At 43.7% G+C, this 144179-nt stretch overlaps 2 protein-coding genes and 1 long non-coding RNA gene across 8 annotated transcripts; 2 read left to right on the top strand and 1 right to left on the bottom strand.

Annotated features, from left to right (window-relative positions):
• Positions 1-2371: 2371 nt before the first annotated feature.
• On the bottom strand, positions 2372-4993 carry pthlha (parathyroid hormone-like hormone a). Its single transcript, XM_055650894.1, has 2 exons — positions 4731-4993; positions 2372-2970 (listed from the first exon to the last, which is right to left on the bottom strand). The coding sequence occupies exons 1-2, from the start codon at positions 4859-4861 to the stop codon at positions 2529-2531; spliced, it is 573 nt and encodes a 190-aa protein (XP_055506869.1). The 5' UTR covers positions 4862-4993; the 3' UTR covers positions 2372-2528.
• A 24293-nt stretch (positions 4994-29286) lies between these two features.
• On the top strand, positions 29287-126425 carry LOC129706058 (coiled-coil domain-containing protein 91-like). 6 transcript variants are annotated; one of them, XM_055650023.1, is made up of 13 exons: positions 29287-29382; positions 43808-43851; positions 45683-45761; positions 57348-57526; positions 58991-59197; positions 60915-61019; positions 65557-65634; positions 85602-85709; positions 97510-97602; positions 97696-97764; positions 99519-99695; positions 103840-103953; positions 126048-126425. In XM_055650023.1, the coding sequence occupies exons 2-13, from the start codon at positions 43822-43824 to the stop codon at positions 126168-126170; spliced, it is 1362 nt and encodes a 453-aa protein (XP_055505998.1). In that variant the 5' UTR covers positions 29287-29382; positions 43808-43821; the 3' UTR covers positions 126171-126425. The 6 variants fall into 6 exon arrangements, with proteins under 6 accessions (XP_055505998.1, XP_055506001.1, XP_055506000.1 ...); XM_055650026.1 differs by lacking the exon at positions 29287-29382 and adding an exon at positions 30819-30847; XM_055650025.1 differs by lacking the exon at positions 29287-29382 and adding an exon at positions 31118-31137.
• Positions 126426-127041: 616 nt separating this feature from the next.
• LOC129706059 (uncharacterized) lies at positions 127042-130925 on the top strand. Its single transcript, XR_008725002.1, has 2 exons — positions 127042-127213; positions 129937-130925. It is a non-coding gene; the product is annotated as an uncharacterized LOC129706059 (long non-coding RNA).
• Positions 130926-144179: the final 13254 nt, after the last annotated feature.

The raw sequence follows: 144179 nt of genomic DNA, 5'->3' as shown, positions 1-144179 counted from the left end.
CCAAGTTAAACCAAGCTCCTCAGCCTGTACGTGATCCATATCCCTCCATATCCACATGCCTCTTAAACATGAAGCCTCTTAAATCATATCTGCCTTCACCACCCCCCCAGGCAGCGTGTACCAGGCCCCCACCCACCCTCTGTTTTGTTCTCAGGGCTATGTCCTCTTGTCTGACATTTAAACCGCGGAAAAAAGCTTCCGACTGTCTACCCTATCTATGCCTGTGGTGATTTTATATATTGTGACCAGATCTCCCCTCAGCCTCATGGTACATAACTATACTGAAAGATTAAAACAACAATGTTTTCACTTGGATATACGTGTGTGCCAATGTCAATACTTGTCAATGCAACTTAATCCAGAGTCATTAGAGTGGGAACAGAATGTAATTATTTTGGGCTTTGGAAGGTGAAAGGGTGGTTTTACTATGATTGGGGGGGCAGTGTGATTAGACATGTGCTGGGGGCCAGAATTGGGGGGGACTGCAAATATCTAAGGCAGTTGTAGGGCTGGCTAACTGTTAGATATTTAGCCAGGGAGGGGCGGTAGATGACGTGGAGGGAACGGCACAAAACGATGAGAACTTTGAAGTCAAGCTGTTGATTAACCGGGATTCCACTCGGTGATGTGGGTTAGCACGGGAGTGATGGGGGAACAGACTCGGTGCAAGATAGAACCTGGCAGCACAGGTTTGGATTGCTGCCAACTTAGAAAGTTGAGAGCTGGAAGCAATGACTGTAAAGTCGTGGCTGGAAGTAACTTGTTCAGAAGTGATAGTTTGTGTGGTTGATGGGCTGAATCTGAGCCAGGGATAAGTCATGTTACAGCGAATGAAATCGGCTGACTTGGTGGATTTGTGGTTAGAAACCTCACTGGTATTAAAAATGCTCTTGCCCAGAAAAGTAACCCGCACACTGTGATTATATGTGAGAATCGCTCTGCCAGTGGTTAGACCGGAGGTGTTTCTTGGAGAATGACCCTGACCAAATGAACTTGTACTGGATTCAGCAAACATCCAGGAATCTCTGCAAGAAACTGCAGAGTTGTAGATGTAGCCCAGTGCATCACACACACCACACTCCCCACCATTGTAGATGTAGCCCAGTCCCACACACACCACACTCCCCACCATTGTAGATGTAGCCCAGCCCAGTCCCACACACACCACACTCACCACCATTGTAGATGTAGCCCAGTCCCCCACACACACACACCACACTCCCCACCATTTACTCCATCTACACTTCCCGCTGCCTCGGAAAAGCAGCCAACATAATCAAAGACTTGTCCCTGTCCCACCCCGGCCATTCCTTCTTCTCCCCGCTCCCGTCCGGCTTGAAAGCTCGCACCACCAGACTCAGGAACAGCTTCTTCCCCTCTGTTATCAGGCTTCTGAACGGCCCTTCCATAAGCTAGGGTACTGTCCGATTCACCTCTACCCCATTGTGGACATTGGACTTTGTCTGTGGAACTGATGCGCTACAATGCTGCGAACTATATCCTGCACTCTGTATCTTCCACCTTGCTCCAACTGTTGGACTGGAGTTTGACTTGATAGTGTTTACTGTATATATGGTATATCTGCTCTGAGTTTTTCCAGCACTTTTGTCTACCTGCACTGTGTACGTGTTGGACTCGTGCACTTGGACGTGGATCAACGGGAGAGGCTGATGAAACACCACAGTTCTGTGCAGTGGAACAGCGGGTCAGGCAGCATCTGTGGAGAACATGGATAGGTGACGTTTCACAGAGTGCTGGAGTAACTCAGCGGGTCAGGCAGCATCTGTGGGGAACATGGATAGGTGACGTTTCGGGTCGCGGCCCTTCCTCAGACTGACTGTGTGTGTGTGGGGGGGGGGGGGGGGGGGGGGGGGGGAGGGGGGGAGGGGCGGGACAAGGCATCTCGATAAGACACAGAGTGCGGAAGTAACGGCGGGTCAGGCAGCATCAGCACTTTGTGTCTTTTCTTGTAAACCAGCACCTGCAGTTCCTTGTCTATCTACGCTCTGTACGATGCTCTCTGAAGCCATGTGGTGTACAGGGCGTTATAATGCAAGGTGCAGGTGTGAATGGATTAGTTTCATTGCTGCCAGACTATTGTCTGGAGGTGACTGAGCGGATGTCACGCCTCCGCCTGGTGTCTGGGCGATTGTTAACCGGCGAATGCGAGACTCATCTCGGGCAAAGTCTATAAACTTCAAAGCAAAAACCGTGAGAGGGAGAGGACAGTGGCGCAGCGGGTAGAGCTGCTGCCCCACAGCGCCAGAGACCCGGGTTCGATCCTGACCCCGGGTGTTGTCTGTGTGTGGAGTTTGCATGTTCTCCCCGTGACCGCGTGGGTTTTCTCCGGCTGCTCCGGTCCCCCCCACACTCCAAAATCATGCAGACTGACCTCGGTTAATTTAGCTGTGAAACGGGCAAGGGGGTGGGTGGATGAGAAAGTGGGATAACATAGAACTAGTGTGAAGGGGGTCGGCGTGGACTCGGTGGGTCGAAGGGCCTGTTTCCATACTGTATCTTTCAATCATTCAGGCGGCGGTGGTTACCGGGGCGTTAGAGCTGGAGTTGGCCGGTGGGGATAGGCTTGGGGCGACTCCGGAGCCGGGTTGGGACCCGGGGGAGCGGGCGCGCCTGCGGTTCTGCACCCGGCCTTTCTGGGCCCTGCGGCTGCTGTTATTGCCCTGTTTCTTCCTTCTCCCGTTCTTCCTGGCGTTTTGGTGCCTGTGTGCGCCCGGCTTGTCCTCCTCTCTTCTCTCCGTCCTGGTGACCGCGTTGGTGCTGTTCCTGGGCCCCACGTTGATGAGAAGCACCGTCTCGCTGGCGGATCCTGGCAGCGGCCGCTCGGCCACCTCGAGGCTCCCGGCTGTGTTTATCTCGCCCATTACGTTGTTGAGCCAGATCCGTCGCCGCAAGGCGTGGATTGTCCTGGCCTTGTCGTTCATGAACTGGTGCTCCGTGACTGACCTCTTCCTACAAAACACAGACACCACACGTCTCGTTTCACATCACGTATCTGGGCACTCGCTCAAGCTCAGTTCCAACCTGCTCCAACCCCCTGGAAACCGCGGCAGAATCTCGCCAGCCGAGCGCAGCCACAACGAGCGCTTCTGTCAACTGCAGCTCAGACCGGACCAGACCGGCCCAGACCAGCCCAGACTAGCCCAGCCCAGCCCAGACTAGCCCAGACCAGACCAGCCCCGAACAGCCCAGCCCAGACTAGCCCAGCCCAGCCCAGCCCAGCCCAGCCCAGACTAGCCCAGAACAGACTAGCCCAGAACAGACTAGCCCAGAACAGCCCAGCCCCGCCTAGCCCAGAACAGACTAGCCCAGAACAGACTAGCCCAGCCCAGCCCAGCTTTGACTAGCCTAGAACAGCCCAGCCCAGACTAGCCCAGTCCAGACTAGACCAGCACAGACTAGCCCAGAACAGACTAGCCCAGCACAGACTAGCCCAGCACAGACTAGCCCAGCACAGACTAGCCCCGAACAGACTAGCCCCGAACAGACTAGCCCAGAACAGCCCAGCCCAGAACAGCCCAGCCCAGACTAGCCCAGCCCAGCCCAGACTAGCCCAGCTTTGACTAGCCTAGACCAGCCCAGCCCAGCCTAGCCCAGAACAGACTAGCCCAGAACAGACCAGCCCAGACCAGACTAGCCCAGAACAGACTAGCCCAGAACAGACTAGCCCAGAACAGACTAGCCCAGAACAGACTAGCCCAGAACAGACTAGCCCAGGCTAGCCCAGCCCAGGCTAGCCCAGCCCAGGCTAGCCCAGCCCAGGCTAGCCCAGAACAGCCCAGCCCCGCCTAGCCCAGAACAGACTAGCCCAGAACAGACTAGCCCAGAACAGACTAGCCCAGAACAGACTAGCCCAGAACAGACTAGCCCAGAACAGACTAGCCCAGAACAGACTAGCCCAGCCCAGACTAGCTCAGCCCAGACTAGCTCAGCCCAGACTAGCTCAGCCCAGACTAGCCCAGCCCAGCGCAGACTAGAACAGCCCAGCCCCCGCCTAGCCCAGAACAGACTAGCCCAGAACAGACTAGCCCAGACTAACCCAGACTAGCCCAGAACAGCCCAGCATAGACGAACAAGTTGCCAGAGTAAAACCAGCGGCCTCAGTTTAAGAATAAGGAGTAAGCCATTTAGAACGGAGACGAGGAAACACTTTTTCTCACAGAGAGTTGTGAGTCTGTGGAATTCTCTGCCTCACGGCGGGAAGAGAGGAGGACAAGCCGGGCGCACACAGGCACCAGTGGAGGCAGGTTCTCTGGATACTTTCTAGAGAGAGCTAGACAGGCTCTTAAATATAGCGGAGTCAGGGGATATGGGGAGAAGGCAGGAACGGGGTACTGATTGGGGATGATCAGCCATGATCACATTAAATGGCGGTGCTGGCTCGAAGGGCCGAATGGCCTACTCCTGCAAGTATTGTCTAAAACATAACAATAGAGAGAGAGAAGAAAAAAAGCCACACAAAGTGCTGGAGGATCTCAGCGGGTCGGGCAGCGTATGGACAGGAGCCAGTTCGGGTCATGACCCGTTTAAAGTCCACAGAAGATGCTGCCTGACCCTCTGAGTTACTCCAGTATTCTGTGTTTAAATCAAGTGCAATACTCAAACGATGAAAAAAAAAATCAACTGACGGAGAACGCCGTCTTATCTTCTATATTTGACAAGGAGTGACTACCCACATCCCGCCCAGATCGCCCGGAGCAGGAGAAACTTACTTGATGTTAATTCCATCCACAGGTTTGCCGTGTGTGGCGGTTGAAGAACATAAGAGGAATATAGCGATGGCCAGATGCTGACAGATGTTCCCGCTCTTCTCCATGTCACCTCTAGCAACCTGTGAATACATGAAGCGTCCGGTTAGCGTTCAATGCGGGGCTGGGACGCGCCAGCGTCTACTCCTACAGCCTGTCCGCAAAGAGATGTACGCGGCTTGTAAAACTCCCCACATGTGAAGCGACTCCGCTCCGCGCACTTACTACAGGGGGGGTTCCGCCTCTCGCCGCGTCGGACTCAATGCTGAGGCTTTATTGAACGCGAGCCGCCTGGAGGTAAACGAGTTCCCAGAGTATTTTAAAGAACATGCCAGCGCTACTAGCTGGCTCCCAGTCCCACTGCCAGCTGCGCGCTGTGTGGCTGCATCTAGCCGAGCCTCTCTTATGCCACAGACGCGCGGAACAGAGGCCAGAATTCAAACCCACGAATCACACAGTTGCACCCAAACCACTCGCGGCGAAAGTCAGTTTGATATATTTATATTTATATACAGCTCACCTTTCAGAAAACAAAAACATCCCAGCTTGTTTTAAAAGGTGCGACCTCTTTCGCAAATGCACAACCCGAGTGTATCCATTATCTAACCTCCTGATACTCGACATGGCAAGCTGATCGCATAACGTTTATAGGAACACCAAGTTCTGATATCATAGTTAACACTCACTCCATCCAGGAGAATATCTATCTGCCAATGGTTCACTAATTTCGCCACTCGAGCATCTTACGCGCTACACAAATTCCTGGAAGTTTTGACCGGGCGAAAGTTTTGACACCGGGACATCCAACCTGATCACCAGCATCACCCCACCACAGTAGTGCATTGACATTTAACCTACCACAGCAGGGCTGGAGGCAGCAGCGCGGCGGATTACTGAGTTCACGGCTGTCTGTGAAACTGAGAACGGGGTCTTCGGCGCACAAGTTGGTTGTTAATAGAAGCGCGGCGTAGGTTGAGTCCCAGCCTGGGTCATGCGAGCTCCGGCGCCGAACTTGCCACTACTGCTCCAGCCAGCGACAGACCCCAGCCTGATAAACACCTTCCCTCTGACATCACACCGCGTTAATTTGCGTTGAATCAGTCACTGCCCGTCTGAGGTTGGACATGCATATTGTAAACCATTGAGTTGGAACAAATTGGCCAATCCTTAAAGGGGGAGGGGGAAATGGCAATGGACCCAGGAAGGTTAAAAATAAAACCAACGTCATTATAGTCTATAGGCAGCCGCGGGCAGGTAGTAATCACATTGGCAGCACCAGTGTGTGTCCGGCTCTCAAAACACAGGGCGCAGGAAACCGGAGATCACCCCCCCCCCACCCTCACCCCCACCCCCACCCCCCCACCCCCCCACCCCACCCTCACACCCCACCCACCGTCAAACCCACCCCCACCCTCATCCCCCCCCACCATCACCCCCACCCCTCCCCCTCCCCACCCCCACCCTCACCCCCACCCTCACTCACCCCTACACTCACCCCCCCACCCTCACCCCACCCTCACCCCCACCCCAACCCCAACCCCACCCCCCCCCCCACCCCCACCCTCAACCCCCACCATCACCCCCACCCTCATCCCCACCCCCACCCTCATCCCCACCCCCCCACCCCACCCCCCCCAACCCCCCCCCCCCACCCCCCACCCCCCCTCACCCCCACCCCACCCACAAAGACTGGAATATTCAGCAGGTTGGGGGACTAAACTTGTTGACCGAAGTTGACCGAAGGCATTGGCTCTCTATCCGCTCACCTGCCCGCAATTTGCTGGCCTTACCTGGAAATAGATTTACCGGTGACTACTGAATCAGTTCATAGCTGGTATAAGTTTCAGGAAGACAGACACAAAAATCTGGAGTAACTCAACGGGACAGGCAGCATCTGTGGAAAGAAGGAATGGGTGATGTTTTGGGTCGAGACCCTTCTTCAGGCGCGTGTCTACAGTCTTGCATAAATATGGCTTTATAAACAGCCGCGATTCCTCGGCTATTACCCCCTGGTTGGTCATTACAATCTGATTTCGACGGGTACTGTATTAAACGGTGCGGGAGCAATGCAGTGCCGGTACAGTGCAGAAATGTGAACTTCGTATTCAAGAGAGAGTTAGATTTAGCTCTTTGGGCTAACGGAATCAGGGGACACGGGGGGAAAGCAGGAACAGGGTACTGATTGTGGATGATCAGCCATGATCATATTGAATGGTGGTGCTGGCTCGAAGGGCTGAATGGCCTACTCCTGCACCTATTTTCTATGTTTCTATGTTATGCAGTCATAGCAGCTGCAACATACACACACGCGCAACTTAAAGCAGAGAGAGTGTGAGACCATTGACAACTCCAGGCGTGTACACAAGAGCGCACCAACATTGTCTGTATGAAGAGCGGGTCATGTGGGTCCAATCAGCACCGACCCACGGGCAGGAAGGACCACGAACGCCTCGGTTTTGCAGCGAGTTGTGTAACTGAGAGCTGTCCATGGTGATTACTAGACTGGTTCTGTCGGCAAAATTAAAACATCATTGACTAAAACAATAACAAAAGAACAACTGCCTTACAATGGTACTTATGGAACTTATGGAATGACAAATAAATAGACTATTGACTATTGACTTCGGAGTGACAACGCTTTTTAGCGATTCTTTGAATAAGGACATCACAATGAAGAATTAAAGAACTGCAGATGCCAGTTTATACCAAAGATAGACACAGAGTGCTGGAGTAACTGAGTGGGGCAGGCAGCATCTGTGGTGAACATGGATAGGTGATGTTTCACAGAGTGCTGGAGTAACTCAGCGGGTCAGGCAGCATCTGTGGAGAACATGGATAGGTGACTTTCGAATCGGGACTCTGTCTGAAGGAGGATCCCAACCCGAAACGTCATCTATCCACGTTCTCCACAGATGCTGCCTGACCCGCTGAGTTACTCCAGCACTCTGTGTTGCCGTCTACTGTCTATTATTTCTGTCTAGACATTGGCCCTTTGTTTATTTGCGCTGTGAACATATATGACTGTAAAATGCAAACTATCTCGATTAATTTAACAAACCATAACATACCATCACCCAACTACCCCGTAACGACCTGATTATTAATTACACAATGTAAGGCATGCTCATAATTGACACATTGACTGGTTATCGATGCTGGGTCTCTCTGGCCCACTACTACAGAAAAGAGATCATCATGCTAGGTGTAACACTGAACCCAGACTTTATTTTGAGTGAGATCTTGAGATGGGAGAATGCTGGAAACACTCTGTGGCGAGAGGAAACAGCAGCGGAGCCAAACACAAAGTGCTGCAGGACCTCTGCGGGCTAGGCAGCATCTACGGAGGGAATGGACTTTCAGAGTTGGGAACCAGGAAATTATATCAGTGTGGCAGGTTTATGATCTTTCATCAAAACGATTCCGTTTTTTTTGGTACATGTTGACTTCATAGACTAGTCTCCAATCCCATCAGGCACAGGTTGGTTGGCTGGCTTATCCTTGAGGTTTGTTGCAACGTTACAATAGGAGAAGGCTGAGCGAACATAGGTGGGGTTGGGGGGAGGGGCCACTCTTGCAGTGTTCAGCAAAGTGGTCGCTCAACGTGTGCTCGGGTTCACGGATGTAAGAGATGACAGTGAGGTCCTGCCGTGTTTACTGTGTACCGCTGCACCGTGCGGTCATTTTGAGACCAATTTTTCAATTGGCAATTGCCAGCACCAACCCACCAACATTTTCCTCGTGGGTTTCAGAAACAAACCACCAGAGGTCAGGGGGCATTTCACAACCCGGTGTCATTTTGTGAACCAGGGCGTTATTTTGTCTTAGAGCTCTGTCCAAATAACCTCCAGTGCTGAAGGGCTTATTTTGTCAGTAGCTGGCGTTACGAGGGTTTTGGAGATGTGCTCCTGACATCAGCTGCGATGTCACATCACCAGTTGCTGTTTAATGCATGGAGTGCGCGGCGGCCGAATATTGTTAGCCACAAAATGCTGGAGTAACTCAGCGGGACAGGCAGCAGCATCTCTGGAGAGAAGGAATGGGTGACGTTTCGGGTCGAGACCTGAATCTGACCGGCAGTGGTGGGATATGTAGGTACTAGATGGTACAGGCTGATGTTGATGTTGAACAGGAAGAGCCATCCTCGTGTATCTGGCTCCCTCCGTGGTTCCATGAAAGCAAACTTGGCGCATTTGCTGAGCTTGGCCACATCCGGAGTGGCTCTTCTTGGAAACTATGTTTGGATGGTGTTGCCAGATGCTGTTGCGTGAGACCAAGGGGCAGTGGGTTGGCCAACATCACTGAGTCACCATGTAAAGCCAAGGACAGCGTGGTTTTATCCTGCCTGCCTGGAATTGCATTAACCTGGCCACAAATATACTTGTATTTAGTTCTATGCATGCACAGCACTCACGGACGCAGCACCAATACTTGCACGTTCTGGATTTAGATCCACCGTGAATGGCTTCACAAGATCCCTGGCGACTGGCGGCCTTCTGGTGTTGCAATATTTCACGTTGATGAGAATTCCAGCACATTTTACTTGCGTGAGCGGGGTCTGAGGTCACAATAGTGAGTGACCTGAACGTGTTTTTCCACAATCTCTCGGGTAGTTTACTCTGCAAGGCCGGAAGTTGAGGAGGGATATAAACATATAAAATGACGAGTTTAGATAAGGTAGATAGTCAGGACCTTTTGTTTCCTCCCAAGATGGAAATGTCTAATACTAGAGGTCAATAGACAATAGGTGCAGGAGTAGGCCATTCGGCCCTTCGCGCCAGCACCGCCACTCAATGTGATCATGGCTGATCATCCACAATCAGTACCCCGTTCCTGCCTTCTCCCCATATCCCCCGACTCCGCTATCTTTAAGAGCCCTCTCTAACTCTATCTAAGTAGCACTGTTGAAGTTGAGAGGTGTAGAGTTTAAAGAATATGTGGGGGTCAAGTTGGTTTTTTACACAGAGGGTGGTGGGTGCATGGAACCAGGGGTGGTGGTGGAGGCAGTTGCGATAGTGGTGTTTCAGAACCGTTTAGATAGCGACATGGCTATGCAGTGAATGAAGGGTTCTGGATAATGTGTAGGAGAGGAGTTTAGTTGAACTGGGCATGACGTTCTGCACGGACACCATGTGCCGAAGGGCCTGCTCCTGTCCGCTACTGATTATTCTATATATTAATGCAGCGCTGGTGACGATAGACCAAGGGAGAATTTCATCAAAGATCTGTGAATATGAAACGACTGAGCTTCATCGCAGAGTAAGTCCCAGACTATTCTACCTGGGCACCAGGCGACTGGTGGACAGAACAGACCCGCTCTCTATCTCGCCATCCGTGGTCATTTCGATGGGGGAACATGAAACCGTTAGCACAGTAGTTTCTCGATCGACGAGTGTTTCTGGTCTCCCACCGGTTGCTGAGTTCCGGAAACATGTAAACCTCAGGGTGAATATTTATCGTCGGAGCCCCTGAAATTCCTCAACCAATAACTCTATCCCCCCGGCTGAGTTACTGATGTACTTGCTGAAGGGAATACTTCCTCCCAGCCCGCTCTGCCAAGAGTCCTCGTGATTTTACACTTCTCAATTGAATATCTCCTTACGTTCCTCTGGTCCAAAGAAAATAATCCCTGCACGACCAATCTTTCTTGAGGAATTCCATCTTCACAGAATCAGCGTGAATGAATGAGCGTGGCGTGTCAGTGGCTGTCCGGTGGGATTTATGAACACGTTCTGGCCCTTTGGCTCGGAACCCACATTCTATGGTCATTCGTGTGAATGTATTGACAGGAGAATCTCCAGATATTAAATCTCCAAATCTCCATTCATTAAAAAAAACTCGAGCTCCATATCAATGGAAGGCAAATTGGTTTTATCAGGTGAATTCAGTGGCAGGGTGGGTAGAGACAGAACCATCTGGCAAAGCGAGGGGCGAGAAGGCCAACTACAATGGTGTCCCGATCTTACAAAAGTCATTCTAGCATGGCCTTGTCATTATACATAAGGTAGGCACAAAAAGCCGGAGTAACTCAGCGGGAAAGGCAGCATTTCTGGAGAAAAGGAATGGGTGACGTTTCGTGTCGAGACCCTTCTTCAGACTGATGTCAGGGATAAGGGGAAAGAAAGATATAGACGGGGATGTTACACAGAAAAGCTGGAGAAACTCAGCGGGTGCAGCAGCATCTATGGCGGGATAAAGAACAATGAATGGACATTTGTTGTGGAAGGCGAGGTGACTGCGAGAGCGGGGTTTGACCAAACTTCCTCAAAGACAAGAAGGGAAAGAGGCTGAACAAGGGGCTCCCCCCTCTTCCACTATTAGAGAATAAGGGAGTGTAGGAAGGAACTGCAGGTGCTGGTTTACACCGAAGATAGACACAAAAAGCTGGAGTAACTCAGCGGGACAGACAGCATTTCTGGAGAGAAGGAACAGGTGACGTTTTGGATCAAGACCCTTCTTCTGAGAGTCAGGTGAGAGTCGAGAGATATGAGAGGGAACGAGAGATATGTTAACCAGTAACGATAGTAAAGGAACGTTGGAGCCCACAATGGATGTTGGCGACAGATAAAAGACATACTCTTAGAATTTAGCCATTGTAGGGGACGATAGAAATAAAGGAAGGGGTTGGAGGCTAGACAGGACGATTGCTTAATGTGGGGAAGTGGCTCACAGCTTAAGGGGAAGGTGAAATAAAACGAGATGAACTTTTTTCACACAGAGAGTGGTGAATCTGTGGAACTCTTGCCGCAGAGGGTATCGAACGTATTTAAGGGAAGGCCCTTGGCTAAGGGGGTCAGAGAGGAGGAGCAGTACGGGAATGCCATAAGTATGTGGAATGGAAGCTCGAACGAATGCTTGCATTTCTTGTCCGCTCACCACGTCTTAAGGGCAAGTACAATGCCATAAGTATGTGAATGACCAATTGCTGACTTTGTATGGGAAGCTTTTCATAAGTCTTGGTCAACGTGGCAAGTCCAAGCCATTGCCTCATATGGAAGCTTTCAAGTGGACTGGCCTGCGTCAACATCCACAAGTCAGGGACCCCCCAACTTGCCCCTTCCCCAGCGCTAACACAAGCGCAATTGTCATTGTACACGAAAAACGAGGAAAAACGTTTTCACCCAGAGAGTTGTGAATCTGTGGAATTCCCTGTCACAGAGGGCAGTGGAGACCAATTCACCGGAATGTATTCAAGAGTGAGTTAGATATAGCTGTTAGGGCGAACGGAATCAAGGGGTATGGGGAGAAAGCAGGAATGGAGTACTGATTTTGGATGATCAGTCATGATCATATTGAATGGCGGTGCAGGCTCGAAGGGCCGAATGGCCTACTCCTGCACCTATTTTCAATGTTTCTAATAATCATAATCTAGACCAAGCCATCCTGGCCACGCCCTAATTTCACTGACCACCAGGAAACTACGACCACCATGTTCAAGAGCAGATCCTTCCCAACAACCACCAAGCTCTTGAACAGACCCTATCTCTAGCTCGCGATCGGTGGTATTTTTGTGCTCCTGGAACGAGCTGCCAGAGGAGGTAACTGAGGCAGGTTCTATAACAACATTTAAAAGAAATTTGAACAGGTACCTGGATAGAAATGGTTCGAGGGAAATGGGCCAAATGCGGACACGTGCAACTGTTGTAGATGGATCGTCTTGGTCAGCATGGGTAAACTGGCTGAATGGCCTGTTTCCGTGCTGTATGATGCTATGACTAATCCCAACTATGAACTTCAACTGTTTTTGGTTGCACTAAAGACTTTGTTTTTTGTTATTCGCTCTAGTATCGTCGTTATTAATTTATTGATTTTTTGTTCATTGTGTTCCATTGACAGGTCTGTTATATTGCTGCAAGTAAGAGTGTCATTGTGCCGTTGTCGGTACATCTGATAGTAAATCGCTTGAGATTCTAACATCTATTTACACTTGTATGTTCTGTCTGAGTTCTAGTTGCTCCCGTTTGGTGTGAGAATGTCTTGCTAACTCTTCCTCGTGAATTATACCCGGAAAGTTTCAATAAAATGTGCCCATGTATCTGCAAAGATGCAACAACAAACATAAAATAAATCCCAACACAACTGCAGTACTTATTTAGATATTAGAAATTAGATCAGAAAGAGAAGGCGGTCGCTCTTAATTTCCACGTTGCTGCCAATATACAAATAAAAGGAGCAAGTGTATGGGAAGTAACTGCAGATGCTGGTTTAGATCGAAGACAGACACAAAATGCTGGAGTAACTCAGCGGGACAGGCAGCATCTCGACCCGAAACGACATTCATTCCATCTTTCCAGAGATGCTGCCTGTCCCGCTGAGTTACTCCAGTATTTTGTGTCCTAAAGGAGCAAGTTCCTGACTGATAGATTTTTCATGTCACTGGTTATGACGGGTGACTGTTTCAAACCGCAGCTTGGTCATGGGTGATTTCAATGTGCAGATAGACTGGGTAAATTAGGTTGGTACTGGACTCCAAGAAAGGGAATTTGTAGAATACCTCAGAGATGGATTCTTAGAGCAGCTTGTAGTGGAGCCTACCAGGGAGAAGGCAATTCTGGATTTAGTGTTGTGTAATGAACCGGATTTGATAAGGGAACTCGAGGTAAATGAACCATTAGGAGGTAGCGACCACAACGTGATATTCTAATCTGCAATTTGTAGGAGTCCCTGGGAGGAGGTGAACTCTGGGGATGTGTCCGGTATTGCAGGCGTTTGCCTGACCAAAGTCCGTTGCAGGGGTGGAAGGAGTATCTCATGATTTTATTTGCTCTGAGTTGCACCTCCTGTTGTATAGGAGGGGGGTGAGTGAAGTTCCCATAGTGCGTTTGACTAGAACTCTCTGCGGACCCTGGCAGGGTGACCAGATGGTAATGTTCCCGGACAAACAGCAGCACTGGCTCGGGATTTCCTTGCCTGAGGGTAAATAACTCGAGGTAAATGAACCATTAGGAGGTAGCGACCACAACGTGATAATTCTAATCTGCAATTTGAGAGGGAGGAGGTGAACTCGGATGTGTCGGTATTGCAGCTGACCAAAGGGGTTTACAGAGGCATGAGGGAGGAGGTGGCCAAAGTTGACTAGAAAGGGGCGACCATGGCAGGGACAAGGAAAGCCAAGGAGATTTTAAATCCAAACTAAAAGAGAAAAAGCAGATGGCTGACAGGAAAGCAGGAAGCATAAAATTGACATAGCAAAGATTAGTGGGAAACCAGAGGATTGGGAAGCTTTTAAAGAACAACAGAAAGTAACTACAAGGGCAATTCGGGGAGAAAAGATGAAATACGAAGGAAAGCTAGCTTATAATATAAAAGAGGATAGCAAGAGTTTCTTCAGTTATATAAAGAGTAAGAAAGAGGCAAGAGTGAAAGATGGGCCGCAGGAGAAGTGATAATGGGGAATGAAGAATTGGCAGAGGAGATGAATCACTTTTTTTGCATCAGTTTCCACAGTGGAAGACGCCAGCAACGTGCCTGGAAATTCAAGAGAGTCAGGGGGTGGAAGTTAGTGGAGAGGCTATTACTTGGGAGAATGTACTTGGGAAGCTGAAAGATCTGAAGATGGATAAGTCACGTGGACCAGATGGACTGCACCCCAGGGTTCTGAAAGAGATTGTGGAGGCATTGATAGTGATATTTCAAGAATCACTAGACACAGGAGATGTCCCAGATGATTGGGAAAATTGTCGATATTACCCCGCTGCACAAGAAGGGAGCAAAGCAGAATAGTGGGAACTATAGGCCGGGTAGTCTGGCTTCGGTGCTTGGTAAGATTTTAGAGTCCATTATAAAGGATGAGGCCAAGGTCAGCGTGGCTTTTTGAAGGGGAGGTCTTGCTTGATTGGCGGTGCTGGCTTGAAGGGCCGAATGGCCTACTCCTGCACCTATTGTATATTGAGATGAGGTGAAATGTCTTTAGTCAGAGGGTGGTGAATCTCTGGAATTCTTTGCCACAGAAGGCTGTGGACGCCAAGTCAGTGGATATTTGTAAGGCAGAGATAGATAGATTTTTGATTCGTACAGGTGTCAGAGGTTATGGGGAGAAGGCAGGAGAATGGGGTTAGTTGGGATAGATCAGCCATGATTGAATGGTGGAGTAGACTTGATGGGTCGAATGGCCTAATTCTACTCCAATCACATGATCTTGTGACCTTCTTCTTCTTCTTCTTGCGTATGGCAGTGCACAGCCTAAAGTTGTAAGACAACTTGTTCTGTTTGATCTTCTGTTTGCGCATGCCAGGCATTTATTGAAACAGGTTGGACCACGTGAAGGTTGCAATCTCCCACCCCATCTTATGACCTTGAGTCACTGTTACAGATCTCAAAAGCTGCGCTTTAGCGATGTTATCTCAACAGCGCTCATTAAAAGTAACCTACTCCGGAAAAAATTGGTTTAGTTCTGAAAATATAGCATTTAAAAACGCTTAAGGATTTATTCATGGAGAATAATTGCAAGAGTAATTGTGTGGTAAAATAAAATAACTGGTTAAAGGCTTGTTGGCTTCTTGCAAAACACTTATTGCTACAAATCCACACGTTTGTCCCCTCCCCTCTTCCACCACCACCCAATAATAGTTATCATTTTAATACTGAAATCAAAACCATGAAATCTATTTTAGAGCTGCTGTTAATGTTTTGCTAAAGTAGTAAAGAAATGATTGTAGCTGAGGGGCACATGTGCACTTCACACTGTCAGTTCACCCGCGGCACTTGAGAACCTTCTCAGTTCCCATGAAGTGTGTTCTGTTGCAAGGGTTGTGTACAAGTGACCATAAGAGCTGCATATAATCTTCTCACTGTGAGATAGATAACAATGAGAAACATAAAAAAAGAAAAGAAAATAGGTGCAGGAGTAGGCCATTTGGCCCTTCGAGCCAGCACCGACATTCAATATGATCATGGCTGATCATCCAAAATCAGTACCCCATTCCTGCTTTCTCTCCATATCCCTTGATTCCATTAACCCCAAGAGCTAAATCTAACTCTCTTGAATACATCCAGTGAATTGGCCTCCACTGCCTTATTTGGCAGAGAATCCCACAGATTCACAACTCTCTGGGTGAAAAAGTTTTTCTTCATCTCAGTCCTAAATCGCCTTACCCTTATTCTTAAACTGTGACCCCTGGTTCTGGACTCCCCCAACATCAGGAGCATTTTTCCTGCATCTAGTCTGTCCAATCCCTTAAGAATTTTATATGTTTCTATAAGATCCCCTCATCCGTCTAAATTCCAGTGAATATCAGCCCAGTCGATCCATTATAGGCTTCTGTCTCCGTTCTATTCTTGCTTAGTCAAGATGGCTAAAAAAGATTTGTTACTGCACGTGGCTGTGCAGATGCTAGAATCCAGTGTAGAACCCAAAGGGTCAGGCAGCATCTCTGGAGGACATAGATAGGTGATGTTTCAGGTCAGGACCCTTCTTCAGGCTCAGACTGTTTGCGGAAAAACAAATGGCCAGATTAGGTTGAAATTTCACATCATCTGCTTTCTTCAGAAAACAGTCAGAAGGGTTGCGACCTGAAACGTCACATATCCATGTTCTCCATGAATCGCTGAGTTACTCCGTTACTTTCAGCCTCTTTTTGTAAACCAGTAGTTCCTTCTGTCTCCATTCATCAGACATCACCTGGATAGTCCCAAATAAAGTACTTTAACAGCACCATACGTGGTGTTATCGTCTGTTCATTGTGATGGTCAAACATGTTGGTTGAACCATTTGGCAGCTTAATAAAGAGTAAGGGGTAACGTGAATGTTTCCTCTATTCCGTTACCTCAATGGATGTTAGCTGGGATAAGTTAACAACAAAGCAAACAGAGATAAAATGTAGTCGGAGGCAGTGAGACTGGCCAGAGAACTCGGAAGAGGGAGGGGATGGAGAGGGAAAGCAAGGGCTATCTGAAGTTAGAGAAGTCGATGTTCATACAATGGTACACAAAAAAGCTGGAGAAACTCAGCGGGTGCAGCAGCATCCATGGAGCGAAGGAAATAGGCCAAGTTTCGGGCCAAAACCATTGAGGTGAAACGTTGCCTATTTCCTTCGCTCCAGATGCTGCTGCGCTCCAGCTTTTTTGGTACCTCATTCTTCAGCATCTGGCAGGTGCTGTTCCTCCAATTTGCTGGGCCTCACTCTGGCAATGTAGGAGGTCCCAGGACAGAAAGGTCAGATTGGGAATGGGAGGGGGAGTTAGTGTTTAGTAAGCTGGAAATCAGATAGGTTTAGGTGGACCGAGCGGAGGTGTTCAGCGAAATGATTGCCGAGCCTGCTCTTGGTCTCGCCGATATATTGGAGTCCATTCCTGGAACAGCGGATACAATAGATGAGATTGGAAGTGCAAGTGAAACTCTGCCTCACCTGGATAGACTGTCGGGGTCCTTGGACGGAGTCAAGGGGAGAGGTATAGGGACAGGTGTTGAATCTCCTGGGGAGGGGGTGGTGTTGTTGCAGGAACAGAGTGGCCTTAGTCCTCACCTTCCACCCCATCAGCATCGCATACAGCACATCATCCTTCGACATTTTTGCCACCTCCACTACCCACATCTTCCCATCTCCACCCCTTTCCGCTGAGACCATTCCCTCCGCAACTCCCTGGTCAACTCGTCCCTTCCCACCCAAACCACCCTCTTCAACACAAATGTTCCCAGTTTGAGATTGCTTCCACCCAAGTCCCAGCCCGCACCTATATTATGCTGGCTTCTAGATATTTACTTCATATTTATGGCAAAAAATCCTATCTAGACAGAGTAGGAATGTGTTTCAGAGAGAGGGATACTATATAAACTGGACATTAATATTAGTGAGGAATGGGAACTGTCACCAAGCACAAACAGTGGAGTGATTAGGAAGGGTACAATCCTGCGTAAGAAAAGTGATAGGACATCCAGGATGTTATTAAGTACACCATTAACTGTTCAAACAGTTTCCTAAAACATACTGCTACTTATGCTTTTATAGCTGGTTATTATGGGGACAGGGAATATTAAGAGAGTTGAGTGAGCAAGAAATAATTCATACGTTTCGAGTTTCCAGTTAGGTTTTGCTTCTATTAGTTTCCTTTCTGATATTTTTTGAAAAAGTCTACAACAACCCATACCGTGTTTGCTGGACAGCAGTGCAGTTGATAGAGCTTCTGCCTCACGGCCCCAAAGACCCAGGTTCGATCCTGACCTTGGGTGCTGTCTGTGTGGAGTTTGCATGTTCTCCCTGTGATCGCATGGGTTTACTCCAGGTGCTCTGGTTTCCTCCCACATCCCAAAGATGAGTGGGTTTGTAGGTTAATCGGCCTATGTAATTTGCCCCAGTTTGTAGGGAATGGATGAGAAAGTTAGACAACATAGAACAAGTATGAATAGGTCATTGATGTGAACTCAGTGGGCCGAAGGACCTATTTCCATGCTATATTTTTCAATGAAATCGATCAATAAAGGTATGGGCTCATAATAAAATCCACGGCAAGGAACTGTTCTTAGAGAAGCTGAGATCATGATTGGGTCTACAAGGAACCAAAATCAAGGATGTTTAGGTACAATGGTGCCCAGAAAGCGTAGGCCTCATTAACTCTTCCTGTTTTGTAAAAATAAATTAGAATTCAGCTTTATAAATTAAGGCCATGGAGCATGCTTTCAAAACGTTTTAAATGGGAAGTTTATATTAATGAACAGGAATGGCAAATCATCGTGGAGAGAGAACCAGCGATGGAGAATGATGGGGACTGTTGGTACAAAGAGGAAATCCAATAGCCAACTAAACATTTAAGAACTTGTGTTGAACAGAAATGGAAGCAGGAAACAGGATACCTCCACAGCGCAGCATTCCCGCTTAGCTTGTTCAGACCTCTGGACGTGAATCACATGTTTCTGGCTCAAAGCTGGAGACCACTGGGGCAATGCCAACACATCAATGAAATACTTTAAGAAGCCAGGACATAATGTTGAATTTGCTTTCTCAGAAATTGAATGGTATGTAGTTTGGTAGTTGCGCAAGGCATTCATGCATTTCATAGAGTATGTTAATGTTACAGATATCTTTCTTCAACATATTCTGACTTACATTTTTTTTTAAAGCACCATTTGAATTTGAAGTTAGTCAATTATCTAACCAGAATTTATCTGAAAAAGTATCCAGCTGTTCCTATTTTATCTGTTGAATCTGCTGCATCCAAGTGTCTGAAAAATGGTCTCGGCCGGAAACGTCACCCATTTTACTCTAACAGTTACTCCAGCATTTTGTATCTATATTCGGCATAAACCAGCAATTGGAGTTCCTTCCTACACATCTACATGTTAGCCATACATACAACTATTTTTTATTGAATTTGGACAGATCCTACCAGACTATGTCTCCCATCATTAGATAGTGACAGAGCGATTTACACTGCTGAATTCACCTCACAGAGGCACCAGTTTCATCCCAGACTTTTGGTGCAGTCTATGTACAGTTTGCAGGTTCTCTTTGTGATTGCATGACATTTTCCTAGGCACCCTGGCTTTTTCTCACATGCTAAAAGAGGTACCAGTTGGAAGGTTAGCTGGTTACTGTAAACTGGATCAAGTAAATTGGATGTAAGCATAGATGGATGGTTACTAAGTTTGCAAATGACACCAAGATTGCTGGGGCCTCGGACTGTGAGGGAGGCTGTCCAAGTATACAGCGGGATATAGATCAGTAACGCAAATCGTTTTCCTACTCTCATCCAAGTTGGCTAGTCCCAAAGGAAAGAAAAAAGAAATGTGCTTGATGCCATGTTTACCAGAGGAGCTGGTGACAGGAAGATCTTCAGTCTACCATTCTTGTTGCAGTCTACTTCAAGATTGGTTGCCAATGCATGCTGAAGATCCCAGTTCATTGTAGAATTGCATTTGCATTTTTGGTCACATTATTTCCAGCCCTCCAAGTGGCTTTTCTGCCAGAATATTTGGCAACATTTAGGAGAAATGGAAGATGGTGTTTAATCTGAGCAAATATGAGGTGTTGCTCTTCAGGAAGTCAAATCTAAGGGGAACATGTACGATTCATTTAATGGCATGACCCTCACTGGCATTGACGTAGAGTGGAATCTCGGCGTCCAAGTCCATAACTCCCTGAAAGTGGCAACACAAGTAAATACCGTGGTAAAGAAAGCATGTGATATGGTTGGGGCTTTGAGTACAAGAGTCGGGATGCAGCTTTATTGTTCTCTGGCCAGGCGTATTGCATGCAATTCTGGTCATCCAATTACAGGAAGGATTTGGAGACTTTGGAAATGGTGCAGAGGTATTTAATAGACTTTTGGAAATGCACATGGATATGCAAGGATTGCCAGGGATATGGCAAATAAGAGTTGATCTTGGGATCATGTTTGGCACAGATACTGTGGGCCAAAGGGACTGTTCTTGAGGTGTACTCTTTCATGTTCTATGTAAGTGTATGTGGACCGTAGGGCAATTGGGGGATGGAGGGTGGAGTTGATGGGAAGAGTAGAGGAAAGGAGGGATTAACACAGTTGGGTACTTGATGGCCAACATCAATTTAGTGGGTCTATTATTGTCCTCTATTATTCTGTGACATAGTTGGCATTCCCTGCCAATATCAAAGCTGAATATGGAAAAACTGTAACCTGAATGTTGCCAAATATTCTGGCAGAAAAGCCACTTGGAGGGCTGGAAACAATGTGACCAAAAATGCAAATGCAATTCTACAATGAACTGGGATCTTCAGCATGCATTGGCAACCAATCTTGAAGTAGACTCCAACAAGAATGATAGACTGAAGATCTTCCTGTCACCAGCTCCTCTGGTCAACTTGGCATCAAGCACATTTCTTTTTTCTTTCCTTTGGGACTAGCCAACTTGGATGAGGGTAGGAAAACGATACACTAACAATTTGAATATCTCCATATCAGGTGCCAGCCACACGCAGATACACAGATGCCAACCAAACTACAAAAATTTGGAAAGTCTTTCAGAGTCTCAACACATCGTAACATCTCAAAAGCAGCCTCAATTTCACATAAGATATAGAAAACATTGTGAGAAAATACATTCATAACATCATCTAATCAATGTAAGAGTCTATTAATATTAAACTTAGCACCCCTGAATAAATCACAGCAATTATATCTTCTCGCAGTAAATCTTGGCCAGAATTATACTTTAGGCACAAACCAAACCATTTCCTATGAAATAGTATGATTCAACCATTTGTACGATTCAACCCGATTGGATCTTCATAGTGTGAATGTAAAGCTGGCACTGTAGATCACCTCCAGTTATGGAAAGTACCAAAGTTCCCTTATTATTCAAATCTGATAGAAAAGTGTTACGTGTACTATTAACTCTTGCTAAACTTTATTGAAATGTAATGGGATGGAAGTTTTCTGATATCTGCCTTGTTTTCACAAACAATTATATGTCCAGCAGTGCCAATGTAGTTAGTAAAGAAATAAGTTTCTCTGTTTAATACAAAATATTTTAAATTAACGTGAAATGAACATAATCTATAAATCAAATTCACATGATCTACAATCTTTGTTTTTAATTTTAATTGTAGTTATCTATTATTACTAAAATCTTTATTTTTAGTAGTTGTGATGTGAATCTAAATGTACTTATTATAAAAACATTTAGACAGAGAGTGAGTCATCATTTCCTGAGGGAGTCCATTGTAAATGTTTATTGTCACTGAACTTAACTTATATTTAAAACAGTTTACTGAAGCATACAATTGAACATATTGAACTGGCAGCATTTAATATTTATTAGTTTAAAAATATAATTGGAAATGGGGAGGGTGAAATGCCCCAAGATATTATGTGGAAAAAAACTTAATAGAACTATTTTTTTCCTATAAAACCAAGGTGCAGTTTTAACCATAGCACAAAGTTTCCATCTGCTATGCACCTGTCTTACAGTACATTCATTTACGGTGTGTCACAATAGCAATAACATCACTTACATTATTGTGAGCAGGTCTAAGAAGTGAAAGGGTAAGCCTGTCAAAGGTAGATACAAAATGCTGGAGTAACTCAGCGGGTGAGGCAGCATCTCTGGAGAGAAGGAACGTGCAACGTTTCGGGCCGAGACTCTTCTTCCTGACAGGGTAAGCCAGTCAGTTTGAAGAAGGGTCCCGACCAGAAAGGTCACCTATCCATGTCCTCCAGAGGTACTGCCTAAGGTACCGCAGAGTTACTCCAGCAATGTGTTTTTAAAGTGAAAGGATAAGTTCCTTAGTTCTTTTCTCAGCTTCTTATGCAGCAGGCTGTCCTAATTTCCACTGTGACTATTCGAGCTTTATTTAATACGTTTTTTTATATTTCTAAATTAAACGTAGTAATTGTGCCAACTGAGCCAGTGGTCATGCAATGATGTTCACACTGTCACATTTGTTTTGATTTTGTACAATTAAAGTTAATGTAATAGAGAAATACTCTCACTGCATATTGCAGAGGAGAAACAATCATACTTTTAATTAAAAAAAGGTCAGGGATTTACACGCAATATTTGGTAACATTTGAAGATATTGACTTAATTGGTCTGCGTGGTAGCTGTTTTTCAGTGTAATCCAGTGGCTAATGATTAGAAAGGAGATCTGAAGGCAGATACATTTTTTTGATGTGGAGAATGACATGATGGTAGAGATTAGTGTGCTATCTAATGACTGCTAGATGCTAGGATGGCACAGTGCACAGCTGGGAGAGTGCTGATGCAATATACGGTCACCTTGCCATGTACCCAGCAGTATGATAGTCGTTGTGTTGGAACAGAGAAAGAATAAAACTGGGTAGACCACCCAAACTGCTCCTTGAAACACACCAGGGCCCCAATTTCCCATTCTCTCTTTAAACTCACCGGAGCCCAGGTTTACCCACACCCTTGAAGCTCCCCTGGTTGTTTTCCCATTGCCACTTGAAACTGTCCAGCTTTTTTCCCACATTCCTTTTTAACATAGGAAGCACTGGAAAATGTCTAATTCTGTTGTGTAACATCTAAAAAATGAATTATACAATGTGCATTGGAGTAGTGTTAGGAATAACATTGTCTAGAACATGCGCCTGTACACCAACAAAGTCCCCAGCATGATGCAACATGAGGGAAAACACACATACAACCTCAATCTCACCAATTTACCCTTGACAGGTGCACTTGCCCATGTCAATATTGTTGGAGATGGACGCTGCAATGTGTTATTGAGACAATGACCCATTTTCTAGTTGCTGTGCGATTAGACAGCATTACGGTTGTAGTATTGAAGTCCTGTGCTGCTCTGGGACACTTACAACATGGCATCTGTATGACAATGTGGAAGATTTCCCAGGTATGTTCTGGTCAAAACTAAATCCAAACCAAATTACTGCCCAATTAGTCTACTTCCACTGGCTGTGCTATCAAGCAGCACACACTCTCTCAGAACTTGATAACTGATATCCTGCCAGGAATACTCGGCTTCAGACCTCCATACTGTCTTGGAATAAAGAGCTGAATTCCAGTGTTGAGAGTGGCTCCCCTGGCATCAAGGTAGTGTTTATCCAAATGTGGCATCAATCAGCTCTGGAAAAACTGAAGTCAATGTAAACTAAGGGGAAAACAGTTTAACAGTTGGAGACACCTGTCACTCAAAGGAATGACGGTGATATTTGGAAGTCCCAGGATGTCCGTGTATTCCTCAGGGCAGTGTCCTCAGCTGGGGCATTTTCAGCTGCTTGATCAATGACAGAGTTGGGATATTTGCTGATGATTGACAAGGTTCAATTCTATTTACAACTCTTCAGCAAATGAGCAATCCATGCTGACATGCAGAAAGACCAAAGCAGAATTCAAGCATGGGCTAGTCTTACCATTAAAGTGCCTGATAATGACCATTTCCAAACTGAATCTAACATCTGTTCTTGACATTTAGTAGCATTATAATTGCAAATATCCCTTCATCGTGAGAGATCAGCATTGACTAGAAATTCAATTGGACGGGCCACATGAAGTGTGGCTACAAGAACAGATCAGAGGCTGGGTATTCTAGTGAGGATCTCACCGGGTCAAGGAAAGAGCATTCACGTCGCGGCCTTGTGTTCACCAATCTTTCCACCACCACGCACAAGAAGCGACAAGACAGATACCATTGTGTGCAGATGCCGAGAAGTGTATTCAGCTCTGGCTGAACAACTTCTAATCTTGTGTGTGGACTCTATAAGCAGAAGAAGTAACTCACCTCCGTGCATGTTTATCCTGCCTCAATGCTATTTCAATATTACAATCAGGTAAAAATGGCCAATAAGCCAAGGTGATTCATTCTGTCAGTATCAGTGACCAGTCTCCGGATTCTTCGCCCACCTTTATTTATCTCAACTTGCTGGTGTGTCAGAAGACAATCAGGATTCAACCGTGAATTGCCAATGGAACTACTGGACCAGTAACACCACCTTCATCAAAATACATTCATTTGCATTCCCAGATTAATTTTTTCAATCAAATTAATCATTCTAATCCAGGTATGGGAGAAGTAAAGTGACATGTTTCAACAGACATTTTGAAGGGGAGAATAAGTTTTTGGAAGACCATTCCAGAACCCTTGGAATTGCTGAAGATAACTTTTCAGAAGAAACCAGTGCCACACGATTGCAGAGAAATGTAGATAAAGAAACATCAATCCTTTGGCCAAAGAGGGGCATCCAAAATGGATTAAAAAAATAGGGTTGACTTTTCTTTGGCGTTGAGAAAATGGGCTTTAAATGTCAGTTACGATGTCAATATTGATAAATCAGTTCTATCAAGTCATACGTATGTTTTCTTGCATATATTTTTTTTGTCTTAAGTATCTCTCTATATGTATGACTGACTCAAAATCTCATCTTTTTTGTATCTGATATATTTGTGATGTGTTGAATTGTTGGTACTCTCCCCAATTTATGCCAAAACGGTACACAATGCCGCTGTCCATTTTTGGCCACCCATTACTCACCATTGTCCTGTGGTGTGTTTTCAGGATTATCCAGATTGATGGTAGTATTGACGTCCTTGCTTCGGGACACTTACAACATGGCATCGTTGACTTGGAAAAATTCCCAATGTTCTGGTCAAACTAAATCCTGCCCAGCTAATTATTGCCCAATTAGTCTATTGCTGGGTGGCTTTAAATGATATTGATCAGAACCTCAAGATGTCCTCAGGAGAATAAAGAGCATTGTTTTGTAAGTGTTTATCCAAATGTGGCATCAATCATCTGGAAAAACTGAAGTAAAACCATGGGGAAAACAAGATATGACGGCAGTCCCAGGAGTCCGTTTCCTCAATGGGGCATTTTCAGCTGCTTGATCAATGATATATGACAAGGTTCAATTCTATTTACAACTCTTGCAAATGAGCCTCCATGCTGGACATGCAAGACCAAAGCAGAATTCAAGCATGGGCTAGTCTTACCATTAAAGTGCCTGATAATGACCATTTCCAAACTGAATCTAACATCTGTTCTTGACATTTAGTAGCATTATAATTGCAAATATCCCTTCATCGTGAGAGATCAGCATTGACTAGATATTCAATTGGACGGGCCACATGAAGTGTGGCTACAAGAACAGATCAGAGGCTGGGTATTCTAGGGAGGAACTCACCGGGTCAAGGAAAGAGCATACACGTCGCGGCCTTGTGTTCACCAATCTTTCCACCACCACGCACAAGAAGCGACAAGACAGATACCATTGTGTGCAGATGCCGAGAAGTGTATTCAGCTCTGGCTGAACAACTTCTAATCTTGTGTGTGGACTCGATAAGAAGAAGTAACTCACCTCCGTGCATGTTTATCCTGCCTCAATTTATATTACAATCAGGTAAAAATGGCCAATAAGCCAAGGTGATTCATTCTGTCAGTATCAGTGACCAGTCCCGGATTCTTCGCCCAACTTTATTTATCTCAACTTGCTGGTGTTTCAGAAGACAATCAGGATTCAACCAAGTGAATGCCAATGGAACTACTGTGACCAGTAACACCACCTTCATCAAAATACATTCATTTGCATTCCCAGATTAATTTTTTCAATCAAATTAATATTCTAATCCAGGTATGGGAGAAGTAAAGTGACATGTTTCAACAGACATTTTGAAGGGGAGAATAAGTTTTTGGAAGACCATTCCAGAACCCTTGGATTGCTGAAGATAACTTTTCAGAAGAAACCAGTGCCACACGATTGCAGAGAAATGTAGAGATAACATAAATTTTGGCCAAAGAGGGGCATCCAAAATGGATTTAAAAATAGGGTTGACTTTTCTTTGGCGTTGAGAAAATGTGGCTTTAAATGTCAGTTACGATGTCAATATTGATAAATCAGTTCTATCAAGTCATACGTATGTTTTATGCATATATAGTTTTTGTCTTAAGTATCTCTCTATATATGTATACAAAACTCTCTTCTTTTTTGTATCTATATCTGTGAGTGTTTGTGTGGTACTCCCGGAACTATGCCAAAACAGTACACAATAACGCTACCATTTTTGGACCACCTTACTCACCATTGTCCTGTGGTGTGTTTTCCTCAAGTTGCATTCAGATTGATGGTATATTTTACGTTATTCACATTTTAAACTTTAAAAATTTAACTTCTCACTTTAAAAAAATCTAATTCTCTTGTCCTGCCCCTGCCCATTACATTTGAAATGTAATGCAAGGGAATTTGATTTTTTTAAAGTTTAACAAGGAGGGTGAAGAGGAAGGGGAGGGAGTGCTGGGTGATGAGGGGAAATGAGCCATCCCTGCGTAGTTGGGGGCTATGGGTGAGTGGTGGAATATTGGGTTGGGTAACGGGCTGTGTTGGGGGACCAGGCCTCCCGTGGGGGCTACGGGTGAGTGGTGGAATATTGCGTTGGGGGAACAGGTTGCGAGGGGGGACCAGGCCTCCCATGGGGGCTATGGGTAAGTGGTGGAATATTGCGTTGGATGCAGGTTTGTAGGTTAATTGGCCTTTGTAAATTGAACCCAGTGAGTACAGGTGTGAACAGGTGTGGATTCGATCACTTGATCACACTTATTCTGTTATCCACTTTTGCAACCACTCCCTACATACTCGGGGCACTTTACAAGGATCCATGCTGCAGCTCTAAACCTAAATAAGGAATCCTTTTAGCCTGTCATACCTATGATGGTTCTTTCAAACGATGTTGCCCCACATCCCAGCATTTTATTTGTATATTAAATAATAAACTTGATGAAGGATTTTTAATGAAATTGTTATTTGATAATACAATGAATTCCTATTATTAAGTCCATGGCAGAAAGATTAATTTAATGTCAAAGAATGTTATTGAAACATAAAGAAAGCATTAATTTTATTACCATTCTGCATAATTCTTCTTTAATACTGCATTTAAATTGTTTCTGTAAAATAACTAACAACCACCTTGATTAAAAAAAGTTATAAACACATGCTCTGTCAAACACAAGAATTCAAGGATTCTTTTAAAACGTTATATTAAGCTTATTTTCTGCAAGGTTGCACAACCAATCGTCAGTGAGGTTTGCCAACCATGAGGCCTAAGTTGCTCTAGGATGAGGGAAAAGCTAATTTAGTGTAATACAAATATCACCTTAGGGGTAACTTTGGACAAATAGTTCTGCTAATAGTAATTTGAAATGTAATTTGCTTCTAGTGTGGACCTGAATTTTCTAGTATGTTGGATGCCCAAAGTAACTGGGTAAATCAGGTCACCATTGATCATGGAAGAAAGAGGGTGAAATTCAACATTAGTAGTAATGTCAAACCCAATAGAGAATTATTATCACATATTACACCCCACTGGATTTTTGTTTTCATTGACTATTGTGCAAATGACATGCTGATTTACTGTCATATTTCACCCCAAAGATTAAGAGATGTTTATAAACATGTCTTTACTTTGTAAGTTTTCATTTTTGAAAAATCATTCCTGTTTCTCAGTAACAACATCCTTCGCAAGTTTTTTTTAAATTGAATTTTTTGTAGAATAATCGTTTTCCATCATGACACCATCACTGATCCTGAATTTATTCAGCTGTCCCTTGACATGCTGGCAGCTTTGATCTATCGATTAAACAAATGATATTTTGCTGGGAAGGAGGAGAAATTAAGCATCATTAACATGTGCAGTTTAAATTAAAACTTAAAATAACTTACTGCAGAGCAAATTAAAACTCCTCTGCTCAATTGCATTTTCTCTTCAGGTATCACAGATCTTGTCCTACCAAAATTCCATCCAAAGAACAGGGATTTTCATAGGATGTCCCACCAATAGCCAAAATGAGAGAAATGATGACCCAAATTGGATTCTTGTATCTTATAGGAAAAGTAATCTGAATAGAATATAAACTTTTAACAAATGGGACATGGAAACAGGAACACACTATTTAGCCCTTGAGACTATTTTGCCACAATATCAATGTCACAGATCAATGTGATCTGCTTTTTAATTCCTACATCTACTTGGTTTGGCTCCATATCATTTTAAATCCTTAACTTTCAAAAATCCATTGATTTTGCTCAAAAAAATTATTATAGTGCAGGTATTACCAAATGTTGTTGTTTAACAGAGAACATGTAGCAGTTCAGCACTGGATCGGGCCTTTCACCTAACAATGTCCATGCCAAACAGGATGTCAAATTAAACTAATCCCTTAAGGCTGCACATGATCCATATCCATTATACCCTGCATATCCATATGCCTATCTAAAAGCCTGAAATCCTGCCTCGCACATCTATCTCTTTTAAACATTCTCTCTATGATCTTTATGGCCCTCTAATTATTGAGAATCCACCCTGGAAAAAAAAGGTTCCGATTGTCTACTCTATCTATATATTTCGATCAGGTCTCCCTTCAGCATCTGACACTCCGGTGAAATCAATCCAAGTTTGTCCAACCTCTCCTTAAAGCTAATACTTTCTAATCCTCGCAGGATTCTGGATAACCTCTTCTGTACGCCGACCCGTCTGCACTTTATTTCTGTATTGGGGTGACCAAATACTCCCCCAAACACAACCTAACCAAACTTTTATAAAGATACAACATCACTTCCTGACTCTTACACTCAATGCCCGACCAATATGCCATATGCCTTTGGCTGCAGAATGGATGACAATGCAGGACATTTAACTTTAGGCTTGAGGGATGATAATATGGGACATAGAACATAGGTGTAGGAGTAGGCCATTCAGCCCTTCGAGCCAGCACCGCCATTCAATGTGATAATGGCTGATCATCCACAATCAGTACCCCGTTCCTGCCTTCTCCCCATATCCCTTGATTCCCTTAGCCCTAAGAGCTAAATCTAACTCTCTCTTGAAAACATTTACCTTCAGGCTGAAGAAAGAAGGGATGACAATGGGAGGGGGAGGGGCATTGAGGAAGTGTCCCGACCCGACCCGTCGACAAACTATCTCCCCCAGAGCTGCTGCCCGCCCCCCAGTTACTCCAGAACCTTGTGCCTTGTTTTGTGGAGCAGCCACTGGAGATCCTTGTGTTTACGGTGAATTCTAGCGCTAGTTTCCTCACCGTTGTGTGTGTTTCACCTCAGGGCGCCGAGGACAGCGTGCGCTTCCGGGTCACAGGGCGGGCCGAGCGCGGGAGGGCGAGCGCATGCGCGGACCGGCAGGTGGCTCGAGCGCAGGTTGTCGTCGATCGGCCGCTCGGCGCAGGTGAGGCCGGGACAGTGCAGGTGAGGCCGGGACAGTGGGGACAGTGCAGGTGAGGCTGGGACAGTGGTGCAGGTGAGGCCGGGACAGTGCAGGTGAGGCCGGGACAGTGGGGACAGTGGGGACAGTGCAGGTGAGGCCGGGACAGTGGGGACAGTGGGGACAGTGGGGACAGTGTAGTACAGGTGAGGCGGGGACAGTGGGGACAGTGGGGACAGTACAGGTGAGGTGGGGACAGTGGGGACAGTGTGGACAGTGGGGACAGTGGGGACAGTGGGGACAGTGGGGACAGTGGGGACAGTGGGGACAGTGGGGACAGTGGGACAGTGGGGACAGTGGGGACAGTGCAGGTGAGGCCGGGACAGTGTGGGGACAGTGGGGACAGTGGGGACAGTGTAGGTGAGGCCGGGACAGTGGGACAGTGGGGACAGGTGAGGCCGGGACAGTGGGGACAGTGGGGACAGTGGGACAGTGGGGACAGTGGGACAGTGGGGACAGTGGGGACAGTGGGGACAGTGGAGACAGTGGGGACAGTGGGACAGTGGGACAGTGGGGACAGTGGGACAGTGGGATAGTACAGGTGAGGCCGGGACAGTGGGGACAGTGGGGACAGTGCAGGTGAGGCCGGGACAGTGGGGGACAGTACAGGTGAGGCCGGGACAGTGGGGACAGTGCAGGGTGAGGCCGGGACAGTGGGGACAGTGGGGACAGTGCAGGTGAGGCCGGGACAGTGGGGACAGGGGACAGTGAGGTGGGACGGGACAGTGGGGACAGTGGGGACAGTGGGACAGTGGGGACAGTGGGGACAGTGCAGGTGAGGCCGGGACAGTGGGGACAGTGGGGACAGTGCAGGTGAGGCCGGGACAGTGGGACAGTGGGGACAGTACAGGTGAGGCCGGGAGTGGGGACAGTGCAGGTGAGGCCGGGACAGTGGGACAGTGGGGACAGTACAGGTGAGGCCGGGACAGTGGGGACAGTGGGGACAGTGCAGGTGAGGCCGGGACAGTGGGGACAGTGCAGGTGAGGCCGGGACAGTGGGGACAGTGGGGACAGTGCAGGTGAGGCCGGGACAGTGGGGACAGTGCAGGTGAGGCCGGGACAGTGGGGACAGTGGGGACAGTACAGGTGAGGCCGGGACAGTGGGGACAGTGGGGACAGTGCAGGTGAGGCCGGGACAGTGGGGACAGTGGGGACAGTGGGGACAGTGGGGACAGTGCAGGTGAGGCCGGGACAGTGGGATAGTACAGGTGAGGCCGGGACAGTGGGGACAGTGGGGCAGTGGGGACAGTGGGGGCAGTGCAGGTGAGGCCGGGACAGTGGGGACAGTGGGGACAGTGGGGACAGTGGGACAGTGGGATAGTACAGGTGAGGCCGGGACAGTGGGATAGTACAGGTGAGGCTGGGACAGTGGGGACAGTGGGGACAGTGGGGACAGTACAGGTGAGGCCGGGACAGTGGGATAGTACAGGTGAGGCTGGGACAGTGGGGACAGTGGGGACAGTGGGGGCAGGGGGGACAGTGCAGGTGAGGCGGGGACAGTGGGGACAGTGCAGGTGAGGCCGGGACAGTGGGGACAGTGCAGGTGAGGCCGGGACAGTGGGGACAGTGCAGGTGAGGCCGGGACAGTGGGGACAGTGGGGACAGTGCAGGTGAGGCCGGGACAGTGGGGACAGTGGGGACAGTGGGGACAGTGCAGGTGAGGCCGGGACAGTGGAACAGTGGGGACAGTGGGACAGTGGGGACAGTGGGATAGTACAGGTGAGGCCGGGACAGTGGGGACAGTGGGACAGTGGGGACAGTGCAGGTGAGGCCGGGACAGTGGGGACAGTGGGGACAGTGGGGGGACAGTGGGGGCAGTGGGACAGTGGGATAGTGCAGGTGAGGCCGGGACAGTGGGGACAGTGGGACAGTGGGGACAGTGGGGACAGGGCAGGGGCAGTGGGACAGTGGGGACAGTGGGACAGTGGGACAGTGCAGGTGAGGCCGGGACAGTGGGGGGACAGTGGGGACAGGGGACAGTGGGGACAGTGGGGACAGTGGGGACAGTGGGGACAGTGGGGGACAGTGGGGGACAGTGGGGACAGTGGGGACAGACAGTGGGGGACAGTGGGGACAGTGGGGACAGTGGGGACAGTGTGGGACAGTGGGGACAGTGGGGACAGTGGGGACAGTGGGGACAGGGGACAGTGGGACAGTGGGACAGTGCAGGTGAGGCCGGGGACAGTGGGGACAGTGGGACAGTGGGGGCAGTGGGGGCAGTGGGGGCAGTGCAGGTGAGGCCGGGACAGTGGGGACAGTGGGGACAGTGGGACAGTGGGGACAGTGCAGGTGAGGCCGGGACAGTGGGGACAGTGGGGACAGTGCAGGTGAGGCCGGGACAGTGGGGACAGTGCAGGTGAGGCCGGGACAGTGGGGACAGTGGGGACAGTGCAGGTGAGGCCGGGACAGTGGGGACAGTGGGGACAGTGGGGACAGTGGGACAGTGGAACAGTGGGAACAGTGCAGGTGAGGCGGGGACAGTGGGGACAGTGGGGACAGTGGGGACAGTACAGGTGAGGCCGGGACAGTGCAGGTGAGGCCGGGACAGGGGACAGTGGGGACAGTGGGGACAGTGGGGACAGTGGGTGGAACAGTGGAACAGTGCAGGTGAGGCGGGGACAGTGGGGACAGTGGGGACAGTACAGGTGAGGCCGGGACAGTGCAGGTGAGGCCGGGACAGTGGGGACAGTGGGGACAGTACAGGTGAGGCCGGGACAGTGCAGGTGAGGCCGGGACAGTGGGGACAGTGGGGACAGTGGGGACAGTGGAACAGTGGAACAGTGCAGGTGAGGCGGGGACAGTGGGGACAGTGGGGACAGGGGACAGTACAGGTGAGGCCGGGACAGTGCAGGTGAGGCGGGGACAGTGGGGACAGTGGGGGACAGTACAGGTGAGGCCGGGACAGTGGGGACAGTGGGACAGTGGGGACAGTGGGGACAGTACAGGTGAGGCCGGGACAGTGGGACAGTGGGGACAGTGGGGACAGTACAGGTGAGGCCGGGACAGTGGGGACAGTGGGACAGTGGGGACAGTGGGACAGTGGGGACAGTGGGGACAGTGGGGACAGTGCAGGTGAGGACGGGACAGTGGGACAGTGGGGACAGTGGGGACAGTGGGACAGTGCAGGTGAGGACGGGACAGTGGGACAGTGGGGGCGGGACTGTGCAGGTGAGGACGGGACAGTGGGGACAGTACAGGTGAGGCGGGGACAGTGCAGGTGAGGCCGGGACAGTGGGGACAGTGCAGGTGAGGCGGGGGGGGGGACAGACAGTGGGGACAGTGCAGGTGAGGACGGGACAGTGGGGACAGTGGGACAGTGCAGGTGAGGACGGGACAGTGGGACAGTGCAGGTGAGGTGAGGCCGGGACAGTGGGGACAGTGGGGACAGTTGGGACAGTGCAGGTGAGGACGGGGACAGTGGGGACAGTGGGGACAGTACAGGTGAGGCCGGGACAGTGGGGACAGTGGGGACAGTGGGACAGTGGGGGCAGTGGGGACAGTGGGACAGTGGGGACAGTACAGGTGAGGCCGGGACAGTACAGGTGAGGCTGGGGACAGTACAGGTGAGGCCGGGACAGTGGGACAGTGGGGACAGTGGGACAGTGGGGACAGTGGGGACAGTGGGCAGTACAGGTGAGGCTGGGACAGTGGGACAATGGGGGACAGTGGGGACAGTGGGGACAGTGGGACAGTGGGGCAGTGGGCAGTACAGGTGAGGCCGGGACAGTGGGGACAGTGGGGACAGTGGGGACAGTGGGACAGTGCAGGTGAGGCCGGGACAGTGGGGACAGTGGGGACAGTGCAGGTGAGGCCGGGACAGTGGGGACAGTGGGACAGTGGGGACAGTGCAGGTGAGGCCGGGACAGTGGGACACTGGGGACAGTGGGGACAGTGCAGGTGAGGCCGGGACAGTGGGGACAGTGCAGGTGAGGCCGGGACAGTGGGGACAGTGGGGACAGTGGGGACAGTGCAGGTGAGGCCGGGGACAGTGGGGACAGTGCAGGTGAGGCCGGGACAGTGGGGACAGTGGGGACAGTACAGGTGAGGCCAGTGGGGACAGTGGGGACAGTGGGGACAGTGGGACAGTACAGGTGAGGCCGGGACAGAGGGACAGGGGGGACAGTGGGGACAGTGGGGACAGTGGGACAGTGGGGACAGTGCAGGTGAGGCCGGGACAGTGGGGGGACAGTGGGGACAGTACAGGTGAGGCCGGGACAGAGGGACAGTGGGGACAGTGGGACAGTGGGACAGTGGGGACACAGTGGGGACAGTGGGACAGTGCAGGTGAGGGGGGACAGTGGGGACAGTGGGGGACAGTGCAGGTGAGGCCGGGACAGTGGGGACAGTGGGGACAGTGCAGGTGAGGCCGGGACAGTGGGGACAGTGGGGACAGTGGGGACAGTGGGGACAGTGGGACAGTGCAGGTGAGGACGGGGACAGTGGGGACAGTGGGGACAGTGGGGACAGTGGGGACAGTGGGGACAGTGGGGACAGTGGGACAGTGGGGACAGTGCAGGTGAGGCCAGGACAGTGGGACAGTGGGGACAGTGGGACAGTGGGGACAGGGGACAGTGGGGACAGTGGGGACAGTGGGGACAGTGGGACAGTGGGGACAGTGGGGACAGTGCAGGTGAGGCAGGGGGGACAGTGGGGACAGTGCAGGTGAGGCCGGGACAGTGCAGGTGAGGCCGGGACAGTGGGGACAGTGGGGACAGTGGGGGGACAGTGGGGACAGTGCAGGCAGGTGGTGAGGCCGGGACAGTGCAGGTGAGGCCGGGACAGTGGGGACAGTGGGGACAGTGGGGACAGTGGGACAGTGGGGACAGTGGGGACAGTGGGACAGTGGGGACAGTGGGGACAGTGCAGGTGAGGACGGGACAGTGGGGACAGTGGGGACAGTGCAGGTGAGGCCAGGACAGTGCAGGTGAGGCCGGGACAGTGGGCAGTGCAGGTGAGGCCAGGGACAGTGCAGGTGAGGCAGGGACAGTACAGGTGAGGCCGGGACAGTGGGGACAGTGGGACAGTGCAGGTGAGGACGGGACAGTGGGACAGTGCAGGTGAGGCCGGGACAGTGGGCAGTGGGCAGTGCAGGTGAGGCCAGGACAGTGCAGGTGAGGCCGGGACAGTACAGGTGAGGCCGGGACAGTGGGGACAGTGGGGACAGTGCAGGTGAGGACGGGACAGTGGGCAGGGCAGTGGGCAGTGCAGGTGAGGCCAGGACAGTGCAGGTGAGGCCGGGACAGTACAGGTGAGGCCGGGACAGTACAGGTGAGGCCGGGACAGTGGGGACAGTGGGACAGTGCAGGTGAGGACGGGACAGTGGGACAGTGGGACAGTGCAGGTGAGGCCGGGACAGTGGGCAGTGGGCAGTGCAGGTGAGGCCAGGACAGTGGAACAGTACAGGTGAGGAGGCCGGGACAGTGGGCAGTGGGACAGTGCAGGTGAGGCCGGGACAGTGCAGGTGAGGCCGGGACAGTGGGCAGTGCAGGTGAGGCCGGGACAGTGGGACAGTGCAGGTGAGGCCGGGACAGTGGGACAGTGCAGGTGAGGCCGGGACAGTGGGACAGTGGGACAGTGCAGGTGAGGCCGGGACAGTGCAGGTGAGGGGAGGCCGGGACAGTGGCAGTGCAGGTGAGGCCGGGACAGTGGGACAGTGCAGGTGAGGCCGGGACAGTGGGGACAGTGCAGGTGAGGCCGGGACAGTGCAGGTGAGGCCGGGACAGTGGGACAGTGCAGGTGAGGCCGGGACAGCAGGGGACAGTGGGACAGTGCAGGTGACAGGTGAGGCCGGGACAGTGCAGGTGAGGCCGGGACAGTGGACAGTGCAGGTGAGGCCGGGACAGTGGTGGGACAGTGTGCAGTGCAGGTGAGGCCGGGACAGTGCAGGTGAGGCCGGGACAGTGCAGGTGAGGCCGGGACAGTGGGACAGTGCAGGTGAGGCCGGGACAGTGGGCAGTACAGGTGAGAGTGGGACAGTGGGACAATGCAGGTGAGGCCGGGACAGTGGGACAGTGCAGGTGAGGTCGGGACAGTGCAGGGTGCAGGTGAGGGAGGCGGGAACAGTGGGACAGTGCAGGTGAGGCCGGGACAGTGGGACAGTGCAGGTGAGGCCGGGACAGTGGGACAGTGCAGGTGAGGGCCGGGACAGTGGGACAGTGCAGGTGAGGTCGGGACAGTGCAGGTGAGGCCGGGACAGTGGGACAGTGCAGGTGAGGCCGGGACAGTGGACAGTGCAGGTGAGGCCGGGACAGTGGGACAGTGCAGGTGGTGAGGCCGGGACAGTGCAGGTGAGGCCGGGACAGTGGGACAGTGGGACAGTGCAGGTGAGGACGGGACAGTGGGACAGTGCAGGTGAGGTCGGGACAGTGCAGGTGAGGCCGGGACAGTGGGACAGTGCAGGTGAGGCCGGGACAGTGGACAGTGCAGGTGAGGCCGGGACAGTGGGCAGTGCAAGTGAGGCCGGGACAGTGCAGGTGAGGCCGGGACAGTGGGGCAGTGCAGGTGAGCAGGGGACAGTGCAGGTGAGGCGGGGGGGGGACAGTGGGACAGTGCAGGTGAGGCCGGGACAGTGGGACAATGCAGGTGAGGCCGGGACAGTGCAGGTGAGGACGGGACAGTGGGACAGTGGGACACTGCAGGTGAGGTGGGGACAGTGCAGGTGAGGACGGGACAGTGGGACAGTGCAGGTGAGGCCGGGACAGTGCAGGTGAGGCCGGGACAGTGGGACAGTGCAGGGTGAGGCCGGGACAGTGCAGGTGAGGCCGGGACAGTGGGACAGTGCAGGTGAGGTCGGGACAGTGGGACAGTGAGACAGTGCAGGGAGGGACAGGGGGACAGTGCAGGGCGAGGACGGGACAGTGGGACAGTGCAGGTGAGGCCGGGACAGTGCAGTGCAGGTGAGGGCCAGGACAGTGCAGTGCAGGTGAGGCCAGGACAGTGGGCAGTGCAGGTGAGGCCGGGACAGTGCAGGTGAGGCCGGGACAGTGGGACAGTGGGACAGTGCAGGTGTGGCCGGGACAATGGGACGGTGGGGACAGTGGGACAGTGCAGGTGAGGCCGGGACAGTGGGACAGTGGGACAGTGCAGGTGAGGCCGGGACAGTGAGACAGTGCAGGTGAGGACGGGACAGTGCAGGCGAGGACGGGACAGTGGGACAGTGCAGGTGAGGCCGGGACAGTGGGACAATGCAGGCGAGGACGGGACAGTGGGACAGTGGGCAGTGCAGGTGAGGCCAGGACAGTGCAGTGCAGGTGAGGCCAGGACAGTGGGCAGTGCAGGTGAGGTCGGGACAGTGGGACAGTGGGCAGTGCAGGTGAGGCCGGGACAGTGCAGTGCAGGTGAGGCCAGGACAGTGCAGTGCAGGTGAGGCCAGGACAGTGGGCAGTGCAGGTGAGGCCGGGACAGTGGGACAGTACAGGTGAGGGCCGGGACAGTGCAGGTGAGGCCGGGACAGTGGGACAGTGCAGGTGTGGCCGGGACAGTGGGACAGTGCAGGTGAGGACGGGACAGTGTAGGTGAGGAGGCCGGGACAGTGAGACAGTGCAGGTGAGGACGGGACAGTGCAGGTGAGGCCAGGACAGTGCAGTGCAGGTGAGGCCAGGACAGTGGGCAGTGCAGGTGAGGTCGGGACAGTGGGACAGTGGGCAGTGCAGGTGAGGCCAGGACAGTGCAGTGCAGGTGAGGCCAGGACAGTGGGCAGTGCAGGTGAGGCCGGACACAGTGGGACAGTGCAGGTGAGGCCGGGACAGTGGGCAGTGCAGGTGAGGCCGGGACAGTGGGCAGTGCAGGTGAGGCCGGGACAGTGGGCAGTGCAGGTGAGGCCGGGACAGTGGGCAGTGCAGGTGAGGCCGGGACAGTGGGCAGTGCAGGTGAGGCCGGGACAGTGGGCAGTGCAGGTGAGGCCGGGACAGTGCAGGTGAGGCGGGACAGTGGGCAGTACAGGTGAGGTCGGGACAGTGGGCAGTGCAGGTGAGGCCGGGACAGTGGGCAGTGCAGGTGAGGCCGGGACAGTGGGCAGTGCAGGTGAGGCTGGGACAGTGGAACAGTGCAGGTGAGGCCGGGACAGTGGGCAGTACAGGTGAGGTCGGGACAGTGCAGTGCAGTGCAGGTGAGGCCGGGACAGTGCAGTGCAGTGCAGGTGAGGCCGGGACAGTGGGACAGTGCAGTGCAGTGCAGGTGAGGCCGGGACAGTGGGACAGTGCAGGTGAGGCCGGGACAGTGCAGTGCAGGTGAGGCCGGGATAGTGGGCAGTGCAGGTGAGACCGGGACAGTGGGCAGTGCAGGTAAGGCCGGTACAATGCAGGTGAGGCCGGGACAGTGCAGGTGAGGCCAGGACAGTGCAGTGCAGGTGAGGCCGGGACAGTGGGCAGTGCAGGTGAGGCTGGGATAGTGGGCAGTGCAGGTGAGACCGGGACAGTGGGCAGTGCAAGTGAGGCCGGGACAGTGGGCAGTGCAGGTGAGGCTGGGGGACAGAGGGCAGTGCAGGTGAGGCCGGGACAGTGGGCAGTGCAGGTGAGGCCGGGACAGAGGGCAGTGCAGGTGAGGCCAGGACAGTGGGACAGTGGGCAGTGCAGGTGAGGCCGGGACAGTGGGCAGTGCAGGTGAGGCCGGGACAGTGGGCAGTGCAGGTGAGGCCAGGACAGAACAGGTGAGGTGGGGACAGTCAGAACCCCTGCCATCCTGGGCCGGTCAGTGCCTGAGGGTCTAAGCAGCTGTCAGCCTCCATCCAGTAGGGAGGGGTGGGAGCGCAGTATGGGTAGGTAGATAATGGGTAGGTAGATAACGTTTGGTAAATAATGGTCTTTGCTTTGGAGTGTGAGACCCAGTGTTAAGTCTGAAGAAGGGTCTCGACCTGAAACGTCACCCATTCCTTCTCTCCAGAGATGCTGCCTGTCCCGCTGAGTTACTCCAGCTTTTTGTGTCTATCTTTGGCCCTCAGTGTCTGGTGTCCTCTAATGTCAAGACAGTAAACATAACTAACATGCTGAAAAGATGCACAATGCTAGAGTAATTCAGGGGGTCAGGTAGCATCTCTGGTGAATATGTGTAGGTGACTTTTTGGGTCTGGACCCTTTTTTAGCCTGATGTGTTGGGTTACTCCAGCATTTTGTGTCTTTTTTTGTAAACCAGTATCTGCAGTTCCTGGGTAGACACAAAATGTTGGAGTAACTCAGCGGGACTACAGCAGCATCTCTGGAGAGAAGGAATGGGTGATGTTTCGGGTTGAGACACTTCTTCAGACAGATCATTCTACAGTTCCTGTCTACTGAGTAATATGATGGGCTGTTGAATGTTCTGCTTATGTTTTTCTATCAATATGCCAAGAACATAGAACAGTACAGCAAAAGAACAAGTCCTTGAGGTCACAATGTCCATGCTGAAAATGATGAGAAGGTGACCTAAACTCTGCCTGCACGTGATCCATATCCCTCCCTAAATGTGCTCCACACATCTAAACTTTGCCTCTCATCTTAAATCTATGCCGTCTAGTCTTTGGTAGTTCCACTGCCCTTAAAAGTTCTGAACTGTGTAGCTTAACTACGCCTCTGTTGTGATGCAAATTAAAATTTCTCATTTACTTAAACTTTATTTAAGCTTTAAGCAACTCATTTCTGTAATACACATCTTCAAAGCGCCTGGAAATTATCGCTGATTCTGCTGGCCTTGCCGGCCCGAGGCCCCGCACATGCGCACGCTTCAGACTCTAAATTTTTTTAATACTTTCATCAAGTCTCCCCTCGGTTTCTGACGCTCCAGAGAAAACAATCAAAGCTTGTCCAACTTCATCTCATTGAGTATTAGAAATAACAAAATAATTGAACATTTCACTTCTAACTACAATTCACTGTATTTTCTGGAGGACTGATTTACAATGCCTTTGAATCCAGAAGCAAAGGGTTACGCTATGATTTGGCATTAATTTGCAATAAGACATTAATCTCCGTTGAATCAGTTTAGTTTATTGTCACGTGTACCGATGTACAGTGAAAAGCTTTTGCATGCTATCCAGTCAGTGGAAAGACAATACATGATTACAATCAGGCCATTTACAGTGTATAGATACATGGTAAGGAAATAACGTTTAGTGCAAGGTAAAGCTAGCAAAGTCCGAAAAGGATAGTACGAGGGTCACCAATGAGATCGATAGTGGTCCAAGGCTGCTCTCTGGTTGTGGTGGGATGACTCGGTTGCCTGTTAACAGCTGGGAAGAAACTGTCTCTGAATATGGAGGTGTGCGTTTTCACACTTCTATATCTTTTGCCTGATGGGAGAGGGGGGAAGAGGGAGCGGCCTGGGTGTGACCCGTCCTTGATTATGCTGTTGGCCTTGCCGAGGAAGCGAGAGGAATAAATGGAGTCAATAAAAGGGAGGTTAGTTTGTGTGATGGTCTGGGCTGTGTCCACAATTCGCTGCAATTTCTTGCAGTCTTGGATGGAGCAGTTCCCAAACCAAACTGTGATGCATCCTGATAGACTGCTTTCTACGGTGCACCTGTAGAAGTTGGTGAAAGTTGTGGTGGACTTGCCAAACTTCCTAAGCCTTCTAAGGAAGTAGAAGTCTTAAGTTCTAAAGAACTGGAGTCTGAAGAAGTGTCTTGATCCGAAACGTTACCTATTCTTTTTCTCCAGAGATATTGCCTGATCCGCTGAGTTACTCTAGCTTTTTGTGTCTGCCTTAGGTATATAAACACAGTGTTCAGTAGATACCATAATAAACAATAGGAAGTATTTCAGTAAATTTTAAAAATCAATATGGTGCAAAAACAAAGTCCATAATCCCTAGGTACGCAAAAATGCTGGAGAAACTCAGTGGGTGCAGCAGCATCTATGGAGCGAAGGAGATAGGCTATGTTTCGGGGCGAAACCCTTCATCAGACTCATAATCCCTAGTGCAATCAAGGCAGTTTGTAGTTGCTGTTACTCAGTTTGCCTGTACCATTTCCTTTGGCGGTTTGCCCATAGAGCAACCACCCACTGTGTGAAAAATATCCTCCATGATTGAATGGCGGAGTAGACTTGATGGGTCAAATGACCTAATTCTGCTCCTAGAACTTTTCCCATCTCCCCTTGTAAATTAAGCCCACTATTCCAGGTAACATCCTGGTGAATCTCTTCTGCACCATTTCTTATGCTACCACATCCTCCTTGGTGTGACAACCTGAACTCCGAGCCTGACCAACGCTTTGTACAGCTGCAACATAATATCCCTACTCTTATACTCAGTGTGTCGGCCGATGGAGGCAAGCATGTCAAATGCCCTTTTCACTGCCCTGTGTTGTCATTTTTAGGGAGCTCTGAACTTGCACTCTGAGGTCCCTCTGTATATTAACACTGAATGAAGTATTCAATGCGTTGGTAGTTGTGGGAATGAATGGTTGGAGTTGTGATGGAACATCCATTAATGATCTCTTTCGTCTTGGATGATGTTGGGGCTGCAGTTCTCTGGGCAAGTAGGTAGTATTTCACATTCTTTATAGATGTTAGTTGGTATCTGCAGGATGCCCAATGTCTGTATGATGATGATGATGATTGTGATGATACTTGTACCGAGCTCGAGGCTCTGACCTGACCTCATCCGCAGTGGCGCTGATTCTACCCTGGAGATCCACACCACCGCTGGGACTTTAACCACTAGCTCTGCACCGGCTTCTTCATAGGCTGCGGCGCACTGTGCAGCAAGTCCTCCTCTGTCGTTCGACTGCGGCAGTTGAGTTGGACCTGCTCGCTGAGATTGTCCCGGCCCTGCAGCTCAATGGGAATATAGACTATTTTCTAAATGGGGAGAAAATCCAGAAATCAGAGGTGCAAAGGGACTTGGAAGTGCTGGTGAAGGAATCCCAAAAAGTCAATTACAAGTTGAATGGATGTGGGGAGGATGTTTCCAATAGTGGGAGAGTGTAGAACTAGAGGTCATAGGCTCAGAATTAAAGGGTGTTCTTTTAGGAAGAAGTTGAGGAGAATTTTTTTTAGTCAAAGGGTGGTGAATCTGTGGAATTCTTTGCCACAGAAGGCTGTAGGTGCCAAGTCCAGACAATGATGCAACCAGTCAATATGCTCTCTACTGTACACCTGTAGAAGTTCAAGAGAATCCTCTTTGACATACTGAATCTCCGTATTCTTCTCAGGAAGTAGAGGCGCTGATGTGCTTTCCTTATAATTGCATCAGTGTTCTGGGTCCAGGAAAGATCTTCGGAAATATGCACGCCCAGGAATTTGAAGTTTTTGACTCCCTCCACCATTGATATAAACATGATTTGGGGTCCTCATCCTTCCACTTCCAAAGTCCACAATCAGTTCCTTGGTTTTACTGATATTGAGAGCCAGGTTGTTGTGCTGGCACCATTTGGTCAATCGGTCGATCTCACAACGGTGGTGTCGTCACTGAACTTCCTCCAGCTTTGAGCGGAAGTCCCTTTTGGTTTTTTTTTATGGCCTTGTCATGGTCATATCTGGACTTCTTATAGACCTCTGCGTCACCAGACCGGAATGCCAGGGATCTGGTCTTCAGAAGAATGTGGATAGACAATAGGTGCAGGAGTAGGCCATATGGCCCTTCAAGCCAGCACCGCCATTCAATGTGATAGAAACATAAAAAATAGGTGCTGGAGGAGGCCATTCGGCCCTTCGAGCCAGCACTGCTATTCATTGTGATCATGGCTGATCATCCCAAATTAGTACCCCGTTCCTGCCTTCTCCCCATATCCCCTGACTCCGCTATCTTCAAGAGCCCTATCTAGCTCTGTCTTGAAAGTTTCCTGAGAACCGGCCTCCACTGCCTTCTGAGGCAGAGAATTCCACAGACTCACAACTCTCTGGGTGAAAAGAACCTCCTGATTCATCCAAGGCTCCTGGTTAGGAAACACTTGGAAGGTTTTTGTAGGAACACAGTCCTCCACACATTTCCTTATGAAGTTTGTAACAGCTGTGGCAAATTCATCAGGTCTGTTGCCGAGTCCTTAAACATTGCCAAGTGGACGTGGAGAGGATGTTTCCATTAGTGGGAGAGTCTAGAACCAGAGGTCACAGCCTCAGAATTAAAGGTTGTTCCTTTAAGAAGGAGATAAGGAGGAATTTCTTTAGTCAGAGGGTGGTGATTCTGTGGAATTTGTTGCCACAGTAGGTTGTGGAGACCAAGTAAATGGATATTTTTAAGGCAGAGGTAGATAGATTCTTGATTTGTATGGGTGTCGGGGGTAATGGAGAGAAGGCATGAGAATTGGGGTTGAGAGGGAAAGATAGATCAGCCATGATTGAATGGTGGAGTAGACTTGATGGGCTGAATGGCCAAATTCTGCTCCTATCCTTTCTGACTTTATGAGTGTCACGGCTCGCTGCTTGCTGGGTTTGTGTGATGTGGTTTTTACGTGCTGCGTGTTCTTTGAGTAGATGGGAAAGTGGTTGAACATTGTGCGGTCATCAGTGGGATCTCCTCACATCTCAATTTATGATGGGGGGGGGAGGTTCATTGATGAAGCAACTTAAGTTGTGTAGAATGGGCTGGTGATTTTAATTTGTGAACAGATAGGATGAATAAGAAGGACCCCTCGCCATTGCTGCACCCAGTGCTTTGTAGTAGAGGCATCAAGAAAAACTCCAGCGATTATCCTGGAGGCATTCCTGGTAAAACATTCAGTACTATGGAATTTCTCAATTATTATAATTGAGGTGTAGATTTTCTTCTTGTTTCCTCTCATGAGCTGTTTACTTGTTCATATTTCTGTTCTAATGTTTGGATTAGTGCATTTAAAAAAAGAGCATAACCAGAATTTCTTTTTGGAAACATTTAGAAAATTCAATATAACTTTTTAATGGTTTAATTAGCTCTGATTATCCTTGTGGGTTGATTAATTTGATAGTGGATGAAACCAAACAGTCGAGTACTTGTTCAAGTTAAATAAATTTCAGTGCCACAATCATTTCAAAACAAATGAAACATTGTCAATGAGGCATGGGGGATTGAACATTTTAATTAATATTTTTAGCTGGCATCGCTTATAAGAAAAAAAAGTTTATGATACTGTAATAAACCAAATCAATTTGACCATTGCCACTGTGAAATAAGGCCAAAATCTTTGAGTACATTAGAGAAATGCATTGTCATGTCTTTACAAAACACAATGCCTTCTCGTAGTTTGTTTAGTTTAGATATACAGCACGGACACAGGCTCTTCGGCCCACCGAGTCCGTGCCAACTAGCGATCCCCGCACACTAACACTATCCTACACACACTAGGGATAATTTGAGCTTATACCAAGCTAATTAACCTACAAACCTGTACGTCTTTAGAGTGTGGGAGGAAACCGGAGCACCTGTACTGCTACGCCACCATTTAGTTTTTTATGGCATTATTGTAAATATTATTGTAAACGTGATGTTTTGATTACTGTAGGTGCAAGGTGAAGGATGGACGATGATGAATTCGGAGGATTTGAGGTACGTGTTAAAATATGCAGTTCTATATTGAACCTTTTTCTTTGGTTCGGCATTGGGAGTGTACCTTTAATAATGGGTGGTACATTGTGGTAGAGTACTGTGGTTTGGTTTTGGAATTGTGTTTTAAATTCAATTCGGACAGATGGGAATAAAAATCTCAACTAGCTTAAGGCCATGAAGATTTAAATATGATTTTGGCAGTCTGACTGCAGTTCTCAGAAGAAACTGGTACACAGAATTGCTTTCACATTTGCTAGAAAGGACCTCTTTGGCTGTATCCAGGTCCAGGTGAATGGTAATTTCTTAGGGAGTGCTTATAAAGGGAAACAATTTTTTTTTTTATCATGTTCCTTATATGTAAGAATGTTCCTGATACTATATGATGTGCTTCTTAGCTGGTCTTGATGTGAACTACTTTTCTTTGCTTATCAAAGGACCCTGGGGAATGAAAACCATTTCACTTTTATTAAATGCTGTTGGCATTAGTGTGCAACAGTTCAAAAAGAGCACTGTTAAAATCCTTCTTCCTCTGATACAATGACATCATTACAATCCCATTCTCTTGTGTCTTGTTCTGGAATCTTTTGTTTCTTGTTTGCAAATATTAACTACCAGGTTAAATCTCAAGTTTTTAGACAATTTTAGTGTGGCTCATACATAATTGTAATTAGCTGAAAATGCCCAAATTTAATTTCTAGAGAGAAGAACCCTTCATTCGTTTAGATTTGTCTGGATTCTAAACTTGGTTTCAAGGAGAAAAGGAGAATATGCCAAAATATACAGCATATTTACAAGAAAAGTAGCTTTTTCATCAACCCCTCATGTGCATTGTAGAGGCCCTTGTTGGAACTTGGACTTGGAACAGAGCTTTTCACAGAGCTTGCTGAAACAGTACCAGCACCTGGCCAATCAGGTTCAACTTTCTGGCATTCACTGTGCATTTAATTTATTTACTGAAAGTTAAAACAAGACTGATGGCTTTTGTGAGCATGAATAAATTGTTCTTGAGTTTTATCCTAGAGTCCATAGTCTCCTTGTATAGTTGTACCTTGCATTTGAATAATATGCTCAGATTAAACTTTATCATTTACTATTGGAATGTAAAATAAATAAATCTAGTCGATGGAAACATTAGCTTTTCAGAAGTGCTTCATGGACTGGGGACTTTGCAGATGTTTCTTCTTTTCCTCTCCATTCTAAGAAGCTGGTTAATTGTCAAGGCCAACTCAGTTTACACCTATTAACAATGTACAGACCACAGACTAACTGTAGTCTTACTGGCTTTCATGGCTCAATGCAACATTTCGCAATTAAACTACCAGGTACTATTTCTATTCTGCACGGCCTCAAGCTTTGAATATATGTGTTAAAAATAGTGTGGCATGAAAATGTAACCATTAAAGTGCAAGACTAAAGTACCTCTCAGTGCTTTTTGCATTGTTGAATGTTCATTTCTTGGGATACTAAGATCTGTTCTGAGAAGCTGCTTGGAGGTTGGGTTGGAAGCTATGCTTTCTCTTGCAGTTGGAAGGGCAGAAGGTTTGTTTCATAATGACTAATGAGCAACTCTGTTCAAGGATGAAACATCCCATCAAGATACGACTTCAGAACATTTCTATGCCCAACACTATTCAGATGGACATTTTTATAAAATAGGTTCCAAGTCGGCCCCAAGCTTGCTTCAACCAACACTTTCTCATCTTTCATTTGGATTTGCCTTTTTATTCTTCACAAATTCTGATGACTATTCATTCTTTTATTAAATATATTTAGGAAATAAGTTAGTACTGCCAAATTAAACTCTGCTTTTTTAAACAAAATAAATGCTCAGGCAGCAGAGAACTTTGAAGATGGTGAAACGGGAACACAGTCAGTCTCCCCAGCCATTCCTTGGGCAGCATTTACTGCAGGTAAATAAAACCTATTGATCCATTAACTCTGATTTGGAAATCTGTTTCAAATAGAATGTGAATTTCTTTCTTTCTTGGAAAATGGGAAGCTGAGTAACTTTCTTGTAAAAATATATATGAAATGTGAAAGAGGGGTTCATTAGATTTAAAGTGGGCAATCTGTCAGATGTATGTAATTAGTGTTAAAATATAGCTTATGTTATCTTATAGAACAATATAGCACTGGAACAGGCAGTTTTGGCCCACAATGTCTGTGTCGAACATGATGCCAAGTTAAACTAATCTCCTTTGCCAACACGTGATCCATGTTCCCTCATTCCCTGCATATCCATTTCTGTATCTAAAAGTCTCTTAAACACCACTATCGTATCTGCCTCCACTACCACCATTGGCAACATGATCTAGGCACCCATCGCCTCACATGTTCCTTTTAAACTTCCTCCCTCTGACCTTAAAGCTATGGCCTCACGTCTTAGACATTTTCCCCCTCTGAAAAAGGTTATGTCTGCCTACCCTATCTATGCCTCTCCTAATTTTATATACTTTACCAAGTCTCCTCAATGTTAGATGCTGCAGTGCAAAATAATCCCAAGTGTGTCCAACCTCCACATGTAGCTAATACCCTCCAATCCAGGTAAATCTCGCTGCACCGTCTCCAAAGGCTCCACATCCTTCCCCCAGTAACCGACTTCACTTAATTCTCCAAATGCGGCCTAACAATAGACAATAGGTGCAGGAGTAGGCCATTCGGCCCTTCGAGCCAGCGCCGCCATTCAATGTGATCATGGCTGATAATCTCCAATCAGTACCCCGTTCCTGCCTTCTCCCCATATCCTCTGACTCCGCTACCTTTAAGAGCCCTATCTAGCTCTCTCTTGAAAGTATCCAGAGAACTGGCCTCCACCGTCCTCCGAGGCAGAGAATTCCACAGATTCACCACTCTCTGTGAGGAAAAAGTGTTTCCTCGTCTCTGTTCTGAATGGCTGACCCCTTATTCGTAAACTGTGACCCTGGTTCTGGACTCCGCCAACATCGGGAACATGTTTCCTGCCTCTAGCATGTCCAAACCCTTAACAATCTTATATATTTCAATAAGATCCCCTCTCAACCTTCTAAACTCCAGAGTGTACATGCCCAGCTGCTCCATTCTCTCCGCATATGACAGTCCCACCATCCCGGGAATTAACCTTGTAAACCTACGCTGCATTCCCTCAATAGCAAGAATGTCCTCCCTCAAATTAGGGGACCAAAACTGCACACAATACTCCAGGTGTGGTCTCACTAGGGCTCTGTACAACTGCAGAAGGACCTATTTGCTCCTATACTTGACTCCACTTGTTATAAAGGCCAACATGCCATTCGCTTTCTTCATTGCCTGCTGTACCTGCATGCTTACTTTCATAGACTAATGAACAAGTCACACTGCCACCCAGCTTTGTGTCATCTGCAAATTTGCTAATGTTACTTTGAATCCCTTCATCCAAATCATTGATGTATATTGTAAATAGCTGCGGTCCCAGCACCGAGCCTTGCGGTACACCACTAGTCACTGCCTGCCATTCTGAAAGGGACCCGTTAATCCCTACTCTTTGTTTGCCAACCAATTTTCGATCCATGTCAGCACTCTACTCCCAATACCATGTGCCCTAATTTTCCCACTAATCTCCTATGTGGGACCTTATCAAATGCTTTCTGAAAGTCCAGGTACACTACATCCACTGACTCTCCCTTGTCCATTTTCCTAGATACATCCTCAAAAAATTCCATAAGATTAGTCGAGCATGATTTCCCTTTCGTAAATCCATGCTGACTCGGACCGATCCTGTTACTGCTAACCTAAGTTTTATAAAGCTGCATTGTAACTTCCTGCCTCTTAAACTCAATGTTCCAACCATTCAAGGCAAACAAACCATATGCCTTATTTTCCACTCTATTTACTTGTGCTGCCACATTCAGGGAGAAATGCACTTGGACCCCAAGATCCCTCTGTACATCAATGCTGTTGAGGGTCTGACTATTATCTGTATATTCCTTTCTTACATTCAACCTCCCAAAGTGCAACACATTACTCCTTGCTCGGATTAAACTCCATCTGCAATTTCAGTGAAACAACTGCACTAGATGTTCCTAGTCTTACTACTCAAGATAAAAATCATATTGTTCATGGTTCTGTGCAGTTATGCATGCATATGTCTATTTGCTCACATTTCCTTGTTTACATGTTGATAAGTGGGGAATGTTTCTGTTTTTTTTTAAATTGATTGCTAGGTGCCTGCTACTAGTTTTAATCTATTTTGCACATGGGAATCGCGAACTACAGTTTGTATGTATAGATGTGGACACTTTTACCGCTATCAAATTAACCCATTTCTCAGGATTAAAAGTGAAGAATTAAAAAAATGTTTAGAAATTGCCAAAATACGTTATGTAAATGTGAATGTTACTTGGCGTGCCTAGATAAATCACTATGCTAATTAAGGTATCGAACTGTTTAATTGATCTACTAACTGAGAATGACAGTTTAAGTAAGTCCTCGGAAAGATGTTGTCAAGCGGGAAAGGGTACAGAGAAAATTTGCGAGGATTTGCCAGGACTAGAGGGTCTGAGTTATGGGGAGAGGTTAAGTAGGCTGGGACTCTATTCCTTGGAGAGCAGGAGGATGAGGGGGTAATCTTGTAGAGATGTATAAAATCATGAGAGGAATAGATCGGGTAGATGCACAGAGTCTCTTACCCAGAGTAGGTGATTAGACGACCTGAGGACATAGGTTTAAGGCGAAGGGGAAAAGATTTAATCGGAATCCGTGGGGTAACATTTTCACACAAAGGGTGGTTGGTGTATGGAACAAGCTGCCAGAGGAGGTAGTTGAGGCAGGAACTATCCCAATGATTAAGAAACAGTTAGACAAGTACATGGATAGGACAGGTTTGGGAGGGATATGGACCAAATGCATACAGGTTGGACTAGTGTAGCTGGGTCATGTTGGCCGGTGTGGGTATGTTGGACTGAAGGGCCTGTTTCCACACTGTATCGCTCTATGAATAAGAAGGTTCGCAGATATGAGTTCAAGGGTTCGTTTGTGTGATGAAGTATGGATTAGTTTGGCTATATTTAATACTGGTGTCAATGTTGAAATTAATGTTTAATGTTAAAGCAAAGCCAATCTAGTTATCCGCCTCAAGAAGCATGGCATGGGTCAAAATTAAATTAATGAAGAATATTGCAATGAATGTTGTTGATACTGTGGGCTGAAACAGTTATTATTGGAACAATTTCAGATATTACTGAGTGAATACTTATTTTCAGCATGAGCAATTTTATGCTGACTTTGTATCATTTGAAAATACAGGTATCAAGCAAACTTGGCATTGGATTTTTTTTGTAAGTAATGATATATTCCAAAAGTTAACTTGTACAAACAGTGAACAGGATATTTTGATCAAGTATCAGCAATATTGAATTCCAATGAAAAATGCTCCAGGGTTGCATGTGCTTAGTTTAGATTTATGTAATATGTAGATCTTTAGGAGTTGATTTGATTTACTCACGGGGGGAAAAGGAACATGAATTTTGAATGGAGATATTGAAGAGTTGAATTCTGGAGTTGTCACCTGTGTAGGTTTGTGGCTTGACTGCGATTTGAGATGTTATGCAGGGAAGCATAATTAAATAAAGCTGGAAAGAGTGCAGAGAAGATTTACGAGGATGTTGCCGGGACTCAAGGGCCTGAGCTATTGCGAAAGGTTAGGCAGGCAAGAATTTATTCCTTGGAGCGCACGAGCCTGCGGAGTGATCTTATAGAAGTGTATAAAATCATGAGAGGAATAGATACGGCAAATGCACCAAGTCTTATGCATCAAGAACTAAAGGGCTGAGGTTTAAGGTGAGAGGGGCAAGAGTTAATAGGAACCTGAGGGGCAGCTTTTTCACTGAATGGATGTTGGACATATAGAGTAGGCTGCCAGAGGAGGTAGTTGAGGCAGGAATTACAACAGCATTTAAAACACATTTGGACAAGAACATGGAGAGGAAAGGTTTAGAAGGATATGGGCCAAATGTGTGCGAATGGCACTAGCCTAAATGTGGCATCTTGTTCAGCACTGATGAATTGGGCCACAGGACCTATTCCTGTGGTGTATGATTCCAGGTCTAAATGTATTCCTATAATATTGGTCTGTTGGTTTTTATTTAGCAACGTGAGTTTATTGATTACATAAGAGCATGCTGTGAATGAGCTTGTTGGATTTCACTTCATTCCGTGATCCAGGACCCACAGTCTTCCACATACTTTTGGATGAGATTTTCTCGATAAGCCATTGCAATTAAAGGACGTGCGAAACTCTATTTATTTGCTGCTGTTTAGTAGTTGTAGTTTTGTAGTAGTTTTAATGTTGTAACAATATATGTTTTTATCTCTCTTTCTTTTATATTATTTCAGTATTCTTCCTCCATTGATGTAAATCCTCATATATCCTTACAATTGATAATCCATTCTTAAATAGATTTCAGACATGGTAACAAGTAAAGTTTTGCACTCTTGCCTGAAACAGTCTTTCCATGTTAAATGTTCCTTGGAGATCATAGCTTTAACCCATAGTGTAATGTATGTTGAATGAATATAAACAAATCAGTTGGATCATGTGTTAGCTGTAGTTGAAATAACAGTTAGGAGTTCCAGGGTGAGGAAAGTGTGACCAGTAACCTTTCATGATCTTTTATTCGCTCCACATTGAGATCTGGGTTGTGGCATCAAACCCAGTTTCCCAGGGTTCATATTCTTCATAACTGCTCCTGGACGTAGTTCTGTGGTATATCCATCACAAGATAGCAGGCAGAAAATAGGGAAATTTACAATCACCTTCCTGAAAGTAAACCTGTGGAAAGCAACTAGGACCTGCGAGGACCAGCTGGCAGGAGTATTCTTTAACCTCTCTCTACTCCAGTCTAAGGTTCCTATCTGCTTTAAAAAGACCACCATCATCATAGTGTCAAGGAAAAGCAAGGTAGCATTCCTTAATGACTTCCGTCTGGTAGCTCTGTCATCCACCAGCGTGACATCAATCTGAAGAAGGGACCTAAACCAAAATGTTACCTGTCCAATCCCTCCACAGATGCTGCCTGATCTACTGAGTTCCTCCAGCACTTTTTGTTTTTTCAAGATTTTAGCATTTGCAGTTCCTTGTGTTCCAACTTCTGTACTCCTGACTAATGAAGGCCATCGTGCCAGAAGCAGCCTTCATCGTGCTAAATACCTGCAAGGAGGCTTTCAGGGAACTATGTACTTGTACTCCAAAATCCCTCAGCTGTCCAACACTTCCCAGGGCCCCACTGTTCATTTTGAACACTAAACTAATGGCCCATAGCATATTGATTTCAGCCAAAAGCATTGTATTCATTGCTTGTGTTATTGTGTTCTATGGATAAATGCCATTTATATGCAGGAAATTGATATTAGAACACTTTTATCATTTTATTGTCATCCAGGTAAATTGCCATACTGCTCAACTAATATGTTTGTCACACAGTGGCTCTTTGATTGGTACATGAACTTCATAGGTGGAATACACATTCTGATAGTCAAATAGTTCAAGGAATTTTGTAATATTCATATTAAAGCATCAAACATTTACTTATATAAAATATACAAATACTTCAGCACAGAGATATTATAGAATTGCTTATTCCGTTACTTTAAAACAAATTTCCACAAAGATGCAATGATGAGAAAATAGTTTTCTGGAGAGGGTTTTCTGTTCAGTTTATAGGTTACCAAGTGGGCAGTTTTATTTGAGTAACTGATCATTGTTAATTGAAGTAAAACATGTAAATTGAATACTGGTTAGGCTCGGAAAGTGCGAGGAGAAACAATTGCTGAGTTTTACTTACCTATTTGACATTACAATTTTGCATTTCCAGCAACTGTAATATTGCATTGAGGTTTTGTCTGAGTTTATTTATAATAATAATAATAATAATAATAATTTATTGATCCCTCAGAGAAATTCAGAATTCAAAGCAAAATAGTTGATGTTACAGCTGCAGATACAGTAACTGATTTTCTTTGGTTGCAAGATCAACTCCATAGTCCTAATGATGTCAAGGGAAGTAGATGCAGGAACTGTCGGGGAAAATTGATAATAGAATAGCAATTCATATTTTTTGCTATCCTTCTTGCAGGCATCAGTTTCCGTGTTCTTCACAGAAAAAGAAACTATGCCAGTCCAGTCATAGTATATGATAGGGCTATCCGGTAGCCTGCTCAGGAGTGTGCTCTCTCTCTCCTGCTTTGTGCTAGAGATCATCACCTAATATCACACATATGGGTGATCACATATAGTATAAAAATATCTCACAATGTCCTATTGTGGCAGCAGTATAAATATGCTTCTAAACAAACGATACAAATATGTTGTGCAAAGTACCTGCTCCTTCCCAACCCACTCTAGATAAGGAGTGTAAAAACTCAGCTTGGCTCAGATGGTGGTAGACGTTAGACTTTGGAGATGCAGCGCAGAAACTGGCCCTTCGGCCCATCGAGTCCTCGCTGACCAGTGATTACCCCGTACACCAGCACCATCCCACACACTGGGGACAATTTACAATTTTATCAAAGCTAATTAACCTATAAACCTGTATGTCTTTGGAGTGTGGGAGGAAACTGGAGCACCCGGTCACAGGGAGAACGTACAAACTCCGTACAGGCAGCACCCGTAGTGAGGATCGAACCCGGGTCTCTGGTGCTGTAAGGGCAGCATCTGTAGCATTGTGCCGCCCCTTGTACTTGTGCCTAGAGTTAGAACACTTTGTTTCTATCCCCTCTCCAATGCAGAAATACTTCATCTTGACTGATACATCAGTGAAATATTGACTGTAAGAAGCTCTGTTTGAATTTGAAACATTAAACCAAAATCCAATGTGCTGGTTCAGTTGGAAATAAATAATTTGATGGTGCTATTTTAAAAAGAGCAGGGACAACTGGTATTATAGCCAACCTTCATTCAACAAATGCTACCGACTATTTCGCCGTCATTGGAGTTGATGGAACAGCAGTGTGTGCTTTGGGGTATCCCAAGGGGATGTGAGGTGCTAGTTCTTTCGTGTATCAAATTTTTTTTCTAGATTTTCTTGTCCCTTGCAGTCAATTTAGAATGAGGATCATGGAATAACACACTCTGATCCTATTTCACTACTTCTCTTGAGACTTACTCGAGGAGAGGTCTTGGCTAAGGATTGAGGCTGTTGGCTTCAATTTAAGAACTGGATTTGAAACAGCTGCCTGGAATATTCATTTTGCTGTGCATTAAAAACTCCCATTGTTGTATGTGTATGAAATATGTGTGTGAATTTGACTCTTCAGTCAGCATGCCAGCTTCTGTACATGGATTTGATATATCCGTGCTCATTATCCTTCCTGCGTATAAAGTATTCCCTTTCCCTTTGAACCGCATTGTTTGTTTTCACTGTTTGAATGTGCAGTAAGATAATCTACCCCGTGTAAGTTAGATTGTTGCAAAGCAACCCTCTGGATCATGACCCCAGCAGTGAACATCAGTCCGTACTGACTCTCTGGGCAAGAGAACTCCCAGACACTGACCTAATTTCCTCTTGACAATCTTGGCTATCAATGCTGCTCCCTGATCTCATTAAAAGCTTGATATTCAACAGCTTAGATGTCATCTTCCACCCTACTTGCATTTTCACGTGACCTATGTATGATTCTTCCCTTTCTCAACTTCCTCAGGGGAGCAGTTAATGATCAATTATAGGCTTTCAGACTTCCCCAGCTCTCATGATTGTATCTCCCTGTATCTCTAACTCTGTCAGATCTGATGATAGTCTCAGCACTAGTGTTTCCGAGATGTTTTCATTCTACCTTAACTCTGGTTATCCCTTTCAATATACCTTCTTTCACTGTCGTTTCTCTTGCCCAGAACTTGCTGAGCTTGTCCTTGTCATCAGCTTCTGATTCCCCGCATTGACTGTGGGCATCATCTATTAAATTAGATGAGTTACATATGTTCTACTTTCTGTCATCACCAGACACATCCCTTCCCATTTCAAAAATGATGCTCTTGTTCATCCTTCCACCTTCTCCCTTGGTCAATGCACTTTCTAGTGAAACTACAGTGCTTGCACTTTTATCTCTTTCCTCTCACCATCCAGGAACCCATCCCTCTTTCCAGATAAGGTGTATGTAACTTGTACCTCATTCAATTTAAAATACTGCTTAGGAATGAGTGGTGGTGTTCTAAGTGGATGTGATTAACTGTGAGCTGTGTATTAAAACAGATGAGGTGTAGAGGTTCTGCTTTAATTCTCTCTCATACCCACTCTGGCCACTCACACTGTTTCATTGAAGCCCAATGTAAGCTTGAGCAACAGTCTCTCATCTTCCGATTTGGCACGTTCCACAACCTCAGGACTTGACATTGGATTCAGCAGTTTTGGATAACCAACCTTTCCAGTTTGTATCAGAACTGGCAAACAGTTCCTTTACAAACTGGAAAGGAACTGTATCAGAACTGGCAAACAGTTCCTTTCTCCACAGATTCTGGCTGACCTGATTTTTACAGCTTGCGGCAAATTTGATGCAGAAACAGTACCTTCAAAACTTTGTTTCTCCAAGGTGTATTTCTTTTTCTTCCATTTTCATTTGTCATTTCCTCTTCACACGTCCAATTAGATCAGCTGTGATAAGCAAGTCTTGGCACCGACATATCTTGTGTCATACAGTCTCTCTTAATTTCAACCCCATCACATATGTTCCCTTTGTTCTCTTCACATCTTTCCCCCATTCTGTAATTTTAATAGATTCGTAGAGAATTCATGGAGTCATACAGCACAGAAACAGGCCCTTCGGCCCAACTCCTCCACGCTAACCAAGATGTCCCATCTAAGCTAGTCCCATTTGTCCACGTTTGGCCCATATCCCTTTAAACCTTTCCGATCCATGTACCTATCCCAGTGTATTTTGAATGCTGTTTTAGTACCTACCTCAACTACCTCTGGCAGCTTGTTCCAAATATCCACCACCCTGTGAGGGAAAAAGTTGCCCATCAGGTTTCTATTAAATTTTACCCCTAGATTCCCTGGACTGTGCATTCACCCAATCTATTGTATATACCTCTGTATGATCAGCCCTCAGCTCACTGCATTCCAAGGGATAAAGTCCTAAGCCTGCCCAACGTCTCCCTATAACTCAGAATCCTGGCTGCATAATCATTAATCTTCTCTGCACTTTTTTCAGCTTATATAATAATACATAAATAATTTATTACTTTTCCCAAATCTGATGGAAGTCATCAACCTGGAATGCTGACTTTTTATTTAAATCTCCATAGGAATTGCTTGAACTATTTTTCAGTTTTTTATTTAGGCATGTTAGATTGTTATGCTTAGTATTTTCACATTTGTAGTAACTTGAAATATGGAACAAAAGTCCTATTTCTTGCTAATTTCCACCATGTAGATTTAACTGTAATTAGCGGAGATTTTCAAGTGGGCCTCTGATTCTGTACATTTTGAGAAACAGGTGACTGAATTATCAGTCAATTTTGAAGTTTATGGACATAGAAAAGACGTGGTAGTGTTCCATGTTGTCCTCTGTGGAGCCCTTGGCTAATGTTAGAATCTTTAGTTAACATCCATCAGCAGGCTCACTGTTGCCTGGAACAAACTAAAATCTACCTTGGAGAAGGACATGAAGACTGGGGAATTTAAAAGGTGAACAGTGATATCCTGTAACATTTTTTCATTATGAAAGAGGAGTTGTTGGCTCTGTGGAGGCACATGAAGAAGGATAAATCCCTCGGGTCTATCCATATATACCCTCAAATATTGTGGGAAACAAGGAAGAACTTGAACAGAAGAGTCAGGAAGTCATGGTGCAGCTTTATAGCTTAGTTCTATTGGCACTTGTACTGAGGTACAGTGCAAAGCTTTTGTTTGTGTGGTATCCAGTCAATAAAAAGATTATACATGATTACAATCAAGCCGTCCCCAGTGTACAGATAAAGAAAAAGGATTTTGGTTAGCCCGCATTTGGAGCATTGCATGCAGTTTTGGCTGCCCCAATACAGGCTTTGGAAAGAGTGTAGAGGAGGTTTAGCAGAATGATGCCTAGATTAGGGGATATTAGCTAATGGGAGCAGTTGGGCAGACTTGGATTGTTTTCACTGGAACGCTGGAAGTTGCGAGGAGACCTGATAGAAATATATAATGTTAGAGGCATAGATACGGAGGACAGACAGACAGAACCTTATTCCCAGAATGGAAAAATCAAATACTACAGGGCATAACTTTAATGTAAGAAGGACAAAGTTTAAAGGTGATGTGGGTGGCAAGTTTTTTTTACACAAACGGTGGTGGGTACCTGGAACATGCTGCCGGCGTGGTTATGGTGGTAGATGTGAGTGTGGCATTTAAGAGATTTTGGATAGGCACATGGATTTATATTGTATTGTATATCTTTATTGTCATTTTTCCTGAGTACTCACATACCCAGAGGAAACAAAAAAACGTTGCTCAACCAGTGTCCATTCAGTGTGCAGTAAAAAATAAATAGAAATAAAAATACATATATCATGAACAAATTAACACTCTACTAAACATCAACAGGCGTTCCGATCACCATCGGCACGACAGTGGCTCTGCTGCAGTGTGTCCAGGTTGGTGGTTGGTGCGCGATACTTTGGCAGGGGGCAAAGTCCGTTTATCAGTCTTATAGCCTGCGGGAAGAAGCTGAGGAGCATCCTGCTGGTTTTGCAGCTAATGCTCCTGTACCTCTTCCCAGATGGCAGGATGGAGAATATGTGATGCGATGGGTGGTAGGGGTCTTTGATGATGGAGATGGCTCTGCAGGGAATGGAGAAATATATATCATGTGCAGGCAGCTTAGAGTTGATCTTGGCATCATGCATGGCACAGACATTGTGGGCCGAAGGACCTGTTCTTGTCCAGTGCTAAATTGAACGAACCCTGGCAGAAATGTTTGTATCTTCCATAGCTCTGGGTGAGGTAGCAAAAGCAGGGAGTGGCATTATCGACATGGACGAGTTGAGGCAAAGGGCCTATTTCTGCTGTAATTATTATGGCTCTAAGAAATAGCATGAAAAAGATTGTCTGTTTTACAACTGTTAGTATTTAGAAGATAGGTTAGAGAGAATGAGTGTGACCTTTTTTGCATCAAAAATATCACCCAAGTATTAAACACAAATGTAGCTGTTGCAATGCTTTGGTGCCTTACATCATGCCTGGACAGATGAACCATTCCAAGAAATCATTAGGAAAGGATGAAATGTTAATTTTCATCACTCTATTTGATATATTGCTTGCCCACTGGGATATGATGTAATGGACTTGTTATCAAGTTACATTTTGACACTGGAGCAAATCTTTTAAATTGGAACTTCAATAAAATCTACTCAATGCTTCAAATATGTACAGACAAGGTTATGCTGCCTGTAGCCGCATATGTGTGAAATATCAGATGCCAATGTGCTTAGCGATTTTAGTAGCATTCATTAGGTTATTTTATTTTAATTTATCTGAGGCTTTACAATGTCACTGGATATATTTTTGTCTTAGGGCCAGGAGTGGAGTTGGGCCAAAGAAATCCTCCAGAAATCCTCATCAACCAGACAACACAATCATCTGGAAAGAACACTTCAGAACCTGCCCTCTTTCCAGATATTGAGCCTAACTCCGATTTGAGAATTGAGTCAATGGAAAACGCCACAGCAGAACAAATTTCATCACCAGAAAAGGTAGAGTGTTTAAACTACTACTGAATATATGACTAAATATATAACTTCTCAATTATAATTTTTTTCTCAGTTTCTGGATCTCATGGCATATTCGTTCAGTCCCAGACTGAAGAAGGGTTCCGTCCCGAAACGTCGCCTATTCCTTTTCTCCAAGATGCTGTCTGACCTGCTGAGTTACTCCAGATGTTGTGTCTGTCTTTGGCATATTAATTCCTGGATTTCATGTAGTTCATCATTTACTAGGAATTATATATATTTGATCTTTTGATGAATTTCTTACTGTGGCATTTGAACGGGAGTGACTGGGCAGATGATGTTTCCTCTACCTGATGAGGCTGGAACTTGGAGGGGGGGGGTTGGTCATCTGAGAGTGAGGGGAGACGTTTCTTTATACAGTTGAGAACCTAGGGAATTCTTTGAGGACTCTGGAATATTAAATCGTTCAGTGATATTCAAGTGGCAGATTGAAAGACTGAGTAGGATAGAGGGATACATGGCATCCTCTTTTTCTCATGTCATCAATTTGCGCCAATGTTTGTTTTTAGATTATCACTGCATTGTAAAATGCAGTGCATCTGTACTGTACACTGACAATGACAATTAAATTGAATCTGAATCTAAAAGAAAATGTAGGGCTTCAAGGTAGTGAGTACTGAGTACATATGTTTAAACATACCACCTAGAACAGTGCATTCAGTCCACTATGTCCATGCTGAATGTGATGTCAAGATAAACAATCTCATCTGCCGGCTCATGAACCGTATCCCTCTTTTCCCTGCTTATCCACGTGACTGTCCAAAATACACTACAATACTTGGTAGTGCGTTCCAGGCACCCACCACCCTCTGTGTGTAAAAGAAAAATAAATTTGCCCCACACACCACCTTTAAACCTTGCCCCTTTCCTTTAAACATCTGCCTTCTAGACTTTGACATTCTCTCATTATTTTATATACCTATCAGATCTCACCTCAACGTCTGGCTTCTACCAGAGGAAATACTCCAAGTTTGTCCAATCTCTTCTGATAGCTACTCTCGCACCTACTTTCTATGGTTCTATGTCTATGTTTCTATGTTTCCTTTAAACATCTGCCTTCTAGACTTTGACATTCTTCTCTCATTATTTTATATATCTATCAGATCTCACCTCAACGTCTGGCTTCTACCAGAGGAAATACTCCAAGTTTGTCCAATCTCTTGTGATAGCTAATACTTACTTATCCAGGCAGCATTCTGGTAAACCTCTCCTGTACCATCCCCAAAGCCTCCACATCTCCTTGTAATGGGTAGTCCAGAACTGTATACAATACTACATGATTATTCTAGAGGCATTTATTTAAACTAAAAGTGTAAGTGGTAACACCATTTCAGCATTTGTCAGTGAATTAAAAAAAAAATTAAATTATTACTAGTTGGTTTATATTTTAAGTTGACTATTACAATAGTTTTTAAACTTGTATCGCAGGTTCAGCCAACGTCTCAACCACCACTTGATACTGTTGAGGCATCAGCAAATTTGCAGAAAAAGGATCCTCGACAATCTACAGATAATCTTGCAGAACACACAGTGCCCATAGAAACACATAAAATTGAAGTTAATTCAAAAGAAACACTGGAAAATATGGAGCAAAAGCTTTCAGCTGCTGAGAATGAAAAGCTTGAAATGAAAAAGGTACTTTAATGTGCATTGTGTGTTTTTAAAGTGATTGGCACAGTTTATTTGCAATATTTCCATTGCTAAATAGATTTTGTTTTACACAGGGAATATGTCTGACCTTTCATTGACTTGTTATGTGTTCCAAAGATTTCATGCAGGATATATAAACGGAAATATAGAAAATAGGTGCAGGAGGAGGCCATTTGGCTCCATCGAGCCTGCACTGCCATTCATTGTGATCATGGCTGATTATCCACAATCAGTAATCCGTGCCTGCCTTCTCCCCAAATCCCTTGATTCCGCTAGCCCCTAGAGCTCTATCTAACTATCTTTTAAATTCATCCAGTGAATTTGCCTCCACTGCCTTTTGTGGCAGAGAATTCCACAAATTCACCACTCTGGGTGAAAACGTTTTTTCTCATCTCAGTTTTAAATGGCCTCCTCTTTATTCTTTGACTGTGGCTCCTGGTTCTGGACTCCCCCTACATTGGGAACATTTTTCCTGTATCTAGCTTGTCCAGTCCTTGTATAATTCTATATGTTTCTATAAGATAACCTCTCATCCTCTAAATTCCAGTGAATACAAGCCCAGTCTTTCCAATCTTTCCTCATATGACAGTCCCGCCATCCCAGGGATTAACCTCATGAACCTACGCTGCACTACCTCAATAGCAAGACTATCCTTCCTCAAATTAGGAGACCAAAACTGCACACAATACTCCAGATGTGGCCTTACCAGGGCCCTGTACAACTGCAGAAGGGCCTCTTTACTCCTATACTCAAATCCTCTCCTTATGAAGGCCAGCATGCCATTAGCCTATCTTGTGTAGCCTGTGCTATTATGTGCAAATAACATGTGCATGTTAATGATATGGTATATATTCATTACTTTTCCCACATTCAATCACAAATTATATTCTTGTATTTTAATCAGAAGTTTTATCAGTGTGAATCTGAATATCACTACCTTTTTAGGGTTGGCTGCTGCAGGCGTGGTGTTTATCTACACAAATGTAATTATTTTGTGATCGGACTATTAATTAAGATTGGACACTATCCAAATTCCTTGACTGGCTGCAAAATGAAGTGATTTAGTTTTGTTTTGTTTATTGTCATGTGTCCGGAGGTGCAGTGAAAAACTTTTGTTGCGTGCTATCCAATCAGCAGAAAGACAATACATAATTACAATCGAGCCATCTACAGCGTACAGATACATGATAAGGGAATAACGTTTAATGCAAGATAAAGCCAGTAAAGTCCGATCGAAGATAGTCCGAGGGTCTCCAAAGAGCTAGATAGTAGTTCAGCACTGTTCTCTGGTAGGATGATTCAGTTGGCTGATAACAGCTGGGAAGAAACTGTCCCTGAATCTGCGCTTTCATACCTTTTGATAAGTGATGTTAATGCTGTGCTCCTAGTTTAATGAAGCCAACAATTTGTAATTGTAATTGACAGTGTTTGCAAATGACAGTGTTTGCTTATTAAGGTCAAATTTGATCAACCATGTTAGTCATGTTGGTACAATGGAGAACATTGTGATCAATCGGGGCTTTAATTCCAAAAGGACTGTAAGCAAAACATTTCAGAAGGCATTAATGGAATCATGCCTATATTGTCTCACCTATTTGATGTATTACTTTAACAAACATAAAATAAGTAAACTAATTTTCATTTATTTTATGCAAAATATTTTTTATGTTCTCATTTACCAATTTACTTCAACTGTTCAAAGGCATTAGCAGAGATGTTTGGGAAGTACTCAAAATTAGAGGAAGATTATTTACAACAGAAAAAGGCAGATGAAGTTTCATACCAAGATGACTACAATCAACTCCAGGTAATTGATTGTTTGAGTTTACCCATAATGTTGAAATTGTAAACGTATGCAGTTTGCACTGTATGGACAAGTCCGACATTTATCATGATGCATGCAGATTATCCTTGCTGTTGCTTTGACATCTCAAAATGGTATTTGCCAACGAGAGGAAATGTTTCAGCTAGGTAGGTGCGTACAACTTTTCAATTTGTGTGTTTTATATATATAAATATATATATATATATCCCCGAACACAATATTCCACCTTTCCACCAATTCCAATATTGGTGGCCTGGGGGGGGTTGGGCTTTCTGGAGCGCTAGTATGAGTGCTGTGGGCTGAAGGGACTGGTTTCCTGAGGGCTAGTATGGACGTTGTGGGCCGAATGGATTCTTGGGCTGGCAGCTCAGTCACTCAAGCCTGTTGTACTGGCAGCTCACTCACTCACGGTAGCAATGTTACAAAATTTTGAGATTTAAAAAATCAAGTCTGCAATTTATCCCATCAGATAAAGCATAACAATAAGTTTAATTTGACACCTAATTCACTTTCATATCTCAAGTAATAAAAAAGTTATGGCCATTTTCATACTCTGAAATTAGCATCTTGTTCCCTATTGATTTTCTACGGACATAACAAAAAAGCTGTGATCGTGGACAGTCAAAAGCACATAACCTTCTTAAAAATTAAGAGAACTGAATGAAATTTTCAGTTATCATAGATTGAAGCATTCTGAAACAAATATAAAATAATCTTACTTGGGTGACCTGAAATTAAAGCATATAATTAGTTAGTTACGCAATTGTAGCTAATTTCAAACTTCAATTACTAGATCTAAACATCTATCCATTTCTTAATAAATGATTAACATTTTTAAATAGCCCAAGTGTCCAAGTAATATTCACAAATAATTCACAATAAAACATGATTTTTAAATCTCATTTACATCAATTTATAGGCCAAATGGAAGGAATTTAGTGTTCAATTGCTGTAAATTAAAGTCAATTTAAATCGGCTTTCTAGTGGGTTCCTGTGAACGCGCTGGTTTAGAACGTTCACATTGCGCTGGATTTGTACCCTCAAGTGCCCAGAAAAATACTGCGGGATATAAAGAGCCCAAAATGAACTATTCGCTATAGAAAACTTTATATACAGGGTTCTTAAGAAGCCCCATTTAATGTAAAAATAAGGTACATACCTTTAATTGTTTGCTTTATAAAACCCTGGGGCTGCGAGAGGTTGCGGGTTGAGAGAGTGGTTTTTAAACTACTATAACTATTATACAAGGCCATAAAAACTAATAATACCTTTTGCGACGGGGTCTTTCAGCGATTTTCCGTTAATGATTTACTAGGCTGAACATTTTCGATTGCAACAGCCTAGTAAAAATCGCGTTTTAAACCCGCCCCCTCTAAACAGCGCCAAAATCACACACACGGGGTGGGGCAGATGCTCAGCCACGATTCAGGTAGGTTTTGTAACATACCTACTCACGGCTGGTGGGTTGGCAGTTGACTCACGGCTATTCCTTGAAATTCCATTTCAAGCAGGGTGCAAGGCCACTAAACACAGCGAGTCGTGACCTCTCCCTCCTTCATCTTGCAGAGACTGAGCCACTCCCACACTTCTGGGTTTTACAGTCCCACCAGAAGGGGCGTGGCCTTCATGGCATGATTGACAGGAGAGAGAATCTCAACATTTTTTAAACAATAATAACTCTTTTATTTTTCATCGATGGGAAAAATCCTCGGCACCTGATGAGCGGAGGGGGACTCAGAGTAAGATGGCCACAATTCACAGACGTACGTGGTTGGGTTTTTTCTAAAATCAATATGAAGCGCAAACTTTTTCAAACAAAAAAATCAAACTTTTCACTTTCACTTGCCCTGCTTGTTGCAATATTACCAAATGACAGAACACCCAGCGCAATGAGAGATTTATTACATTGTTGTAAGGAGAGTGGGGGAGGAGGAGAAATGTTATTTAAAAATTGTGTTTAGTGGGGTAGTGGGATAGGAGAGGAGGGGGGTATGGAGGCGAGAGGGGTTATGGAGGGAGTGACTGAGGGCAGGGGAAAGGGGAGGGAGTGGGGGAGGGGAGGAAGAGAGGGGAAAGAAGAGGGAGGGGGAGGGGAGTGCTGGTGGATTAGGGGAAATGAGCCGCGCCTGCGCAGTTGGGGGCTATGGGTGAGTGGTGGAATATTGGGTTGGGGGAACGGGTTGCGTTGGGGGAATGGGTGAGTGGTGGAATGTTGCGTTGGGGGAACGGGGCCCAACGGGTCCCACTTGGTCTAGTTATTAATAAAAAGGATGATATGAAAGGTACCTGAAGTACCATAAGAATGAGGTAACTATAACAGTTGGTGATTTTACCAAATGATATTCTATTATTTTAAAACAATCCACTTTGCCATTGTTTCCAGGTATTAGAATAGCAAAGCTAATTTCTGCTGCAAAAGGAGGCATTTGGTTTGCATGCTTTATCGCGGCTGTGTATATTCAATCACTGCAAGCAGAGAGCTCCTTTCCCTCGGCATTTAGCCTACAAATACCTCTGTGGAACAAGGCTCTTGGCAAACACCTATCGTACCTCCGTATTAGACATTAGTATAATTTTGTTGACAGCAGGGATACAACACTTTTTCACTGCCACTGTTCCTTCTACAAATAGGCAGTGCTGCTCCAGTCCTGACCATAGCAGTTTTGTCTTCATATACAAAAGCAAAAAGCAATGAAAATAACATTTGATGCATCATTTCTGAGAATGTCAAATTTCTATTCTGCGGTTATCAACTGCAAACTTTGTGAATTTCTATGCCTTGTTTCCAGGTTACTCCATCTTATGAACTATAAATAACTCATTGGGTTTTTTTTCTGCTTATCATCTGAATTGAAATTTTTGTATTTTAATAGTCTTGCTCTAGTTCAAATCTGGTCCCAAATAGAACAGAATTCGCTTTGCACACATCTGGTTTCAACTCGGTAAATGTGCGTTCTGTTCGGGACTCTATTAAATTATGCCCCTAAAGCCAACAGTCCAACCATGAGTGCTCTCAAGGAATATTTATAGTAACTTATCATTTCACCGACATGTAAAGATCCAAGAATGGCTGCCTGCCATTTAATTCTGTATTGGAGGCCAATAGTTAACATAGAACAGTACAACACAGGATCAGGCCCTTTCACTGTGATGTCTGTGCTGAACGAGATGCCAAATAAAAGTAACCACATCATCCTGCTCATGATCCATAATCCCTCCATTCCCTGCATGTTCGTGTGATGCTAATGTTAAAATGAATGTTTTAGGCTTATGTTTATTATTGTCACGTGTACCAAGGTAAGATGAAAAACCTTGATCCAAACAGATACTATGCATTAATACAATCGTCAAACTCGTACAATAGATAGAGCAAAGGCGAAGATACAGAGTGCGTGTAATTGTATTTTCTACAGGTGTGCATTGAAAATATTGTAATTGTTGGCCATCATGCAGTATCTTTATTGAGCCACAGTAAATGTAGTGTTGAGTACCATAAATCTGAACCATTATGAGGGTGGATTAAACTGTTACAATCTGAAATTTTCACAAAATTACTTAAGATAAAACTTGATCCTAACACTGAAATTATTCTATTCGGATTAATGGAAGACGAGAATAAACTGAATATGTTTCAAAAAACTTTCCTTAATTATGGTTTAATAACGGCAAAAAAACTTATACTTACATTTTGGAAAAATACATCGATACCAACGCTTAAAATGTGGATTTCAAACATGTCGGAAACCTTACATCTTGAAGAAATGCAATTCCTCCTAACAGACAAAGTAGACCAATTCTTAAGGATTTGGTCTCCATTTGTCGACTCCTTACAAGCATATGGTGCAACACAAACGTGGAAACGATCCGTTTCAGGATTGGGTGAATGGTGGTCAAGAATAATAAATAGCTATCTCTCCTTTATTCTTCTGCTTTCTACCTCTTCTTCTTTTCTTTCTATTTTCTTTCTTTTCTCCTTTCCTTTTTCTCACTTTCCGGTATCACACACATCTCTATTTCTTTTCTATTCTCTTTCTGTCTCCTTTTTACTGTTAAAATAAAAATTAAAAAAAATAAGAAGCTGTACATGAAATGTAACGTCAATATATACTAGGTATCTACGGTACCATATTATTGTACTTACTTCTAATAAAATTTAAATAAAATAAAAAAACTCTTACAATTTCAACTTCTCATGATTTGTTTTGCATTTCTACCACCTCATACCAAATTAAATCTATAGCCAGCAGTTCAACTGTATGCTGGCATACTATGAAAGTGAGGTAGCTGCCAAAACTTTGCAAGGAAGTGGATTAGATTATTAACGTAGTAAGGTCTTGCTTTGTACTGACAAGTGGATAATTCTATGTAGCTACAAATTGTATGTAACTTCAACAATCTTCATAATTCTGCACTCAGTGGTTAACAAGTTGTCTCTGCTGTTTTGATAGCTCAATTCTGTGTAATAACATTTAAATCTGTTTAGAATTGGCACGTTAATTATATAATTTAATTTTTTTAGGAAAAACATAAACAAGAGTTAGAAGATCTTAGAAAAGCTGGCCACGATGCTCTTAGCATTATTATTGAAGAATTTAAGGTTGGTATTGTTCGGACATAATTAAAATTTAAAACTTATCTTTCATAAGCTGAAGTATAAAGTGAATATAGACTTAATTGTTATAAATGTATAGAGTCATGCAGCACGGAAACAAGGCCTTTGGCCCAACTCATCCATGTCAACCAAGATGCCCCTTCAAAGCTAGTTCCAATTGCCAGGATTAGGTCCATATCCCTCAACCTGTCTTATCCATGTACCAGTCCAAATGTCTTTTGTGTTGTTATTGTACCTGCCTCAATTACCTCTGGCAGCTCATTTCAGTTACCCACCAGGTTGAAAGTAAAGACAAAACTTGGGACAAATATTAAAAGTGCAATTCATTACTAAGTTGAAGGAATCATTGGCACAGCACAAAATTATATTTGCAGGAAAAACAGTTCCCCATATAAGGTTTGGCTTTACATCTTATTTTGAGATGTCTTAATTGTAATGAGACATATTTTATTTGTCTAACCATTTTGCAGAGTTTTGTGTAACTTGCCCCAAATGTGCAAATTTCAATTCATATTGCTTATAGAGGTGTATAAATTCATGACACGAATAGATTGGGTAGATGTACAGAGTCTTTTGCCCAGAGTAGGTAAATCGAGGACCAGAGGACAAAGGTTTAGGGCAAAGGGGAAAAGATTTAATAGGAATCTGAGAGGGGTAACTTTTTCACACAAAGGGTGGTGGGTTTATGGAACAAGCTGCCAGAGGAGGTAGTTGAGGCAGGGACTAAAGTTTAGTCCCAAAGTTTAAGAAACAGTTAGACAGGTACATGGATAGGACAGGTTTGGAGGGACATTATTCCGGAACAAGGGGTCACAGTTTAAGGATAAAGGGGAAATCTTTTAGGACACAGATGAGAAAAACATTTTTCACACAGAGAGTAATGAATCTCTGGAATTCTCTGCCACGTTGAGGCCAGTTCATTGGCTATATTTAAGAGGAAGTTAGATGTGGCCCTTGTGGCTAAAGGGATCAGGGGATATGGAGAGAAGGCAGGTACAGGATACTGAGTTGGATGATCAGCCATGATCATATTGAATGGCGGTGCAGGCTCGAAGGGCTGAATGGCCTACTCCTGCACCTATTTTCTATGTTTCTATGACATGGACTAGACACAGGCAGGTGGGACTAGTGTAGCTGGGACATGTTGGCCAGTGTGGGTAAATTGAGCTGGAGGGCATGTTTGGAAAGAAGGAATGGGTGACATTTTGGGTCGAGACCCTTTTTCAGATAATATCTCGACCTGAAACGTCACCCATTCCTTCTCTCCAGAGATGCTGTATGTCCTGCTGAGATAATGTAGCTTTTTGTGTCTATCTTTGGTTTAAATCAGCATCTGCAGTTTCTTCCTCCAAAATAAAGTACAGGTCTCTTCAGATAGAAACATTAATAAATAGAATTTTTCCAGGGAGATGCTAAATGCATTTTGTTGTCTCTGTACTGTACACTGCCAATGACAATTAAAATTGAATCTGAATCTGAATCTAAATGTGTCATTTTGCTCTATGCTCAAAATATTACCTGTTTTAGTGAAAAATGCAAATAGTTGTCCAAAATAAGTTTCTTGATTCTCCCGTGCACAACTGAAGGCATTATCTTCATAGATGTTGCTTGTCTAGCTGAGTTCTTCCAAACTCTCTGTTTATGTTGGCCATTATTTTCATGTGCCCCATCTGCTGGTGTGTCTGGGTATTGTCCATTTAAGGAATGTATCGATGCAACATTGCCAATGCAAGCATTTAGTTCAAGAGAGCTAGAATACCAAAAAACGGATATAATGCTGATGTTCTATAAGGCCCTGGTCAGGCCACATTTGGAGTATTGTGAGCAATTTTGGGCTCCATATCTGAGGAAGAATGTGCTGGCTAGAATGAGGGGGCACCTCATTTAGATGAATGAGGGGGGACCTCATTGAAACGTTCCGAATGGTGAACGGGTTGGATAGAGTGGATGTGGAGAGGATGTTTCCACTAGTGAGAGAGTCTAGGACTAGAGGTCATAGCCTCAGAAATAAAGGACGTTCCTTTAGGAAGGAGATGAGAAGGAATTTCTTTAGTAGTCAGAGGGTGATGAATCTGTGTAATTCTTTGCCACAGAAGGCTGTGGTGGCCAGGTCAATGGATATTTTTTAAGCAGAGATAGATAGATTCTTGGGCAGTACGGGTGTTGGGAGTTATGGGGAGAAGGCAGAAGAATCGGGTTAAGAGGAAAGATAGATCAGCCATGATTGAATGGCAGAGTAGACTTGATAGGCCGAATGACCTAATTCTGCTCCTATCATATATGACCTAGTGAACATTGGGTTTTGAATGTTTTCACTTGGGTCATTTGTTTAACATTGCAGGTAAGTCTTTCACTATGTTGATTCCAATTGCTTAAACATTACTCTTTTTTAGATAGTTGTTCGTCAGTAAGTATAATGCAGCAATATATATCTGCCAGTCTATAAGCATTAAAGGAGAGGCAAAATGCTAATACTTCCTACACAATATTATTTCAGTCTTAATCTTGTTTGTCAAACATCCACTTGTAGCTGTTCCACTCAGTAGGGGACAGACAGTTCACAACATCGGTAAGATCTGTGATTGGACTCTCCGTCAAATATGGCTAATTAATAAATTCATAAAGCTGTTCTTAAATTGCTACATTAAAGATATTGCAATTCCTGTTCCTGGAGCAAGTTGCTTCAAAAGCACTCTTCCCAGAGGCAATGTGAATAACTCGGCTTCACAAATGTAATACTACATGCCATTTAAATGTTCCTTTGTAGATATGATCTCTGAGATACATAAATGATAACATTGCACCATATTTTCATCATAGAGTCAGTTATTAAAGATGGGATAGCAGCACATTTGGAAAGTGGTGAAATCATTGGACAAAGTCAGCATGGATTTACGAAAGGTAAATCATGTCTGATGAATCTTATAGAATTTTTCGAGGATGTAACTAGTAGCGTGGATAGGGGAGAACCAGTGGATGTGGTGTATCTGGACTTCCAGAAGGCTTTCGACAAGGTCCCACATAAGAGATTAGTATACAAACTTAAAGTACACGGCATTGGGGGTTCAGTATTGATGTGGATAGAGAACTGGCTGGCAAACAGGAAGCAAAGAGTAGGAGTAAACGGGTCCTTTTCACAATGGCAGGCAGTGACTAGTGGGGTACCGCAAGGCTCAGTGCTGGGACCCCAGCTATTTACAATATATATTAATGATCTGGATGAGGGAATTGAAGGCAATATCTCCAAGTTTGCGGATGACACTAAGCTGGGGGGCAGTGTTAGCTGTGAGGAGGATGCTAGGAGACCGCAAGGTGACTTGGATAGGCTGGGTGAGTGGGCAAATGTTTGGCAGATGCAGTATAATGTGGATAAATGTGAGGTTATCCATTTTGGTGGCAAAAACAGGAAAGCAGACTATTATCTAAATGGTGGCCGACTAGGAAAAGGGGAGATGCAGCGAGACCTGGGTGTCATGGTACACCAGTCATTGAAAGTAGGCATGCAGGTGCAGCAGGCAGTGAAGAAAGCGAATGGTATGTTAGCTTTCATAGCAAAAGGATTTGAGTATAGGAGCAGGGAGGTTCTACTGCAGTTGTACAGGGTCTTGGTGAGACCACACCTGGAGTATTGCGTACAGTTTTGGTCTCCAAATCTGAGGAAGGACATTATTGCCATAGAGGGAGTGCAGAGAAGGTTCACCAGACTTATTCCTGGGATGTCAGGACTGTCTTATGAAGAAAGACTGGATAGACTTGGTTTACACTCTCTAGAATTTAGGAGATTGAGAGGGGATCTTATAGAAACTTACAAAATTCTTAAGGGGTTGGACAGGCTAGATGCAGGAAGATTGCTCCCGATGTTGGGGAAGTCCAGGACAAGGGGTCACAGCTTAAGGATAATAATAATAATAATAATAATAATCTTTATTTATATAGCACTTTGCAACAAAACCAGTATTTGAACCAAAGTGCTTTACAGAGATTGATTAAATTAATTGAACAGATCAAATGTCAATAAATCCATAAAAACAAAAAAAGAGAAAAAAGAAAAAAGACACAGAACAGTACACTATAGAAATCAACAAGAAACGTCCCCCCACAGCAGAATTCACTGTGAGGGAAGGCACTAAAAATATCCAGTTCTCCCCCTCATAGTCCACCCGAGGTCGGGGTCTATATGTGGCCTCCTCAGCCAACTCGACGTTCTCAGGCCCTCTGCCGCGAAGCTGGATCATCGGCGTCGGGTGAACGATTCTTCAGCGGCCTGGACTGAAGCGGCCGCCTCCTCCCTGAAGACTGCAATGTCCAAAGTTCTCAGGCCGCGCTGGCCGGACCTCTGACACTGGCGAACTCGGACACCAGGCCCCGCGGTGTTGAAATCCAGTGCCGCCCGCCCGCGGCTGGACGCTCTGCAGCCGCAGCTCAGCGATGTTCCCAGTGCTCCGGAGCTTACCCGAAGGCGACCCGGTAAGGCATCGCCCGCTCCGCGTTGGTGTTGGTGTCCCAGCATCTGCACCGCCGGCGAAGCCCCACAGTCCCGGCATGAAACGCCGCTCCAGCGCTGCTCCAGCTCGACGGTAGGCCGCACAGAGAGGACGAAGAAGCGGTTCGGAAGAAAACCGATAAGGGGGAAATCCTTTAAAACCGAGATGAGAAGAACTTTTTTCACACAGAGAGTGGTGAGTCTCTGGAACTCTCTGCCACAGAGGGTAGTCGAGGCCAGTTCATTGGCTATATTTAAGAGGGAGTTACATGTGGCCCTTGTGGCTAAGGGGATCAGAGGGTATGGAGAGAAGGCAGGTACAGGATACTGAGTTGGATGATCAGCCATGATCATATTGAATGGCGGTGCAGGCTCGAAGGGCCGAATGGCTTACTCCTGCACCTAATTTCTATGTTTCTATATTTTGTGCCATTCTGTACCTTGTGCTTAGAAATCTGATCCAGTTCATATCTTACAATAAATGCAATTAATTATTAGAAATTCCTTTCAGCAATATTTTCCTGAGTTGTCTTTGTGGCTATTTTCACAGTTATAAAATGATTGCAAGTGTGGATTGGATAGAAATAACCAAATAGTGATTAGGTATCTATTTGAAACAAGACTAGACACGGATATATTAGGAAATCTACACCAACCTATACTAATCCCACTTATTTTCCTTATATTCTCATTAACTTCCCTCCTTGCACTGATTGCGTAGGTTTGTGATTGCGTAGGTTCTCCCAGCTGGTCCCGTTCCCTCCTTCCACTGTTCACCTCCACCTGGCGGGATTTTACAGTGGATGATTAACCTACTAAAGTGCATGGACTGTGGGAGGGAACGGGACCAGCTGGGAGAACCTACGCAATCACAGGGAGAATGTGCAAACTCCTCAAGGACGGAACCAAAAGTCAGGATTGAATCCATGTCGCAGAAGCAATAAGGCAGCAGCTATATTGGTTGTGGCATTATGCTGCCCAATTCTACCATGTTGACCTGGTTCCTGGTCTCAGATGGAACATCAGACCCACTAATGTGGTTCACTCCCCAATGACCTCTGACTAAGGCTTACAAGGTAGACAAAAATGCTGGAGAAACTCAGTGGCGAGGCAGCATCTATGGAGCGAAGGAAACAGGCAACATTATGGGTCGTGACCACCCTTCTTCAGACTGACATGAGGGTGGGGGGGGGGGCGGGAAGAAGAAAGGAAGAGGCGGAGACAGTGGGATGAGGGAGAGTTGAGAAGGGGAGGAGAAAGCAGGGACTACCTGAAATTAGAGAAGTCAATGTTCATACCGCTGGGGTGCAAACTGCCCAAGCGAAATATGAGGTGCTGCTCCTCCAATTTCTGGTGGTCGTCACTCTGGCCATGGAGGAGGCCCAGGACAGAAAGGTCGGATTCGGAATGGGAGGGGGAGTTCAAGTGCTGAGCCACTGGGAGATCAGGTTGGTTATTGCGAACTGAGCGGAGGTGTTGTGCGAACGATCGCCAAGCCTACGCTTGGTCTCACCGATGTAGAGCAGCCGACATCTAGAGCAGTGGTTGCAATAGATGAAGTTGGAGGAGGTGAAGGTGAACCTCAGCCGAACCTGGAAAGACTGCTTGGGTCCTTGAATGGAGTCAAGGGGGGAGGTAAAGCGACAAGTGTAGCATTTCCTGCGGTTGCAATGGAAAGTGCCAGGAGAGGGGGTGGTGCGGATGGGTAGGTACAAATTGACCAGGGAGTTACGGAGGGTGCGGTCTCTGCGGAAAGCAGACAGGGGAGGAGATGGGAAGATGTGGCCAGTGGTGGGATCCCGTTGGAGGTGGCGAAAATGTCAGAGGATTATTTGTTGTATGTGACGGCTGGTAGGGTGGAAGGTGAGGACAAGGGGGACTGTGCCCTTGTTACCAGTTGGGGGGGATGGGGAGTGAGAGCAGAGTTACTGGGTATAGAAGAGACCCTGGTGAGAGCCTCTCCTATAGTAATTGTTAGTTGGAGGATTAACAGTCCTGTGGGAGCAGGAATGCTGATAGACTTTTGTGCAAATGTGGGGGGGCAATGATGTGTCAAAGAACTTGGAAGGTGAAGAGGTTAGAGCAGGATCGAGGGGTCAAGAGTATTTCTATTTTGCAAAGTTATACTTATATTAGCTAACATGGACTGAGAGAGCAAGTTGCTTGTTCTGTGGTTTTGTGGGAATGTTGTGAACAAGAAGAGGAGAGAGAGAGCGAGATCTTAACTTTGTTACTTAGGATCATCTTAGAATAGTGAGCGGCTTTGGCAGAGGAAAGCTGGACTAGAGTGATTGTATATGATGATAAATGATTAAACCTGTTCTAGTTTATCTCCTTTTCTTGGGTCGGACTGGTGAGTCCGTGGGAAATTTGGAGGCGAGGTGAAGCATTGCAGTGACAGAGGTCTGAAGAAGGGTTTCGGCCCGAAACGTTGCCTATTTCCTTCGCTCCATAGATGCTGCTGCACCTGCGGAGTTCTCCAGCTTTTTTGTGTACCTGAGGTTGAGAAGTAGATTGGTGCTTGCCAAATTCATTTCTCCTGGATCTAATTGATCATTTAAAATCACCTGTGTCTGTCAGGACCATATATTGTCCTTTCTAATTTGGTTTAATTTAGAGGTGAAGCCTGTAAACAGGCCCTTCACCCACTAGGTCCCTGCCATCTGTAGATTACCTGTCACGACCCAAAACATCACCCATTCCTTCTTTCCAGAGATGCTGCCTGTTACTCCAGCATTTTGTGTCTTATCTTCAGTTTAAACCAGCATCTGCAGTTCCTTCCTGCACCTGTTTACACTAGTTCTACATTATCCTATTTTCCTATCCACTCCGTGAGCACGAAGGGAAATTTACAGCGGACCAATTAGCCTACAAACCTACAAAGCCGCACGTCTTTGGGATGTGGGAGGAAACCAGAGCACCCGGGCGAAACCTATCCGGTTACAGGGAAAACGTGCAAACTCCCCACAGACAGCATCAAAGGTCAGGATGGAACCCTGGTCCCTGGCAATGAAAACCTGGATGTAGCACTTTCTACTTCTTCCAGTTCAAAATGTGATGAATATCGTCCTTTAAATTGTCCTTTGGAGAGATGCCGTGTAAATCCAGGAATGTAAATTCTGTCTACATCCTGCTTCCACTTTAATGAAAGTACAATTGAGTCACCGAGTTGGAAGGAAGCAAACATAATATTTTTAAATTCGTCACGTTTTAAATTGAACTTGTATGCATAATCACCACCTTGTGACGTTAATAAGTTAAAAGGTCAGATTTTAAAGTTAGTTAATTTCCTGTCACCAATGAGATTATTGAACAAACAAAATGCATTGAAAATCAGCATTGTTAGAACTTTCCATTATGCATAAGCAATTATCTTGAATCACCCTGCTGCACACTTCTGCCTCAAACGCAAGAATTATCTTGATAAGCACTGCTGAGATTAAGGTTCGGTGAAATTTCTTTACTCTCATCAAGTGGTATATCGCAAATGCCATTCTTTTTTACATTACAGCATTTCCTCTTTGTACAGGTCTTTTAAGACTTTGAAACTTAGTATAAATGTGAAGTTGCTTGTTGAGCTGGCTGTTATGGAGTCATTGATACAGTGTGGGAACAGGTCCTTTGGCCCAACTTGCTCAACATGTCCCAGCTACACTAGTCTCACCTGCCCACAATGGGTCTATATCAGTGGTTCCCAACATGGGGCGTACGCCCCCACAGGGGGGGCAATTTGATTTTTAAGGGGGGCAATTGAGCCCGACTGAGGAGGTCTGGGTCCAAATTTTCGATTTTTATTTTTTTGGATTTTCCATCAGGTAAACATATGTAGTTTATGTTTCAGATGTTATTTTGAGTAAATAATTTTTTGGGGGTAAAAAAAAGGTCTTTATTGTGTAGTTATTACATAATCACCGCGCCATCGCTCTTCATGCACGTCGCACGAAGCGCGCGAGGTCATGGGAGAACCTTATTTATTGAATTGGATTTAGAAGTTCACTTTTTAAATGATAAGAATTATATATCACCACATGGGGGGGGGGGGGGGGGGGGGCATCAGGATTTTAGAGGTGATTAGGTGGGGCATGGCCAAAAAAAGGTTGGGAACCGCTGGTCTATATCCATACAAACCTGTCCTCTCCATGTAAGTTATCCATTTGCAGTGCTAAAAATGAGAAAACACTGACCTGCTAACTGGGGTCACTGGAGAAAGGGCATGGGACTGTGGAATAGGTTTAGTGCTGGTTTCTGGGATATTCGTTTTTCAAAGTAGAGTTAGAGCATCACACAGCACAGAAAGGGGCCCTTCAGTCTAACTCCTCCATGCCGACCAAGATACTCCGTCTTAGCTGGTCCCGTATCCCTCGTACCACTCTCTCCTGAGACCTTAACACAGTTGAAGATGTGTGCTGAGCTGCTTGCAACCGGAGTCTGGGATCGGTGGAATGGGACTTGTTGGATACATCACCACATTGAAGGAATACTAGATATGCATTACAGGATTCTTTCCAGAAGCTTTTGAGATTTGAAACTGGAGAGAACTAGATATCCTAACAACACAACAGGTAAAGATTAAATGATTAAATACACTATTATTGGGAAGAGAAGGAGTTTGATAGGAATTAGCAAGATTTGCTAAGTATTTAACAATATTTTAGTAACAGATCTGAACAGCCCACTAGACAACTGGACTTTATGACTGAGATCCAGACTATCATACTCATTAGATTCATCATTCTGCACCAGTCTAGATCATAGCACAATAACTGCATATTATCTGTGCACTTCCAGGTTCATTTCCATCACTGTCCCACTGAAAAAACGGATCTGTATGGTTATATTTCCAGCTTAAAACATGAAACATAGATTCCTGTTTTTTTTCCACAATTAGTAGATTGGAAATCATAGTCAGGGAGTGTGTAATTTCCTGAAATGCACATCTGGCTCATACTAAAATTTGCTGACTCGTGTTATCTTAATAAACATTCCTATATATAAAAATTGGCTCTCAAATGTCCAATCCTTTTTGCATGTTTTAAGCTTTACCACGTATAAACTTTGTGCCTTGTAATGAAATTGAAGATGAATGTAAAGATTTAAGGTAATTGAATTTTTAAAAACATTTCTTCAATACATTTCCAGAATTGCTGTTCTGTCCCAAAGGTAACAAAGAAAGAACACAATGTACATGGCCTTGGCACGTCCAAAGGTCTTTGCAGCCAGTGAAGTACTTTTGATGTGTAGTTGCTATAATATAGGATATGCAACAGCCAAACTGAACACGCGGTCCCACAAAAATAGAAAGAATAAATGACCAAATAACTTGGCCCAGACGATTCTGGATTTTGCTGACAATACCACAGTAAGCATTGCAAGTGCCAGCAAGTTTAGGGTATGCAGATGGCCCAAATGCTGGTAATTTTTCTTTGGTTGTGTTCTGGATTTATTTACAGGAATCTGCTCTTGTTTCCTGTACAAGGTTAGGCAGGTGTAAGATCTGCTAGCTCAGTCCTTAGAATGGAGAATGTACAGCTTTGAGGAAGCTGCTAATGCTCTCCCTGCCTGGTGGAACTTGTCCTCACCCTCTACAACTTCAAAACAGACTCCTCTCATTTTCTTCAGCCCAAAAAAGGGTCCCGACCTGAAACGTCACTGATCCATGTACTCCACAGATGCTCCCTGACCCTCTGAGTTATTCCAGCACTTTGTGCCTTTTTATTGGAAACCAGCATCTGCAGTTCCTTGTACCTCCTACTCTGCAATGTCTGATCTAATGCATTAATAATTGAGAATGAAATGGCCATTGGTCTTAAATTCCCTGTGCTTTCATAATATACTGCCATAGGCTCTTTCATATACGCCTGAAAGGATACAAAGCGTTTTTGTTTCGTATCCCATCAATGAGTCAATACTTTGATCAATACCACCTTCCATCAGCATTGCATTGGGAATCGAAAATGAACTATAGAAACATAGAAAATAGGTGCAGGAGAAGGCCATTCGGCCCTTCGAGCCTGCACCGCCATTCAATATGATCATGGCTGATCATCCAACTCAGTATCCCGTACCTGCCTTCTCTCCATACCCCCTGATCCCTTTAGCCACAAGGGCCACATCTAACTCCCTCTTAAATATAGCCAATGAACTGGCCTCAACTACCTTCTGTGGCAGGGAATTCCAGAGATTCACCACTCTCTGTGCATAGGCGTTAATTGGATTAACTATGGGCGTTAATTGGATCAACCTTTAGATTCAAAGGTTTAAGTGCTACTAGTAACATCCTAAATTATTTGTTTCTAGATGAGTCTAGTTGGTTTTCATTACAAGCCAAGGGTGTGCATATTCAATAACAATCATGAATAAAACAAATGAAGTGATCAGGCAGTGAATTTCAGCAGTGATCAAGTATGGCCAAAGGAAGGGTAAGATGCATGTTGATGGATAATTAGTTTAGAATTTTTGAAGTATCATTAATTATCTTGTCGCTGTTCATTGGCAAACATTTTGGTGTTGGTTGAAATAGACAGTTATCAGCAATGATTATTGGATGATCGACAAACTTAATCTGGATACGTTTAATTTGGAACTAAGCGATGTTAAATTTCTATTTCTTTTTGCCACAAATGACCAACTTTAGTCTTAAAAGCATTTTCTCTGCATAGTTGGGAGCTCACATTTACTGCACTAACCACTGAGTGGGGTTGCCAGTTTGGTGGGACAAGTAATAACAAAGTCTCTTGCCCATGTCAATATTGGTGGTTGCATTGGACAGATTGGTCAGTTACTGAGCTAATTTTGAACCACCTCTTAAAGGTAGCACAGAGAATAACATCTGCCTTTGCATCTTCCTGAGGCATTGATAAGTTGCTGTCAATTTATGAAGAAATGTTGTGTCTCTTCCAGATGATTCAATTTATAGATCACCTTTAAAGCTCTTTGTTATTGCTTCCTGCACTTTTTGGTATGGTTTCATGAGAGTTAATGGAATGCAGTACTCATTACTGAATTCTGAAAAAAATATTGAAATATCCTAAATCTATTCTGAAAATATTATAAATCTTTACTATGTTGTTCAGCATTGTAAGATCTCATGATCAACTAAGTAAGTGTGCTCCTGTGCTAAGATCATCTTTGTTGTATTTTTATTTCTAAGTAGTAATTTATGTATTTTTTTTAGTAAACAATTAGTTTTGCTGCCTACAATTTTTAAAATCTATATTATAATTTCAGTAATATCTAAAGAATATGAAAAATAAACAAACGAACAAGAATTCTGAAAGTAAAGGTACAGCAAGGTCTGTGTAATAATGTGGTCTGGAGGAAATTGAAGATAGATTTAAGAATTAAAATGTAGCACTGGGTGGGAGAGATCAACCATTGTGTGTTGTTCCAATCATTGTTCAGGCGATTTTTTTCCTGTTGATTTTATTTCATATTTGCTGTTTTCAGTTTTCTAGGATAGTTTATTATGGATCATCTGTGCGTATGTTAACTTGAAATTCAATGTATGGTTGCATCTTCACGTGTTCTATATGTTGGCCTTATACCTTGGATTGATGTTATCTCTGATCAGTTTATGTCTTATTGAGATGTATAAAATCACGAGGAGAATAGATGGGGGCCAATGCCCAGAATCTTTTTTCCCCAGGGTAGGTGAATCATGAAACAGAGGATAGAGGGTTAAGGTGAGAAGGGCAACATTTAATAAGAAGTTGAGGGGTAACCTATTCACACAGAGGGTGGTGCGTATATGGAACGAGCTGCCGAAGGAGATATTTGAGGCAGGTACTATAACAACATTTAAAAGTCGTTTGGACAGATTTAGAGGGATACTAGACTAAGTGGGACCTGCTGGGTTCCAGTCACACGGGAGGCATGGTCCCATTCATCCCAACCCAACCCATTCCCCAACGTAATTATCCACCACTCACCCGTTCCCCCAACGCAATTATCCACCACTCACCCGTTCCCCCAACGCAACCCGTTCCCCCAATGCAATATTCCACCACTCACCCATAGCCCCTAACAGGCAACGGCTCATTTCCCCTCATCCCCCAGCATTCCCTCCCCCTCCTCTTCATGTGTGGGAGGAAAGTTGGGTGTGTGGCGGGGGGGGGGGGGGGGGGGGAGTTGGGAGGGGAGGTGGGAGGGGAGGTGTGTATGTGGGGCGGGGGGGTGGGGAGGGGTGTGTGTGTGCAAGGGGGAGGGGTGTGTGTTGGCAGGGGGTGGGAGGGGGTGTGTGGATGGGGTGGGCAGGGGGAGTTGTGGGGGGATGTGGGGGAGGGGTGGGGGGTGGGGGGGGTGTGGGTGGGGGGGGGGGGGGGGGGGGGGGGGGGGGGGGGGGGGGGGGGGGGGGGGGGGGGGGGGGGGGGGGGGGGGGGGGGGGTGGAGGGGGGGGGGGGGGGGGGGGGGGGGGGGTGGGGGGGGGGGGGGGGGGGGGGGGGGGGGTGGGGGGGGGGGGGGGGGGGGGGGGGGGGGGGGGGGGGGGAGGGTGGGGGGGGGGGGGGGGGGGGGGGGGGGGGGGGGGGGGGGAGGGGGGGGGGGGGGGGGGGGGGGGGGGGGGTGGGGGGGGGGGGGGGTGGGGGGGGGGGAGAGGGGATGGGGGTGGGGGGGTTGCGGGGGGGGGGGTTGTGTGTGGAGGAGAGTGGGGTGAGAGTGTGGAGGAGAGGTGTGGTGGGAGGGGCTGTGGGGGGGGGGGGAGAGAGCTCGGAGAAAAGGGGAAGAGCCATGGGGAGATGGGGGTATCAAAGGGGAGGGTGGCAGGAGCCAGTGAGAGGGACCAAAGGGGAAGGGGCTGGAGGAGTGATGTGGACTCGCAGAGGGCACAGGTCGCTGGTCGTTCTCCTCCGCCAGGATCGGAGTCTCCGCTTTCCGTTTGGCGACAACTCCGACTCCGACTCCGCGCCGGGCTGGGATGCTTCCGGTCACTCCTAAAATTGTGTCCGGTTGGAGTCCTCCGCCGGCCATCAAGAGAGTCCCTCAGCTCCAGTAAAGACGCAATGGCGCAGGAAAGGGCGGGTCGTCCCGCGGAGTGACAGGAGAAGAGACCAATCAGCGCGGTGCTGAATGGCAGGAGAAGAGATCGATCTGCGCACGCGCGGTTTTTAAGATTTTTAAACCTTGCTAACTTTTACATTATGCCACCGATCGGAACGAAACTTGGTGCACTTGCAGCACAGGAGCTATCGCGTACCGTTTTTGCGCAAATAGAAAAAACGCGCAAACTGGAAGATCAGAGTTTTAGTTATAGATAGATAGATAGATAGATAGATAGATAGATAGATAAGATAGATAAAACAGGAGCAGGCTGGGACTCGTGTAGATGTGGCATGTTTCCATGATGTATGATTCCACGACTCGAGGAGTCTATGTTCATTTCCATCAAAACACCAAAGGAAGACCATGTTGGATTGATAATTTTTAGCCATATGTTGGTCTGATCAATATTTTTCATCGGACTTTATTTGCCGGCACAACTCTGGTCAGCAATCTTCTTAATGTACTATATTCTACATTCTGTCCCGACTCTTCCGTTTCATATGTTACTACATTTTGGTTTATATAGACTTTATACTCGTGTTTCAAACATGGTATGTACTGCAATCTGGATTTTGACCTTTCTCAATACTTTATATTGGTTTAATTTTTATTTTATCCTTATAAGTAAAACTTTAGTTCTAGTCCTGTTGAATGTGAACCTTGCAGAGACCGTACATGTTTAAGCAGATGTCCTTTCCCTTTGAAATATAAGGCACAATTTAGAGTTCTTCCTAATAACCCTTTTAATTTTTAGTGAGATTTTTGTAGCACTAATTTAAAGTTGCAATGTAATGAATCATCAAGGTCAGGACCAATAACATTCAAAGCAATCTAACCTTGTAGTTGATGCTGGTGAATTTTTGTGTGCCAGCCAAATGGCCCTAATTTTGTTCAGTTCCTCAATGGACATTTGTCCTTGTGGTTGTGGAGAAAAGTGAGGTGTTTGGAAAATATTCTTAGTAGGTTTCTAGCCTGCAAGACTTGACCAACTACTATGTAGAATCAGTTTGGGGATTAAATTGTCTCACTTTCTTGAAAAATGGTAACTGCAAACTGGGACTTAAGACCCTACAGAATTTGAGTCCATTACTATGGTAATAATGGTGGCAGCAATGATGGAAAATGATCATGCACCATCTCTCAATTATGCAGACACATGTATCATCTGACATCAGCTGCAAAAAATCCTGGAAATGCAGCAGTTGGCAGGAGGTTGTGGAATGATTATTGAGCTAAATATCCTCCCTTGCATAAATGGCCCTTCGAGCCAGCACCGCCATTCATTGTGATCATGGCTGATCGTCCCCAATCAATAACCCGTGCCTGCCTTCTCCCCATATCCCTTGACTCCATGAGCCCCTAGAGCTCCATCTAACTCTCTTAAATCCATCCAGTGACTTGGCCTCCACTGCCCTCTGTGGCAGGGAATTCCATAAATTCACAACTCACTGGGTGAAAAAGTTTTTTCTCACCTCAGTGTTAAATGACCTCCCCTTTATTCTAAGACTGTGGCCCCTGGTTCTGGACTCGCCCAACATTGGGAACATGTTTCCTTGCTTTTCTCTTTTGACCAAATTGTTAACCTCTCTCGTCATCCATTGTTTCCCTTACCTTGACATATTTGTCCCTCCTTCTTACCAGAATATGCTTGTCCTCAACTCTGATCACTTGGTTTTTAAACTACTTCCACATTCAGATGTGGACTTGCCTGATAACAGCTGCTCACGATTTAGTCCTGGAGGGCAACTCTGGAGGACTTGGATAGGTGATGTTTTGGGTTTAAATACGCACGGCTATTTGATATTGAAGAAGAACAGGCAAAGGGAAAAGGAAGGGCTGTGGCATTGTCAGTATGTGCCATAGAGGGAGTACAGAGAAGGTTCACCAGACTGATTCCTGGGATGTCAGGACTTTCATATGAAGAAAGACTGGATAGACTCGGCTTCTAAAATTTAGAAGATTGAGGGGGGATCTTATAGAAACTTACAAAATTCTTAAGGGGTTTGACAGGCTAGATGCAGGAAGATTGTTCCCGATGTTGGGGAAGTCCAGAACAAGGGGTCACAGTTTAAGGATAAGGGGGAAATCTTTTAGGACCGAGATGAGGAAAACATTTTTCACACAGTGAGTGGTGAATCTCTGGAATTCTCTGCCACAGAAGGTAGTTGAGGCCAGTTCATTGGCTATATTTAAGAGGGAGTTAGATGTGGCCCTTGTGGCTAAAGGGATCAGGGGGTACGGAGAGAAGGCAGGTACAGGATACTGAGTTGGATGATCAGCCATGATCATATTGAATGACGGTGCAGGCTCGAATGGCCTACTCCTGCACCTATTTTCTATGTTTCTATTAAGGGACGAGGTCAGTATCAAAGTGATAAAGGATTTTAGATCCAAACATGAAATTAGTCTTGGTAAAACTAAGAGCCGCAAAAGGACAAACGCATTTGTAGGAGTTGTGTATAGATCTCCATGGAGCAGTGGTGATATCAAGCAGGGACTGAATGATGTATGCAGCTAATGTTATAGCATATAATGTGTTCAAATATAGTGCATTAAATGTGTGTTGGGGGTGATAATAGAAATAACATTCAATTGTCAGGAAAATCTACAAATTTTATAAACCAAGTCCCAAATATGCTGGATTATTGGAGTTTTGGTCTACTTGCCATAAAGGATATACAATAAAGATTCATCTGAATGCTTTATAAGTAGAGATTAAGTCAATTGAGTTTATATTCCAGAAGGAACCAGAGGCCAGAACCAAGTGCCACAGTCTAAGAACAAAGGGGAGGCCATTTAAAACTGAGATGAGAAAAAACGTGTTCACCCAGAGAGTTGTGATTTTGTGGAATTCTCTGCCACAGAAGGCAGTAGAGGCCAATTCACTGGATGAATTTAAAAGAGAGTTAAATAGAGCTCTAGGGGCTAGCGGAATCAAGGGATATGGGGAGAAGGCAGGTACGGGCCACTGATTGTGAATGATCAGCCATGATACGATACGATACGACACAATATTACTTTATTGTCAGAGCAAGTCTGAAATTTGTTTTGCACCGCAGCAGCTCCATTTACAGCATCACAGAAAAGACAAAAGGGACGAGAGAAGACGAGCATTAAGACATCAAGACAGGACCCAAAAATACATATATTCAACATTACAATAACAGAAGACAATATGTGAGGCCCATCAGCGTGCATTTGATCTGGGATTAAGCAGCGTATTTAGTTTGAGATTGACTGGTGCACAAAAGAATGCTTCAGTCTAACCTTATTAAATTTTGGAACCCTATATCTCCGGTTTGATGGTAACATATTGTATTCACTGTTCAGAATGTGGTTGGGGTCAGAAGAAATGTTGTTGGTCATCCTTAGTATGTTTTTATGGTAGGATGATTCATACAATTTCTGAAGTGGTTGACCTACAATCTTTGAGCAGATTTGTAATTGTTGGAGCAGTTTTGATTTTGAAGTAGCAGACAAACTCTTGTACCATGCAATGTTACAATACTGTAGTGTAAAACACCAATTATCACAGCGGTAAAAAATAATAAACGGATTTGTCTACTTGCTCCGAAAGATCTAAGTCGGCGGAGAAACCAGATTCTTTGTTTTGTCGTATTGCAAATCTTATCAATGTGGTCATTCCATGACAACTGATGGTCTATCGTTACCCCCAAGTATTTAAATGAAACTACCTGCTAGATTTTTTCATAATGGATAACAAGAGAAACTTTATGAGAGTCAGATGGTGAACCAAATATAACCATATAACCATATAATAATTACAGAACGGAAACAGGCCATCTCGACCCTTCTAGTCCGTGCCGAACACGTATTCTCCCCTAGTCCCATACACCTGCGTTCAGACCATAACCCTCCATACCTTTCCCGTCCATATAACTATCCAATTTATTTTTAAATTATAAAAACGAACCTGCCTCCACCAACTTCACTGGAAGCTCATTCCACACAGCCACCACTCTCTGAGTAAAGAAGTTCCCCCTCATGTTTACCCCTAAACTTCTGTCCCTTAATTCTCAAGTCATGTCCCCTTGTTTGAATCTTCCCTACTCTCATTGGGAAAAGCTTATCCACATCAACTCTGTCTATCCCTCTCATCATTTTAAAGACCTCTATCAAGTCCCCCCATAACCTTCTGCGCTCCAAAGAATAAAGCCCTAACTTGTTCAACCTTTCTCTGTAACTTAGTTGCTGAAACCCAGGCAACATTCTAGTAAATCTCCTCTGTGCTCTCTCTATTTTGTTGACATCCTTCTTATAATTAGGCGACCAAAATTGTACACCATACTCCAAAATTGGCCTCACCAATGCCTTGTACAATTTTAACATTACATCCCAACTTCTATACTCAATGCTCTGATTTATAAAGGCCAGCACACCAAAAGCTTTCTTTACCACCCTATCTACATGAGATTCCACTTTCAGGGAACTGTGCAGTTATTCCCAGATCCCTCTGTTCACCTGCATTCTTCAATTTCCTACCATTTACCATGTACGTCCTATTTTGATTTGTCCTGCCAAGATGTAGCACCTCACACTTATCAGCATTAAACTCCACCTGCCATCTTTCAGCCCACTCTTCCAACAGGCATAAATCTCTCTGTAGACTGTAGACAGGAATCATACCAATGAATCAGATAGGGATTCAGTTCCTGCTGTACCATTTTTGACACCAAGACTGCTTGTATCGTGTTGAAAGCTGATGAAAAATCTAGAAAGAGGGCTCTTGAATAGGTGTTGGGTTTGTCTAAATGTTTAGAAATAATATGAACTAAGAAGGCAACAGCGACTTCCGTGCCACAGCCCTGCGTATAGGCAAATTGATATTAATCGAGTTTATTGTTTGTTGTAATGATGAAATGTCGGAGCTAAATTTTTTCTAGAGATTTCATAATCACCGAGGTAAGGGCTAGGGTCCAAAATCCTTACGTTCTTTCGGCAGTGAATGGCGGTGCAGGCTCGAAGGGTCAAATGCCCACCTCCTGCACCTATTTTTTATGTTTCTATATTCACCAGAGTTTGGAGATATGAGATGGGATCTAATTGAAACATAATTCTGAAAGAGCTGGGCAGGTTGGAGACGTGGGCATTATTTCTCCTTACTGCGGTGTTTAGGATGTGGGGTTATATATAGTCTTAGTTTACAGTAAAAGAGGATTAGGACTGAACTAAAGAAAGATTTCTCCAATCAGAGAGTGGCGAGTGTCTGGATTTTACTATCATAGAATACTTCAGTGGCCCTGTCACTGGATACAATTAAGAAGGAGATTAATGCAATGGGTATTAAGGGTTTGGGGTGCAATTGGGCCTGTGGTATTGGAATAGCTAATCAGCTATATTGAATGGCATGGTAAAGACAAAGGTCAGAATGTCCCTCTTTCCTTCCCATTCTCTACATTTCTATGATTTTGTTTTTGCAAAATTACTTTTAAATGATGAATCTGCCTTGCATTTTAATGTGCACATATCTGATATAATTTCATACGAATGGTACAAAAAGATGCTTCCAGTTACTATTTCCTGGTTCTTGTCGATCAACACTGTCATCATTCTATGCAATCCCTGAAATTTGGGATTTAGTTTCAGTTTTCCGGTATTTTGTGATTGATGTACCCGTGACAGAAAGAAATGTGAGATATCCACAAGGTGAAATAGCACCAACTTATCAAATCTTAAAATTAAAGATCATACTTCACGAAGTAAAGGTATTAAACACTGCAGGGAATGGGTGAGAGGTGTTACATCCTTCAGAACTGTATCCTTGCATGATCAAGTATTTTCTGAGCTTCGGTACAGTTGTGGTGCATCTGTCTTTGTTCCCCCCTAAAGTCGGAGTCAGGGAGTGGATCTGCTTGGGATAGTCTACTTGCTCGGCTACACCCACGCAGCGGGGTGTCAGCCTCATTGCCTTTCATGCTCCACTTCTCAGAATTTCCATCTGCTTTTACTTGACGTTTTTAACATCACGCTGGCCCATGGGATTTCACAGCATGCAGGTTTAATGTGTAGAGGATGTGGTATTTGTCAGTTAGAGAAATATGTCTGGTGGTTCTTTCTTCAGCATGTTTAATTTGCCTGCATTCTGTGTGGTCCGTTTTAAGTTCACTAAATCGAGCCCACTTTAGTCAAGTGAACCCAGTACCTTCCCAGCTGCCTGCGATGTGTCTGGATTTGCAGGAGGTGCAGTCTTTGCAACGGGAATGCTGACTGAGATACTAGGAATGCAGAAATATCCATTTATATTAGACTGAATTTTGTTAATCATGTTGACTTTTTATAATTCAAGTAAACCATAAGTATAGTGATCATTTCAGAAAGATGTGAATTTAATTGTAATTTAATTTTAATTTGAAGTTGGAAAACAGTTTGGTGTATTCAGATGCTGTTTAACTTGGCTTGTTCTTTGTTCAAGGCATTAACAAAGTCTGCTGTAGTGCAGCAGCAAGAAACCAGCAGAACATGCCTTCAATCAGCCATAGAAAAACAAATGCAGAAATGTGAAGAGCTGCTCAATGTTCAGGTAATGTAGCTCAGAACACAGCCCCTTTTTCCTTGTTGTGACCAAATGACTTCAATAATCAGTTGTGTTCAAGCTTACAATACACTTCGTTTATTATCGTGCTCATTTATGTTTCAAATTTCTCATGTGTTTTTTCAAGAGGTTTGTTAAAGACAGTTAATAGCTTACAGTGGTCGGTGACAAGACACATTTGCCTTCATTTTGCAAATAATTAATAGAAATTAGGTATTGAGGAAATTTGCATCAATTTGACGTGTTTATTGAATCACACCATCTGTGCAAGTCCAGTTTACGTTGATGCATTTGGGTCTTTTGAAGGGACAATTTCACTCTGGCTTCAGTAGAAGAAAAGAGATGGGAGTGTATTTTATATTGCACCTTACACATCTTCAGCATAATCCAAACACTTCAGTCTGCACAGTACCTGTGAATTGCTATTACTGTTGTAATGAAATTTGGCAGGGAAGTGTACAAACAACACTGAGATAAGAAGTTAGCTACACTGATTGAGAGATGTTAGAGAGAAATCTGTTTAAGAAGGAACTGCAGATGCTGGAAAATCGAAGGTAGCCAAAAGTGCTGGAGAAATTCAGCGGGTGCTTCGGGTTTCGGCCCGAAACGTTGCCTATTTCCTTCGCTCCATAGATGCTGCTGCACCCGCTGAGTTTCTCCAGCGCTTTTGTCTACCTTAGAGAGAACTCTGATCTTCACATGTTATTACAGGGTCTTTTATATGCCTTTTTTGAGAGGGAAGATGTTTGACATCTCTTCTGAAACAAAGCTGCCTTCCCTCACTACTACTCTGACCTGTCAGTTTAGATTATACACTGGTCTCAGGAGTGTGGCCTGAACCATAACCATCCAAGTTGTGTAAGCGTGCCATCACTGAACCAAGACTTGCAGTAACTTGGCGCAGAGTGAAATGATTAAATGTAGTTGATAGATTGAAAGATACAGCATGGAAACAGACACTTTGGGGCATGCTAAGTCCATGCTGTTCAATTCAGTTCAGTTTAGTTTATTATCACGTGTACCGAGGTACAGTGAAAAGCTAGACACAAAATACTGGAGTAAATCAATGGGATGGGCAGCATCTCTGGAGAGAAGGAATGGGTGACGTTTCAGGTCGAGACCTTTCTTCATTCTCAAGAAGGGTCTCGACCCGAAACGTCACCCATTTCGTCTCTCCAGAGATGCTGCCTGTCCCGCTGAGTTACTCCAGCATTTTGCGTCTATCTTGCATCTGCAGTTCCTTCCTATAGTGAAAAGCTTTTTGTTGTCTGCTGACCAGTCAGCAGAAAGACAATACATGATTACAATCAATCCATTTACAGTACTGACCATCGAGAACCCGTTCACACTAGCTCTATGTTATACCAATTTTGCATCCACTCCCTACACATCAGGGGCAATTTATGGAGGCCAATTAACTTACAAACCCTCACGCCTTCGGGACGTGGGAGAAAAGCGGAGCGCCCTGCAGAAACCCACCTGGTCACAGGGAGAATATGGAAAATTAATTCACACAGCATCCGAGGTCAAGATCCAACCTGGTTGTCCGGCGCTGTAAGGCAGGAGCTCCACCCGCTTGTATTTAGCTTGTCTGTTGATCACATCAAGTTATTTTCTTTTCTACTCTCATGACATCACCATATAACCATATAACAATTACAGGACGGAAACAGGCCATCTCGGCCCTTCTAGTCCGTGCCGAACACTTATTCTCCCCTAGTCCCATCTACCTGCGCTCAGACCATAACCCTCCATTCCTTTCCCATCCATATACCTATCCAATTCATTTTTAAATTATAAAATCGAACCTGCCTCCACCACTTACACTGGAAGCTCATTCCACACAGCTACCACTCTCTGAGTAAAGAAGTTCCCCCTCATGTTACCCCTAAACTTCTGTCCCTTAATTCTCAAATCATGTCCTCTTGTTTGAATCTTCCCTACTCTCATTGGGAAAAGCTTATCCACGTCAACTCTGTCTATCCCTTTCATCATTTTAAAGACCTCTATCAAGTCCCCCCTTAACCTTCTGCGCTCCAAAGAATAAAGACCTAACTTATTCAACCTTTCTCTGTAACTTAGTTGCTGAAACCCAGGCAACATTCTAGTAAATCTCCTCTGTACTCTCTATTTTGTTGACATCCTTCCTATAATTGGGTGACCAAAATTGTACACCATACTCCAGAATTGGTCTCACCAATGCCTTGTACAATTTTAACATTACATCCCAACTTCTATACTCAATGCACTGATTTATAAAGGCTAGCATACCAAAAGCTTTCTTTACCACCCTATCTACATGAGATTCCACCTTAAACAGGTGGAGGAATATTATACAAAATGTTTCCTACCTTTCTATTCTCAACCAATGGTGAACGATATAAACAGTGACCATGTTTAGAATTCTGGGACAGTACAGTCTCTCATATTTCAGGCTTTTGCCCTCTTAAAATTTCCTGCTACAAAAACCTTTTGGTGGAGGCGCAGGGCCCAAAAAAAATCAGTCGTCATATTTCTCTTTCAATGAACGTTGTCACTTTGCTTATTGTTTTGCCCCATTCTATGGTATGTTATTTGCATCTGTGACGTAGATTGTTGGAGGATTTCCCATCTAAAGCAACAAACCTTCTGCTAAAGTTGTACAGACCAGTCCTACAACATTTTAAAACTTAATTTATTCTGGAATTGTAAAAGAAAATTGCTTTCTCACTTGGGTTGGCAGTGAACAATGATCTCCATTTTCTTTTATTAGTTCTCATTTGCTTTTGACTTTGAAGACATTCTGCATTGTTGTTCAAGCCACTAAACAAGAAACATGATTATTTATGTAGTATGGCTAACACATTATAATCATATTTTAACATGTTGCATAGCTTGATTTAATAAACCTGTTTAAACAAGAACATTTCTTTGTAGGTGCAATAATTAAGAGGGAGTTAGATGTCTATATTTAAGATGGAGTTAGATGTGGCCCTTGTGGCTAAAGGGATCAGGGGGTATGGAGAGAAGGCAGGTACAGGATACTGAGTTGGATGATCAGCCATGATCGTATTGAATGGCGGTGCAGGCTCGAAGGGCCGAATGGCCTACTCCTGTACCTATTTTCTATGATTCTATGTAAAGTAGTTTTGAATAATAACATTTATGAGGTTCTGAGCAGGTTTTTGAATTTGTATGGGAATATAAAATAATCTCTAAAATTATCACACAGTTGTCAAAATAAAAACAGCAAAGTTAACTACCTAATGGCTGAATGGTTTGTTGATTTTAACAGCCTCAATGGGGTTTAGTTTACTCTAAGTGGCTTTCAAATAAAGCTCATCATTTTTACAATTGAACCATGAGAAATTCATCGAAAGAAATTCACAAGTTTGTTCAATGAACATTCAACTTAACAGAAACCGAAGGAAAATAAATAGTCCTATGAAGGTTTCAGAATTTTAAGGAGGGGTGTGGTTTCTGAGTTGCTTTTTTGATTAGGACTTGAAGGTTTTTCAGAAATGACTCTAACCTGGTTAGGGTGTGGCAGCAGGCTTGGAAAAGCCAACTTGATCGATAAACTATACCCAGAACAATGGCAAATCAAATAGAAAAGAAAACATGTTGAAATAGGGAATGAAGAAGTGGAGAACCTTGTGAATATTAGACTCCATTCTCAACATGTATCATCCACGCTAGAGTGCAGCATTGGTTTGCCAGAATGTTGCATGGAATCTCAAAGGTAATATTGGAGGAATTATATAAACTAGAGAGATGCAATGAACTGCATATGACGGAATCTTGAGGAATAACATGAAGTGCAGGAGCAACTCATCAGGTCAGGCAGCATCTCTGGAGAACATGGACAGGTGATGTTTCAGACTGGGTCACTTCTTCCAACTCTGAGAAAAGGTCCTGATGCAAACAGGTTGTTTCCTGGAGAATTTGAAGATTTCAAAATGTGAAGAAGCTGGCGGAGCCTTTGGGGAGATCATTTCTGCTGATTGGTGGTGGGAACAGGAGATGACAAGTTGGGAAACATAAATCTGAAAATCGCAGCAGAGTGTTTGTGAAAAGGTTGTAGAAATTTGGAAGTTCAGCTCTCAAATGGAACAACATGCGATTAATACATTCTTGCTGTGATAATTGGAAATGATGGTTATTTCATGTAGTGTAGTTACTGGAGCTGCAGATTTTTAGCCAGGATTTAATTGAACAGTGAAATGACCACCAACCTTAGCCCATTCCTAGACCAATCTTATTTATTGTTGCCCTTGTCTGAAATGATGTTAACTGCAACAGAATTATTGAGCCGTTGGTATGTTAATCAGGGAAATTGAATATATAGCTGACAAAAGCATTTTCTCATCAGTTTTGAGGCACTTTTCCTTCCTGACTGTAGACTTTAGAAATACAGCGCCGAAGCACGCCCTTCAGCCCACTAGGGACAATTTACAGAAGCCAATTAACCTCCAAACCTATGAGTCTTTGGTGTGATGGAGGAAACCGGAGCACTCAGAGTAAACCCTTGCAGTTATTTTCCATAGTCAGGATGGAACTCAGGTGTCTGGCCCTTTAAGGCAGCAACTCTACCGCCATGGCGCCCTGACGCCAACAATTGATGCACCAACTTTCTTAACTGATGCTGTTCTAAAACTGTAGCTCTATAGGCTATTGCTGTCAGAGCACTTGCAATGAATCTTGTGAGTCAATTTGGCGCATCTGCACCATTGTATCACAAGAAGGTTGTGTCACGATGTTTGAAGTATTTTGACTAATCATTTATTACCAGAACTGCCACTCTTTTACTGACATAGAACTATTTGTGTTTTTTGCTTCCTGTCTGCTATTTTTAACATCTATACCACTTTTAAGTGGGTTAACAGGAATTACAGGATGTGTCATTTTATGATCGACCTCCTAATGGTATAATATAAATGCGAACTCCAGCTGACTGTGGTGTTTGCAACTAATCGACCACTTATTTGTACATCGTTTCTGCCGCCTCTGCCCCTGTTTTACTTTGATGCACGGATTTTTACATTGCATCAGAGCAGCTGTTAGATAAACTGATATTTTTAGCACACATTCATCTATGCTGAAAATGGTTAACTATTGTCTGACATTAAACCAGATCCCCTTTTGGAAAAGATATGCATAATCACCTGATATTTGGAATATTGTACAAAAAATATTCAAAATCAGTGTTATGGCGTAAGGCAGCAAGGCTCAACGTGTGCAGTATTCAAGTCGTCTTTGTCCAAAAGGAGAAAAATAATAATTTGCTTTTATTTTGTCAACATTTTTCTCAGTGAACATTCATGTTTGCTCATGTCTGGATTGAGCATGGTAAATACTGGTTTTAGCTCATGGCTTTACATCTGCTAAATGCTTACCTGCTCTGCCAGAGGATGTAGTTGAGACAGGTAGAATTTTGGAAGTAGTATAAAAATCTGTAAGAAATATTGGCAACTTTCATTCTTCTTTAAATTGGCATCTCTGTTCACTGAAAGATCACAATTTCCTCCTCTTTTCCACCCTTCCTTCCACTGTTCAAGGAACTACAAGGATGCTAGTTTAAACCAAAGATAGATACAAAATGCTGGAGTAACTCAGCGAGACAGGCAGCATCTCTGGAGAGAAGGAATGGGTGACGTTTCGTGCCGAGACCCTTCTTCGGTCCGCAGAAGGGTCTCAACTCGAATTGTCACCCATTCCTTCTCTCCAGAGATGCTGCCTGTCTCGCTGAGTTACTCCAGCATTTTGTGTCTGCCACTGTTCAACTTTGATTGTAGCCAACTTTACATTAACATATTTTAAACCAGCCGCTTCCTCTTATGATGTCCCAGAGCAGCTCCTAATACAACAAATGCCAATGCAGATAATTTCTCATGCTTGCAAGGTGCAAGAATATATATGAGTGGTAATAGGTGCCTTGATGAATTGTTTCCAATTTTAATGATCAATATGGGTCATTGAATTTCTATAGTTTGTATTTTGTTTTAATTAATATTTAATATTGTATTCCATTATAAACGTTGTCTTTCATCTAACCAAAAGAATGTTTCCATATCTCATTGCTCTAAAGATAAAAGGTCTGCCTTCGTTGAGAGGAAAAGTCTGGTATGATTTACTGGAAATAGTAAAACCAAATAAATGGTTCTCTGGAGTGTTTTGCAGACTCTAAATATTAGAATGTGTTATGATGAAGATTGTATTGACAGCTGCTGTTCCACATGTGTTTAACTTGGAAGTGCCATCTAAATACAACTTGTGTTATACAGTACAACTCTCAGAGAATTTTGAGCAGGATTTATAAAACAAAGCTGAAAGAATAAATAGTTACTTGCATTGCTCTTTATAACATGGTCTTTCTAACAATTGCTTTGACTTTATTGTGCCACATAACGCTTATGAAATAAAAAGCCAGAAATCTGGTCATAGAAACATAGAAACATAGAAATAGGTGCAGGAGTAGAGGCCATTCGGCCCTTTGAGCCTGCACCGCCATTCAATATGATCATGGCTGATCATCCAACTCAGTATCCTGTTCCTGCCTTCTCTCCATACCCCCTGATCCCTTTAGCCACAAGGGCCACAACTAACTCCCTCTTAAATATAGCCAATGAACTGTGGCCTCAACTACCTTCTGCGGCAGAGAATTCCAGACATTCACCACTCTCTGTGTGAAAAAAGTTTTCCTCATCTCGGTCCTAAAAGATTTCCCCCTTATCCTTAAACTGTGACCCCTTGTTCTGGACTTCCCCAACATCGGGAACAATCTTCCTGCATCTAGCCTGTCCAACCCCTTAAGAATTTTGTAAGTTTCTATAAGATCCCCCTCAATCTTCTAAATTCTAGCGAGTACAAACTGAGTCTATCCAGTCTTTCTTCATATGAAAGTCCTGACATCCCAGGAATCAGTCTGGTGAACCTTCTCTGTACTATCCCTTATCTGTTCCATTTTTCTATTCAGCCAATGCTTTTGTCAGTTTCTCAGTAAGCAACAGGTTGAGAGGATGACAGTGAGATTAGGCTGTGGCATGGATAGAAAAGACTGCAGCTTTGCACCACTAATGTCTTTGAAGGCAACGATAGTTCATAACTAACCTGTACTAATCCATATCATGAGACTGACTGCAAAATCTAAAGAGGTGAATATTGACTTCGACCACTGGTAGAAATAATACAGTATGATGCTAATATAGACTTGGGAGAAGGTGATCTGTTAAACCAATGATGAATCTAATATTCTGTACAAAAGGGTGGGTGAGTCAGAGGGTAGTGAATCTGTGGCCTTTTGGCAGACCAGGGGTTCCCAAGCTTTTCCGTCCCGTTTACCTCTGGCAACTTTAATAGCACATAACAATGTTATTTCACTTATTTATGAACAACTAATGATGAACAGATACCGGTATACCAGAACCAAACACAGTCAGTCAATGAGAACAAATATGTACACATCCAGAATCAACACATTTACCCCCTGGGTAGGTGAAATTTACCCCAGGTTGGGAATCCTTGAGCCAGAGAGTGATGAATCTATGGAACTCTTTGCCACAGAAGGCCCCGTGGAGGCCAAGTCAGTGGATATTTTAAAGGCAGAGAGAGATAGATTCTTGATTAGTACAGGTGTCAGAGGTTAAAGGGAGAAGGCAGGAGAATGGGGTTAGGAGGGAGAGATAGATCAGCCATGATTGAATGGCAGAGTAGACTCGATGGGCCGAATGGCCTAATTCTATTCATATTCCTTTTGACCTTGTGACCTTATGGGTACGGGGGGTAACTGGACATATCCTAAACCTTTAGGTTCTCAGGAAAGTTCTAATCAGTAATAGAGAAGCACTGAAATAGGTGGCCACAGAGCTCAATTATACGTGATGTCCCAAGGACCCTGCAAGAGGTTTACTGATCAGTGTCCTTCAGAGTCCATGTGCCAATGAACGCACCGCCATATTTACACGCCACTCCTACATGGGTTTCCTCCCATATCCCAAAGATGCTTGGGTTTGTAGGTTGATTGGCCCTAGTGTGTGAAAGTGGAATATCATAGAACTAGTATGAATGGGTGATTGATGGTAAGCGATCTCCATCAGTCATCTCTCCTTCTTAGCAACTTAACCAGACATGGGGCCTGGTTGATGAATCAGCGGGCACTGAAGATGATGCTGAGCCAGTCCATCTGATTGTCTCAGATAGTGGCTCACTCTCCTGCCTGGCTCGGGCCAGGATGGAAACTGCAGGGTCATTTATTGGTGAAATATGCATGGTTACTGCTGATTGAGAAGATATAGAGGATATCAACTAAGGGAGGTGGTCAGTCTGAGCGTATGAATGTTCAGGAACATAGCTAACTAAAACAAGGAACACCACAAGGTACTGAGAATTTTGCAGAAAGTCTCAAGATATGTAAGAAGGTGCAAGGGTAAAATTGAAATTGGGAAGGCAAAAAATAGTGAAGGAAAAATATATGGGTGGCAAAACTAAAGAAAATCTCTCAAATGTTTTATAAATACATCAGGAAGATTACAAGAACCCAGACAAAAATCTAATAAGTGTTTTGATAGCAAGGAAAATAGCGCCAAGCAGCATGGATTGGTTATTGGTTGGCTGTGCGCAAAGGTGGCGTATGATATTCATTCTGGAGAGATGAGATTGACTGCTTGAAAGCAAGGGAATAAATGATAATTGGCAGAATATTAAGTAGTGTCGGATATCGCAACCAGAGAGCAGTCCTGAACTATTATCCACGTCATTTGGAGACCTTCGGACTATCTTTGATCGGACTTTACTGGCTTTACCTTGCACTAAACGTTATTCCCTTATCATGTGTCAGTCCTCTGAATGGCTCGATTGTAATCATGTATTGTCTTTCCGCTGACTGGTTAGCACGCAACAAAAGCATTTCACTGACTCGGTACACGGAACAACAAACTAAACAAAACATTTAGATGTCCACTAGTTAGAGAAGGTTATATAACTTGGAAAATATATTAAAAAGGCAAGCAGAAATCAAGTGTTATCCTAAACAGTTAAAAAAAATTATCTAGATAACTACTTGAAAAGCAATAGGCAAGATTGTCCTCAAATTGCAAAATCACGTAGCATGTAGTTTTGGGAGACACCTTCTTAGGAGATTATTGTAGAACTGCTCATGAACTGTAGCGGTCAATATGCAGAAGGACACAAAGTGCTGATGTAACTCGGGTTAGGCAGCATCCCTAGAGAACATGGATAGATTACATTTCGGGTCGAGATGCTTCTTCAGACTGATTATGGGGAGGGGGAGGGGTGTAAAGAAAGCTGGAAAAGGGGGAAACAGGACAAAGCCTAGCAGGTAATAGGCCAACATAGGGTGGGGGGTTGATAGGCAGATGTTTGGAATGAAGGCCAGAGACAAAAAAGGGAAGAAGGTGTGACAAGTTTGAAGCATTGCGCATTTTAAAGCCAGAGGGAAGAAATTGGCAGGGGTGAAGGTTGGTGGGGGGAGGGGAGGGGAGAGAGAAATGGGTGGGAGTTCAGGTTGGGCATGGTGGAGGGAAGGTGAGGGAGAGTAAGGGGGTCAGAGTTTGTCAGAGGTTACCTAAAATTAGAGAGGTCAGTGTTCATACCGTTGGGTTGGAAGATACTCAAACGGAATATGAGGTGCTGTTCCTCCAGTTTGCATGTGACCTGCCTCTGGGCCCAGGACAGAGCGGTCAGTGTGGGATTGAGAAGGGGCGTTAAAATGGTTAGCAACTGGGAGATCCAGCAGGCTTTGGAGACTGAGTCTGACCTAATTCTTCCTAAGTTGGGGTTTGCCCCATTATTGTTATTAACCTGGTTTTAGCAATAATGTACATGTTCTGCATTCCAAGCACATGTTGGCAGCTTATTCCTCAAGGCAGAAACTCAACTTGAGAAGTTATATGAAAAGTTCCTCCTGATCTTTCACTTCACATCCCTTTTCCAGGCACTTTGCAGCTAATTTTATTGGTTGAGGTTGCTAGTTGGAGGAGAGACATCAGGAGTTAACACAAGATTCGAGAGTTAGAGAGAAGAAGAGAAAATTGGCAGAAAAATCCTTATTTCCTTCTACCTTTGTGCTTTTTATGGCTTTCCTTTAGTTCTAGATCTTTGCTTATATTGACAACTGAAGAAGCGGTAGTCAACCACTATTATGGCAATACCAGCTGGGAGGAATGTGCAAATTATTTTGAATGTGAGGCATCAGAGCTGGTCAGAGGACAGGTGTGTTGCCAAAGTTTTGGAGAACCACCACTTTCTGCAGAAATGTTTCTTCCCTCACCTGAGCCTTGTGGCGTAATAAATACCCTGTTGTGCTGGCAAGTGCTGAAAAGAAAACCGAAATGGTTAAGTGACATTTCAGTCTTAATGTATTTGGTAAAAATGCAAAATAAAAATATTAGCAAAGGTTTCATGTGGGCTGTGGGCTTCACCGCCCAGGAATGTGTTTTTTCTGTCATCCAACATAAGTTTTGGAGTGATTTTCATATTGTTACTCATTCATTAGGAAACAAACGGGATAAAAAACGTATTATGACCTTCATACTGAACCTTCTACTTCCTTAATCTTTTCATGCATTAAATATGTTTGTTTGTTTCTGATCATTATCTCTATGAATTGCTTGCCTCTCTATGCCAATGAATATGAAGGAGACATTGAAGCCTAGACATGTTTAATATTCTTAAAGCTCAAATATGATATTGCTTTACTAGAGGTCTTAATTTATTTAATGGGACGAATATGTACTGAATATAATTTGAATCATTATGCCTGATTTCCACCCTATTGATGAACATGACAGTAAGTAATTATGTTCTATGTTAATCACCTATCACATTGACCTGATATTAACATACCTTAATTAAGTTACAATAAGTTGCCATAAACCTCAATTACAATCTTCTGATTCTATGCCATTATCCGAAATTTGTAGAATTTCACGTTTAAATAAGAAGATTAGGGCACGGTGTAAACAACAGATCCTGTCAAAAATGCTGTTTGAACACAAAGGTTTTGTTGCTTTCCCTGCTGTGCGAGAGATAATCTGGATCTGACTGAAATACAAAATGGCCCAAACAGTTATTTTTTCCACATTCCTTTATGGAGTAGAAGTACTTGGTCATAGAGTCATACAGCATGGAAACTGGACCTTTGGTTTAACTTGCCCAGGCTGACCAAGATGCCCGACTTGTCCCCATGCCCTTGTTTGATCCATATCCATCTAAACCATTCCTATCCATGTATCTGTCCAAAAGTATTTTATATGTTACTATACTATTTGCCTCAGTTACTTGCTCTGGCAGTTTGTTCCATATATCCACCACCCTTTGTGTGGAAAATGTTTCCTCTCAGGCTTCCATTTAATCTTTCCTATCACACCATAAATCTACATCATCTGGTTCTTGATTCCTCTTCTCTGGGCAAACGACTCTGTTCATTCACCCTATCTATTCCGCAAGGTTTTATAGTTATTTTTCAAGAATCACAATGAAAACCAACCCCTTCAATCCCACCTAACAAATCTCAAAGTGCCTCTCCCTGATCCACTGCTGGCTTTTCCAGGGTTTGGCCACACAGCTCCATCCACCTTCAGCCTACAAGTAGTGGGAAATGGTCGGGCAACACAATAACAAGGCTCAGGGAGGGCAATTGAAATTGCTTAAGAGTCAACTCCAGAGTTGTTGGCACATTTCCTATTTTGAATAAGCTGCTTTTATAATTTAAGATAATAATTTAATACTATACCTGGATCTCCCTTTTGTGTGATGTGCTGCTGACACTGCCAACTATGTGACCTTACAGCACGAGCACTTGGTTGAATTACTGGAAAAAGAAAAAAGTGCACAGCAACTCAAGATAAAAGAAACTTTGGATGAACAAACAGAACTGCACAAGGTGAATTTTCTAGTTCTCTTCCAAAAGAATTTCAATGTCATTCGTGTCCATAAAATTAAAAATAAATTGAATATTCTGATGAATTATTTACAGGACAGACTTGAAAAGTGTCTGGATGAGGAAAGGCTAAGAAGCCAAGAGGCAATGGATAAAGTTGTACAGGTATTTTAATAATCAGTTTTGTCGGACAAATGACCTGTTTGTTAATTCTCTCTCTTTTAAAGAAGAGAGTTGCTCTTCCTTGTAGATCTTTCTTGATACATTCCAATATTGCATTAATTTATTGGATATAATCTTTCCCTGCTACCAACTATCAGAAACCTCTCAAATTAATCTCTCAAATTTATAATTTTGACTTCGCTAATCTATCTATTGATATATTTTACACAAATAAATACAATTTCTGTTTTTAGTTAATGATAAAAAATGTAAGTTTTAATCATATAACTATTAAATCTCTGATCTTGGATGTGGATGTGTATGCATGTGTATTTATTTGTTTGTGTATGATCACATCTACTTCAAAAAATGACGCCTTTACCTTAAATTTTTTTACATATTCTTGTAGAGTTTCATCTGGTGGAGTCCAAAATTGTCTTACCTGAAAAATCAATTCTTTATTTCCCGAGATATTTATGAAAAATGAGAATGGGGTTGGATCAGCCATGTTGAATGGCGGAGTAGATTCGGAGTCTGCTCCTATGACTAATTAACTTATTCTGGAATCCACATCAGTTGATTAAAAAGTCTATTCAAATGAACAGATTTGCAAATAAAGTATGTTATGGAAGGTTGAGATGGTGCACTGAAGTGCCACTTTATCGAGTTGTCAATTGCAAGGTGCAACAGCATTTGCTTACTGGTGTAGCTGTGTAGTTATGGACTATTCAGTAGTAGTTTATCAATTCACCTCTGGAGGGAAAGATGTGGTCAAGCCGATATTCTTGTGCCTCGCACCAAATGGCCAGAATTAAAGTAAACTGGGAAAGGCCTAACTGTGTCACCAAGTCACCTGTTCTTGTAGATATACCCAATGAAATGGCTTAATATTTCAAGTGTATTGCAAGTCCTAGAGGCAGATGTACCATCATCCAATACAATCACTCTTCTCTGTAACATCTCATTTCTATGTAAACCTACCACCATTTCTAAATGTTCCAATAATATTCCCTTTAATAACTATATTCTGTTCTCTATTGATTCCTTCACTCTATCCATTGTACTTGAGATTGGTTTGATTGTATTTATGTGTAGTATTATCTGATCTGTTTGGAAAGCATGCAAAACAAACCTTTTCACTGTACCTCGGTACACGTGACAATAATAAACATCACCCTATTTTATTGAAAACAATGGATAACATAACTGAGGACAATGAATGTTGTGTGCATGTTGGTTGCCATTAAATAACATCATTACATTTGGAACGTGCTGGTCATTTACATGCAGCAGAAGAAAGTCAATTATGTATCAAGTGGAGATTAATCAGAAAAAATGTCAACTTTATTTTAATTTTTATTCGATGCTGCAGTATTGTTGTCATCTGTTTTCTGTAGTCCTTTGAAGATTTATTCTTCCCTTGAAATTGTAGACCATCTGTGGTTGCCAATGGCAGCCATTTTCCAAACATTGCCACTGTAACAATATTGTAACAAGAAAAATTAGCATTATTGGCAAGGAATGCTATAATAGCAAGGACAACAATATTTCTGAAGCATCTCCTTCCAGCTTTGTAATCCAATTCCTGTTGTAGTTGGCAGATTTAATCATTTTTCAACACACAACATTTGTTAGTTTCTCTGATCTTTTATTTAGTATATGGCCATGGATTTTTATGTGGTATTATATTTGGTTTAAATATCTTTTGATTTTTTTTCTTCTTAAAATCCCGTTTGAACAATGGTCTGTTAACACAGGCAGAAAAGGAAATCATTACTGAAGCTGTTTTGAAAGCTGTGCAAGTGGAGAGGGAAAGGATGGAAAGGATCCAGATGGAGAAAAGAGAACTATGGGAAATTGAGCGTGGCAAGGACCAAGAAAGGTTGGAGCAAGCCATCCAGGAGGCATTACAAGAGGAGAGGAACAAAAGCCAGGTGAAGTATGAAGTAGGCACATTCTGCAACTGCTTAGCGTCATTTGTTTATGGGTCTTTTTCTGGTTGGCTAGATGCAATGAGCAATGTGCCACAGGGATCGGAGAGTGGACCCCATCTTGTTACCATTTATGTAAATGACTTGGATGAGAGCACTAACATTATATTGGCTACCTTTGATGATGACACAAGGTTGAAACGCAGGTAGCAAAGGTGACAAAGAGGTCCACAAAGGGGCAAGTTAGTGGGCAAACATCTGGAAATAGAGGTTCCCGTATCTGTAATTCCTTGTGTCCACTGGAAAGAGACTCTTACATGGGGACAAGTGAAATAGTGCATTCTGTCAAGAAGAATAAGAAAGAAGCACATAATGTAAATAAATGTTCAGTGGTTAGAGCTCAGAGTCACAGAGCAAGCTTAGTGTGATTGTATTGAGATGCAGATGCATCTCAATACAATCTTTTCCTATTTACATATAACATAGAAAAGCAGACACAAAGTGCTGGAGTAAGTCAGCGGGTCATGCAGCATTTCTGGAGAATATAGATAGTGACGTTGAAGAACTGGACTACAATTTTTATGCTTTCATCCAAGTCATTTGCTGCCTGACCCACAGAGTTACTCCAGCATGTTACATCTTTTTTTTGTAAACCAACATCTGCAATTCCTTGCGTCACCATAGAAAAGCACATCACAGTAACAGGACCTTCGACCCATAATGTCTTTGCCAAACATGATGCCAAGATAAAGTAATCTCCTCTGCCTGCATGTGATCCATATCCTCCCCCCATTCCCTGCATATCCATCCACCAATCTAAAAGCCTCTTAAACCCCACTATCGCATCTGCCTGCATTTATACCTTTTGAGTCACGACAGTGCTCTGCCCTAACATCCCATCCATTATATCAACACTTAAACACTGCAAACTACAAAAGAACAATCTGGTTATATTAATTCCTACCTGGTGGTTTATGAAACAGGCATTTATCTTTGTAAATGTGGATATTCAAAGCAGACAGAATTGGACCCAATTCTGCTTCACTAAACCTGCTCTAGTGAATGACAGAGTTGGCATAAAGGCAAGAGCTTGATCTTTTCAATATTTATTGATACTTGAAACAACAGACACCTTGGAGGCTTACCTGAACGTTTGATTTTTATTTCTATCTGCTGATAGAACTCCACGCCAGTAATCGTCAGTGATGCTGAATTTACATGTTCATCTCTCCAGCTTTTTATAAACCAGCTGTAGCTGCCTAACACTTCTGTAACTACCAACCTTTCCTTCTTGGTCATGGAAGGAGCTGCTCAGTGGCATGACAGAGCTCCTAGAGTGGAAGAGTGAAGGAAATGCAGAAGAGGGAGGGTAAAGAATAGGAATTTGCAGTTACATGAAAGAAAAGGATGGTTTTGTTGAAGAAATGAGTGAAGTTAAGCTTGAACTTGTCTGCAATTATAATTCCCAATGTTGATTAGTTTAGGCTGTAGGTACAGTGCAAACTTTATTTTGCATTAGATCAGATCATACTATAGATTGAGAGTATCAAGCCAAACTCAAGTACAATAGGTAGAGCAAGGGAGAAGTTATAGCGTGCAGAATATAGTTCTCAGCATTGTAGCGCATCAGTTCCATAGACACAATTCAATGTCCACAATGAGGGTAGAGGTGAATTGGGCAGTACCCTAGCTCATGGAAGGACTGTTCAAAAGCCAGATAACAGAGGAGAAGAAGCTGTTTCTGAATCTGTGCTTCGCAAAGACCGAAAGTTGATGCATGTTTTTTTACAATGTCTGACTGCGGGCATGGAAGAACACAAAACTCACAAACAGAACAAGAGAGCACGTTACTGAACAGCAGTAAGGCTTGGACAACTTACCTACATCAACAGCGGAAGCTGAATAATTTTCATTTCTGCTGTCTTCAACATATCCTGAGAGTTTTGTGGCACCAATGAATCTGTCCTCTCCCTGCCCAACATGCCCAACATGCCCAACATGCCTGCGATCCTCAAGCAGAAGTGCCTCCGCTGGCTTGGACATGTCCACAGGATGGGAAATGGACGCTATACGAGGAGATCGCCATTACAAACAATTCTGTTAGGTAAAGAAACATCATACCAGGTAAAGTAAGTTTGGGTAAGGCCCCTCTCCTTGACCAATCACAAGTAACAGTGCGAAGATCATGCAACATAGTCTGCAGCATTATAGTAACCCATCATTTCCCAACCAATCCCAAGCATACATTTGCAACAGGACCTAGCTCCTTCTACAAAATCTCATACATATTAACACTTAAAGGCCACCTGGACATCAACCTCCATTCAACATCGTCCCAGGCTACAGACACTCTGGAGCCATGATACTCATGGTCTTTGAAGCTTTTGTAAAAGATGACAACAGGTTTTACAGGAGCAGAAATCCTCCATTTTGTCATGCACCCAAAATGCCTGATATTATCAAGGGGGGGGGGGGGGGGGGGGGGAGAGAGGAACTCCCAGGTGGGTATGACGCGCCTCCACAGCATGAGGTTCAAGACCTTGAAGGCCAGGCATCAACACCACAAAATGGTCAATGGCAACAGCAACACATCCCCAATCCAACAACCAGAGACAACCTCACCTGTGAGAGCTGTGGGAGGGTCTGCTTGTCAAGGTCAGGCCGAGTCAGCCACATCAGGAGATGCAACCACAGCAGCCCGTCCGAACTCTCACTGCCCTATGCGACCAACAGTCTTTAAAGTTAACACGCAGGATTCTTCAGGACCCCTCTCACATCCTGTTTCCTGAGTTTGAGTGGCTCCCCTCAGGACGCAGACTCCGCTGTCCGGGTTGCTGGACACAGAGGAGGAAGGCAACCTTCATCCCCAGGGCGGTCCAGCTTTTTAATGCTGATCACTGACTCATGAACATATAAAATGAAATAACCTTCTATATGCACTTTTTTAATTGAAGCACTTAGAAAGCATTTTAAAACTATTGCTATGTGTTAAATGTTGATGTGTGATTGTGCAGTGTGTCTGTGAAATGCGTGTGCTGGTTGATTGTGCAGTATGCGTGCTGCTTATGTTTGTTGATTGTGTCCCTTTTTAAAAAGCTACTGTAATGCGCCTTTTTAAATTGCCCCTCGGGGACGAATAAAGTGCTTTGAATTGAATTGAATTGAAACATTCCCCTCTCCATACAGGACAATATCATCTCTCGCAAACTAGAGATTATGCTGAGCACTGATCTAAAAACCAAAAACATTCTCTCAACTGAACCGAGAATAAACCGTCAGCCAAACAAAAATGTCAAATGCTACACATTGGTGAGGGACCAATGCTTTATCTCCCCTCATTGCAAGTCATAGTCATACAGCAGCATGGGAACAAACCTGCGGTCTAACTTGTCTATACTGGCTAAGATGCACAATAGACAATAGGTGCAGGAGCAGGCCATTCAGCCCTTCGAGCCAGCTATCAATGCCATTCAATGTAATCATGGCTGATCATCCACTATCAGTACCCCGTTCCTGCCTTCTCCCCATATCCCCTGACTCCGCTATCTTTGCCGCCCTCTGAGGCAAACACCATCGAAGCTGGTCCCATTTGCCTTGTGAGAGCTAGTAGTAATCTTCATGGTACATTTCAGATAGTCCTCAAACCCAAAATAAAACATTTTTTTTCTGTCCTCTGTCCATATTTTACCTTAACTCGCTCAGACTTTAACAGCCTGTGTGTGATGCAGTACCTTACCGAGCACTTTGGGGCATTTCCACTTATTTTCCAATTAGTTATGGTGACTGGACACTGTTTCCTGTTGGAAATAATTTTTGAACTACTTTTCTGTAGATTTGATCTCTGCGGTTTCTTAATTTTTCACAATGGAAAGCCAATGAGCCTCCGAGAACTAACTGTGAATGGACACAATTCTCCAAACATGTCGGCTATGTTCTGTTTAAAACCAGGAATATATTTGTTTTGTATGTGAAATTCCACCAGTTGCAATGATTTGAGATATTACAATCTCCAGTCATTTCAGCTCAGTTGTCATTTGTGCCACTATGATAACAGCAATTCTCAAATTTGTTTACCAATGTGCGGAGATGAGGTGATTGCAATAACAATTCCTGGTTGATTAATTCCCTATTTTTTTAACGCCATCAGGAAGCCATAAGGGAAGCAGTAAATGAAGAAAGAAGTAAAAGTAAGAAAGCTGTGGAGGACACAGTTCAAAAAACCAGGGAGGATATGGTCAAATATATCAAGGAGCAAAAGAGGGTAAGAGATTCCACCAAATAGGCAATGATTTATGACTTCTAACCATCATATTAGATTGTATTAGTTGAATGTTCTAAATTATTTTGTACAACAGACTTTGGAATACAGTCAAGATACAGAGATTTCTGCATAGATTTTTTCCCTTTAGAGCAGTGCTTCCCAACCTTTTTTTGGCCATGCCCCACCTAATCACCTCTAAAATCCTGATGCCCCCCCCCCCCCATGTGGTGATATATAATTCTTATCATTTAAAAAGTGAACTCCGTTTCAGCTGAAGAAGCTTAAAACGCCAATTCCTTGGAACATGGCATCCATGAAAAAGAAAAAATGACAGTTAAAGTTCTGAGCAAGAAATTACTAAACAATTGTGAAAAAAACATTAGGTGGTATTAAAATAATAATAATGATAAATATGATAATAAAAGAGTATTCACATGTAATAAAGAGAGAGAAAATTTCTACATTAGAATATTGAAATATTTGTGGATTGTCTCATACGAAAAATCGAAAATTTGGACCCAGACCTCCTCAGTCGCGCTCAATTGCCCCCCTTAAAAATCAAATTGCCCCCCTGTGGGGCGTACGCCCCACGTTGGGAACCACTGCTTTAGAGGCAGATACGGTAGTGGCATTTTAGGGGCTTTTACATAGACACATGGACCTGAAGGGAATATTTCATAGTTCTGTTTTGGGACACGTTACAATAAAACACTCTTGACTCTTGGAATTGAGGGATATGGATTATATGCAGGCAGAGTAGATTAGTTTCCCTTGGCATCATGTTCGGGACAGACTTTGTAGCTCAAAGGGACTTACCTGTTTTGTTCGGTTCTGTGTTCTATCAAGGCAACCTCCCCACAGAGCAATTTACAGCACAGTGCCATCATAATATAGACTGTTGTGAAATTTAAGTGAGCAGTAGTGCTTAATCTGTGCAAAAGATAATTCTTAAGGAAAATAAAAAATGTTGGTTACAAAGTGAAGTTGCTCCAAGCAATTATTTAAGTCCAGGTATTTTCTCTCTGTCTCATTGAATAGAGAATGCTCCTGTACCAAATATGCCTCACCAGCATATCCAATCCTCCATTGTTTTCTCTGATTTTGATTCCACAAACAGATGTGTCATTCAGTTCTCTTATTAGTACCTTGGACTTGGCTTTTAGAATTTTGTAAATTATGGCCACCACTTCCGTGGCATCCCGAGGAGACTGGCTTTGGCAAAAGGCAAACATCTTTACATCTGCAACAAACGAAGTAAATGCTGGAACAGCGCAGTTGGTGAGACAGCTTCTGTAGATGAACAAGACGATCTAATATCTTAGGCAAAACCACCATCAAGCCCATTGTAAAATGGGTACTTTAATAGATTTTCAAAATTAAAGATTCCAGATAAAATATGTGACCCTGCCAATTAATGTAATTTTCTGGGCATTTAATGGTTGATCTTTGATTAATTCTGACTGAGGCTTTTCCCTCTGAGCATCTCTTAATTTTATTTAGTCATAGAATCATGCAGCACAAAAACAGGCCTTTTGGCCCAATTCACCCGTTCCAACTAAAATGCTAATCTATGTAAATTAATTTTTCTGCCCATATCACTCTATTCCTGTACATATACCAACTAGTGATAACGAATTGTACATCAACTAATGACTAATATACCTGTACAAATGATTTTTAAGTGCTATGATTATTCCCGCCTCTACTATCTCCTCTGGCAGCTTGTTTTATATACCCACTACCCTCCTCTAGTCATTTTTTCAAATCTTCCCCCTCTAGTTTTAGACTCCCTTATCGTGAGAAAAAGACAAACCATTTAACTTATCTATCTATCTCATAATTTTATAAACCTCGACAAGTTCACCCCTCAGTCTCCTGGGCTTTGCTGAGTACAGTCCTGGCCTATCAAATCTCTCTTTGTAACTAATGTACCACACTGGTGAATACACTCTGCATTCTTTCTAATGCTACCAAAGCTTATTGTACAATGACCAGAACTGCATCAATATTCCAGGTGTGATCCAACCAAAGCTTTGCATCGCTACATCACGATGTTCCAACTCTTATACTTAATATCCCTACCTAGTGTATGTAGGCAAGCAAGCTGAATGCCTTGGAGACATTGTCTGAACAAAGGTCCCGACCCAAAATGTCATCTTGTCTGTTTCCCTCCACAGATGCTGCCTAACCCACTGAGTTCCTCCAGCACTTTGTTTTGCTCAAGCTAAATAACTTCACTATCCATGCATGTTGTGATCAATGAGCTGTGAACCTCTGTACTTCAATTCTTCAAAGAATCCTGCCACCCATATTCTCCAGGGATTCTAAGATGAGTTACTCCAGCACTTTGTGTCCTTTGTTGTAAACCAGCATCTGCAGTTCCTTGTTTCTACACTCACTGCATATGTCCAGTCAGTATTAGATGACCCAAAATACATTACACTCACATCAGTGTGGATTAAATTCCATCAGCCACCGCGCTGCCCAACATTGCGGGATCTTTTAGAAAGATATTAAATGCTTAGAGGATTGGACAGGGTAGATGCAGAAAAAAATGTTCTCCATGTTAGGGGAGTCCAGAACCAGGGGTCACAGTTTAAGAATAAGGGGTAGGCCATTTAGGACTGAGATAAGAAAAAACATTTCCACCCAGAGAGTTGTAAATCTGTGGAATTCTCAGCCACAGAAGGCAATGGAGGCCAATTCACAGGATGTGTTCAAGAGAAAGGTAGATTTAGTTCTTAGGGCAAAGGGAATCAAGGGATATGGTGAAAAACCCAGAACGGGGTACTGATTTTGGATGATCAGCTATGATCATATTGAATGGCAGTGCTGGCTCGAAAGGCCAAATGGCCTATTCCTGCACCTATTTTTTTTTTTTTTTTTTTTTTTTAATGTTTCTCATTGTTACGTATCTCACAGTGAGAAGATTGTAGGCGGCTATCTTATGGTCACTTGCACACAACCCTTGCAACAAGAGCCCACTCCTGCACCCATTTTCTATGTTTCTATTCCAGCTGATCGACATCCCACTGTAACTTTAAGCAACTATCCTCACTACCTACAACATATATTTATATAATTCATTTACTGTTAAATTAACCATGTAAATATATCTATGGGATTTAAGATTAATTTGTTCAGTACCAACGTAGTGTCAGGATTATTAGGAATCATTAAATTTGTATATAATGGGAGGGTTGGCGGGGTTGATGATTCATGGAACACGTGAATAAAGAAATCTCAGTTGGTCGACGTGCTGAATCCCATGAGGAAGCAGCATTATGTTTTTAACACTGGATGCCTCCTAGGATAAATTGACGTGTCTGATCCGGAATGTACTTGCGACATTGAAAGATGCCGACCTTTTAAGCATTCATTATGAAATGCTCGGATGGTTGATCAAGTCCAAGAATAGCTCAACTCAAATTCCATGTGGAATTAAATTAATCAGTATTTGTCCCACAGATTTAGTTCCTATGGTCAACTATCTTGGCCCTTTTTGTTCCAATGTTGCATACGGATGTTGGTGTAAGTACCTCATGAAAATCAGGTGATTATGAAGCATCATTGTTGACTCCTGACATACTTGTATTTAAGTTTCCTTTGATTCATATTTATACGAGAATTAAAGAAATACAATGAAACTAGTTGACTCAAGCCCAGTAAATGTAATCACAGTGCAAAACCAGGATCTACCAGGATCTTTAAGCACCCAGGTGGAATTTCAGTCTATAGTGAATGGAGCAATGCAAGTCAGACCTCCAAATCCAGCTTACGCAAAAATGCTGGAGAAACTCAGCGGGTGCAGCAGCATCTATGGAGCGAAGGAAATAGGCAACGTTTCGGGCCGAAACCCTGAAGGAAATAGGCAACGTTTCGGGCCGAAACCCAGAAGGGTTTCGTCCCGAAACGTTGCCTATTTCCTTCGCTCCATAGATGCTGCTGCACCCGCTGAGTTTCTCCAGCATTTTTGTCTACTTTCGATTTTCCAGCATCTGCAGTTCCTTCTTGAACTCCACATCCAGCTTTACTGATTTAACTCAACACTTGTGTATTCCAGTACTTTGTCCAATTTACACCATGATAGAGGTGAGGATTTTAGCCACATCTCTGCTCACTGAACATCAATCTCATCCTTGTCCTTTGTTCTTCTTGTCTTATTTTCCACTGTGCAATCTGGCTGTGCTATGTGGGGTCACCTGCCCAGTAGAAATTGCACTTCATAGTCAAGTGGTTGTACAGGATGGATTGAAAAGAAGGCAGACAGTAGGATTGTGTTCATTACCAGTATGATGCAATGTTACTGGCAATGAAGCATTTTTCCTGATGTGCTGTAGACAAGGAGCTCACCATCTTACACCCCGAGCAGCTGTGTCAGAAAAATGAGGTGAAGAGTTCCAAATTTCACTGACACGTTGTGGCAAAGCACTTTCACAGTGAAATGCAGATGTCTGGTTACATTGATTGTATTAAAGTTCACATGAGTTAATCTAGCCCATGTATAGCTTGCCCTTCTTTGCATTATTAATGCAGACTGTTGAAACTTGGCTTATAATGTTAGGCATGTGCCAATCCACTTAAACCCATTGGAAAAGATAAGGGTATGAGTGGGCTAGATTGCGTTTAATGAGATGATGGCTGACCTTTGGCTAAACGCATAACTGCTTTTACTAAATATCCCTGAATATCTTTGGGTAACAACAATTGTCAGCCTTGGATTTAAATTAATGATTGATGTAGCAATTTGTGAATGTTTCATGTTTTTGTCACCCTTTGCATGCTGAAGAGTTTCCTTTTGAAATAAAAGACACAGAGTGCTGGAGTAACTCAGCGGGTCCGCGGGGCAGTAGCTCTGGAGAACATGTACAGGTGCCGTGTTGGGTCGGGACCCTTCTTCACTAATTGTGTTGTGGGTAGGGAAAGAAAGCTGGAAGAAAGGAGGGGCAGGTGAAGCCCGGCAAGTGATGGGTAGATGGGTGGATATATGGGTGACAGGGTGGGGGGTTAAAGGGCAGATAGTTGGACAAAGGCAAGAGCTGAAAAGATAAAAGGTGTGAGATAAGGATTGTTGGCTGTGAATTGTGAAGTTAGAGGAAGGAACGTAGGTGGAAGGCAACAGATGCGAGCCAGGTGGAGCACACAGGGGGGGGGGGGGGGGGGGGGGGGGGGGGGGGGAGAAGGTAAGGTAAAAAGAAAGGGTTGGGGGGGTAAGAGGGGGGGAATTTGAGAATTCTATGTTCATATTGTTGGGCTGTAAGCTATACGTGCAATATGAGGTGCTGTTCCTCCTTTTGAAGAAGTGCTGTAATTCAGACAACATTTCTCTTTTCTGTGCTGGGCACAAAACCCTATTAGTCCGATTCCATGCTGGTTTTTTGAAGCCTGAGAGATAATAAAACTAGACAGGCAGACAAGGAGTTGGGGAGCTTTTGAGAATGGTTTAATTGGTTGAAATAACTTGCAGTAACATAATAAAAAATGTAATATTGTTAAAAGAATGAAAATTGGCATTGGTAATGAGGAAATCCAAAGTACTAGTTAAACTAATGATCAAAATATTCTGTGATCAGTTTGAGCTATAATGAAAGAAAGTAAAAGAATAAAAGTAAATTAAAATGTTCATAAATTATACCTTGTTGGCTTGCTTGCTTCATGTCAAAGAGTTACTCTTGATAAGAAATATGAAGTTACTCTTGATATGAAATGAGAGATATGAAGGCGCTCGACATCGATGTGGAGTCCTGGGAGAGCCCTGCAGCTGACCACACGAGGTGGAGAGGCACCCTGAGGTACCCTGAACCAACATATCAAAACTGGGGAAGAGAAACTGTTGAAGACAGCGGCAGACAGGCGGGCACGCAGAGAGGAGCGCGGCAACTTCAACAAACTAGAGACCACACACAATGTGACCTTGGGCGACAGAGATGGGTGGCGTTTCGTGTCAATCCTTCTTCAATAGTCCGCATTGGTCTCTTCACATTACACACAAGCGACGCTACAATTTACTCTCCAACCGAGGTTTGGAGGCAAGCAGAGTCAAAACAAAACTAGCGATGTATCATTAAAGCCACCCGGGTGGTCAGTCATGACCCCGGCGGGGGCCTATCCAACCCAGTGATTTTGTCCTCTCTCGGGCGGGAGAATCGCCTAGGAGCCCTGAAAAGCGGTCTCCCTGTAACTATACCGCCGTCCGCAGACCCGCAGTAATGATATACGCATAGACAGCGGCAAAGTGCTCCGGGCTTACAGCTCCGCCGGTGTGAGGGTCAGGCAGCTTCTTCTGTTGGAGGCCGCTCCTCGTTGGGGAACAAGAATGGGTGGTCTCCAGTTTCGTTTCCACCCCCCCCCCCCACACACACCCAACATAAAATAACAAAACCTTCTTCAGACTCCAATCGCGGTGTTTACTCCAATGGGCTGGAAATATCTCTCAAAAAAATGGTTTCTTTTTAAAAGTGAGGATTTTTCAAACTTTGTTTAGCCACAGTATGCTCAGCTTTAAGATATTTCAAGTTGGTTTGAGGTTAGAAGAATTTTATTTCCTATCTTTTATTGTTATAACACATCTCTGTACCTGGCAATGGTAGATTCTTAAACTATTATCCGAAGAAATAAATATTTTTAAATGTCTAGATTACACCCTATGATATAACATTCTGGTCATGATAAGAGAGGCTCCAAAGCAGAACTCTAAACTCACATGAAGAAGTTTAATCTACTTGTTGATAAATTCCACATGGAACTCCAAGAGAAACTTTGTTATCTGGAGTTGTTTGAATGTGTTCTGAAAGTGTTTAATATGATACCAAGTTCATGGAGGTTCCAGAGAATCTTGAAGATGAGAGAGGAAAAGGGATAATAGAATGTGTTGATGGATTTAGTTGAAAAGGCTGGGAGGAGGCTATTGTAAAAACCTGATCAAGTATAGATCTGTGTGGCTTTCCAGCCTGTTTCACTGATAATATCAGATTCCAATTTGGTGAGGCGTTTTAGTTTTAGCTTGCTTCAAACCCTTCGCCTGTTCTGTGGATACATTTATTATGTAACGTTCTACAGCTCTAGTTGTTTCCAATACTAAACGACTTGGAAATTGTTGCCATAAATAACATTGCCTTGAATAGTGATTCAAATCCTCTATATATTTCCACACTACATGCACTTAAACCTATGAGGATTTCTGCTAACTTTTTCAGTTGAATGGTTCTGTTTTATAAGTATATGTTGAGTTGCATGATACCAGAATAACTCGAGGATAAAACCAAATGCAGAAATGCCAAAATGCTTTATATAAAAAGTTACAACTATTTGTTGTGTAGCATGTGTGGAGAAAAAAAATCCCACATTCACCTTTTCCTCGGGTTGTTCTAGAGTGCTTTACAACATAACTTCTGAAATGCATTCCTTATTTAGACAAAGATACAGAGTGTAATGATTGGAAGATATTTTTTATTTTGAAGTGTTATTCTTAAGGTTTTTGAAGGGAGAGGGTTTTATACTTTAAGATGGCATGTGGTTCTTGTTTGCCCTTCCTGAATCCTGCACTATAGCTGGCTGGGTATGTAAATTATGCTTCACCCACTTCAATATAGGACTTTAAATAGATAACATGGTACTATGTGTCAATGACTTGGGGTGTCTTTAGTTTCTGGAAGTTGTACTTGCTCACCACTCTTCTACAGTGGTGCATTTAGAAGAGCTGTTGTCTCACACACTGTGACGTGGGTTCAATCCTGAACTCGGGTGCTGTCTGTGTGGAGTTTGCACATTTGCCCTATGCTGTATCTTTCAATCATTTGGCATGGTTGAAAGTGAATATGTAATGAGTGCACAGAATGAGAGAAAGGAAGTTTAAATTAAAGATTATATCTCATAATGTATCATCTGGGGCATTTTTGCTCAACTGGAGTATTTTGGGTTGTGTGGTGGAGGAAGTATCTTAATAGTATAGAAACAAATATTTTACCTGAAATTAACTTATTTTTTTAATAAGCTGTGGGCATCTTTTGAATATATAGTTCACTTTCAATAAATTGATTTTGGGAATAAATACTGCAATAGATTGCAAACAGAAAATGCCAATTGACCCTCAGCAGATTAAGCAATGTTTGTGGAAACTTCAGCAAACAGGGGATCAAATTCACAGTTTTTAAAATAATACATTTACTTACATAATGTACTTTTTGCTTTTCCCTTTTCATTTGCTGTCATTTGCAGGCAAATATCACGTAACCATGTTCGTGCAGAGTGCCAGAATTAAGGCAGAAAGGTTATTCATGTTTAGCCAGAAGCGGTACTGATTTAAGTGTAGTTTGTTGATTTAATTTGATACTTGATACAATCTAAGTAAATTATTCACTTTCGCCACACCAGCGGCCAATAATTACTACATCACCTGGCACCATTCGCTTCAGTCCTGGTGGTTATTGGATGATAGTAATTCTCATATAAATACGCAAATTCCTGAATGACACAAGATATGCTGCGTGTTTTTTGAAGTAATCAATTATTGTTTCACTAATCTCAAAAGGCCACTGCAGTGAAATAAATTGTTGTTCAAGTTTTTAGATTAGGCTGTTACTATATTTTAACGAACCATTTGGTGGTAACGGTTCCTTTGGATTATTTAGTGAAGGTGTCCAATGTTAATTCCAGGCGAGACCTGCACCTCCTCCAATCTGGTCTGTTGCATTTGGTGCTCTTGATGTGACCTCCTCTACATCGGAGCGACCAAGTGTAGACCAGGCAATCATTCTGGTGAATACTTATGCTGCGTCTGCTGAGGCCTGCTGGATATCCTGATTGGTTCCCATTTTAACTTCCCTTCATATTCCCACGCTGACATTTCTGTTCTGGATCTCCCCCATTGCCAGACTGAAGCCACACACAAACTGGAGGAACAGCATTTCATTAACTTTTGATTCAGATGTATTATTATCACATGTACTGAGGCACAGAGAATAGCTTTGTTTTGCATGTCATCCTAACAGATCACACCTACTATAGGGGTGGGAGATTGCAACCTTCACGTGGTCCGCCCTGTTTGGACAAATGCAATCAACCTGGTGTGCACAATCGAATAAGATCAAATAGAACAAGTTGTCCTACAACTTTAGGCTGCACGCCATACGCAAGATGAAGCCACCTACTGTACATAAATATAATCAAATCAAATTCAAATACAATAGCTAGAGCAAAGGGGAAAATGAGAGTGTGTCTTCTGCTTGGGTAGCCAACTCATGAACATTGAATTCTCCAATTTCAGATTAGTCCCCTTTCATCTACTCTCATCTACTTTCTTCCACCTCCCCCGTGCACTTCTTTCTTTGCACTCGCCCTGCCCCATCACCCAGTTCCTCCATCTAGGCATTACCCCACCAGGCTGAGTGAAGATGCTGCACAAAGTAGTCCCATGACCTGCATTTGATTTTTCTAATGCTGGGGAGATCACATTATGAGTAACAACAGCTATACGTTGGGCTGGAAGTAGAGCCGCAGTTTCACCCGCATGAATGTTTTGGCCGTTGAATGGCAAAAATACATTACCCACGAATGCATCGGAAAGTGCCATAAAAAGGGGGGTGGTTCTCTTTTCATAAAAATACGATGGTGATTGCTACAAGGAACTTCAAGTCAAACGTAGACACAAGGAACTGCAGATGCTGGTTTACAAAAAAAGACCCAACGTGCTGGAGTAACTCGGCAGATCAGGCAGGATCTTTGGAGATCATGGATAGGTGACATTTCAGGTTGGGAAGAAGGGTCCCATCTCAAAACGTCACCAATCCATATTCTCATGAGATGCTGTGAGATGCGCCGTGTTATTTCAGCATTTTGTGACTTCAGGTCAACGTTCATTAATTCTGACTGAATCGTGAAAAGCATGTGGACCTTTTATGTTAAAGAAACCTGGTGCAGCTCATAATTCACGCACCTGGACAAGTTTACTAACTGTAGATAATAATCTCAAACTTGTGTGCTTAAAGATCGTAGAAAATTATGAATGATCTTCGCTCTGTGGCAAAATATATGAGCACATGAGATTTGTTTACTTTTCCCCATCAGTAGTTTACATTTTCTCTCTTTTTCGACCACTTTTTCTGAAACCTGAAATGATTTATTGGTAGGAAAGAACTGCAGATGCTGGTTTAAATCTTCAGTTTCAAGAAGGGTCTCGACCCAAAACATCACCCCTTCCTTCTCTCCAGAGATGCTGCCTGTCCCGCTGAGTTATTCCAGCATTTTGTGTCTACCTATGATTAAAAGTAACTCTCTTTAGCAGGACATGAGTTTTATGCTTCAAAAGAAAACATGAGCTTGTCTTTGAGCTTGGTCACCATCTCTCTGAGAATAAATCTTCTTTGTCTTTGTTATCGTATAGTCGGCATGTGTCCTGTCATCATTGCAAGCAGCAGATATTTCTGTTCAGGCCAAGCATTGGCAACCTGAACATTTTTATTTTGTAAAATGGAATGTAATTGGCATTTATTAATTGTGATAGTTCAAGTCTTATGTATATTTGGCACAAATAAGGTATGTCATTCAGAAATCCATGGGTTTAATAATTATCGTAGTTGGAATCATGGTGGATTCAAGCTCTGTGAGACTTGTATGGGGAGAGAACCATCGTCTTGTGTTTCTCCTGACAGCTGCCCATTGATCCCTGTTGAGAAATATGTGTGAACTTCTGTTGACTTTTGCCATGAACATCAAACTTGCACATGATGAATGACCACCTCTGAGGTATTGAAGGGCTGCCAACACCTGTAGAACTGTAACCCATCAAGCGTCCGTGCCAAATGGAGAACAGAAAATTGGGAGGAAATTCAGTACAAAATCACATCATTAAAGGTCTTATTTTGGAAGAGAATTCTCCTTCTGTTAAAAGTAACTCGAAAAAGATTTTGAACAAAAATGTACTTGATGTGAATATAATGATTTAGCTATTGAGTTATACAATTGCGCTTGCTTCTATTTAATAATTTTAATTAGTAAATAAAAGGAAATACAATTACAAAAAAAAAAGAATTAATTACATTCACATCAAAAATGGCAGAGCTGACGGGCACAGCTGGTAGAGTCGCTGCCTCACAGCGCCAGAGACCCAGGTTAGATTCTGACCTGAGTGGTGTTTGGACATTCTCCCTGTCACCATGTGGGCTTCCGCCAGGTGCTCCGGTTTCCTCCCATTTCTCAAAGACATGCAGGTTAATTGACCTCCGTAAATGACCCCTCGTGTGAACGAGTGATCGATGGCTGGCGTGGACTCGGTGAGCTGAAACGCCTGTCTCCATGGTGTTAAAAACTAAATGAATATTCTCATCTGAGAGACAAACATTTTGTCAGGAGAGGTTAAAGTGCTGTGCAGTAATGCACAAATGATCTGTAAAGATGATCATCGCTTGTAGTGCTATCAGGTATTGCCTGGTCTACCTGTTGGTGCCATGATGATTGACAGCCATTCACAGTAAAACCAGGGCATTGGTGGAAGGTTCGTAAGTGATCAGAGCAGAATCAGGCCATTCGGCCCATCAAGTCTACTCTGCCATTCAATCATGGCTGATCTATCTCTCCCTCTTAGCCCCATTCTCGTGCCTTCTCCCCTTAGCCCCTGACACCTGTACTGATCAAGTATCTCTGCCTTAATGTGCATTGACTTGACGGCCTCCACAGCCTTCTGTGGTGATGAATTCCACAGATTTACCACCCTCTGACTAAATAAATTCCTCCTCATCTCCTCTCTAAAGGAACTTTCTTTTATTCTAAGGCTATGGCCTCTGGACCTAGACTCTCCCACTAGTGGAAACATCCTTCCCACATCCACTCTATCCAGGACTTTCACAATTTGTTCAGATTCAATGAGGTGTCCCCTCGTCCTTCTAAACTCCAGTGAGTAGAGACCCAGTGCTGTCAAATGCTCATCATATGTTAACACATTAATTCCTGGGATCAATCTCATAAACCTGCTCTGGACCCTCTCAAGCGTCAGCACATCCTTCCTCAGATTATGGGGCCTAAAATTGTTCACAATATTACAAATGTGGTCTGACCAGCACCTCATAGAGCCTCAGGTTAATAATATTCTGTACAAAACTGTGTTTATACTTTCCCAAGAGTAAGTTTAATGGGAATGTGAGCACCGGAATCTGCCACCAGCAGTCGGTCCGATTCTTTTTTAAGTTGTAAAATGAAGGTATTAATTTCAGTGTTCTCAAAACAGTTTTCTTTTCCTTTAAGTTACAAAGAAATAACAGCTTTAAAGTCTTAATGTTTCTTTTTATTGGCATGTATATGTTAAATTTCAAATCATCAGAAAAAATTAAATCTCCAAATCCTTTCTAATGTAACAACTACTCTACAAAAGGTTCCCCGAAAATCTTATTCTTTGATTACTGAATTTTATTGCTTCAGGGAGGTTTTCATCAAGTGTTGGAAAATATTTTGTAAAATTAAATTGCTGAAATGATATACAGCACTTGATACATAAAACATTTTCTAAAGAAATTCAAAGCAATTTTTTCTGATATACAATTAATATTCTTACGAATCTGAGAGGATTTTTTTTCATTCAGAGTTAGTGTTATTTTCTTCTGCAGTGTTAGTGCAATGCTAACATAAACTAACTAAAATATCGGGCAAGTTGTTTTCCAAAGTGATGGGCGGATACAGGTGAGGAAGGTTTGTGCTGGGCAGATGGTTGAACTGAGGCCATTGATGAAAAGAAAAAAGATGTGAGGCAGGATTGAAGAGGTATAAATTGTAAAGCCAAAGGAATAGATGGAGGGGGGGGGGGGGAAGGAGAAAAATTATGAAGGACACGGTAGTCAGAACCATTTTCCCCAGGGTAGTATTGTCAACAACTAGAGTGTATAGCTTTAAGGTGAGAGGGGCAAAGTTTAAAGGAGATATGCGGGCAAGTATTTATTTACACGGAGTGGTGGGTGCCTGGAACATGCTGCCAGGGGTAGTGGTGGAGGCAGATACAATAGTGGTGTTTAAGAGGCTTTTGGATAGGCACATGGATATGCAGTGTATGGAGAGATATGGATCATGTACAGGCAGATGAAATTAGTTTAACTTGGCATCGTGTTCAGTTCATCACGGGCACTGTGGGCTGAAGTGTCTGCTCCTGTGCTCATTTCCTGTGTTCTAGCAATTAAATTGCACTCCTTTACACTGTTAGTTAATACTGCAAATCCAACATACAAGTTCATAAGTTAAAGGAGTAGAATTAGGCCATTTGGCCCATCAAGTCTACTCTGCCATTCAATCATTTCCCTCTCAACCCCATTCTCCTGCCTTCTCCCCATAACCCCTGACACCCGACAAATCAAGAATCTGTCAATCTCCTCCTTAAAAATATCCATTGACTTGGCCTCCACAACCTTCTGTGGTAATAAATTCCACATATTGCCCCCCTGTATGTATCAAACAAACATCTCTGTTAGGAATCCCTTTTAAGCACTTTGGTTTAATATAATACATTTATTTTTGACCGTTATGCTGCAATGAAATTAACAGCAGATTTTCAGCAATCTCTCTTTGCAGAGAGCCAGAGGGCCTGTGCCTGTTTCTGTGTTCAGTGGAGTCTCTGTTCCTGCTTCAGTGATTCAAGGATACTTTATTGTCACATGTACTTGGGTACAGTGAAATTCCTTTTGTGTAAAGTTCAATGAAAAAATCTTACTATGCATAAACAGATCTAACCAGAGAAAGGATCCAGGTAGCAATTGCCTGAGTACAAGTGCTGGAGAATCTCAGCAAGATAGACGGCTGCTGTTGTAATGCAGCAATAAATCAAGGACCATGATTGACTAGGGTCCACAGAAAGTAACGGATAAATATGGGTGGTTCTGGGCTGGAAAGCTGAGGGTCTCTGTATGCATAAGTCGTACAAAATAAACAATAAAGCAGGCAGGGCTCAATTAGTCAGCCACCCTTTCACACCTCAATGTTTATTTTTCTCGGGATTAAAATAACTAGCAAAGTTAGAGGAAAAGAAACTCATGACAAAACTATAAGAGCCACCCTTTGAACACCTGTAATGAGTTCTGGAAGCAGGGGAAGAGAATGTACCAATCATGAACAGATCCATGCTGTGCCACCACGCCTGGGTCCAGGAAAACAGCAGACTAATAAAACGTTTTTAAATCTTACAGTAAAAAAATCACAAGCAGCTGAAATGGCACTTGCACTCGAGCTGCAGGAGCCTGCAGTCCAATCCGTTGCTTCACCTTTCAGATGCATGGCAACATAAAACTTCCTCTGCAGTTCATGTAATAGCCGTTCAGTTCACGATGTGAGTATATAATAACACTTTCATTTGACTTTCCATCATGGCTCTAACGAGCATTGTCCAGGATGCTGGTTTAAACCGAAGATAGACACAAAAAGCTGGAGTAACTCAGCGGGCCAGGCAGCATCTCTGTAGAGAAGGAATGGGTAATGTTTCGGTCGAGACCCTTCTTCAGAATGTACTGATTTGTTCTTTGTTAATCTAAATTTAATCCATATAAGAAATTATACATGAATCTATTGCAAAACAATCATGTTAGCAGTCACCTTACTCTTTAACCCTCTTTCTCCTCCCCCTGATGCATCATCAATTTTTGAACACTATAGCACAGTGGATTAGCATAGATAAACCCTATTACTTGCAAAACTCTATTACAAGAAATTACAGAATTATTATGGCAGCATTGTGGTCGAGCTGGTAGAGCCACTGCCCCACAGCGCCAGAGGTCCTGGTTCGATCCTGACCTCGGGTGCTTTCTGTGTGGAGTATGCACGTTCTCCCTGTTTCTTTGTGAGTTTCCTCCAGGTGCTCCGATTTCCACCCACATCCTGTTTCCGTTATCATAGTTACTTTTTTGCATATCTTTCATTCATTGTTCTTTATCTCTCGTTTATCTTATCCCTAACTAGTCCGAAGAAGGGTCTCAACCCGAAATATCACCCATTCCTTCTCTCCGGAGATGCTGCCTGTCCCGCTGAGCTACTCCAGCTTTTTGTGTCGTATCTTTCATGTAAGACGTGTGGGCTTTGCAGGTTAATTGGCCTCTGTAAACTTCCCCTTGTATGTAGGGAGTGGATGCGAAAGTGGGAATACATAGAACTGGTGTGAACAGGTGATCGATGGTCAGCATGGACTCGATGGGCCAAAGGGTCTATTTTCATGCTGTATCTTTCAATCAATCAAATCGATTTCAATACAGGAGGTAATTTGAGTCTGTGCAGGCTTTATGTTGGAAGAGTCCTGTCATGCTGGCACAGACATTGTGGGCCGAAGGGCCTGTTCCTGTGCCGTGCTGTTCTATAGTTTAATACCGCCTCCTCATCCTCTCCCCATAGCCCTGCATGTATTTTCCTTTTCAAATCCTTTTTGAATGCTGCCATTGAACCTGCTTAAAATACTCCTTCCAACAGCCTAATACCTACTCCAACCACTTGTTGAATAAAAATAGTTTGCCTTCATGTCACATTTGGTTTGCTTGCCTATCTTTGGTTCATCAACTTCTTCTGCCACTGGAAACACTTTCTCTCCACTAACTCTGGACTCCCCAAGTATTTAATTACCTCCTCGGGACCCCACGTCACCTGTTCAAGGGAGAACACCTTCAATTGATTGCAAAAAGATGAAGTGAGTCTTCTCAATTAAAGAAAAAAATGGGTCAAAGTGGATTTATTGGTATTGATGTTGGTTTATCATTGTCACGTATACCAAGATACAGTGGAAAACTTTTTTGTGTACTCTCCAGGCAAATCATATACCATACATGACCAGTCTATCCAGGTAGCTTCATTGCTTAGAGGCTGCAGATGCTGGATTCTGGAGCAAGAAACAAACTGCTGGAGAAACCCAGTGGGTCTGTGGAAGGTCATAAGTGATAGGAGTAGAATTAGGCCATTTGGCCCATCAAGTCTACTCCGCCATTCAATCATGGCTGATCTATCCCTCCTAACCCCATTCTCCTGCCTTCTCCCCATAACCCCTGACACCCGTACTAATCAAGAATCTGCTGACTTGGCCTCCACAGCCTTCTGTGGCAAAGAAAGAATTGTTGACATCTCGGATTGAGACCCTGTATCACGATTATTACTCGAACTTGTTTGTTCTTTTCCCAACCCCTTTGTGTCTGTTGTGGATGCAGTCTGGGCACAATACTCCAGTTATTTTATAAAAGTTCATCATGATTTCTGTGTTTTTGTACTCTGTCTGTGCTGCCAAAGCCTTCCGAGGATTCTCAGTTTTTTTTTAGATATTGAATTATTTTGGCATATTTAACCTCAGATCTCTGTGTTCTTCTGCTTCTTTTGGAAGTCTGTCAGAGATTGCAGATTTGGAAATTGTGTCATGTGTACCCAAGGTGTAGGTCCGGTAGGCGGCGCGGCTCTGGCCAGCAGCGGCCTCTGCAGCCTGTCCGCGTTTTTATTATTGCCCATCCTTTTCGTCGGGGTTTCATTGTCTGAGGCCGCAACGCGGCCTCCAACAGGAGGAAGCCGGGGACTCAGGTGCTACTCACCGTCGCCGTCGCGGGGCTGGTTTTCTGCTGCTGCTGACCTTGACACGTAATCGGGGGCTGCTTGGTCGGATTCCACCAGGCTGTGCGGAGCCTCTTGAGTCGGAATCTGCGGAGTTCCTGCTGCGTTATCAGCGGCGCCGGTAGCCCGCAATTGGAGAGAGATCATTTTGTAACATCTGGTGAATTTTGGAAATTGGGTCGAAGAGCTGTCATGCCTAACACCATTGCCCCGCGCGTGCTAGGAAAGCTGCGGGATTACGAGCGCACACCGGGGGAAACACCCAACCTCGCACCACCCGGCGTGGCTTCATGGCCGCGGGCTAATCGGCCAGCCGGGGGCTTTGACTTTAGACTCTGACATTACAGTGGAGAGACACTTCCCTCCATCAAATGTGACAATGTAAAATTGTAATTACTACTCTGGGTCTATTTGCCAATGTATGGCTGCAGAAACGGCATTTCGTTTGGACCTCCACAAAGCTTGACTCTTGACTCTTGACTCTTGAAAGATGATTGGAAAAACAGCTAAGGCATGTAGAACATACTCAAGACTTCCCGCATAAAAAACTGCAGCAGGAATGGTGTGTAGACCGCAAGAAAGGCCATTGTGTAGGCCAGGCCAGGCAGGCCATCACACAAACCAACCTCCCGTCCATTGACTCCATTTATACCTCACGCTGCCTCGGCAAGGCCAGCAGCATAATCAAAGATGAGTCACACCCTGGCCACTCCCTCTTCTCCCCTCTCCCATCAAGCAAAAGGTATAGAAGTGTGAAAACATACACCTCCAGATTCAGTGACAGTTTCTTCCCAGCTGTTATCAGGCAACTAAATCATCCTACCACAATCAGAGAGCAGTGGTAGGATGATTCTTCCTACCATTATCTACCTCTTTGATGACCCTCGGACTATCCTTGATCAGACATTACCTTGCACTAAACATTATTCCCTTATCATGTATCTATTGCATTGATTGTAATCATGTATTGTCTTTCTGCTGACTGATTAGCACGCAACAAAAGCTTTTCACTGTAGCTCGGTACACGTGACATTAAACTGAACTGACACTGAACTGACTGAACTGAATTTTCTCTCCATGTTGCTACTGCCCCGGAGCCTTCAATCTTCATTACAAGCCTATTATGCCGCATTTCGTCAAATGCCTTTTCAAAATCTATTAAGTGTCATCGGGTCAATCCAGCATGAAAACAGCCCAACTTATCCATGCCATAAGGTGCTACATCTAAGCTAGTCCTATTTCCCCACGTTTGGCCCAGATCGCTATACATCTTTCCTATCCATGTACCTGTCCGAATGTCTATAGTACCTGCCTCTACTTCCTTTGACAAAGTCAGCTCTATTTCTCTCGCCATCTAACTCTTCATACAAAACAAAAGTCTATCATGTCATAATTTACCTTCAGCAAATCCATGCTGGTTTACCTTCATCAACAATTGTGCAAATTAATGTTAATCCGGGCCTTGGATATTGTTTCTAAGAGTTTCTCCACCATTGAGCTTAAACAGATTATTGTGCTCTTTCAAAAGATAGACACAAAATGCTGGAGTAACTCAGTGGGTTTGGCAGCATCTCTGGAGAGAAGGGATTCATGTTACATTGATGACTAATTTCCCCTTTTCTTTGGCTGGGTAAACCCAGCAGGTGGTTTCCTCAAAAATCAAATAACTGCAGATGTTGGAAATCTGAAATAAAAGGAGGAATGCTGGAAATATTTGCCAGACCAGACAGCATTCAGTACAAGAAAAATAAAGGTAGCATTTCAGGTCTCCAAAAGCAGAGTTTAACCATTGACAGTTATTGTCACTTCATTACTGAGAAACAAACATAATCAATAGTATCTCTCATTCAACGGTGAATACCCTGTTTCCGACTCTTTCTCATTCAGTTCTGCTATGTAGCGATGAAGTAGGGCTCAGACCTACCTCAAACCTTGGTTTGGGAACATTTCTGTCCAAGATATCAAGAAATTGCATAGAGTTCTAGGTGCAGCCCAGTCCATCACACAGTCCAGATTCTCCACCATCGACTCCATCTACTCAGAAAAGAAGCCAACAGAATCAAAGACTTGTCCCACTCCGGTCGTTCTTTCTCCTCCTCCCGTCCAGCAGAATTTACAGAAGCTTGAAAGCACGCACTACCAGACGCAGAAACAATTCCCCCTCTGTTGTCACGTTTCTGAACTGTCCTTCCATAAACTAGGGGACCGTCCAATTCACCTCTACCCCATTATGGACATTGTGTATGAAACTGATGTGCTACAATGTTGAGAACTCTGTATTCTCCTTGGCCCGATCTATTGTACTTGACTTGATTGTGTTTTTCTATGGTATTATCTGATTGATTAGCCTGCAAAACCAAGCCTTTCACCATACCTCAGTACACATGACAATAATAAACCTAAACCAATTCACCATCCCAATTACTGTACCGATTGTAGTGGGGAAGTGTGGAGTTTGTACACTTTGTGGGGAGGTAGAGAAAGAGTGCAGTGCTGAACTCGGCACAGCTGTACCTGTTGAAAGGCAAATCCTCCAAAAAAAAAAGCACTGTGTGTCAATCCTGAGGAGTCTTTTAGAAATTCTAGAAGTCTGCAGGGACAAGGGATAAAAAAAACCCCTAAATGCTTGTAGGAAAAAATGAAGTCATCCAGTGAAAATGAATAACTGTTTCGGGCACTGGAAAACTATCCACAAATACCACATAAAGTGACTATAGTGAAATTAGAAAAGTCTGACAGCCTGCATTTGCTGCAGGCCCACATAGCAACCTGGCAAGCTCTGTTGTCCAACTGCTATAACGATATTTGAGATTCATATTCTACCATTACTTTTTAAATTTATTTCGAAGTGCCAGACTTTTCATGTGCCATTATTACTTGTGTAAGCATGTTGGATTTGAACTTCTTGTCAACCGGATAATTAGCCCAATTTTATCTTCCTACAAAAGCCGCATGATACTATTTTAATTAAAGGGTAAATGTAAAGAGGCATCACTAATCCAAGATGCCAGTTTGAGGTTCTATGGATTTAAGTTTCAGTTCTCCAGCCAGTAAATATACTTCTGTTAAATGTTTTATCTCTTCACAGCTAAAATGGCACATACCCCACAATGTCTCAGACAATAAAGGCAATTAATATTAATTTTCTTATTAAACTGACTGCAGCTATTCCAAACTCTTAAGTTTTCCTTGTATTGTACACCTGCGGACGATGCAGGTGTTCGGCTCTCAAGTACAACACAACCCTTCGCTGGTTTGATCTATTTGGTTCATAAAATGCTCAAGTTTTATAGGGCAAGTTTTTGTGTAAGGTTGCCATCCCTAAAACCTCAATAACTTTGTGAAGTGATTCATGTGATTCCAAAAGTGCCCTTGATCATCCATACACAATGGAATAGCAGTTTTAACAATCTTTTGAGTCAATTAAATTGAAAGTCTTAACCCTTTGATCAGACAAAGATTTGCCTTTTTGAATGTGGGCTGTTGTTAAATGATTGGCCTTTGAATTGTGACACTGATAACACAATTTGGGATTTACGCATTCCTGCTATCCTGATATGCTGTCTGTCCAATTGAGTTACTCCAGCATTTTGTGTCCATCTTTGGTGTAAACTAGCATCTGTAATTCCTTCCTACACATTTTGTCTGCTCCACTGCGAAAACTCCTCAAGGTATGTTTACTTTGAAGAAGTTTTTCTCCTCTCTCTGACGAGAATTTTGCAACATCCTCCTACTCCAGCATTTTGTGTCTATCTTGGGAATTCCAAAAATTGTTTCTCGTAGATAATCTATATTTCAGTTCTTGCGTTGATTGTTTAGTTTTAAAAAATAGTTTAAAATTCAATAGTTTGCCAGGTTCCAGTCTTCTGGAAATCGTTTCCCAGTGAGCGGTTGAGTTTCAACAACCTGGACGCATTCAGATGTGGCCATAATTGATTTCAGCCAGAGCGATGGTGAATTGTAGTGCTATCTATTCTGTTTCTCCTAACATTAGAGAAGAGAAAGTGTGAAAGGTTCCTTGCTCTTTGTTCAATCTGCTGTCTTCTAATGGTGGTAAATGTGAATGCTTATTCGAAGGATTGTAGCTGGCCAGTGGTTGCTGAAACCTAATAGCCTGTTAAAGCATTGGGCCAGAATTCACAACTTCCCTCACCAAGACTTTGGAAGTCGACCAGTACCTATGTAATGGTACCCAATCCAAAGAGCAAAGAAAAGTAATTGGAAGCCAATTTTTATGAAGGAACTTACACTAAGATATTGTGCAATAGGTATTTGTGTATTACATGTTTATAAGAACAGTCAGGTGCTGAAGACTGGGGAATGTTATAGCTAAAGTCAATTTATCATGCAACATGCATGCCATTGTGCATTCATCTGCATGACCAACAGTTTAATCTCCCCTGACAATCATGTGGTTGAGTTGTAATATTATAACACAATGGATTATGACGCTGATCATGATTATCCAAAACTGCTATTTAAAGCAGAACAATACAGAAGCAAAGTTATGCATCATGTGACTGATAATGTTGCTTTGGGATTGTTCTTGTATTGCAAAATCTAAAGAATATTGTGCTTTTAAACAGCAGTTTTGGTTAATTGTGATTTGTTTCGGATTTGCAATTATTTGCAGTAAGTTTTGAAAGATTTCACTCAATTCTCCTCATCACCGTTAAATAGTGGCGACACGGTGGCGCAGCGGTAGAGTTGCTGCCTTGCGGCACCAGAGACCCGGGTTCCATCTTGACTATGGGTGCTGTCTGTACGGAGTTTGTACATTCTTCCCGTTAGTTTTCCCCAGGATCTTCAGTTTCCTCTCACACTCCAAAGACATAATTTATAGACTAATTGGCTTGGTATAAACGCAAATTACAGGAACAGTATCTCGTATTTCACTTGGCAACTTACAGCCCAGTGGTTTGAATGTTTCTTTTATCATCATTACTTTTTTGCATATCTTCCATTCATTGTTTTTTATCTCCACACATCACCGTCTATAACTCTCGATTCCCTTATCCCTAACCGGTTTGAAGAAGGGTCTCGACCCAAAACGCCACCCATTCCGTGTGAATGTGTGTGAGTGATTGGTGGTGGTCGGAGGGGCCGTAGGCACAGATTAGCAGCCACGCTTCTGTCAGTCTGCCCCAGGGCAGCTGTGGCTACAGAAGTAGCTCACCACCACCGAGTGTGACTGAGGAATGAATGAATAATGTGATGTAAAGCGCCTTGAGTATCTAGAAAGGCGCTATATAAATCCCATCCATTATTATTATTATTATTATTATTCCTTCTCTCCAGAGATGCTGCCTGTCCGCTGAGTTACTCCAGCTTTTTGTGTCTATCTTTTGTTACTTAATAATCCTGGCTTTTTGCAAATCCTCCCAAGCTTTTGAGTGGTTTTCTGTTGCACCAGAATGCTGTACGTTACTTTGTATTGATGGTTTAACTTGCTGGTGGCATCCCGTTGTGCTCTGTTTTCATACATGTGTTTAACATTTGGTTGGTGTTGTGCTTTGCTGCAGTAGTTCATTGTGAATATTCTTCTCCTGCAGATTGACCAAGTGGCTCAACAGCGTAACCTGACCAGTTTGGGGCTGTTTCTATCATGCGCACAGAAGCAGTTGTCTGCACTTTTGGAAGATATGCCATCAGCTGTAAAACAAGACACTGAATAACTTCAAGATGATTAAACAGATGAAGCAAGAAAAACAAACACAATAACACAATAATCCTGACACCACCGGTTATGGTTTCTGTGTGTTTGGAAATGCCATTCATTCCTGTTGTGCATCTTAGTTTAGAATGTGTGCATTCTGTGTATATTACTTGCAGGCCTTCAAACAAGATACTCTTATAATTGTACAAAAATAATTATGAACATTATTGGCACAAGATTATTAAACTGGCTTAATAAAGGAAGTAACATTAAACATGAACATTAATTTGCACGAAGGCACAGTTATGTTCACATACCATTATGCGTTAGCTTTCTAAGTATTGTAATATGGGACATAAATACCTGTATGATACTGGAATTGCTTTCCTCAAACTCCAGGTATATATTTCATAATTATGGTTGTCACTTGCCACAACAGAAGGGTTTTGGATAATGGGAACTTTAAACCAGTTTGAAACAATCTTGTGCATCTTCCATGAGAAGAATAAGGATTTCTTAATTTTGTATTATCTGCTGAGAAATAACACTAAGCTTTATGGGCTCGTGCCTCACCTTATTTCTTTGCTACTAAGAAGTTTACCATATGCTTGTGCACATCGAAAAACGTAGTTAGAATTGTTGAGTTCTGAATGAGCTTATCACAGCAGCATATAAATTATTTTAAATGAAATATTTAACGAGAACTTGGGATAACGAGGAATGATCAAATTGAAATGCTTCCCTAATTGAAATGCTATTTCGCCTGGAGTATCTCGAATTGTGAATCATAATTTGAAATTAAGGTATTAGCTATATAGGTCTGAGATGAGAATTTTTTTCACTCGTGCTTATCAGTCATTAGAAGGGACACAGGGAATCTATATATCTATATCTATCTATCTATATTACTAAAACTCTCATCTTGTTTGTTTCTATGTCTGTCTGTGAGGAGTGTGATCCTGAAATTACGCCAAAGCGGCACATGATAGCGCTACAAATCCTGGCCCACCTTACTCACCATTGCCCTGTGGTGTACTGTTGCAAGTTACGTTCACATTGATGGTATATTTTACAAGTTATTCACATTTTAAACTTTACAAAATCAAATTTGACATCATATGATGTCACAATGTGATCTCATTTACATAAACTACCCTTCAGCGGTGTTCCAACCCGCAATGAGATCACAACAGGATCTCATTTACATTTTTAAAAAACCTCCCTTTTAAAAAAACCACAGCAGCGTTCCACCTCACAATAACGCCAAGGGGTAGGTAGGGGAGAGGGAGGGAGTTGTGAGGGAGGGGGTGGGAGTGCTGGGGATGAGGGGGAATGGAGGAGGATAGGGGTAGGAAGAGGGAGTTGGGGAGGGTTGCCATAACATAGACACAAACGGGGATCTCTGGCATCACAACGGGAACCCATTAGCTGTGCCTGCGCAGTTGGGGGCTATGGGTGAGTGGTGGAATATTGCTTTTGGGACCAGCCCTTCCGTGTGACAAGGACCCAACGGGTCCCACTTGGTCGAGTATCTATCTATTACTTGGGTGAGTGCTGGAATATGGGGGAATGGGTGAGTGGTGGAATATTGCGTTGGGGAACAGGTTGTGTTGGGGGACCAGCCCTTCCGTGTGACAAGGACCCAACGGGTCCCACTTGGTCTAGTATATTACTAAAAGTCTTGTCTTGTTTCTATCTATGCGCGTGTATGTGCTCTGGGACCTTGGCCAAAACGGTACACGGTAGAGCTAAAATATTTGCACCACCTTACTCACCTTTGTCTCGTGGTCGTTCCTATAAAGTTTTGTTCAGATTAATGTTATATTTCACAAGTTGTTCACAATTCTTTGCTTATAAAATTCAAGGTTAAGAAGAATTTAACAGCTAAATTCTTGCTGGCCCAGCTTGCAGCAACAGTTACAACCGAGGGACACTCAGTCCTTCCAGCAAGTTTTTACACTGACCATCGAACACCCGTTCACCCTAGTTCTATGTTGTCCCACTATCGCGGAGGCTGAGTAATGTTAAAAGGCAATTGAGTAGACATCTTGGATGTTCTCCACCCCCTGTTATTCCCACCCCATTCAACCTCCATGTAAATTTGGCTAGCGGGGATAAACACGATGATTAGATCATCTTTACAAGGCTCACCGTATTGCAAAAACATGGTTACAGGTTCAAATACTAACAAATTGTACACCTCCTGTCAGCATATCATTCATCACAAATTCTTTCAATGCTTCAGGAATATCGAACACATGGAAAAAGGAAAAAAAGTTGACACTTCAGTTACATAACTGAGTGATAAAGTATGGCAGAAGGAAATGTATTAGGCTGGAGAACATAAGAAATGTTGTTTAAGAATCTAACCTAATTCATAACAAGTGCTGAACAGATGACCAGAACATGAGGTTTATTAATGATAACAACCAGAGGTAGAAAACAAATGACATCTGGCTTGACGGAAAATGCCCAGAACGTTTCAAACCTCAAACATATTGTCAAAGAGTGACAGGTTATTTTGTATTTTGTTCTTTTAAAAGAGAGTAAAGGGCAAAGGATAAATGCAGGTATATAAGCTGATAAACACAAACAAAAAAATATGAAGTGCTATTAATTATCATTTAGCATGCATTAATCAAACCTGATATGTTTTGATTTGAGTAAAACACAAAGTGTTGGAGCAACTCGGTGGGTCAGGCAACATCTCAGGAGAACATGGATAGGTGAATGCTTTGGATCGTGAGCCTTTGTTAGACTCTGAAGATGAGTCCCGATCTGAAACGTCACCTGTCCATGCCCTCCAGACTCTGAGGAAGTCTGAGAAGGGGCCAGAACTGGAACATTGGTTAATCATGTTCTGTAGTGATGCTGCCTGACCCGCTGAGTTACTCCAGCACTGTGCGTTTTACTCAAGATTCCAGCACCTGCAATTCCTCGTGTCTATGTTTTGATTGGAAGTTGAATGCAAAATTGCCCCTGACAAAGCCACAAGTTTAATGTCGGGCAGGTGCTTGATCTCTGTTGACAAATATTGATCTCTGTTGAGCTTGGTACTAGGTCTTGTTTACAATCTTTAGTTGAGGCTAAATACTTGAACATAGAAAATAGGTGCAGGAGTAGGCCATTCGGCCCTTCGAGCCTGCATCGCCATTCAATATGATCATGGCTGATCATCCAACTCAGTATCCTGACCTGCCTTCTCTCCATACCCCCTGATCCCTTTGGCCACATCTAACTCCCTCTTAAATATAGCCATTGAACTGGCCTCAACTACCTTCTGTGGCAGAGAATTCCAGAGATTCACCTCTCTCTGTGCGAAAAATGTTTTTCTCATCTCGGTCCTAAAGGATTTCCTCTTTATTCTTAAACTGTGACCCCTTGTCCTGGACTTCCCCAACATCGGGAACAATCTTCCTGCCAACCCAATCTAGCCTGTCCAACCCCTTAAGAATTTTGTAAGTTAACAGAAACAGAACAAATCTGTTATCATTTACAGAGAAGAATGGTGTTAACTGTTGAAAAGGTCAGAGGAAAGTTGGAAATTAAATTCGGATCCTTTAAAAGAGCAAATGCAGTCTCTCTTCAGTGAATTTATATAAAGGCAGAAATGGGATTTCCTCCTCTTTCAGAAGTTCAGGACCTCTGACTGAAAGGATGTAAAGACACTTTTATTGCCTTAAAAAAATCCATAAAGGAGCATTTTATTGTAAACTCTAGATCAAGTACTGCTGTGTATGTCTTGACTATAATTTATATAATATTCATATATTGTTTTAATGTAGGGATTTCCTTGGATTCTCCACAAGAACATACGATTAAACATTGATCAACAAACCAAAGGTGATCAAATTTCCATCCTGGTACCTCAGAGAGCAATGCATTCCTTTAATAGAAAGGCATACATAAGGCAGAAATCCTTCAACATGTTAAACCTCCTGAAACCTGAAGTGACACTCCAATGCACTAAATGTGTGCTTCTTGATGGGAGGTGTCATCGTTCAGCTTGGACACTAACTACGATCTCATCCTCTGACTTGGTTGACATAAAAAGATGCATCTGACAATTTGATGGAGTTTGCACCTTGTCCTTGTCAATATTAATTTCTCAGCACTGTTTGATCATTACATTATGTTTTAAGTTGGCGATGTGTGAATATTTATTTGCTCCTGTGTTTCTTAGATTGCAATAGTGACGGCTGTGAATCAAATGGTACCTGTACTTCATTTGCGTGAAGAGATTGGTTAAGTTGGAGACACGACTGGGTAACGTACTCAGAGAATAAGTATATATATCATAGGATTAGTAGACACAGCCATGTACTCTTGTCCGTACCTTCCACCCAACAGTCTTCACATTCAATGATATTATTCTCTGTAATATCCATTAGCTCTGCGCCTACAAGAGATGCAGTACCATCTCTTTTATCTCGTCTCCTCACTTCCAAATCCTCCATTGAAGTCATCAAAGGTTTACCATGTGTTTAGAATGTAAGATATTCGTACAATAATTGGAAATATATGATTGCTGTCAAACCTTGAAATAAAAAGGTAAAATGAAAAACACTTAAAAGCTTTAAAGTTTAAACATGCTTGAACTCAACTAATTCGATAAATTCCCTCAATTATTTCTATTGAATTTGTTGGCCGCCTTGGTCATTTGGTGCAGATTCTCCAGATTTAGCCCTAGAGAATTGTTCAGTTTACAATCCTAGGATGGTATGCAAACATTGGAGCACTGGTCATTTTCTGGTGCTGAAATGTAGAAATATAGGTGCAGGAGTAGGCCATTCGGCCCTTCGAGCCAGCATCACCATTCAATGTGATTATGGCTGATCATCCCTAATCAGTACCCCGTTCCTGCCTTCTCCCCATATCCCCTGACTCCACTATTTTTAAGAGCCCTATCTAGCTCTCTCTTGAAAATATCCAGAGAACCTGCCTCCACTGCCCTCTGAGGCAGAAAATTCGACAGACTCACAACTCTCTGTGAGAAAAAGTGTTTCCTCGTCTCCGTTCTAAACTCAGGCCCCTGGTTCTGGACTCCCCCAACATCGGGAACGTGTTTCCTGCCTCTAGCGTGTCCAAACCCTTAATAATCTTATATGTTGCAATCAGTACCCCGTTCCTGCTTTCTCCCCATATCCCTTGATTCCGTTAGCCCTGAGAGCTAAATCTGACTCTCTTGAAAACATCCAGTGAATCGGCCTCCACTGCTTTCTGTGGCAGAGAATTCCACAGATTCACAACTCTCTGGGTGAAGAAGTTTTTCCTCAGTGACGCCTGCATTTCTTGCTGGCACAAAGGCAGGCAGTTTGGTGCTGAAGTGATGAACTTTCCCATTAGGTTCTTGCCCAATATTGTGGCTTCCATAAAGATGCTGGTGATTTGAAAATCATTTTGCTGAAATGTAATTCTGAAGCGATGATATATGGTATTGATTCTTTAAAAAAGCTTTCATTTCCCCACCCTAATTAACAGTTTAATTCAATGTACTTCACTATTACCTGTGCATTAGTATTTAGTACTCCAAAGACGTACAGGTATGTAGGTTATTTGGCTTGGTGTAAATGTAAAAATTGTCCCTGGTGTGTGTAGGATAGTGTTAGTGTGCGGGAATCGTTGGCCGGTGCAGACCCGGTGGGCTGAAGGGCCTGTTTCCGCGCTGTATCTCTAAACTAAACTAAAGTTATATCCTTCGGAAAAAATTGCAACATTACTTATGAATTGAACTCAATTTAGACTGCATTCTTTTTCTTAAAATAGACACAAAATGCTGGGGTAACTCAGCAGGACCAGTCCAGCAGAGTTTCTCCAGCATTTTATGTCTATCTTCTGTGTAAACCAGCATCTGCAATTCCTTCCTACGCATTATTGTTCTTCTTTGATGGGCGACATTGAGTATGTTATGCTGTGCGCCCTTCCAAATACTCATCTATTCTGGTGCCACTGACATGACAATTTACCAATTTCCAGATGTTTACTGAGTTTTATGATATTACCTGTTTTTTAAAAATAGAAATGGACTAAAGAAAATCCGATTGGGCAAGAATTAAAGATGTTCATCGATCAAATGGACTAATTAACTGCAGTGTTGCTTTCTTTGTTTTGTAGCATGTGCTTTGTTCGTTTTGTGCAGCTTTCTAGTACAAGGAGATAGCTGGAAGACATGCGTGTTTATTTAAGAATTGAAGCAACTAGAAGACTGGCAAGTAAGTGTCTCTGGCTGCAGGCAGAGGTGAGAGCAAAGCTCAGCTTTGCCACACATGGTTTAAGACAAACATCACCCACTGTGCTCAACTATTTTTAGAAACCAATTGAAAACTATTCATTCTTCACGTTATTTAAACTTCCTGTTCCAAGGTCCACCAGACACTAGGCATGAGGTGGAAAAGTAACATGCCGTGACCTAGACAAGTATGTGAACATGGAGCTGGTGAAAGGGTTCTCCCCTTGTGTCAACATCTGCACTCCAGCAGTCTGAATTGTTTGCTGTTAGGGGAACATTTGATTTGGAGTGACAAATCCCAAAATAAATACTTGTATCATGTTAGGAACTACAAACCTAACTTCCTGTTTCTTCATTCACTACTCCACCTTCAATCTTCTTATTAATGCTCAGCTCACGTTTGAATTTGAGGCCCAAAACTTGGAAGTAACCTGCTGCATGTCCGACGTGATGTTTACTAGAGTTGCCTCCAACGTGCAGGTTGTTGCCAGGTCTGGAGTTCCTCAATTTCAGATGACATGCCTCATTACAGGTGTTATGCGGCTGAACTTCCAGGTAGAATAATGCATTGAGGTACTGTTGTGAGTGCAAATGACATTAGTTCAGTCAATTTCTTCATCTGTCATAATCAGCACAACCTCTCCGTTTGGAATGTTCCCTCTCAGATTATCCTGATCATGGTCTTTCTTATCAGAGTTCCAGAAAAGCACAAATTCTATTATGTTTACCCAGGGTGGCACAGCGGTGGAGTTGGTGCCTTACAGCGCCAGAGATCCGGGTTCGACTGTGACTAAGGGTGCTGTCTGTATGGAGATTGTACCTTCTCCCTCGGGCACTCCGGTTTCCTCCCACACTCCAAAGACGTGCAGGCTTGTATGTTAATTGACCTCTGTAAATTGCCCCTGGTGTGTCAGGGGTGACTGAGTAATTGGAATAACACAGAACAACTGTAAATGGGTGATCGATGTACGGCATGGACTCAGTGGGCTGATGTGCCTGTTTCCAACCTGAAACTTTCCGTTTCGGGACATATGACTCGATAACCTGGTTCTAGGGTAAAGGCCCCATTTACCTAGTCTGCATAATTACATAATTAGATGTGGAATGACAGACAAATAACAGAATAAAATAAATGCAGAAGAATGTGAAAATGACCATTCTCGTAGGAAGAGCAATAAGAGGCCAAGTTAACTAACAACCATACGGCAAGGAGGGTTGAGGAAAAATGTGAACTAATTTTGAAGATGTCGGAGCAGGATGAATAGATGCTCAGCTTGTGATTTTTAAACAGAAATACAAAGTACAAAAGCCCTATCTAGCTCTCTCTTGAAAGTATCCAGAGAACCGGCCTCCACCGCCCTTTGAGGCAGAGAATTCCACGGACTCACAACTCTCTGTGTGAAAAAGTGTTTCCTCATCTCCTTCACAAAGGCATGAAGAAACTTAATATAACACAGCTCGAGTATTGTCCAGTTTGGGAGGTAAGATTTCTGAAGCTATGAAACTAAATTCAGTGGAATGCTTCTGTGGAATGATGAACAACGTGCATGGATAGATTGAAGAAGCTTGGGTTGTTCTTGGAACATAAAGGTTTGAGAGGAAATCTCATAAAGAGAATTAAAGAGTCCAGACTGAGTAAATGGAGAGAATTTTAACTTTGGTGCAAGGATCACGAACCAGAAGTGAAGGAAGACAGAAGAATGACAAAAGAACTGAAAATAATGTGAGTAAAAACGTTTATTATGTATGGTGGTAACGGGTTCAGTCTTGGCTTTCAACTGAGGCTTGGATGAGTAATTGAAAGGAAAATCTTGTCGACCTGTGGGAAAAGGGTGGGGAACATTGACTAGCCTCTTGGATAATACTAGCATGTCTGACCTGTTCAAAATGCCAACCATTCTGCTATGGGTAGGAAGGAACTGCACATGCTGGCTTAAACAGAAAGGTTGACACAAAATGCTGGAGTAACACAGCGGGACAGGCAGCATCTCTGGAGAGAAGGAATGGGTGACGTTTTAGATTGATCAGTCTGAAGAAGGGTCTCGACCAGAGACGTCACTAATTTCTTCTCTCCAGAGATGTTGCCTAGCCCGCTGAGTTACTCTAGCGTTTTGTGTCAACCTTTCTGTTATGTTCCCTTTTAAATAGAAGCATTGATATAGAGACACGGAAACTACAGATGCTGGTTTATTAAAAAGAACACACAGAGTGCTGGAGTAACTCAGCGGGTCAGGCAGCATCTCTGGGGAATGTGGATAGGTGACGTTTCAGGTATATAGACCATTTCATGAGGCATTTACACGTGCATTGGCACAGAAAGGCCATTGAAAAGGATAGCGGACATACAGAACATTTCTGCTGTTGTGTATTCGGTTCTATTTTTCATTTTGGTATTGGTTGCTTTGTGTAACACCTAAACCGCATGAGCCTGCATCTGCAGTGTTGGGTTTAGTTTTGGTCCACCTGCTACAGGAGAGATGCCGTCAAGCTGGAAAGAGTTCAAAGAAGATTTTTACGAGGATGTCGCCAGGACTCAAGGGCCTGAGTTGGAGGGAGAGGGTGGTCTTGCTAACATTGAGAACAAGGGTGTGGTTGTGGCACCATTCCATCAGATTGCCATTCTCCTGTGCTCAGACTCATCATTCTTGGCAACTTTATTTATATAGCACATTTCATACATGAGGCAGACTCAAAGTGCTTCACATAAAAACATGTCATACAATAAAATGAAATAATAAAATGAAATAAAATAGAACTAAAAGAAAAGAAAAGCAAAATTAAAAATGCATTATAAAAAGTGCAAAAGTTAAAAGTGCAATGTAGATAAGATTTGGCTGAAAGCTAAAGTAAACATAAAAGTTTTCAGTCTTGTTTTAAAAGTGGTCAAAGTTGAGGCAAGTCTTAAATCTTCAGGAAGTTTATTCCAGCTATTTGTTGCATAGTAACTAAATCCTGCTTTCCCATGTTTTGTATTTACAGATTGGTTCTGTGCTGAAATTTGTGCTGCAAGGGTGGTATCGGCATCACAGACAAATTTAAAGATGCCCTTGGAGCTGTTGAGAATTGAGCAGGGGACTGAGCAGAGAGTCCTCTGTGTTGAAAAGACAATCTGAATAATCAATTAACCATGACGCAGGAAACAAAGGGCACGAATGAACAGAGAAAACACCAATCGAATAGCAGTAGAGGTAAGACATTATATAACATTAATGTGTTTAAGAAGGAACTGCGGATGCTGGAAAATCGAAGGTAGACAAAAATGCTGGAGAAACTCAGTGGGTGCAGCAGCATCTATGGAGCGAAGGAAATAGGCAACGTTTCGGGCCGAAACCCTGAAGGAAATAGGTAACGTTTCGGGCCAAAACCCGGAAGGGTTTCGGCCCGAAACGTTGCCTATTTCCTTCGCTCCATAGATGCTGCTGCACCCGCTGAGTTTCTCCAACACTTTTGTCTACCTTATACAACATTAATAACTGGTCGTTAAAAAGTTAAAGGTATTGCTTCAGAGGTAACATTAGGGTAGATTAAAGTAGCACCTTGTGGAAAGGTTCTCAAATGGATTAGCAAATGGTGCTCGTGGGATGATATATTTTTGACAAAATAGCTTCGCAGGCAGTAGCTGCCGTAGATCCCAGTGCAAAAAGCGACTCTTAAATACTTAAAAACATGAAAACCAGCAGAAATAAACATTGCAACGGAGATTTGTGCTGAGTTCTGTCAGTGTTATTGCTGTGAAATTGGATCTCATCTGTTGAGTGAGCTGTGAACACCAGTGAGGGTTCCCGAGGCAAGAATTTGGACGGGTTCAAGTAGTCCTGAGAGATGATGTGGATAGGGACAGGGAAGGAAGTGAGATATCCTGGGGAGAGTTTGAACTGGAGAGGGGCGAGTCCTGGCTTGCAGTGGGTTGATGTATTGTCGAACCAGAAGGGACCTCTCATGATGTGATGTTAAGTACACACAGAGATTAGAATAATATTGTATTTTTCATCAACAACCTTCCATTTTGTGGATCTGAAAATAACGTGCTCTGCCTATTTTGTGAGGAGTTTCAAGTTGTGGCCTAAAACAAGTGTTAGGTCCCTGATTTGCATTTTGGCATGCACCTAGTCTTTCATCAATACTCCTGGTATGGTCTCAGTTTCCATTGCATTATATAAAACTGCCAGGAGAAAAATCATGATCTCAGAAAAATGGGCTTCATCTACCCATGTACTTCATTTGTTTAAACTACTTGCAAGCCAAGAAAAATTAACTATGTTCTCGATATTACATAAAACAACACATTGGAAATATTAAAAACTCTCCCAATCTCCAAATTCTGAAGGCTGTAAATTGCTTGTACTTTGCTCTTATCGTTGATGGTGATCAACGTTACAATTGTTCCCCACGACAATTATGATTTTATATAAATCTGCAGCTTTTGACAGCAATGGGCGAGGTCAACAATATGGGACTTGTGTCAGCAATGTGTTCCTTCCATTGCTATTTGTCGACAGAATACAGGTGTGACCGACTCCCCGAGCTTGTGTGTCTATCTGAGGCCACCGTGTTTCTATCTGAGAAAGGCACCAAAGAACATTTCCTTGTAAGGTGAAGAAAAAGCACGAGATTCCATCCTCTCTGCGGATCGACGATTGAAGGAAATTATGATCTATAATGAGAATGAATTAAATAATTAATACGTTTATTGGCCAAGTATTCACATACAAGGAATTTGCCTTGGTGCTCCGCCCGCAAGTGACAACATGACATACAATGACAGTTTTGGAATGACACATAAAACATTAAGCATTAATAATAAAACATTGATTAAACATGTAATGAGAAGACATTTGTTGGAGGATCACGGCAAATTCAATGGTTCATGGTACCTTATTGTCACGTAGCTAGATACAGTTTTGCGTACAATTCAGTAAAACCATACCATACATAAGCGCAATGGTAAATAAGTACAAAAGTGCCACGTGAGAATAGTAGACTTCACCGTGGCACGACATAGTTGCCACATGTCCGGTGGCATCTGGTGCCTTTCACGTTTGAAGTTCTTAAAAGAATGGAGACGTACCCTGGCCTTGTAGGCCTGTTGCCCTGGAGGCGGCATTGGGTTGGAGTTACAGGGGACGGCCAGGCCTGGTGGTAATGTCGATGTCCTTCACCACTGCTCTGCCACTCCGTGTCTGCCTTTGGAACCATTTAACAGTTCCTTGACAGAAGCATTAAATAATTGTTTAGATTCCTAGTTCAATGGTATAAAGAACAGGCCCATTGATCCACAATCCATATGCTTCCATTCCCTACATATCTATGAGCCTATCCAGACGTGTCTTCAATGCCATGAGCATTTCTGCCTGGCCTTAAAGCTGTGCCCTCTAGTGTTTGATTTTCCATCCGGGATAAAATGTTCTGGCTGTCTACCCTATCAATGGTCTCCCCACAAACTCGTGTTCCAGAGAAAACAATCGAAGTCTGCCCACCCTCTCCTTGTAGCTAATACCCCAAATACAGACAGCATTCTGGTAAACCACCTCTGCATGTTTTCCACAGACTCCACACCTTCCCTGTAATGGGGCGACCAGAACTGCACCAATACTGTAAAGCTGTAACATCACTTCCTCTCTCAATGTCCTGATCCAGATACTGGTTTATACCAAAGATAGACACAAAATGCTGGAGTAACTCAGCGGGTCAGGCAGATTCTGGAGAAAAGGTATGGGTGACGTTTCAGACTGAAGAATGGTCCCTACCCGAAAGGTCACCTATCCTTTTTCTCCACAGATGCTGCCTGACCCGCTGAGTTACTCCAGCACTCTATCTATCCTGCTATAATCTAGGGTACTGCCCGGTTCACCTCTACCCCATTGCGGACATTGGACTTTGTCTGTGGAACTGATATTCTACAATGCTGAGAACTATATTCTACACTCTGTATCTTCCCCTTTGCTCTACCTGTTGTACTGGAGTTTGACGATTATATTTATGAATGGTATTATCTGATCTGTTTGGATGGCATGCAAAACAAAGCTTTTCACTGTGCAATACGTCTCAGTGCATGTGGCAATAATAAACTGAGAACTAAATGACAGGAATAAAAATCCATTACGTTAAAATGAGAGGTGAAGATTAATAACCTGCTGAAATAAAAAATAATTCCTCTCTATTAATTATTATTTCATTTTTAAAATGAAGGCACAGATTTATATGAAGTAATCATTGGAATGGAACAAAATTGCTCTGCTGGTCATAAACCTTAAGAGCAAATCTCAGGCAATTTACAACTTTCAGATGCTGGAGATTGTGCTGGGTTATAACATTTCCAGTGTGTTGCTTCATGTAATATAGAGAACCCAGCTTTCTTGGCTGGCAAGTAGGATAAGCAAATGAAGTACTTGGGGCTATGGAGCCCATTTTTCTGAGATCATGATTTAACCTGGCAGCTTTACATAATGTAATGGAAACCGTGGCCACACCAGGAGTTTAATGAAAGATTAGCTATGCATCGTAAAGCACCACCTTATTGTATCAAAGGTAGAAACAAAATGCTGGAGTAACTCAGTGGGCGAGGCAGCATCTCAGGAGAGAAGGAGTGGGTGAGACCCTTCTTCAGATACGTTATTGTATCATGCCTTTTATGGGAAAGGTACCTCTGTGAATTTCGGTTGGCGTAAAGCTGGGTCTTTAGCAGCATCACGCTCCAGGGAAGGATGTTTAGGAGGGGACACTTGAGCCAACATTGGACTATCCAGGCAGATGTAGGGGTAGCTCTGGGTTGTCCAGGCTGATATCAGGGCAGAATATGGAGAACAACACCTGGTTAACTGGCAATTATTAATTGCAGTGCATGAATGAAAACAAAGCTTTTACTGTACTGAGGCCATTTAAACTACTTCACACTGAGCTGCAGCGTTAGCATTAATTTGCCAGAATGTGTAAAATCTTTGTCATGTTCCTGGATTTAGTTCAGCCCAGGATGATTGTGATAATCACACTGCTATGAACGTGCCAATGCAGAACATGGCTTGCTTCCAGAGTCCTGGAAAATGATGATAAGGCAGTACCACTCCTTCACAGAGGGCTCTGTACTTGTTAAGTGGAAAAACAACAGTAAGTGGAGATACAGCCCGCGTTTCTTTATTGTTCCAAATCTCTGTCTAGTGCCAGTGGTCAGGTTCTTTATTTCCAACTTTCTCTGCACTTGGATTTCACATCCACTAGTTTTTCTGAAACGACTGCCTTTGTATTCAGGGAGGACAAAAATGCTGGAGAAACTCAGCGGGTGAGGCAGCATCTATGGAGCGAAGGAATAGGTCTCGACCCGAAACGTCACCTATTCCTTCACTCCATAGATGCTGCCTCACCCGCTGAGTTTCTCCAGCATTTGTGTCTGCCTTCGATTGTTCCAGCATCTGCAGTTCCTTCTTAGACCTTTGTATTCAGATTCAGGAACAGTTTCTTCCCAGCTGTTATCAGGCAACTGAACCATCCTACCAACAACTAGCGACCAGATCTGAGCTAATATCTACCTCATTGAAAATCCTCGGACTATCTTTAATCAGACATTACTGGACAATATCTTGCACTCAACATTATTTCCTTTATCATGTATGTGTACACTGTGGACGGCTCGATTTTAATTATGCATTGTCTTTCTGCTGACTGGTTAGCATGCAACAAAAAGCCTTTTCACTGTACCATAAACTAAACTGAACAGTTAAATGTTGACCAATACGGTGTATTCTATATCCTGCACCCTGTTTCTTCCCCTGCATCTATGTTTGGTGCATCTATGTTTGGTGTATTTGATCGGATTGGATAGCATGCAACAAAACCTTTTCACTTACCTCAGTACATGTGACAATAATAAACACAACAGCTCCACAGAGTATGACACTGTCCACTGCTGGTCTTTGCCCCAGCGTTGTCTGTAGGGTCACCAAGGTTCATTTCATTTCACCATTTACAGTATTTGTTATTGCTGTGAAATTGGATCTCATCGACCTATCAAGCCATGAACATCGAGTAACAGGGCCTTCAGCCCAACTTACCCACACCAACCAACATGTCCAATCTACACTAGTCCCACCTGCCTGTGTTTGACCCAAATCCTTCCAAACCTGTCCCAGCCATGTACCTGTCCCAATGTGTTATGAACAACTACTTCCTCTGGCATCTCGTTTAGATATCTCCACATATCTATCATCCTTTCTGTAAAAAAAGTTGCCCCTGAGTTTCCCATTAGATCTTTCTCTCTTCAGCTAAACCCATGACCTTTGGATCTTGTTTCCCTTACACTGGGTAAAAGACTGTGCATTTACGCTATTCCTCGCTTGATTTTGTACTCTAAGTCTACATTGAATTACCGATTTATAAAAAACAGTAAGTACATTATTAGGTGGAATATGAATAATCAACTTTGACAGGTACAATTCAAGGTCAGGCTACATTCTGATGTCGTTTTGTATTATCACATTCTATTAGACATGTAGAAGGTGCCCTCTAGTGGAAATGCAAAATGCCTTCCCAAGCATTTTGACGTTTGACTGATGATACCAATGCTATTGGAAGCCTCTATTGATACAAGGCCCCCACGAGGCCGCTTTAATTTTTTATTAATGCATCAATGGGGCTCTACACAGTAATTCTGATTTTGAGCAAAAAAAACCCAAACCATTGGAGGGAATCAGCGGGCAAGGCAGCGTCCATGAGTTTAGACCTTGCTCAAGTCTGGAGTACAGGGGAGATAGCTGGTAGACAGAGTGAAGGGAAGGAGTGGGGCAAGAGCTGGCAAGTGAAAAGTGGATCTAGGTGAGGAGGGGTTGGTTGGCAGATGGCTCAGGCCCTTGAGTCCTGGCAATGTTAAATTAGAGAACAAAGATCCTTATTGAAAGATAAGAAGAGGTCCATTCAGCCCACTATCGTTCTGCGAGTCACAACCCCCTTCTACTGTTTGCTTGAAGCCCTCCAACTTATCAGCTCCCATCTCCATTGTCTCCCATGTTTATTTTTGGCCACAAAAGCCAATTAAACTTCCAGCCCATCGTTAGAGTTTGGGGGAAAGCCCAGGTACCTTGCTGCCATGGAGAGGGCATGCAAATTCCCACAGACGTCACCTGAGATCAGGGTCTAACCTGGAACCTTACAGCTATGAAGCAGGCAGAAATGTCAACGTGCAGAGGGCAAAGCTTTAATGTGAGTGGGGAAAGTTTAAAGGACATGTGTATATAGATGCAGGGGCAAGCTGTTTTTACACAGAGGGTGGTGGGTGCCTGGAACACTCTGCCAGGGATGGTGGTGGAGGTAGATACAACAGTGGCATGATAAAAGCTTTTGAATAGAAGCATAGAAATGCAGGGATATGGACCGTGCCGGCAGAGGAGATTAGTTAAACATGGTATCATATTCAGACAACTTCTTGAAGACCAAGGGTGGCAACTGGTACTGCGTATTGGAGATCAGTGGCAACATGTGTAACCAGCGACTGATGCGGGCAGCACGGTGGTGCAGCGGTAGAGTTGCTGCCTCGCAGCACCAGAGACCTGGGTTTGATCCCGACTACGGGCGCTGTCTGTGCAGAGTTTGTACGTTCTCCCCGTGACCTGTGTGGGTTTTCTCCAAGATCTTCGGTTTCCTCCCACACTCCAAAGACGTACAGGTTTGTAGTTACTTTGCTTGGTTTAAAAGTAAAAAATTGTCGCTAGTGGGAGTAAGATAGTGTTAATGTGCCGGGATCGCTGGTCGGTGCGGACTCGGTGGGCTGAAGGGCCTGTTTCCACGCTGTATCTCTAAACTAAACTAAACTAAACAGATGTTAAACTCACGATGAAGAATGTGGTGGGAGAACCTATCTTTTTTATTTAAATCATGCCAGCTTGAAGTTGCTTGAAGATTTGTGATCAGACACACTCTTCAATGTCTTGGCAAATTTAAAGTAGAAAGTTGCACAATTTCCAATCTATGATGTGGTTTGATTTCAATGTTGTTTTATTGGATGGCTCTTTATTGCTACCATTATGATAGGATGCTGTGCACATCAATAGGACTGCAGTCCTGCAAGTCTATTGGCGAGGTTTTTAAATGTCTACTTCATGGCATTACTCCAAAGTATAGGTGGAAAGAATTGGTCTATAATCTGAACCAGTTTCCTACCAGTATAATTACACAAAACTCCTGTTACACACTCTCTCTCTCTCTCTCTCTCTCTCCAATCAACATGAAGAGAATTTATGTTTATTTATTTAAGTCATGGGGAGATTGCAACCTTCACGTGGTCCGCCCTGTTTTCGACTAATGCAATTAACCCGACATGCACAAACAAATAGATGTAGTGTTTTGTTAGTCATGGGGAGATTGCAACCTGCTCACAGTGGAATGTCCACCCTGTTTTCGACTAATGCTGTGTAGCCTTTTTTTAATTTTAAATTCCCATGTATGTTTACGTATCCAATTGCAGCTCTATAAAACAAATAGAGTTGTATTGTGTGGTGTATTTGTTAGGCTGTGCCCGCTGTACACAAGAAGAAGTCATTGACTATGTACTGATATAGTTCCCTGCTGAAACAGATGCAGAATTTCACAGTCTTTCCTATTTTCCTTATTGCTTCTAAATCTGCAGAATGCTGTGATTTTAGCCTTTTTTAAATTTTAATTGGTTATAGTGTGTGTATAGTGTGTATATGGTGTGTATATGGTGTGTATATAGTGTGTATATGTGTGTGTGTATATATGTGTGTGTATATAGTGTGTGTATAGTGTGTGTATAGTGTGTATAGTGTATACAGTGTGTGTATAGTGTGTATATGGTGTGTATATAGTGTGTGTATAGTGTGTATACAGTGTGTGTGTATATAGTGTACATATAGTGTGTGTGTATACAGTGTGTGTATAGTGTGTGTAGTGTGTGTAGTGTATACAGTGTGTGTATAGTGTGTGTATAGTGTGTGTATAGTGTGTATACAGTGTGTATATAGTGTGTGTATAGTGTATAGAGTACTTGGCCCACACCTATTTTTGCTTTACATAATGACATCCATGAAAAAGTCGCAAGTACGACCAGACTATTCGCTGATGATTGTTTGCTGTACCGTCCAATTAAGTCAGCTGATGATGAAGATGCTCTCCAAAAGGATCTCGATACTATGGTTGAGTGGTCACAACAATGGGGCATGCAGTTCAACCCTTCCAAATGTGAAACCATGCGTGTCACCAGAAAGAGGAATCCAGGCGAAACATCTTACAATATACTTGGTGCCACCCTTGAAGAATCCAAACAAACCAAGCATCTTGCCATCAAATTGCAGAATGATCTGTGTTGGAATGGTCAGACTCATCATGCAACGGTGAAAGCAACAGGTGTCCTAAACTTTCTGAGGCGCAACTTTCATCATTGTTCAACTTCTGTCAAGGAGAAGCTATACTTCACCCTCGTTAGACCTCATTTGGGCTATGCAGTTGCAGCATGGGACCCATACACAAATAAAAACATTTCATCCATCGAACGTGTCCAAAGACAGGCAGCTCGATTTGTTACTAACACCTATGAGGGAGAAGCGAGTGTCACCAAACTTCTGAATTCGCTGGGGTGGAACCCTCTCCAAGACAGACACACGTGAAGCTCACCGTTTGACCTGTTTTTACAAAATGTTAAATGGTCAGCTCGACATAGACTACAAGACCTACACCAAACCCAAACCAATTAGGAGCCGACGAGGGCATTCGATCCAATTTGTGATCCCAGCTACAAAGGCAGATGTGTACAGCAATTCGTTCTTCCCCCGCACAATTAAAGCATGGAATAATCTC

The sequence above is a fragment of the Leucoraja erinacea genome, chromosome 19 (genome assembly GCF_028641065.1).
Source record: "Leucoraja erinacea ecotype New England chromosome 19, Leri_hhj_1, whole genome shotgun sequence".
Lineage (NCBI taxonomy): Eukaryota > Metazoa > Chordata > Chondrichthyes > Rajiformes > Rajidae > Leucoraja > Leucoraja erinaceus.
This window is presented reverse-complemented; position numbering and strand designations above follow the sequence as displayed.

Bases quoted from the DNA above. Each gene is read 5' to 3' on its own strand.
- pthlha (XM_055650894.1), bottom strand. From the start codon at position 4,861: ATGTATTCACAGGTTGCTAGAGGTGACATGGAGAAGAGCGGGAACATC. The intron at 2,971-4,730 runs GTAAGTTTCTCC...TGTGTTTTGTAG, and splicing joins GTGGATGGAATTAACATCAA to GAAGAGGTCAGTCACGGAGC.
- LOC129706058 (XM_055650023.1), top strand. From the start codon at position 43,822: ATGGACGATGATGAATTCGGAGGATTTGAG. The intron at 57,527-58,990 runs GTAGAGTGTTTA...CTTGTATCGCAG, and splicing joins AAATTTCATCACCAGAAAAG to GTTCAGCCAACGTCTCAACC. The intron at 61,020-65,556 runs GTAATTGATTGT...TAATTTTTTTAG, and splicing joins ATGACTACAATCAACTCCAG to GAAAAACATAAACAAGAGTT.